This window comes from Hordeum vulgare, chromosome 2H (genome assembly GCF_904849725.1).
Source record: "Hordeum vulgare subsp. vulgare chromosome 2H, MorexV3_pseudomolecules_assembly, whole genome shotgun sequence".
Classification (NCBI taxonomy): Eukaryota; Viridiplantae; Streptophyta; class Magnoliopsida; order Poales; family Poaceae; genus Hordeum; species Hordeum vulgare.
Genome location: NC_058519.1, coordinates 50,238,904 through 50,383,082, shown reverse-complemented (window position 1 = coordinate 50,383,082; position 144,179 = coordinate 50,238,904). Strand labels below are relative to the sequence as shown.

General features: G+C 43.9%; 3 protein-coding genes and 1 pseudogene across 3 annotated transcripts; 3 read left to right on the top strand and 1 right to left on the bottom strand.

Annotated features, from left to right (window-relative positions):
- The first annotated feature begins 60,502 nt into the window (after positions 1-60,502).
- On the top strand, positions 60,503-88,755 carry LOC123425380 (annotated as a pseudogene).
- Positions 88,756-108,701: 19,946 nt separating this feature from the next.
- On the top strand, positions 108,702-113,184 carry LOC123424815 (sodium/hydrogen exchanger 2-like). Its single transcript, XM_045108511.1, has 14 exons — positions 108,702-109,279; positions 109,388-109,506; positions 110,072-110,169; positions 110,286-110,345; positions 110,431-110,477; positions 110,613-110,807; positions 110,901-110,947; positions 111,032-111,098; positions 111,192-111,292; positions 111,387-111,488; positions 111,599-111,737; positions 111,813-111,875; positions 112,127-112,210; positions 112,336-113,184. Exons 1-14 carry the CDS (start codon positions 109,100-109,102, stop codon positions 112,648-112,650), a joined length of 1,617 nt encoding a protein of 538 aa, XP_044964446.1. The 5' UTR covers positions 108,702-109,099; the 3' UTR covers positions 112,651-113,184.
- A 3,166-nt stretch (positions 113,185-116,350) lies between these two features.
- Positions 116,351-120,368, top strand: LOC123424817 (tubby-like F-box protein 11). The gene is made up of 6 exons (XM_045108513.1): positions 116,351-117,051; positions 117,805-117,892; positions 117,972-118,101; positions 118,268-118,405; positions 119,319-119,758; positions 120,019-120,368. Exons 1-5 carry the CDS (start codon positions 116,713-116,715, stop codon positions 119,752-119,754), a joined length of 1,131 nt encoding a protein of 376 aa, XP_044964448.1. The 5' UTR covers positions 116,351-116,712; the 3' UTR covers positions 119,755-119,758; positions 120,019-120,368.
- A 60-nt stretch (positions 120,369-120,428) lies between these two features.
- On the bottom strand, positions 120,429-122,794 carry LOC123424816 (inactive beta-amylase 9). Its single transcript, XM_045108512.1, has 3 exons — positions 122,314-122,794; positions 121,735-122,229; positions 120,429-121,641 (listed from the first exon to the last, which is right to left on the bottom strand). The coding sequence occupies exons 1-3, from the start codon at positions 122,524-122,526 to the stop codon at positions 120,769-120,771; spliced, it is 1,581 nt and encodes a 526-aa protein (XP_044964447.1). The 5' UTR covers positions 122,527-122,794; the 3' UTR covers positions 120,429-120,768.
- Positions 122,795-144,179: the final 21,385 nt, after the last annotated feature.

Genomic DNA, 144,179 nt, shown 5'->3' with positions numbered 1-144,179 from the left:
TCCCTGGCCGCCCCCTGACCTAGGTCTTGCGCCTATATATTCCCAAATATTCCGCAAAAAAATCGGGGGAGCCTCGAAAATACTTTTCCGCCGCCGCAAGCTTCCGTTTCCACGAGATCTCATCTGGAGACCCTTCCCGGCACCCTGCCGGAGGGGACTTTGGAGATGGAGGGCTTATTCATCATCATCATCGCCCCTCCAATGACTCGTGAGTAGTTCACTTCAGACCTACGGGTCCGTAGTTAGTAGCTAGATGGCTTCTTCTCTCTCTTGGATCTTCAATACAAAGTTCTCCATGATCTTCATGGAGATCTATCCGATGTAATCTTCTTTGGCAGTGTGTTTGTCGAGATCCGATGAATTGTGGACTTGTGATCTGATTATCTATGATATATATTTGAGTCTTTGCTGATTTCTTTTATGCATGATTTGATATCCTTGTAAGTCTCTCCGAGTCTTGGGTTTTGTTTGGCCAACTAGATCTATGATTCTTGCAATGGGAGAAGTGCTTGGTTTTGGGTTCTGCCATGTGGTGACCTTTCCCAGTGATAGTAGGGCAGGAAGGCACACATCAAGCAGTTGCCATCAAGGGTTAAAAGATGGGGTTTTTATCATTGGTTTGAGATTATCCCTCTACATCATGTCATCTTGCTTAAGGCGTTACTATGTTCTTATGGACTTAATACACTAGATGCATGCTAGATAGCGGTCGACGTGTGGAGTAATAGTAGTAGATGCAGAAAGTATCGGTCTACTTGTTTCGGATGTGATGCCTATAGAAATAATCATTGCATAGATATCGTCACAACTTTGCACAGTTCTATCAATTGCTCGACAGTAATTTGTTCACCCACCGTCTACTTGCTTTTATGAGATAAGCCACTAGTAAACACTACGGCCCCCGGGTCTATTCACATCCATCGTTTACATCTCCGCTTTTACTTTGCTTTGTTACTTTGTTGCTTTCAGATCTCGCTTGGCAACCAATCTATAAGGGATTGACAACCCCTTCATAGCGTTGGGTGCAAGCTTTTGTGTTTGTGCAGGATCTTGAGATACTCTTCCGCCGGATTGATACCTTGGTTCTCAAACTGAGGGAAATACTTACCATCGCTGTGCTACATCACCCTTTCCGCTTCGAGGGAACACCAACGCAAGGCTCCAAGGCCACGGGGGAAATCCTTTGCATACTTGCCTAGGAAGTCCCTTAAGGCGTAGCCGTAGCTGAAGGATTCCTGGTGCCGTTGCTGAGGAGTATCAAGCAACACTCCTATTTCTGGCGCCGTTGGAAGGTCTTTTGTTGCGGTAGCAGAAGTATTTCTGGCGCCGTTGCCGGGGAGGTGGATCGTCAAGAGTATTCTCCCAACAACGTGCCTATTTCTGGCACCGTTGCCGGGGAGGAGAAATCAAGATCTATCCAAGTAGGTCTCACAGACTCTTCTCTTGCATTTACTTTTGTTGCCAGTTGCCTCTCGTTTTCCTCTCCCCCACTTCACATTTGCCGTTTTCTTTCGCCTTTCTCCTTCGCCGTTTCCTTTTGCCCGTTGCATTCTCTCTTCCTTCTCGTTTATGTGTTCGATAGTCCATCAATGGCTATACCCACCACTCCAAATGACACCCCTGAAAATGAAGTTCTCAATTTCAGGCAGAATGAGGAAGAAGATTTGAAGGACGCTTGGTATAGGATTTGCAATGCTCAAAGTAGATCTACTCGTAAGCAATCCACTACCGTCCTCCTTCGTAGTTTCTATGTTGGAATTTCTCCTTGGAATAGGTATATCCTTGATAACATTGTAGGCGGGAACTTTTTGGGGAGCCATACTATTGACTCCTATAGAGCTATCATTAATTTGGTAGGCTCACCCCCGCTCATGGTTAATGGAACTATCTTGACCTTGGAACACGTGATGCAAAGGCTTGACGCTATTGAAAACAAAATTGCCACAGTTGAACTTATTGAGGGTTTGGATAGAAAGATCCACAATCAAATTACTCAGTACGGATCCAAAGTGGGAAACTTTTTGAAAAATTTAAAGGAGAAGGAACTTATAGTTAATGATTCTTCTAGAATTGGCAAATTAGAAGATGTCATAACCAATTTGGGTTCCGCTTTTGCCGCTGTGCAAAATACTCCAAATCTTACTCTCAAAAAGACCGTCAAGCCTGTTTTTGTTCCTAGAGCTAGTGGTGAGTCATATAATAAAGATGAAAATCTTAAGATGATAAATGATCACGCTACCTATGGTTTGAGCACCAAAGATGACTATACATGATTCCATCACTTTCGCCTAGCTAAGGGCGTTAAACAAAAGCGCTTGTTGGGAGGCAACCTAACGAATCTATCCTTTTTCTTTCTGTTTTGTGTTTTCCACACTTTAATAATTCTGTTATGATTGTGTTTTTGTGTTTCTTTTTGCGTTTGTGCCAAGCAAAACCGTCATGATTAGTCTTGGGGATGATCGTTTGGTCATGCTGGAAAAGACAGAAACTTTCTGCTCACGAAAATAATTTTCATTTTTTTATGTAAGAGCTTTTGACTTTATTATTTTTGCTGCTGATTGCTACGCACATTCTTCAGACTGTCGTAATTTTTCAGAATTTTTGAAGTACCAAAGTTATACGAAACATACAGATTGCTACAGACTGGTCTGTTGTTAACATATTCTGTTTTTGTTGTGTTGGTTGCTTATTTTGATGAAACTATGGATAGTATCGGGGGGTATTTGCCATGGAAGATTGAAAGTACAGTAACACAACATCAGCACAAGTAGAATTTAAGTTTTCTATAGTACCTAAGGAAGTGGTGGTTTGCTTTCTTGTACTAATGTTATCACACGTTTCTGTTTAAGTTTCGTGTTGTGAAGTTTTCAAGTTTTGGGTGAAGTTCTTATGGACAAAAAGATAAAGAGTGGCAAGAGCTCAAGCTTGGGGATGCCCAAGGCACCCCAAGAGATTCAAGGATGTCGTAAAAGCCTAAGCTTGGGGATGCCCCGGGAAGGCATCCCCTCTCTCGTCTTCAATCCATCAGTAACGTTACTTGGGGCTATATTTTTATTCACCACATGTTATGTGTTTTTGCTTGGTGCGTCTTGTATCGTAGGAGTCTTTTATTTTTGTTGTGTCACAATCATCCTTGCTGCACACCTAGAGAGAGAGACATGCACACACCGTGATTTTGTCGAGCTTTACTTATATCTTCTGGTAGACAATTCAGCTCACATGTGCTTCACTTATATCTTTTGAGCTAGATACTTTTGCTCTATGTGCTTCACTTATATCTTTTAGAGTGCAGCGGTGCGTGGCTTGGTAGTTGATCTATGCTTTGAAAGTAGTCTCAAAAGGGGTAGTTATCCAAAGGGATACGAAAATTTCCACCTTCATGTGCATTGAATAGTTAGAGAAGTTTGATTCATCTCAATTAGTTTTGAGTTGTGGTTATGGTAATATTAAAGTCATGCTAGTAAGGTGTTGTGGCTCTAGAAATACTTGTGTTGAAGTTAGTGATTCCCGTAGCATGCACGTATGGTGAACCGCTATGTGATGAAATCTGAGCATCATTAGTATATTGATTGTCATCCTTTGCGTGGCGGTCGGGATCGCACTATGGTTTATACCTACCAACCCTTCCCCTAGGAGTATGCGTTGAATGCTTTGTTTCGATTACTAATAAAACTTTTGCAACAAGTATATGAGTTCTTCATGACTAATGTTGAGTCCATGGTTTAGATGCACTTTCACCTTCCACCATCACTATCTTCTTAGTGACCGTGCAACTTTCACCGGTGCACAAAACCCACCATTAGCCTCCCTCAAAACAGCCACCATACCTACCTACTATGGCTTTTTCAAAGTCATTCCGAGATATACTGCCATGCAACTACCACCATGGTATGTGCCACCACGTCTACATTGCCTTTGCATGATCGTAAGATAGCTAGCATGATGTTTCCATTGATGTCTATGCCATGCTAGATCGTTGCCACGGTACACTACCGAAGGCATTCCATATAGAGTCATAATTGCTCTAAGTTTTGAGTTGAAAGTGTGATGATCATCATTATTGGAGCATTGTCCCATGTGAGGAAACAAAAGAGGCCAAAGAAGCCCATAAAAAAAGAGGCCAAAGAGCCCACCAAAAAAATGAGAGAAAAAGAGAGAAGGGACAATGCTACCACTTTTTCCACACTTCTGCATATTGAGCACCATGATCTTCATGATTGAGAGTCTCTCGTTTTGTCACCACCACATAGCTAGTGGGAAATTCTCATTATATAACTTGGCTTGTGTATTCCAATGATAGGCTTCCTCAAAATTGCCTTAGGTCTTCGTGAGCAAGCAAGTTGGATGCACACCCACTAGTTTTCTTTAAGAGCTTTCACATACTTGCACCTCTAGTGCATCATTTGTATGGAAATCCCTACTCATTCACATTGATATCTATTGATGAGCATCTCCACAGCTCATTGATATGCCTAGTTAATGTGGCTATCTTCTCCTTTTTGTCTTGCAACCTCCAACACATTCCACACCATCTATAGTGCTATAACCATGGCTCACGCTGATGTATTGCGTGAGAGTTGAAAATGTTTGAGAAAGTAAAGGTGTGAAACAATTACTTGGCCAATACCGGGGTTGTGCATGATTTAAATTTGTTGTGCAATGATGATAGAGCATAGCCAGACTATATGCTTTTGTAGGGATCACTTTCTTTTGACCTTGTTATTTTGAAAGTTCATGATTACTTTTCTAGTTTGCTTGAATTATTATTGTTTCCACGTCAATAGCAAACTATTGTTTTGAATCTAATGGATCTGAACACTCACGTCACATAAGAGGAATTACAAAGGACACCTATGCTAGGTAGCATGAAAACATCAAAAATTCATTCTTATCACTTCCCTACTCGAGGACGAGCAAGAGTTAAGCTTGGGGATGCTTGATACGTCTCAAACATATCTATAATTTTTGATGGTTTCACACTGTTATCTTGCCTTCTTTGTATGTTTTATGTACCTTTTTATATCTTTTTTGGGACTAACTTATTGATTCAGTGCCAAGGGCCACTTCCTGTTTTCCCGTGGTTTTGACTCTTTTCAGATCTGATTTTGGAATGGAGTCCAAACGGAAGAAAAATCCCGAAATTATTTTTTCCCGAACGGAAGAAGTCCAGGGAGCTTTTGGGCCAAGCCAGGTGGGCTCCAGGGAGGCCACAAGCTCCCACTCCGCCACGAGGGGGGAGGCGGCGGTGGGCAGGCTTGTGGCCTCCCTGGCCGCCTCCTGACCTAGGTCTTGCGCCTATATATTCCCAAATATTCCGCAAAAAATTAGGGGAGCCTTGAAAATACTTTTCCGCCGCTGCAAGCTTCCGTTTCCGCGAGATCTCATCTGGAGACCCTTCCCGACACCTTGCCAGAGGGGACTTTAGAGGTGGAGGGCTTCTTCATCATCATCATCGCCCCTCCAATGACTCGTGAGTAGTTCACTTCACACCTACGGGTCTGTAGTTAGTAGCTAGATGGATTCTTCTCTCTCTTGGATCTTCAATACAAAGTTCTCCATGATCTTCATGGAGATCTATCCGATGTAAATTTCTTTGGCGGTGTGTTTGTCGAGATCCGATGAATTGTGGACTTGCGATCAGATTATCTATGATATATATTTGAGTCTTTGCTGATTTCTTTTATGCATGATTTGATATCCTTGTAAGTCTCTCCGAGTCTTGGGTTTTGTTTGGCCAACTAGATCTATGATTCTTGCAATGGGAGAAGTGCTTGGTTTTGGGTTCTACCATATGGTGACCTTTCCCAGTGACAGTAGGGGCAACAAGGCACTCATCAAGCAGTTCCCATCAAGGGTAAAAAGATGGGGTTTTTATCATTGGTTTGAGATTATCCCTCTACATCATGTCATCTTGCTTAAGGCGCTACTCTGTTGTTATGCACTTAATACACTAGATGCATGCTGGATAGCGGTTGACGTGTGGAGTAATAGTAGTAGATGCAGAAAGTATCGGTCTACTTGTTTCGGACGTGATGCCTATAGAAATAATTATTGCATGGATATCGTCATGACTCTGCACAGTTCTGTCAATTGCTCGACAGTAATTTGTTCACCCACCGTCTACTTGCTTTTATGAGAGAAGCCACTAGTAAACACTACGGCCCCCGGGTCTATTCACATCCATCGTTTACATCTCCGCTTTTACTTTGCTTTGTTACTTTGTTGCTTTCAGTTCTCACTTGGCAAACAATCTATAAGGGATTGACAACCCCGTCATCACGTTGGGTGCAAGCTTTTGTGTTTGTGCAGGATCTTGAGATACTCTTCCATCGGATTGATACCTTGGTTCTCAAACTGAGGGAAATACTTACCATCGCTGTGCTACATCACCCTTTCCGCTTCGAGGGAACACCAACGCAAGGCTCCAAGGCCACGGGGGAAATCCTTTGCATACTTGCCTAGGAAGTCCCTTAAGGCGTAGCCGTAGCTGAAGGATTCCTGGTGCCGTTGCTGAGGAGTATCAAGCAACACTCCTATTTCTGGCGCCGTTGGAAGGTCTTTTGTTGCAGTAGCATGCCGTCACTCTCATATTGCCATTGCATGATCGTAAGATAGCTAGCGAGATTTTTTCAACGTCATACGCCATGCTAGATCGTTGCATCCCGGCACACTGCCGGAGGCATTTCCTATGGAGTCATCATCATTGTGATCTTTGAGTTGTGAGTAAATAAAAGTGTGATGATCATCATTATTAGAGCATTGTCCCATGTGAGGAAATAAAATAAAAGAGGCCAAAGAGCCCAAAAAAGAGAGGCCTAAGAGCCCAAATGAAAAAAAAGGGACAATGCTACTATTTTTTCCCACACTTGTGCTTCATGATAGCACCATGTTCTTCATGATTGAGAGCTTCTTCCTTCGTCACCACCATATGCTAGTGCGAATCTTCATTATATAACTTGGCTTGTATATTCCAGTGATGGGCATCCTCAAAATTGCCCTAGGTCTTCGTGAGCTTTCACATACTTATAGCTCTAGTGCATCCTTTTGTATGGCAATCCCAACTCATTCACATTGATATCTATTAATGGGCATCTCCATAGCCTATTGATACGCCGAGTCAATGTAACCATCTCCTCTTTTTTGTCTCACAACCACGACCACACTCTATTCCACCTATAGTGTTATATCCATGGCTCGCGCTCATGTATTGCGTGATAGTTATAAAAAGTTTGAGAAAGTAAGAGTGCGAAAACAATTACTTGGCCAATACCGGGGTTGTGCATGATTTACATTAGTTCTGTGAGGATGATGGAGCATAGCCATACTATATGATTTTGTAGGATAACTTTCTTTGGCCTTGTTATTTTGAAAGTTCATGATTACCTTGCTAGTTTGCTTGAAGTATTATTGTTTTCATGTTAATAGCAAACTATTGTTTTTAATCTTACGGATCTGAACATTCATGTCACGTGAAAGAAGTTGCAAAGGACAACTATGCTAGGTAGCATTCCACATCAAAAAATCATTCTTTATCACTTCCCTACTCGAGGACGAGAAGGAGTTAAGCTTGGGGATGCTTGATATGTCTCCAACGCATCTATAATTTTTGATGGTTTCATGCTATTATCTTGTCAAACTTTGGATATTTTGCATGCCTTATATATATTTTTTGGGACTAACTTATTAACTGAGTGCCAAGTGCCAGTTCCTGTTTTTTCCATGTTTTTGACCCCTTTCAGAGGAGATTTTGAAACGGAGTCCAAAGGGAAGAAAATCCCCAAAAAGATTTTTTCCGGAACGGAAGAAGATCGGGAAGCTTAGTAGCCAAGGCAGGGGAGCCTCAGGGGCCCCACAAGCCCCACCCTGCAGCCCACAGGCTTGTGGGCCCCCTGAGCGCCCCCTGGCCTAGGGGTTGCGCCTATAAATTACCTAAAAACCCAAAAAAATCAAGAGATCATCGAAATCACTTTTCCGCCGCCGCAAGCTTCTGTCTCTGCAAGATCCCATCTGGGGCACGTTCTGGTGCCCTGCCGGAGGGGGGATTCGGACACGGAGGGCTGCTCCATCAACACCATGACCTCTCCGATGATGCGTGAGTAGTTCACCATAGACCTACGGGTCCATAGCTAGTAACTAGATGGCTTCTTATCTCTCTTGGATCTTCAATACAAAGTTCTCCATGATCTTCATGGAGATTTATATGATGTAATCTTCTTTTGCGGTGTGTTTGTCGAGATCTGATGAATTGTGGATTTATGATCAGATTATCTATGAATCTTATTTGAGTTTCTTCTGATCTCTCTTATGCATGATTTCATATCCTTGTAATTCTCTTCGAGTTGTGGGTTTTGTTTGGCCAACTAGATCTATGATTCTTGCAATGGGAGAAGTGCTTGGTTTTGGGTTCATACCGTGCGGTGACCTCACCCAGTGACAGAAGGGGTAGCGAGGCATGCATCGTCTTGTTTCCATCAAGGGTAAAAACATGGGGTTTTCATCATTGGTTTGAGATTATCCCTCTACATCATGTCATCTTGCTTAAGGCGTTACTCTGTTCGTCATGAACTCAATACACTAGATGCATGCTGGATAGCGGTCGATGTGTGTAGTAATAGTAGTAGATGTAGAAAGTATCGGTCTACTTGTCTCGGACATGATGCCTATATGTATGATCATTGCCTTAGATATCGTCATGACTTTGCGCGGTTGTATCAATTGCTCGACAGTAATTTGTTCACCCACCGTGATATTTGCTATTATGAGAGAAGCCTCTAGTGAACACTATGGCCCCGAGGGTCTACTCCACACCATATTTTCAGCCTTACACTTTTTACTTCGTTGCACTTTCCGCCTTCAAATCTCACTTTGCAAACAATCTTGAAGGGATTGACAACCCCTTTGAAGCGTTGGGTGCAAACTTGTTTGTGTTTGCGCAGGTACTTTGGACTTGACGAGGCCCTCCTTCTTGATCGATACCTTGGTTCTCAAACTGAGGGAAATACTTACTGCTCCTGTGCTGCATCACCTTTTCCTCTTATGGGAAAAGCCGATGCAAACCAGAGAAGTAACAAGAAGAATTCCTAGCGCCAAGGAAGGACTTTTGTTGCCGCAGCATGCCGCTATCGAGGTTGTCGTGCTATCTATGCTATTACTTCTAAATCTACAACTTGCAATATAGTAAACGCATCTGCAAGCACAAACGTTAGTTTAAAGACAACGCTATGGCTCGTGCCGGTTGCCGTAGCATCGACGGGCAAGTCGATATTTAACTATTACAACATGATCATCTCATACATCCAATATATCATATCCTGTCTTTGGCCATATCACATCACATGCATACCCTGCAAAAACAAGTTAGACGTCCTCTAATTTGTTGTTGCATGTTTTACGTGGCTGCTATGGGTATCTAGTATGATCGCTTCTTACTTACGCAAAGCCACAACGGTGATATGCAATTTGCTATTTAACCTTCTCCAAGGACCGCCTCGGTCAAATCCGATTCAACTAAAGTTGAAGAAACAGACACCCGCCAGTCATCTTTATGCATCAAGTTGCATGTTAGTCGATGAAACCGGTCTCTCGTAAGCATACGAGTAAGGTTGGTCCGGGCCGCTTCAATCCAATAATACCGCTGCATCGAGAAAAGACTAAGGACGGCAACAAAAAGAACATCAACGCCCACAAACTCTTTTGTGTTCTACTCGAGATATCATCTACGCATGAACCTAGATCATGATGCCACTCTTGGGGAACGTAGCATGGGAAACAAAAAATTTCCTACGCACACGAAGACCTATCATGGTGATGATAATCTACGGGAGGGAGATCGGATCCACATATCCTTGTAGATCGCTAACCACAAGCGTTAATAAACGCGGTTGATGTAGTGGTACATCTTCACGATCTGTCTCACGATCCGTCCCGATCAAGTGCCGAATGGACGGCACCTCCGCGTTCCGCACATGTACAACTCGATGACAATATCCGCCTTCTTGATCGAGCAAGAGAGACGGGGATGCAGATGAGTTCCCCGGCAGCGTGACGGCGCTCCGGTGGTGGTGGTGATCTATTTTTGTAGGGCTTCGCCTAAGCACCGCAGAAATCCGATCGAGGGGAAGAACTACGAAGTAGAGGTTTAGGGTTGCATGTGGCAAAGTTGTGTCTCAAAAAACCCTAAACCCTCTAGTATATATAGGAGGGAGGGGATAGCCTTGAGGTTCAAGGAGTGCCTCCTGGCTTCGGCTGAAGTGGAGGAGGGAGGAGTCCTCCTCCAATCCCACCTGGATTAGGACTCCTTCCTAAATTACCCACCTCTTTTGGATTTTCCACCTTTTTCCTCATGGGCTTTCCTTAGATGACTTGCCATCCCATTAAGACTTATTGCGCATCCAATAAACCCATGTGGACCCCTTGGGGCATGGTGGGCCCACCTAGTGGGCCTCCGGAACCCATTTCTCACTCCCGGTACACTGTCGGCAATGCCCGAAAACCTTCGAGAATCCAAATAACAACCCCCTATATATCAATATTCATTTCCGGACCATTCCGGAACTCCTCGTGACGTCCGGGATCTCATCCGGTACTCCGAACAAAACTTCGCTCACCAACACATATCACTCAACTGTACCGAAACATCACCGAACCTTAAGTGTGCAGACCGTGCGGGTTCGAGAACTATGCAGCCATGACCTGAGAAACTCTCGGGTCACTAACCAATAGCGGGACCTGGATGTCCATATTGGCTCCCACATATTCTAGAAGATCTCTATCGGTTGAACCTCTATGTCAAGGATTCAGTTAATCCCGTATGTTGTTCCCTTTGTCCTTCGGTATGTTACTTGCCCGAGATTCGATCATCGGTATCTCCATACCTAGTTCAATCTCGTTACCGGCAAGTCTCTTTACTCGTTTCGTCATACAAGATCCCGTAACTAACTCCTTAGTCACATTGCTTGCAAGGCTTGTTGTGATGTTGTATTAACAAGTGGGCCCCGAGATACATCTCCGTCCACGGAGTGACAAATCCCAACCTTGATCCGTGCCAACCCAATAGACACCTTTGGAGATACCTGTAGAGCACCTTTATAGTCACCAGTTACGTTGCGACGTTTGATAACCCACAAGGTATTCCTCCGGTGTCTGGGAGTTGCATGATCTCATGGTCATAGGAACATATACATTGACATGCAGAAAATAGTAGCAATAAACTGACACGATCATATGCTACGTTCATAGTTTTGGGTCTTTGTCCATCACATCATTCTCCCAATGATGTGATCCCGTTATCAAGTGACAACACTTGTCTATGGCCAAGAAACCTTGACCATCTTTGATCAACGAGCTAGTCAAGTAGAGGCTCACTAGGGATAGTGTGTTGTCTATGTATCCACACATGTATTTGAGTGTTCAATCAATACAATTCTAGTATGGATAATAAACGATTATCATGAATAATGAAATATAATAATACCCAATTTATTATTGCCTCTAGGGCATATTTCCAACAATACATACCTTGACAAGATTTTTGAAGGAGTTCAAAATGGATCAGTTAAAGAAGGAGTTCTTGACTGTATTGTAAGGTGTAATTTTGAGTAAGACTCAAAAAGCCTGATCACAACAGAAGAAAGAGAAAGGACAAAGGTCGTCCACTATGCCTTAGCCGTAGACTCTAAAGTATGCCATGTTGTGTACCGCACGTGATGTGTGCCTTGCCATGAGTCTGTCAAGGGGTACAAAGAGTGATCCAAGATTGAATCGCCGAGCAACGGTCAAAGTTATCCTTATTAACTAGTGGGCTAAGGAATTTTTCTCGATTATGGAGGTGATTAAAGAGTTCGTCGTAAAGAGTTACGTCGATGCAAACTTTCACACTAATTTGAATAACTATGAGTAGTAAACCGGATTCGTATAGTGGAGCAGTCATTCGGAATAGTTCTAAATGGCGCATGATCGCAGGATCTATAGGATGACATAGATATTTGTAAAGCTCACACGGATCTAAAAGGTTCAGACACATTGACTAAAAACCTCTCTCACAAGCAAGACATGATCGAACCCCATAACTGTATGGGTGATAGATTCATTGCAATCACATAGTGATATGAACTAGATTATTGACTCTAGTGCAAGTAGGAGACTGTTGGAAATATGCCCTAGAGGCAATAATAAATTGGTTATTGTTATATTTCCTTATTCATGATGATCGTTTATTATCCATGCTGGAATTGAATTGATTGAAAACTCAAATACATGTGTGGATACATAGACAACACACTGTTCCTAGTGAGCCTCTAGTTGACTAGCTCGTTGATCAAAGATGGTCAAGGTTTCCTGGCCATAGACAAGTGTTGTCACTAGATAACGAGATCACATCATTAGGAGAATGATGTGATAGACAAGACCCAAACTATAAACGTAGCATATGATCGTGTCAGTTTATTGCTACTGTTTTCTGCATGTCAATGTATCTGTTCCTATGACCATCACTACAAGAAATATGTCAACTAACGACCTTTTGTTAGTGACCCTGGAAGGAATGGTCATAAATCTATGACCATTTGACATCATTTGGTCGTAAGCTGTCTGGAGGGGTCCTAGCCCCAAAAACCAATGACCATTTTCATCAGAAAGGTCATCACTTGCTTACTGGAAAAGGTCATAAAGAGGACAGCACCTGGCACTGCCTTATTTCTAGGTGATAATGACCAATATGAATGGTCGTTACTAAATAGTTCGAATGCACTAGGCTGGTTACGCAGCCACCTCAGCAGCCTCACTTACTTGTCACTGAGGTAGGACCCATTTGACAGGCAGGTGAGGGGGCGAAAAAACATGCGCGAGCCTCGCTTAATTCCCGTGGGACTCGAACCCACGACCGAGCACTTCCACTAAGTGTTTGCTACCGCTGGGCTAGAGAGGGACTGTTGCTCAGGTATCGATATTTGGGGGTATATTATATTAAATCGCGGGTCTCTTGTATCATTGACAAGTGGGACCGACGGGGACGGCCAACACTTGGCCAATTTCCGACGAGCAAATCTAGATCTCGGGGGCGACAGCGACCGATGGGGACGGGGCGGCGGCGATCGACGGGGGCGGTGACCAGCGGTGGTGGTGCTGACGCCATGGACACCTCACGCATGGGCGGTGGTGGCGGTGCCGATGCCACGGCCACCTCGGCCACGCCTCGGCCACGACGACCTCTCCCGGCCAGTGGTGGTGCCGCTCGCCTCAGCCACTTCGCCCACCGGTAGTAGTGGTGGTGTCGCTCGCCTGGACAGTGACCTCGCCCACACATGGGGGAATAGCCGCCGCCGAGCATGAGGGACTCACCGCCGAGCATGGGGGACTCGCTGCTGCCGCCGGACAGAAGCTGGGTTAGAAAAGGAGTTAGAAGGTTTTCGAAAGAACATATGAAAGGAGTTGATGAATTCATGCAATTTGTTCGTGCAAATTTTTCCAAGGATGTTGTCATTGTTTGCCCATGCTGTAATTGCCTCAACCGTTCGAGAAAAGCTCAAGGAGTAGTGGAAGATCATCTTCTTCTTAATGGGATGGCAGCACATATGATAGATGGATATATCATGGAGAACCTTTAGCCGGACAACCTGAACATATTGAAGCTGATACACAGGCCCCTCATATGATGGGTGGTGGTGATGCTGGCATTAATTTTATGGAAAATATTTTGCGAGAGAATGATGGTTTGTATGAAGAGGATGGGCATGAAGATGATAGGATTCCTGACCTATTGAAGGATCTGTACGATGCTGAAGATCGTGCTAATGGGCAGAAGTCGATGTTTGCTGAGGTGTTGGAGGAGGCTAAGCGCGCAGCTCATCAAGGGGGTAATTTTTCAAGATTTACCTTCACCGTGAAGTTACTCCACATCAAGTCTTTCTACCGGCTTAGCAATGCTGCATTCAACGCAATACTCCGCCTTTTGACCTTGCAATTCCCTGATAGGTGTGTTCCCAGGTCTTATGATGAAGCATTGAGCATAATCCGCAGGCTGGGGCTAGGTTATGTTTCAATACATGTGTGCCCAAATAACTGTGTCTTGTTTCGGAAGGATTTTGCGAAGCATGACAACTGTCCAAAATGCAATGCCTCAAGGTGGAAAGATGCTGATGGGAAGAAGTCAATACCAAAGAAGGTACTGAGGCACTTTCCGTTGATACCAAGGTTGCAGCGGATGTTTATCTCGAAGAAATCATCGTTGGAGGTACAATGGCACAAGCTTCAGCGGCAACCTGTGGACAATGAGCTGAGCCATCGAGCGGACGGAGAGGCATGGAAAGAATTTGACAGTGAACATGGAGATTTTTCTGCAGATCCAAGGAATATAAAACTCGGCATTGCCAGAGATGGCTTTAATCCGTTTGGGAACATGAACACGTCTTATAGCATGTGGCCCGTTTTTTGTGGTGCCATACAACCTGCCACCATGGGCATGCTTGGATCAGTCAAACTACATGATGTCACTGCTTATCCCGGGTCCAGAGTATCTAGGAAAGGATTTTGATGTCTTTATGGAGCCCCTTGTAGAAGAGCTGCTCCAGCTCTGGACTGGTGTACGTACATACGATGCCTCTAGTCCGGAAGAAAAGTTCAATCTACGTGCTGCAGTCATATGGTCCATCCATGATTTCCCGGCACTGCACACTCTGTCTGGGAGGATCACAGCGGGTTATCACGCATGTGTCCATTGTGACAAAGACCCTTGCTCAAAGAGAATAAGGAGCAAGATCTGCTATATTGGGCACCGACGCTTTCTTCCCCGAAACCATCGCTGGAGAAGAAGCAAAGATTTTAATGGTGAGAATGAAACCCGTGACAAGCCAGCTAAATTCACTAAGGAAGAGTTGGAGCAGCAACTTGAGAAGGTGCAGGATGTGAGACCAGGAAAGCTTGCAAAGAAAAGAAAGCGCGCGGAAGGTCAATGTTGGGACCGGAGGTCTTGTTTGTGGGACCTGCCATACTGGGCTGGTCTGAAATTAAGGCATAATCTCGATGTAATGCACATTGAGAAAAACATATGTGAGAATCTGCTGGGGACGTTTCTGAACATTGAAGGGAAGACAAAGGACACGGTTAGTTCTAGGCTTGATTTGGAGGACATGGGCATAAGAGAAGATTTGCGTCTACAACATGATGAAGCTGAAGATACATTTGAAATGCCACGAGCATGGTATACAATGAGTAAAGAACAAAAGCTAGCATTCTGTGAATTCATAAGAGCGGTGAGATTTCCAGATGGTTATGCTTCTAACCTAGCAAAGTGTGTTACTTCTGATGGATTCAAGCTTTTAGTACTGAAAACCCATGATTGTCACATCCTCCTCCAAAGGATTTTACCGGCTGGCCTCCGTGGAATCATGGACAATGATATATATGAAGCAGTTGCTGAGCTGGGAAATTTCTTTAGAGAACTGTGCTGCAAAACACTCAAGTGAACTGTTTTGGAAAGACTTGAAAAAGAAATCCCAATTATTCTTTGCAAGCTTGAGAAGATTTTCCCTCCATCTTTCTTCACCGTGATGGTCCATTTGGCGGTGCACTTACCAAAAGAGACAATGCTTAGAGGCCCTGTGCAATACGGTTGGATGTACCCAATCGAAAGAAGGCTGCTTACTTGTAAGCGTTATGTGCGAAACACGGCAAGACCTGAAGGTTCGATTGCTGAAGCATATGTCGTTGACGAGTGCTTGACTTTTTGCTCTAGATACTTTGGCGATGTGGAAACAAGATGGACCCGGCCGGGCAGAAATAGAGAGCAGTCTGATTCGCGTATTGGTGATGTCTCGGTTTTCAACCATGGTGTGAACTTTCTTGGAGCCTCGCGATACTTGGAGGTTGGTGATGAGTATGACAAGATGGTTTGGTATGTGCTCAGCAATTGCGCCAAGGTTATACCATATATCGAGTACGTTTTATCTTGTGCACTCGTTATTTATTTACTTTTGCTTGGGTTGTTGGCACCAGCCTAATATTTTAATTCACATGTTTTGTTGGCATTGCAGGAAATGCAAGGAAGAGTTAAATCAGGAAGAAAGCCAGATCAATGTTGATACAAGGGTTGCCAAGGGATTTGCTAAATGGTTTAAGAATCATGTTGGAAAGTTGCATGAGGAGAAGAAAGTCAGTGATGATCTATTTGCTTTGGCATGCTTACCGGATAAGCGAGTGCGATTTTATTCAGCATGCATTGTTGATGGTGTCCGGTACCACACCGTTGATTGCGAGGAAAAAAGGAAGACACAAAATACTGGAATCGTCACTGAGGGGTCACATGATCGTGAGAACATTGACTTCTATGGTCAGCTGAGAAGCATCATAGAGTTGCACTGCAACTCTAGTGGAGGCATCCATCGCTCGGTTGTCTTATTTTGCTGTGACTGGTTTGATCTTGGTAACAAGAAGAAGAGACGCTCTTGTGTCAAGTATGATGGCCACTTCAAAAGCATCAAGAGTGATCCCTTTATTCTAACAGCACAAGCAACAATGGTTTTTTACCTGCCAGACACTCTTTTGCACGGAAAATGGGAAGTTGTGCAAAACTTAGAGTACAGACACTTGTGGAGTGTGACTGAAACTGAAACTGAAGTGGAAAAGGGCCCCGGTGGTAGTGGCCTAACATATCAGGATGATGACTGTACGGAAGTTCCGGTGCAAGCTGGTGATGACTCTATGGAAGTTCCGGTGCAAAGCAGAGTGCGTAGGGACCGGGACCGGGAAGGCATCAAGAAAAGAAGAAAGGTGGTAGCGGATGGACATGAGAGAGAGGATGAGGAAAACAGGACTGATCGTACTATGCTGCAATATTGTAGTGACAATGAGGAAAACAGAAGTGGGCATAGAGTTCCTAGTTTTGGTATCGACGACGATGAGTAGCGAATAGATATGAAGGTAAATATTGTCTCCTTGGTGATCTAAAACTATTACTGCATGTTCCTTGTTTTGATTGGTGATCAACCTTCTCTATAGTTTTTGTTGTTGTGATCCTGATGTAGTTTTTGTACTACAATTCTCTCCAGGTAGCAAAATGCATGAGACTGATGGTTGTAGTGATCGAGAGGCGGGTGGTGAAGATCATGATGGCTGGAGAGGCAAAATGATGTAGTTTTGGTGATCATGATGGCTGGAGAGGCAAAATGTTGTATTCAGAAATGGCTGGAGAGGCAAAATGATGTAGTTTTGGTGCCATTTTCTTAGTTTTGGTGAGAACTGTTGGTTGTGATGTGATCCTGATTCAAACTGTTGTGTTGTAATGCAAAATATTGCAAACTGTTGGTTGTGATGTTCCTGAAGTTTTTTTGAACTGAATTGAGATGTTGTTTTCAGAGCTATTTTCAGAACTACATCACAGAGTTGTTGCTATCTACATCAGAGAACTGAATTGAGATGTTGCATGTTGCTGTTGTTTTCAGAACTGTTGTTGTTCCTGAAGTTTTCAGAACTGAATTGAGATGTTGTTTTCAGAGCTATTTTCAGAACTACATCACAGAGTTGTTGCTATCTACATCAGAGAACTGAATTGAGATGTTGCATGTTGCTGTTGTTTTCAGAACTGGGAAACCTTTGCATTATGTCATCATATGTGATAAAGTTACCATGTAAAATAATAAACTTGTAATACGACAATTGTTTTTTTAAAGTGTTCACACAAATGAGCTATCATGTGTGAAGATTCATGGCTTTCAAGCCACATGATCAATATCATGGCCATATTCATGGCATAGTTTGTTGAAATGGTCTCATATTTTGCATAATGGTGCATGTTGGAATGACAAACAATGTTGATTAAGTAAGTTTTCATCTTCCTTGTATGAAAATTTCATTTTTCATTTTTCAAGTGCCCGAAATGAGTTTTTTGTGAAGGACCTACAATATATTTGTTTCAAAATTGGTCCAAATCATTTTTCTAACATACTAGGCCATATTTAATGTACAATTGACAAAATGGTTGGGTGTCAAAAGCTTTTATCCATATCTCGTGAAAAAGACAAATCTATGTCGAATCAGCTGGAAGCGGGTCAAACTTGAACTGAGGCTGCCTTATAGTTTGCTCTTTATTTTTTCCAAAAATCATTTCTAGGTACACAAGTATCTACTTAATCATAGAAACACAAAAAGGTTTCCAAGATTCAACCACTAGGTAGGAACGGTCATGCCCGCCGTTTCGACTGCATTTTGAAACGACCATGAAAAATTCAAAAAAAAATCAAAAATGGGAAACCTTTGCATTATGTCATCATATGTGATAAATTTACCATGTAAAATAATAAACTTGTAAGACGACAATTATTTTTAAAAAGTGTTCACACAAATGAGCTATCATGTGTGAAGATTCATGGCTTTCAAGCCACATGATCAATCTCATGGCCATATTCATGGCATAGTTTGTTGAAATGGTCTCATATTTTGCATAATGGTGCATATTGGAATGACAAACAATGTTGATTAAGGAAGTTTTCATCTTCCTTGTAAGACAAAATCATTTTTCATTTTTCAAGTGCCCGAAATGAGTTTTTTTGTGAAGGACCTACCATATATTTGTTTCAAAATTGGTCCAAATCATTTTTCTAACATACTAGGCCATATTTAATGTACAATTGACAAAATGGTTGGGTGTCAAAAGCTTTTATCCATCTCTCGTGAAAAAGACAAATCTATGTCGAATGAGGTGGAAGCGGGTCAAATTTGAACTGCGAGTGCCTTATAGTTTGCTCTTTACTTTTACATGTATTAGTACTGATGCATTAACTACATCACTATATTGTTGATCCAACAAGTTTGCTTCACATGTATTACATGTATGTGCATGCTCGTCTAAATGCTTTCCTTTATTGATATAAGTGCATCATTTTACTTTATCCCTGTTGTATCTGATTGTTGTTTATTCTATTTTGCAAGCACCACCTCAAGATCATCCATGTCAAGGATGAAAAGGTCAAACCCGAGGCCAACTAGTGGTATGCAAGTTGCTCCTTGTGGTTATACTGTCAGATTTATAAAATGTGTCTTAATATGCTAAGTGAAATGTAATATGCTAAGTAAAATATCTTGGAGGCTGGTGATGTAAAATACTGTCAGATTTTATTATGCAAATGTATTGCTGTAATCTGAATTAGCTATCTTAGCTGTGCTTGTTGATACGTCTCCAACGTATCTACTTTTCCAAACTCTTTTGCCCTTGTTTTGGACTATAATTTGCATGATTTGAATGGAACTAACCTGGACTCACGTTGTTTTCAGCAAAATTGCCTTGGTGTTATTTTTGTGCAGAAATCAAAGTTCTCCAAACGTCCTAAAAATTTACGGGGAGCAGTTTTGGAAAATATCAAAAATATTTGCGCCAAGTTCCACCTCAGGGGGATGGGCCAGTGGGCCACAAGCCCCTGCTCCGCCACCACCCCCCTGGTGGCGGTGGGCAGGCTTGTGGGGCCCACAGGCACCTGCCCCCCCAACTCCAGCTCTATAAGTTGTCTTTCGTCCCAGAAAAAATAAAAAGAGAAGTTTTCGTCGCGTTTTCGATACAGAGGCGCCGCCACCACCTGTTCTTCATCTGGAGGGCAGATCTGGACTCCGTCTTGGGCTCCGGAGAGGGGAAATCGTCGCCATCGTCATCATCAACCTTCTTCCCTCTCCAATTCCATGAAATTCTTCGTCGTTCGTGAGTAATCTATTCGTAGGCTCGCTGGGCGGTGATGAGTAGGATGAGATCTATCATGTAATCGAGTTAGTTTTGATGGGGATTGATCCCTAGTATCCACTATGTTCTGAGATTGATGTTGCTACTACTTTGCCATGCTTAATGCTTGTCACTAGGGCCCGAGTGCCATGATTTCAGATCTGAAATTATTATGTTGTCACCAATATATGTGTGTTTTAGATCCGATCTTGCAAGTTGTAGTTACCTACTATGTGTTATGATCCGGCAACCCCGGAGTGACAATAACCGGAACCACTCCCGGTGATGATCATAGTTTGAGGAGTTCATGTGTTCACCAATTGCTAATGCGTTGGTCCGGTTCTTTATTAAAAGGAGAACCTTAATATCCCGTAGTTTCCTTTTGGACCCCGCTGCCACGGGAGGGTTCCCTAAGCACGTATGACGACACACAGAATGCATGCCTACATTACATTGACGAACGGGAGCTAGCCACATATCTCTCCGTGCTATAGCTGTTGCATGATGAATATCATCCAAACAAATCACCGACCCATTGCCTACGAGTTTGTCCTACTACTGTTGTTACTTGTCTTGCTATGCTGCTACTACTATTGCTACTGCTGTTACTTGTCTTGCTCTGCTGCTACTACTGTTGCTACTGCTGTTACTTGTCTTGTTCTGGTGCTGCTGCTACTGTTGCTACTTGCTACTACTGTCACTACCGTTGTTCCTTGCCACTGCTATTGCTCGTTACACTGCTGCCACCTGCTACACTGTTGGTTCACCTACCGTTGACGGGTATTGACAACTTCCGTCAACGCGGCAACGAAGGCGCCATTGATACAATTGTTAGGAATAGTCTGCCGTCAACAGATCGTTTCTGACACCGTTGTTATCATACTACTTTGTTGTTACTACTGTGCTTGCAGATACTAATCTTTCAGGTGTGGTTGAATCCGACAAATTCAGCTGCTAATACTCGAGAGTATTCTCTCACCTCCTTCAGGCGATCTACAAATTTGGGTCGAATACTCTACCCTCGAAAACTGCTGCGAACCCACGCGCTGGTGGGCCATCAACAACATTCTTCGAGTTTCATTGCCGGGGAGTGCTATCAGCATTCTTCTGGTGCCGTTGCAGGAGAAGGTTTGTTGTTATAAGCATTTGTCTAGTTAACGCCAGAGATTGCGCGATCAACATTTTTCTGGCGCCGTTGCCGGGGAGGTATTGCTATATTCTCTGAGTTAATTGGGATTTATATCTGCTGATCACTATGAAGAATCTGAAGGATCTGAAGACCAAAGTCTTGCCCTCAACTACGAGGGGAGGTAAGGAATTGCCATCTAGCTCTGTACTTGATTCACCTTCAGTTATGAGTAAGTTTGCGACTTCACCTTCTGCTAGAAATCTTGATATGTCGCCTGTGCTTGATGATGCTTGTGGTACTACTGCTAGAGATGTTATGCTTGATACTATGCCTGATGATACTATGCTTGATACTATGCTTGATACTGCTAGAGATGCTATGCTTGATACTATGCCTGATACTGCTAGAGATGTTATGCCTGATACTGCTTTGCCTGATGATGCTAGAGATGCTATTTTGCCTGATGATCGTATGCTTGATACTGCTAGAGATACTCCTTTGCTTGATGTTCCACTAGGAGTGTTCCTTGATGCTCATATTGCTAGAGTTACTGCCAATGCTCGTGATGCTTCTGATACTGCCGATACTATTGAGATAGAACCTGCTTTTGCTCCTGCTAGATCTAGCTCTCCTAGATATGAACTGCCTAATATACCAGAGGGTTACGTTATGGAGGGGGAGATAGATGAGGATTTTCTTGTGTGTAAGGATGCCTATGACGCTGAGAAATTAATTCTCAAGTGGAAGGAAAAATATCGGAAGCTAGGATGAAAAATGACCCAAAGTTTGCCACTTCGCCTATCTTTGTCACCGATAAGGATTATGAATTCTCTGTCGACCCTGAGATAATCTATCTAGTCGAATCTGATCCTTGTAACGGTTATGAGTCTGAGACGGTCATAGCCCATCTTGCCAAACTATCCGAAATAGCCAACCTTTTCACAAATGAGGAGAAGATCTGCCACTACTATATCCTTAAGTTGTTTCCTTTCTCTCTAAAGGATGATGCTAAAGCCTGGTTCACCTCTCTTGCTCCTGGATGTGTGCGTAGTCCCCAGGAGATGGTCTATTACTTCTGTGAGAAATATTTTGCTGCCCATAAGAAGCAAGCTGCCTTGCAGGAAATATACAACTTTGCTCAACTCCAAGAAGAGAGTCTTCCACAAGCTTGGTGGAGGCTCCTCCAGCTACAGAATGCTTTGCCTGAACACCCTCTTAAGAAGAACGAGATACTTGATATCCTCTATAACGGACTTATCGATGCCTCTAGAGACCACCTAGATAGTTGTGCCGGTTGTGTTTCTAGGGAACGAACTGTAGAACAAGCTGAGACTCTACTGAATAACCTCTTGATCAACGATAATGCTTGGGCTATTCCTGAACCACCTCCTAAGTCAACTCCTAAGAAAAGAGGTATTCTATTCCTCAGTCCCGAAGATATGCAAGTAGCCAAGAAATCTATGCAAGAGAAAGGTATTAGATCTGAAGATGTCAAAGATCTACCACCTATCGAAGAGATCCATGGTCTCGATAACCCGGTACAGGTAGTAGAAGTGAATTCTCTGCGTAGGTTTGATGAGAGTGATATTCCTTTTGATAAACCTGCTAGCCTATGCTTTGATGAATTTGACAACTTTGTTGCCAAACAACAGATTTTCATTGATTATGTTAGCAGACATTTGGAACAAAGTACTCGTATGCTTAGCCATTTAAGTGCTTGTGTAGACAGAAATGTCAATGCTCTGAAGCTTCTGAGTAAACATGCCTCTATGATTACTACTCAGGTAGAACAAGTACTTAAAGCTCAGAATGACCTGCTCAATGAATTAAATGCAACTCTGTCAGAGTCATTACTAGAGGAGGCAAAATGACTCAGGAACCTTTGTATCCTGAAGGTCATCCTAAGAGAATTGGTCAAGATTCTCAAGGAATCAATGCTGATTCACCCAGTCATCCTAAGGAGAAGAAGAAGGATGATAGAAACCTGCATGCCAGTTCGCCAAATACTGTCACACCTGAAGAACCTAATGATATTTCTGCGTCTAATGCGGAAACACAATCTGGTGATGAACATGAACCTGGTGACAATATGGACAGTGATGTTCATAATAATGCTCAACCTAGCCATGATGAGGATGTGGAGATTGAACCTACGGTTAATGCTGATAATCCACAACCTAAGAGATACGACAAGAATGACTTCACTGCTAGGAAGTATGGTAAAGAAAGAGAGCCATGGGTTCAGAGACCTATGCCCTTTCCTCCTAAGCCATCCAAGAAAAAGGATGATGAGGATTTTGAATGCTTCGTTGAGATGATAAGACCCATGTTTCTGCAGATGCGGTTAACTAATATGCTCAAGATGTCTCTGTATGCCAAGTACATGAAAGATATCGTGACTAATAAACGGAAGACACCAGATCTTGAGATCTCCACCATGCTTGCCAACTACACTTTCAAAGGTGGAACTCCTAAGAAACTTGGTGATCCCGGAGTACCCACTATACCTTGCTCCATTAAAGGAAACTACGTAAGAACTGCCTTATGTGACCTTGGAGCCGGTGTTAGTGTTATGCCGCTTTCTCTTTATCATAGACTTGAGTTGGATAAGTTGACACCCACTGAAATTTCTCTGCAAATGGCCGACAAATCAACTACTTTCCCTATCGGCGTTTGCGAGGATGTGCGTGTTGTGGTTGCTAATACCACTATCTTAACAAACTTTGTTATCTTGGATATTCCCGAGGACAATGCCATGGCTATCATCCTCGGAAGACCCTTTTTAAACACTGCTAGGGCTGTTATAGATTGCAATAAAGGCAATGTCACTTTCCATGTCAACGGTAATGAGCACAGAGTGCACTTTCCGAAGAAACGATATCCAGTACATTGCATCAATGCTATCGAAAAGACTTCATCGATTCTCATTGGGAGCTTTGAATGCCCTATTCCTCGTGTCAAGATGAAGTGTGATTTGCTTGTTGGGGAGATACATATCCCCATTGAGGTGACTTAGTGGCTATTTGAAAATTCACCATTCTCTCTTGCGATTCGAGAAGGTTTTGTCATAAGGACTTGATCAACCCCATTGACGGATTTCTTCCGATGACCATGAAACGGATGAATCAAAGAGTCACATACCTCTGTTTTGAGCTTTCCTTTTTTGTTGCTTAGAAGAAAAATGATAGAATTAGTTTAGCTTTTTATGTTTTCTGTTTTAGCGTCCCGGAGAAAAATACTTCGAAAATAAAAGTTCTTCGTTGGTCCTGAAAATTTAGTATGATTTTTTCTGGAATTTTTGAAAATTTCTGGGCCTGAGAGCTGGTAAGGGGGCTGGCCAGTGGGCCACAAGCCCCCCCCCCCCACCACCACCACCTACCCCCCTGGTGGCGGGGTGCAAGCTTGTGGAGCCCACAGGCACCCCCTCCACTCATTCCATCTCCCAGCCTCTTCTTCCACCTCCAGAAAAAATTGTTTCGCAGCTCAAACCCGTGTTCTTGCTCATTTGGCTGTGATATTCGATCTCCTTGCTCAAAGCACCATTCTCCAAACTGTTTTGGGGAAGTTGCTCCTTGGTAGGTGGCGGATGATTTATAACCTGGTGTTCAGTCACGGTAATCTGGAGACTATTACTTTGCCTGCTCCTTCTTTGTTTGATCTTCATGCAGGCAGGTACACTATTATGCCCGCGGACATCTACGCATATTGGGGCTTGGCCCAACCACAGGCGCCCGTGCCCGAGCCGCCAGTCGAGTACCAGACGCCAGTTTATCAGTGGGAGCCAGAGGAGCTCACACAGAAGTGGCATCCACAGTCTGCTCCAGAGTATCCTGGAGCTGGTTATTTCCCACCATGGGAGTAGACCAAGCTAGGCCAAAAGCCTAAGCTTGGGGGAGTACGTGTTCTCGCAGACTTTACATTCATGCTTATGCTTTCACTTTGTTAGCCGGTGTTTACACTTTGCCACTGTATTATCCATGCTAGTTTCTTTTTGTTTTCTTGTTTTCTTGTTTTGTGTCCTTTTGAGAAAACCCAAAAAGATTTTTCTTTCTTATTTTGCTTGTTGGGAGCTTTCCCGCGTAAATAGTTTTCTTTTTCTTTGGGTCAAGGTAGAAGATATTGGTTATAATGCTTAGTGGTTCTTGCATACTTACCTGTTTAGCTTTCAAAAGAGCCATATTACTTTGTCTTCTCCTTTGTGTTTGCCTGCAGATTCAGCTTAGTCCAATGCGCTTATTATTGTTCAAATCGTTCGATCGTGCAAATGAAAGGCAACAATGATGATATATGATGAAGTGACTGAGACTGAAAAGGTGGTATGAACTCTATCTATTTTGTTTTTGTAATTATAACTAGCTTGTCGACCCATATTTAGCTTTGTTGTGAGAGAACCATGTTTGCAATGACAACTTAGAGATCATAGTTTCTGATGCCATGCTTATTTAGCTGAGAGCTTATAATGGTTTGTCTTGATTGCCAACATAGATTTTGAGATGACTATGATGTAGTATGATAGGATGGTATTCTCCTTTGAGTGTTTCAAGTGGCTTGACTTGGCGGATGTTCATGCATGTAGTTGGAACAAAATCAACATAGCCTCTATGATGTTCGTGTTCATCGTGATTTATATCTTGTTCATGCTTGCATTCAATGTTAGTCAAACTCATTGCATCTTGATGACCGTTGTCGCTCTCTAGTTGGTCGCTTCCCAGTCTTTTGCTAGCCTTCACTTGTACTAAGCGGGAATACTGCTTGTGCATCCACTTCCATAAACCCAAAAGCTTTTCCATGAGAGTCCACCATACCTACCTATTTGTGGCATCTACCTGCCGTTCCAAGTAAATTTGCATGTGCCATTCTCTAAACCTTCAAGAAATAACCTGTTTTGCATGCCCGAACCGCTCATGTAGTGACAGAGGGCTATTGGTATCTTCCATGCTAGGAGTGTTATCCTCGACATGTTTTTATTCACAGTCATTCACGAGAAAGGGGTCGGTATTTGGGATGCCCAGTTCCATGCTTAAATCGAAAACATAATTGTAAAACAAGACTCCCCCCCGGATTGATGTTAGTATGGACGGTACCCGAGGATTCGGCTAGCCGTGGAGTGTGATTGATTGGTGGTGGGGGAGTTAAAACTTTACTTTTCTGTTTGGGAACCGCCTATAGCATGAGTAGCATGGAAGATATTGAGAACTCTTGGTCATTGCGTTGACAATGAAAGCATGCCACCCAAAATTATTATCTCAGTTTTCAAAGCTCGAGCTCTGGCACCTCTGCAAATCAATGCTTCCCTCTGTGAAGGGCCTGTCTATTTATTTTCCTGTTGAGTCATCCTCTTCTTATAAAAGCGCCAATTAGAGAGCACCTCTGTCATTTTTATGCTTTGCTTTTGATTGATATTGAGTATGACTATGACTGGATCTTCGTTGCTATGAATTACAATGTTTAGTCAGCCCTTGATCTTTGAAAGTGCTCTGCATTTATGTTTTGCGGTCTCAGAAAGAGCTAGCAAGATACCACCTATTCATATTGCTTCATGCTTGTTTTGATTGAAGTGTTGGTATTTGAAACTCGTTATTATTTGCTCGTTAGCTGAATATGCCATTGATATTAGTTTACCGTGAGACCTTTGTGTCATTTGCTTATGTGGTTAACTTGTGATCTTGCCTGAAATTCTGGTTATGAGTTAGACATAGTTGCAACAACAAGATCAAACAGTGTTTGTCAAAGTTTTTCTTTCTCTCTCAGTTTGTCAACTGAGTTGCTTGAGGACAAGCAAGGTTTTAAGCTTGGGGGAGTTGATACGTCTCCAACGTATCTACTTTTCCAAACTCTTTTGCCCTTGTTTTGGACTATAATTTGCATGATTTGAATGGAACTAACCCGGACTGACGCTGTTTTCAGCAGAATTGCCTTGGTGTTATTTTTGTGTAGAAATCAAAGTTCTCCAAACGTCCTGAAAATTTACGGGGAGCAGTTTTGGAAAATATCAAAAATATCTGCGCCAAGTTCCACCTCAGGGGGTGGGCCAGTGGGCCACAAGCCCCTGCTCCGCCACCACCCCCCTGGTGGCGGTGGGCAGGCTTGTGGGGCCCACAGGCACCTGCCGCCCCCAACTCCAGCTCTATAAGTTGTCTTTAGTCCCAGAAAAAATAAAAAGAAAAGTTTTCATCGCGTTTTCGATACGGAGGCGCCGCCACCACCTGTTCTTCATCTGGAGGGCAGATCTGGACTCCGTCTTGGGCTCCGGAGAGGGGAAATCATCGCCATTGTCATCATCAAACTTCTTCCCTCTCCAATTCCATGAAGCTCTTCGTCGTTCGTGGGTAATCTATTCATAGGCTCACTGGGCGGTGATGAGTAGGATGAGATCTATCATGTAATCGAGTTAGTTTTGATGGGGATTGATCCCTAGTATCCACTATGATCTGAGATTGATGTTGCTACTACTTTGCCATGCTTAATGCTTGTCACTAGGGCCCGAGTGCCATGATTTCAGATCTGAAATTATTATGTTGTCACCAATATATGTGTGTTTTAGATCCGATCTTGCAAGTTGTAGTTACCTACTATGTGTTATGATCCGGCAACCCCGGAGTGACAATAACCGGAACCACTCCCGGTGATGGTCATAGTTTGAGGAGTTTATGTGTTCACCAAGTGCTAATGCGTTGGTTCGGTTCTTTATTAAAAGGAGAACCTTAATATCCCGTAGTTTCCTTTTGGACCCCACTGCCACGAGAGGGATGGACAATAGATGTCATGCAAGTTCTTTTCCCTAAGCACGTATGACGACACACGGAATGCATGCCTACATCACATTGACGAACGGGAGCTAGCCACATATCTCTCCGTGTTATAGATGTTGCATGATGAATATCATCCAAACAAATCACCGTTCCCATTGCCTATGAGTATGTCCTACTACTTCTGTTACTTGTCTTTCTCTACTGCTACTACTGTTGCTACTGCTGTTACTTGTCTTGCTCTGCTGCGACTACTGTTGCTACTGCTGTTACTTGTCTTGCTCTGTTGCTGCTACTATTGTTGCTACTTGCTACTGCTGTTACTTGTCTTGCTCTGCTGCTGCTACTATTGTTGCTACTTGCTACTGCTGTCACTATGTTGTTCCTTGCCACTGCTATTGCTCGTTACACTGCTGCTACCTGCTACATTGTTGGTTTACCTACCGTTGACGGGAATTGACAACTTCCGTCAATGCGGCAACGAAGGCGCCATTGATACAATTGTTAGGAATAGTCTGCCGTCAACAGATCGTTTCTCACACCGTTGTTATCATACTACTTTGATGTTACTACTGTGCTTGCAGATACTAATCTTTCAGGTGTGCTTGAATCCGACAAATTCAGCTGCTAATACTCGAGAGTATTCTCTCACCTCCTTCAGGCGATCTACAAATTTGGGTCGAATACTCTACCCTCGAAAACTGCTGCGAACCCACGCGCTGGTGGGCCATCAACAACATTCTTCCAGTTTCATTGCCGGGGAGTGCTATGAGCATTCTTTTGGTGCCGTTGCAGGAAAGGTTTGTTGTTATAAGCATTCGTCTAGTTAACGCCAGAGATTGCGCGATCACCTGTGTGCTGTTACTCGTCCTTAGCTGAATAAGTAGGATTAAATGATAATAAAATATCATAAGATATGTTTGTCTGTCCATGCATTCCAACAATTAACCTAATAATTATGTTTCCTTTGCCTTGCAAAGATGAGCCTCATCTCACCGAGTACGAGAAGGTTAGGGCTAGAAATATGATGAGGAACAATCGGATATTCCAGTCCCTTGGCATTGATGCAATAGCGTCAATGATTAGGAAAACAAATGATGTACAAAAAGGTGCAACTAATGGGGTTCAAGAAGGTAGTGGAGTTATCAGTGATGACCTAGAGTACAATCCTAAGGAGGATAAAGTTGTAGTGCACAAGACTGTTAAGGTGCAAACTCTGTCTTGCTTGGAGGGCTCGGGTTCTTGTATGCTCTGTGTTTCCTTGTGCTCACATATTTATCTTGCGATCTAATTTTTTTTCTGTGCTATTTATACAAGGCACCGAAGGAATCTAGAACGAAGAGGTCTGGTGTCAAGAAGAGAGCTAGCAAGAATAGGAAGAGCTCAGAAGCATCTGCTGCAATGCCTCCAGGAAGGGTGATGGCCCCACCTCCAGGACAAACAAAGAGGATCCTGGAACCTGATGAACGTGATAGAGTCACAAGGCAGAAAGCAACTATGGCGGCTGCGACGGACCATCAGGAAAGTCCGCTGGGCATGGACTTTGAGAGCTCGGTGGAAATGCGTGATGAGTTTTCACCGATGGACGAAGACACCACTCTCTGCATGGATGAAAGCGGCACTGTCTGTGTACGCCTCAGGCGTGGTGCACCTTCTATTGACAGGAATGATGTCGTCAGTGAAGAAGAACAACAGCTTGTGCTTCAACCAGGCAAGTTCACCTTCTCTTTTACTAGTGCATTTTGCAAATGGAAGTGATCATGTATGCTTACCTCCCTAGCAGAACCATACCTACATTTGTCGATTTCTCTTCTAATTTACGAGTTCAATTTCATTTTCAGATGCAAAGACTAACAAGCATAGACTTAGAAAGGGCAAAGGGCTAGAGAGAATCACCAAGGCACTTGGCACAAAGGTGCCTATCCAAATTGCCCAAGGGATGAAGCGTCCAGAGAAGCCTCTACATGCAGCAAAGTTTGCTTCTGAGTGTGGACTCGTTGCAAGAAGCCATCTGCCGGTTCTTCCTCACTTCAAGGAATACAAAAGTAATGCTACTCTAGTGGAGGACTACATTGGGAAAGTTGCTCTAAGCTACTTGTTTTATAGTTAATGTGCTACTCTATTTTCTGTTATGTAGTTAATGATCACTAATGTTGTTCCTTCCTTGTTTGCTGTCTTGGTAGGCAAATTTTGAGATAAACACAGACTCGGAGACCATGAAGTACGCGTGCAAAGATGTTCTGCAGAAAAGTTCAAAGAATCGACGCCATAATATCAAGAAGGAGTATTTTGATACCGTAGCAGCAAACAAAGTGAGCACCGAGTCTCCGGCGCCAGATCTGACGGACGGTGAATGGCAAGCTGTGGTGCAGATGTGGTCTACCCCAAGACACAAGGTATGTATATGCTCTGTTTGCTGATTTATGTTCTGCACATCAGGATGGGAATGGGCCATGGTCCCCTTCTTCCTCTTCCATGTTTCTGATCAGAGTAGGAACAATAGAGAGCATCAACTTTAAAAATCAACACCATATGTAATACACTGACTCTTATATAGTACTAGTTGTTCATGTACTTGTGCTAGTGCAGGATAACTGAAATATTTCCAAATCAAATATGCCCAGACTCGTATTGTCCTACTATACTACTGCCTATTCCACTTTTTTCAACTTGGCAAATAACATTATGCGTTTTTGTAGGAAACCTGTGTGTCGAACAAGATTAATCGAGAAAAGGTCGTGTACCAACAGAGAACTGGTTCCAGGCACTACACCGCACACATTTTTGCCAGTGTGAATACCTTTTTCTAAAGACCTTACCGTTTGATCCTCGTTGAATATCATTTCTTATTATTGCTGAATAACATTTCGATTTTTGTTGAAAAACATTCCAGAAAGAAGAGCGTAAGGGTGAGGAGCTGTCTGCGATTGACTTATTCAAGTCCACCCACAACAGCAAGAAGCACGGGTTTTCGGAGCCAGTCAAGATTGCTATAGTAAGTCACTCCATGCTTTTGTCCAGCTAGTTCAACCTTTTGTCTATAGACCTCAGCCATGTTTGATTCACAGCCACCAAGAACACACACTATGTTCCATGATTTGATGCTGTTTCCTAGAGCCTAAGATAGGTTTGGTATCTCAACAAAGATATCGGAATTTGTTGTACAGTTCTCAACAAAGATATCAGAATTTGTTGTAGCTATTTGTTGCATTTTTATGATATGATGAAAATTGATCTGAATATTAGTTCTCAACAAAGAAGCCATATTATATAGAACCACCATATTGTTCCGATTGCATGTCTCTAGATCACATAAGTGTGTACACTTGCTGTAGCCAGATTCAAATAATGCTTTAAGTCTAGTAGTTATCATCTACTTCTGTTTGAGTTTGAGTAAAATATCTACATATAGATTTTGTGTGCTGGTTTGATTACTTCAAATAATCCATTTCTTGGTCTGGTTTGGTGGCATTCTTGTGTGGTTTCTCTTGCAGAATGTGAAATAGATCTGCCACTAATGTCTATCATTTTCCTCCATATGCTAGCTTGAGATGGAAAAAATGAAGGACGCGCCAATACCAGATGGTGAAGAACAAAAGTCTGATGCTGAGATTGTTGAAGAAGTGCTCAAGACCGAAGTCAACCAAAGCACATTCCTCAGGAATGTTGGGCTCAAGTCATCTAGTAACAGCTCTGGCAAAGGAACTACTGTTGTGGCTGCTCATGTTCGTGATCTTCAACAGAAGCTGGAGAGGTCAGAGCTTCAAGCTGAAGTGATGCAAGAAGAAATGGCAGCAATCAAGCTAAAGGTGGAAGAATATGAAGTTGCACGTGATAAGGAACTTGAGCTGCTGCGCAAGAAGTCTCTGGAACAGGAAGAGAAGTTAGCCCACTTGATGGCTCTCTTCGGCGCTAAAGCATTGTAGAAGTTGAACCTGTCATAGAACTTGTCCTAGAAATAGTGAAGTGGGCTAACTTCTCAAGAACCTGATGAAGTTAGCCCGCTTGATTGGTCATTCTGGTGATGAAACAATGTCTTGCTCTATTTTGTGAAGCTGTGCACCTGTGAAGTTGTCAATTATTTAAGTTTTGTTTGGACCATTTTGTTTGGGCACTAAAGTTAGTTTGGACAGCAAAAAGGCCGAGGCCCAAACAAGAAATAGACTAAGAAGGCTTGGGCCGAAAAAAAGAGTAGGCCAAGGCCCAAAAGAAAAGTGGACTAATAAAAAACCTGCTCAGTAAAATATTCTATCCCAGAAAATAAAAGGCCAAATTATTGGGCCCGGCCCATGTAGATGACCGGAATGGACCGGGCTGAATCTTATTTACGACATTTTCATTTGGTCATAATTCTGCCACGTCAGGCTGCCACGGTGGATGTGACGTGGTGCGGGCAGATTGCTAGTGACCAAATCATTTGGTCATTAAACCTACGACCTTCTGTTTGGTCATAAAATCCTACGACCAATCTAGAAAAAAGGTCGTTATAGTTCATTAAAGACCCTTAGCTTTAGACCTTCTATTTTTGGTCATAAAAAGGTCACAAATGGAAATCAATGACCATTCAGTGACCAATATTGAAGGTCGTTAGTTGACATATTTCTTGTAGTGCATGAGATCATCCAACTCCCGGACACCGGAGGAATACCTTGTGTGTATCAAATGTCGCAACGTAACTGGGTGACTATAAAGGTGCTCTACAGGTATGTCCGAAGGTTTCTGTTGGGTTGGCATGGATCAAGATTGGGATTTGTCACTCCGTGTGACGGAGAGGTATCTCGGGGCCCACTTGGTAATACGACATCACATATAAGCCTTGCAAGCAATGTGACTGAAGAGTTAGTAACGGGATCTTGTATTATGGAACGAGTAAAGAGACTTGTCGGTAACGAGATTGAAATAGGTATGTAGATACCGACGATCGAATCTCGGGCAAGTAACATACCGAAGGACAAAGTGAATGGTATACGAGATTATATGAATCCTTGACATAGAGGTTCAACCGATAAGATCTTTGTAGAATATGTAGGATCCAGTATGGACATCCAGGTCCCGCTTTTGGATATTGACCGGAGAGTGTCTCAGATCTTGTGTGCATAGTTCTCGAACCCACAGGGTCTGCACACTTAAGGTTCGGTGACGCTTCGGTATAGTTAAGTTATAGGTGTTGGTGACCAAGGTATTTCGGAGTCCCGGGTGAGATCTTGTATGTCACGAGGAGCTTCGAAATGGTCTCGAGGTAAAGATTGATATATAGGAAGTCCTGTTTTGGTCAACGGAAAGGTTTCGGGCTTATTGGTAGTGTACCGGGAGTGCCGGGAGGGTACCGGGGACCACCGGGAGGGGTGTGACAATCCTAGGGGCTTCATGGGCCAAGAGAGGAAGCAAACTAGCCCTTGGTGGGCTGGTCGACGCCACCTCTAAGGGCCCATGCGGCTGGATGATGAATAAGGGGAAAACACAAGGTGGAAAAGGTTTCCAAGTGGGAGAAGGGGAATCCTACTAGGACTACGATTGGAGGAGGAATCCTCCTCTCCTCCCACTTCGACCGACCCAAAGGGGAAACCCTAGGGCCGACGGCCTCCCTCCTCTCCTTCTATATATACTAAAGGTTTGAGAGCTTTTAGAGACACAATATTTCTAGCCACGTGCTACCTCAACTCTACATCACAGTTTCTCCTCTAGATCGGTTTTTTATGGTGCTTAGGTGAAGCCGTGCAGAAACAGATTCACAATCACCACCGGCGCGTCGTCATGCTGCCAGCGAACTCATCTACTTCCCCGACTCTCTTGCTGGATCAAGAAGGCGGAGATCGTCATTGAGTTGTACGTGTGCTGAATGCGGAGGTGCCGTCTGTTTGGCACCATATCAGGATGGATCGTGATGGGATCGCGGGACGGTTCACGATGAGATCGCGGGACGGGCTGCGATTTGAATCGCGAAGATGTTCGACTACATCAACGGTGTTACATACGCTTCCTCTTAGCTATCTACAAGAGTATGTAGATTCACTCTCCCCTCTTGTAGATGATCATCGCCATGGATAGGTATTGCGTGTGTGTTGGAAAAAATTTGTTTCCCATGCAACGTTCCCAAGCCCCAAACCATAAAATAACCGTCAAAATACGGGTCGGGCGAAAAATGCTGTAAGACCAGACACCGCAAACGCGTCCAACCCTTAAAAATATTTGCAGGGCGCGGTAAAAGTTCGCCCTCAACCTTCAGATTCACGGGGTGATAGGCCAACCCGAGCTCGCACCTTATCCGCAACGAGATTTGGTGTGAGAGGAATTTCCGCGCGGCCGTTCCCCGCTCCCCCTCCTCGGCATCCATTGCCCCACCCACCACGCGCTCCGGACCTTCTTCGTCGCCATTCTTCGCAGCCATGGAAGCCTCCCAGCCGGCGGATCTCGTCAACGTGAAGGTCGCGCACGCACAATCCCGTCCGGTAGATCTCGTCGCCGACCATGTCGTCCCCGCCGTCGCCCAAGCCACCAATGTGCCTGCCCGTAAGCGGCAAGGCAATGTTAGTGAGCAGGGCAGCATTCCCGCTGGCCTCGTTAGAAGGGAAGGCGCGCTGGGCGCCGCTGTTGCTGCGCGATCTTCCTGGCTGCCGACGTGGAAGACGAGCAAGGTTTCGGGCATGAAGCGGAAGAAAGTTCGTACGACAAAACCTTCGTCCACTCCCTCCGCCTCGGCGAGATGTACCCCGACGGTGCCTTTCTACAGCGCTGCTTCCACCGCACGCGAGGTGTTCGATGGAAGGGACGGAAGGTATGCATCTTTGCTCACTTATTTTTGCATCGATTTTTTCCATTGTGGTAGGTCATGACGTGTTGTCACTCAATGCATCGATGGTTCAAACAATGCCGCTGCCGAGTCGTGAACTTGTTGGCCACCAACGCCGTTGACATTGGTCAAGCGCTGATCGCTGGTTTCGATTACAATGAATTGGAGGGTGGCGTGGATGACCACGGTGGTGAAGATGAGGTGGAGGAGGTAGATGAGGGGACGTATTAGCAATCACAAGCAAAAAAAGCATGAGATCAAAGAACTACACTATCTTGGAAGATCAAATCTTGATCAATGCTTGGAGTACGGTGTCTATGGATCCTTGCACAGGTTTGTCCCAAACCGCCAAGAAATTGAAGATCAATACTTCCAATTCGTGGCCAAGTATCCCAATAGGACAGCACGGACCTTTCGGTCGCTCCAAGGTTGTTGGGACGTGATCAAGACGACTTGTATCCGAACGGCCATGGCCTCCTCGGGGCTGCGTGTGATGAGCTCGTGGTCGACGGGTGTGGAGGTGAAGGAATCGGATCCGCTGCCCGGCATGCTGAAGAAGGTCGGAGATTGCTGGAGGTGATCTCGGATGGTGTATGGGAGTGGAATAAAGTGGCTAGGGTTTGGTCCGACGAGCTGATGGGGACAAATATATGTGGGGTTGATGTGGGCCAGTACGAGCCATGCAAGCGTGCCCGGGCGCGCCTAATCTCCCTCATATCAACCCCGTATTTGGTTTGGATATGAGAGGTGCCGGTCAGTACGGGCATTTGAGGCCCGTCTCAGGCGCCCAATTTGAGATCGGTCACGGTAGTCGAGCGTGGGCGTTTGAGACGGGTATGAGGGGTCCGACTCTAGATGCTCCATTTCTAACAAGGACTCTCAATACGTCTGCATACATCTGTACTGTGCAGTGATGGGTTCTGCCATCTAATGTGGTCTTGTATCAGTCCACTCGACAGGTTGGACACACTTTCTCCCATAAACCGGGGACAAACGTGGGGCTTTGCGGGTGTCCATACAGCAGCCTGTCCGCTTCTGATTGGTTGTCCCACACTTAACCACTTACTTCGCCTCCGCGCGCTTCACGTCTAAAAAAGTCAGCGTTGCTCCAAAGCGTGAGTGCCGCATTCATGCCAGCTAGAGCGGACGCGACCTCTCACTGTTGGCATTAAAGCATGCTTCGTCCAAGAGAGTGTTTCCCCACGCGCTTCCCAGAGTAGGTGTCTGCTCTGCGATCAAACGACACCCCCGTTAGTTAGTCAACCTTACATTATTGTTATGTGGTTGCCGAGGAACCTACCTCAACGTGGCCCGTTCGTGTGTGTGCCACCCACATTAACCACACCACGACCACCATTGCCATCTGCCCGCTATATAAACTCGAGGCCCAGCTATAGTCACGGCCATCCTCCTTCAACTGATTTCTCCTCTTTGTACCACACCTGCCATGGCCTCGTCGCGCTATAAAGCCCTCTGGGACAACCCCTCGTCCGCGGCAGGCCGACGGGCAGATGGAGACCGATGATGTTCGAATGCACGACAAGTCGACGCTACCCTCCTCTTGGTTTATGGCCGAACATGGGAATAGGCGCACGTAGGCGCACGTGATCATTTAGATTTTGTTTCGAATAGGATTTAGTTAAAAATTGTTCGAAATGTAATGAATTCCACCCGTTTTATATTAAAAATGTCTGAATTGTTATGAATGTGCTCCGGTTTATATGAAATATCGCAATGTCTCCATGTGTTTTGTTCAGTTGGTTTAAACCCGGCTTGAAATATATGCACGCAGCATTGGATGGACATTTTCCATATCAGTGTTTGCGGACTGCCCCCGTCCACGAACAGATGCAGGTCAATGTTAGAGATGCCCTTAGAGCATCTAAACTTTCAAATCCATATACAAGAATGCAACATAGATCAACACACATACTTTCATTCCCTGGCACATAGTTCAACATAGTCCTCGCATAGCATAGGAAAGTTCATCATAACTAAAGTAGGATTATATATATGGGAAGTTCTTTGCCCTTGCCCTCTTCGTCGCGTATTAGCACACGAAGATGACATAGATCAAAACACATACTTAGGATGCGGAAGGAAATATGCCGGTCAATGTTGGAGACACCCTTAGAAATCTAAACGTTCAAATCCATATGCAAGCATGCAACATAGATCAACACACATACTTTCATTCCCTAGCACATATTTCAACATAGTCCCGACATAGCATAGGAAAATTCGTCATAACTAAAGTAGGATTATAGATATGGGAAGTTCTTTTCCCTTGCCCTCTTTGTCGCGAAGTAGCACATAAAGACGACATATGGGTTGAGGCGAATATGCTCAGTGCTAGAGCTAGATGTGTCGAAGGTGGCACAAGGTAGGTTCTCGCCCCCTTTCAGGGAAAGTCCAACGAGGGCACAAGGGGCACGGGCTTGCCACTTCGCAGGGATATAACAGGGGCCTCTCCATTACCTTTTGCGTGTGTCGCGTCTCTCCCTCTCACAATGGGTACATGGTCCCTCGTTCTTGGATGCACCCCTGTAGTTGCGGCATACGGTGCATCCGTAGCCTTGCGCATTATTGCCATCGACCTTGGACTATGAGACTGACTTCGCTGGGACAAGGATCTAGTACCATTGAGTCGCTCTCATCGACGTGTAGGGACCTCCAATGGGTACACACCTGATGCGGCGCTAAAGTGGACACGTGCTACGAGAACTCACTTGACGTGGTGCCGCCTTTGGATCCTAGTGTTGAAAATATGCCTAGAGGCAATAATAAAATTGTTGTTGTTCTATTTTCGTGTTCGTGATGAAGTATATTTTCAATGATAGATTTCTCGTTGTTCTTCATGTTGTTCCACATGTGATTTGAAGCCGCTACTGCGATTTGCATGCATACCTTGGAGCGTCGTCCACTTTAACGCTAGATCCGGCGGATCTTCTTCAAGGAGAAACTCTTGCGGTCGAGAGGTATAACCTAATTGTGGGAGTCAGCATGCTTCGCCAACATCTTTTCTTCTTCCCACTACTTGATCATCGGTAACTTGGTAATATCTCATTGCTTGCACCTCGATAGTGATCTTGCTTGGATATTGCGTGGTTTTTTTCATGTTGTGTAGTACGTTCCCCAGACCTAGCCATAATGGCGGTGAAGACAGTCGCCTAGTGGATCCATGGCGGGGCGGCTTCGGTATCCTCCTGGGACCAGCAAAGCACGAGGTGGACGACAATCTCCTTCTCATCCAAGCAGGAGGCGAGCTCTCGGTCGACGGTTCCAAACTAAATGGATATACATCTGATGTTGGCCATACGGAAGAGGGTTGGAGATGAACACGGGGGAGGGGGCAATGGAACAAATTGAAAGTGGAGTGAACTAAGACAAATGGCTAGGGTTTGATCCAAGGTGAGATAGGCAAAATATTTGATGAGGGTGGCATGGGCTTATCGTCCGACACAACGTATGCGTGTGGGTGGCCCCAAATCCACCGCATACATTAGAGTCGGACAACCCATACATGTCCTCTCTTACTATCATTTTTCGAAAAGATCCCCATCAAGGGGCCAATCTACAACGCATCGTCCGTTGCGTGAGATGCACACCACATGTCTCATGTGGGGTCTATTACTGCTCATTCTTTTTTCCTTTTTATTTTTTAATCGCTAACGACTAAGTGCCCCGCAACTTGTTTTCTGTCAGGAAAACAATTTACAATATGTCTATTTTGCAAGAAAATACATACATTTTTGTAACATGATCTCTATCTCTACTATTAAAAGCACGAGAGGACAGATCCAACTCGCAATCTAAACCGTCTAATGAGATGATCAATGGACTAAAATACCCTATTAACGAAAGTGATTTACCAACGAAACGCTAATCCCCCTTCGTCATCCCGCTTCCAGCACGTCCTCCGTCAACCGACGCCACAACCGCACACCCGCACGCGTCCCGAATCCCGCACCCGCCCTCGCTCCATCGCGCCCATGCGCCGCGACCTCTCCTGTGCCACCGCGCTCGCACGCCGCCACCTCTCCCGCACCCGGTCCCGCTCCATCACGCCCGTGCGCCGCCACCTCTCCTGCACCACCGCTCCCGCTCCCCCGCCGCCACGCCCGTACGCCGCCACCTCTCCCGCGCCACTGCGCCTGAGCCTCGCTCGGCACTCCCGTATCCGCCCCCGACGGGTCGTCCCGCCGCTCATACCCTATCGGCTGCCCCGTCGCTCCTGCTCCGCTCGTGCCACCATACTCGCGCCGCATCATCGCTTCCGCGCTCATTCCATCTCGTACGCGTGCGCCGATATCTGTCACCGCAATGCAGCGTCGGGCGCCTCGGCAGCAGCGCTCCCAGGCTGCTCGGCGAAATGCCGAGCTAGATGCTTGTTCCTCGACAACGACGATGGTCGTAGATCAGGCGTGGGATGCGCTCCGTGACGGGCAAGTGACGGTTCATGACCTGTAGAGTGGTGGTGACGACGCTCATCAACTCATGGCGACGGCGAGCTTGAGCGGCTGGCGCTGGAGCTAGAGACAGGTCGGTGTTGTTCTCGGTGACATTGCAGGGCGGTCTCTGCCGGGGCTGCCGTTGGAGTCAGAGAAGCTGTAGCTTTGGCTGTTTTATTATTGTGCAGGTACTGAAGTAGACACGAGCAAGTAGACAGGAGCAGGTGAGAAATAGTCTTTCCGCGATTGTTTATCCGACGCCTTGGCTTGGCTTGGCTCATGCTCCTCGCGGTCTGTGAATGAGTTCGTCCTTGCCAGGTATGGAGTTGCATGATGTTACTTCAAAACACCAAGACTGTTGGATGCTTGCTACAGAGTAATGATTAACATATCATTAAATAGAATATCTATTTTCTTTAGTAAGTGCTATGTACATTTGCTCTTTGGAACTAGAAGTTGTTTCATCGTACCGGCTTGTTGATCCATAGACTGGTCTGCTATGCATCCTTATTTAATACTAGCAAAATCATAGTTAATTGTATGCATTATCTTGTTGATTGACAGCTAAAAATAGGATGGTCAGGTCAGTACATGATAGATGTTGGTTCACTATAACCGGATGTGCAAACATAAGAAGAATATTGCTACCATGAGATAATAATTTATTACTTGGATAATACATGTTCAGTTTTTTCGATTGTCCCACTCTTCAATTTTAGGACTAAAATAATACACGAGTACAAAATATGCAGTATCATGTTCGTCAGGAGCTAAACATTGGCTGGTGACTAGAGACCCATGTGTTTACAATAGATGGTGTTTCATTAAACGTGGGTTTGCAGAAGGCATGCACATGCATAGGAGGATTCATGGTTTAGCATTATTACACCTCTGTAAATACATGTTTGCTATGTGGTATAAAAAGTACGCTCCTTTGGTGGTGATGATAGAAATGATGGAGTTTACTACTCGCAATTTTTTTGAATTGGGTGACCTTTAAAAAAGCTAACTCTGTTAGAGAAAGCTTCAGAACCCACCTTTTCTTTCTTGCAGGATTAAGAAGATTAAGACCTTGGAACATTTTAAACATACAGAAAGAAAGCAGATTCTGCTTGTAGATAATGATGGTGAGATCAAATTTATTTGATGGGAAGAGGTATTTTCACTTGCAAATATTTTCATGTTTATTTCACTCGATACAATTTCAGTTGTTTCAGCTACGTTATAGCAATCTAAACATTCTCGTCCAGTGTACGGAGCATGCTTGCACTCGACAGTCCTTATACTGTCAATTTTGCGCACAATAATCATGAAGGCCTCAGGAATTGTGCCTTGAGTATGGTACTGCAACACGGGTTTACTTGGTGCCAATTGCTCAACACGAATAAAAGGTTGGTTGGAATATCTTGGTGCTACTTTTTTCTGCAATACTATTGACCAAGACATAAAGACTATGTGCAATCTGTTGATGGGTTATTTTTGTATCAACAACCTTGAAGGCTCATGGAGTGAAAAGGAGCCAGGATCTTTGTTTGTTAACCTAAGCTTGATGCCAGTGTTGTTTACTTCAACATGCCTTCACAATATATCCCTCTTGTCAGATCTGCCCCATTCAGCAAATAGACCACATCTACTTTGAACATTTTACTACAAAACTTACAAAGTGGGCAGTTGGTAGTCTTTCACATGTAATGTACTTAAGGGTTACATGAGTGCCTCTGATTTTTCAAAAATGTTAACAATAGTTTCCTATTTTGACTAAACACATACCTTTTACTTTGAATACATGGTATTTGTGAGGTGCATGATTTCTAACACGGTACAGACAGCCTTCCAGACTATCTAATATATTTTATCGTGTAGAGTCGTGTGAGTCGTTTTATATGCTCGAACGTGAACGAATCGTCTAATATATTTTATCATGTAGAGCCGTGTGAGTCGTTTCATATTCTCGAGCGTGAATGAATCTCAACAGATTACAGTGTTGCTGGTTGGGACTCCGATGATCACATGTGTGCTTGTTGCCGCTTCTCACATGTGGATGAGTAGTATAGTGCACAACTACATTACACTGAAGGTGTATAGCATCAGTGAACACTTACTTTTACATTCTGTTCTATACGGATCCAGAGCCGATGGCCAAGTTGTTGTCTATACATATGTTAATTGACTGTCAATGTGTGGAAATAAATTGTATAAGCTACTGTTGTATGTAATGTGTGGTTGAGAAGTCCATTGTGTGTGCATGTTCGATATGAGATATGATGCTGATATGGAAATAAATCTATCTACAAAGATATATTTAGTTCAAACTAAGATTTAAGATACATTATTGCACCTGTTCATTTTACATAAATACTTGTGGTATGTGTGCTGCACTTGCACGCTTACTAGACATTTGTTGTCAGAAAATTGTTTTGGACTGATTTACTCAATGGTATATGATCGTATGATAGGCTTCTATTAAGTTTTGTTGTTAAATTACTAGGATGTGATTATTTAGGAAAGTTGCCATGTGCATCGCCAAATTTAGTCGTAGATTGGGCAAACATGCATGATGTATAATTCCATGATGGAATTTATTGCCGAATCAAATTTTGTATATGTACACGAATATAAATTAACCTCCTGGATGGATTTGCAGAGTATGTGTCTGGACCATGGAGCCATGCGTGAAATTACCTTTTTTCTTCCATTTTTTATGCTCATCACATATTTATACATGTCCGCCATGGTTGAAGTTTGCTAATATTATTATGCAGAAACAGTCGGTTCCTTTGCACATCTTTTGCTAGCTAGATTGTTCGAAAAAAATATAGAGATGGAAAAATGCAACCATGTAACATTAATGTTGGGAGGGTAATATTATGTAGAGATTCTTGCATCTGCATGTTAACTTCAGGTTAACTTTATTGTCAATGCAAATGTAATTATGATCATGCATCAACAGGAGCCGTCCTCATTTTATTGGAACATTCAGGTGTCTTTCTCTTGTGTGGTGCTATTGCTCTATTGTTTGCATTGCTAAAGCTTGGTTGTATAAGATGTTATATCCCAGAAAAAACATAGAGTGACTCAACTATACAAATGTTATCTGAATATTCAGTACATTCTTCTCTAACTGTTGGTAAAGGTGGTGGTATTGCTTATCTGAATTAACTTATATCCAACGGTACATGCTTCTTTGAATGTTCGTAAAGCTTGGTGGTATTTCCAGTTGGTACAGATATTTATGAACGTAGCCAAGGTAATTATTGAGAATTTTACAACTGATGCATATTGTGATTCCAACTCATACTTATGTGCGAAAAATTTCTACGTTGGTGACTGCATGTACTATATTGGTGCCACAATATCACATGTTTATGTCATTTTTTCCTAGGTGATGAGAATGTGCCTAGGATTAGTAAGTTGTTATAGGCCAGTTGATTTCGATTGATTTGAAAAATTGTGGACCCAGTCAAAATCATGAACGAAATCTAATACTTAATTTCTTAATGAAATAAAATATCATATTTATTAAAATAGTTGAGTAAGAGATTTCTCAATGACATAAAAAGAACATTGTTAATTAAAATAATTGAGTGAAAGATTGTTGATCCGTCAAAATAGATGACCCATTTCTAAATTGATGACCTTAATTGAATAAGAGGCCTCAAATTAAAATTCATGATATAGAATATATATAGATACGTAATTTTTAACGTGCGTTGCACGTGCGAGCTAACTAGTTACAAAAAAACTCTATAGATGTTTTTGCAACACATTCTTTGTTGGAAAAAATAATATGTACATAAGTTCTATTGCAAAAGAAAAATCTACATACGTTTACACAAGGTGATCTATTTTATAATAAATTCTGCAACATAATTTATGTTGTAAATGTTAGTATGCCTCAGTCGCTTGATGACGCTAGATGTGACAGATAGATACTCATCCGATCTTTTGAAAAAAAATCAACCAACGAACGCGTAGCACGTCTCATCTTTTTTATTCCAGGTGGTACATAATTACACAATAAAAGCTATACAGTGATCTCCTCCGTCAAGAGAAAAACGAAACAAAAAAACAAGCAAATGATCCCGGGTGACTCTGAGGCCTTGTTCGGTTAATCCCTACCAAGAGAGGATTGAAAAGGATTTAAGGAGATTTAGATGAAATTTAATTTATAGGGGATTTAATCTCTCTCAATCCCTTTCAAACCCCCTTCAAATATAAAGGAACCGAACAGCCTGAGGGGCGGCCGAAGAATCAGCGGGTGTGGCAAGTGGAGTTGTGCACTCATTCCTCGACGACGGCGATGGATGGAGATGATGATAAGACAAGACCCGTATCACACCATCGCGGCAGCCAGTCAACATCGACACGTTGATCCGGTCCATTCTCGGACCAGAAAATGGTTAAGCCGCCTCTCAGTATGCGTGTCCTCCTGATCAATCAACCCTCGGATCGGAATTCATACAAGGAAGTTGAGCTTTTCCGTGCGCAAGCACAGCACACATATACTGTAACCAATGTGTTCGAGACTTTGAGTAACAAAAATATTGAGTTGATTGCCTAGTGTGAAATAATGCAGAGTACTGTACTTTGTACATACACGGAAATGCAATTTGGCTCCCGGGGCAAAAAAAAAATTGGCATGAAAAAAAATCAAGACAAAAAATATTTATGTACTTTGTCACATTCAAATGCTACCTGTAAATTTTAAGGCAAAAAGGTAAAACATTTTGGCTTGTGAAAAAAAAACAAATTAAACACCAAAAAGTTACCCCAAAATGTCATCCTAAATTTGTTTTTTTTTTGTTGACGAAACATCGCTCCTTCTTATCATACGAAAATTGTCATGCATGTTTTCGACACTAATACAATCATCTACAAAAAAATTCAGATTTTTTTAAAAATATCTAATATTTTTTTCCGTTACTGTTCACCTGGCATATGCTTTCGGGAGCCAAAACATCGTGGAAATGCAATTCGGCTACCGAGAGCATATGCTCCGGGGGCCAAAAAAAAAAAAGTTTGACATGAACTATATAAACCACCGACTTTTTGTTTTCAGCTGCATGCTGCACGTCCTAGCAAAGTACAAGTAGCCGTAGCCAGCAGTAGCATGCATGTGGCTGATCTGCACATTGCATGTGTTGTTTCCAGATCTGGCCGTACGTACGAGCCAGCTAGGCCTGATCCCACCGTGATAAGGGAAGCAGGTTATTACGGGATGCCGATCGCAAATGAGAGGCCAGTTAGGTAATCGAATTCGCGCCAATAATAATAAACTGATTGATGCTCCTGCGCTTGCCCAATTTTGCTATGTACTGGTTCCTAATCACTCACACGTGCCGCATGCACCATGGCTGTGGGTTCTGGCCGGATGCCTCACCGCCTCCCTTGAGGTTAAATAACAAGAAACGACAACCAATAATTAATCGAGATTACGTCTGAACACATGCGAGCGAGATGCAACGTGATTTGGCACCATGCATCAGCTACGTGGATGGATGGGAAATGGGCGGTGCTCAAACACTACATGATCTTCAATGAAAAGATGATGCGTCATGACACGCATCCAGGATCGATCTAGCCCTGCTCACAAAATAAAACAAGAGAAAACATGACGCGCCGGGAGTTTCACCTGCCTGAAACAACATCAACTTTCTTGTGATTTGTTATAAAAAAAAAACTTTCTTGTGATTTGTTAAAAAAAAAAAACTTTCTTGTGATCTCAGCTAGCTATCGTCATCACACGGTTATCGCTAACCGTCGGGAGCAGGGAGAATCGACGACGATCATCGGTCACGTCCGGAAAACGTTCGACGTGTGCGCTCGTTCGCGTACGAGCAAGGCCACGGCAGTGCATGCGCCGGCCGACATCCATCCACCTCGAGAATCTCATGCGCTGTTCGTGCGCGCGTGTGTGTAGCCACAGTGCCGGCGCGAGTCCTGCCTCGATCTTACGCTTTACACCGTTGCACTGCACGTAAATATATAGTACAACTCGTGAAAGGAGCCAGAGAGGCCGATCGGCTGACCAACGAGTGCGTGCAGAATAATGCTCTGCCGACTTACCATTGAGCACTGATTCGATGGCCTCCATCTCCTCTCTGCTTTCGATGATGCATTTCATTGAGGGTCCGACTTTTGGCAGCCCGCTAGCTACCCCGTGGGTGAGGCAAAGCAGCGGACTGGAGGGACGCATCTCTCTCTCTCTCTGGTTTATCCACGAATCTCTAGACAACGATATCTAACGGTCAGTGCTACCAGCAGGCTACTTTTCATAAGACTTCATTCGTTCCTTTATATAAGGTGTATTTGTTTTTTGATAAAATTCCACAATGTAAAATGCATTTTTTCGAATTCTTTGTACTTTCATCATTAGCCCTTCAAAAAAATGAAAGTATCTCTCCCCTAATTGCATGCATCTCTTATTATAAAGAGAAAAAGGAAAGAATCTCTCTCATGATTGTGTGCATCTCTTACTTTTCTAGCCTAAATGATTTTATTGCCTCTAATCAATGATTTGGCCAAGGTTAATTTTGTCTTAACATGTGTATAATTATGCGTCTTGGTCACCATGCCGAAAATAATACACCTTACATAAAAGAATCTCTCTGATGATTGCATGCATCTCTTATTATAAAGAGTAGTATTCGCATGCATTTTTGATTGGTTGACACAAAAACACAATGCCATACTACCGTAATATCAGTGTACCGACATAATCTCAGCATTGTGCGATTTTTTTAATAAAAAAATAACATTCCTTTCATTTCTTGGATTTTTGTTGTAAATCATGAGGACCTAGACATGTTAGAAGTATGGAATCTATCATCCAAAGTAATCAAATTTTGAGGCAGCAGGCTTACCGATGCCATTATTAGAGTCAAATTGTTAACTATGCCGTCTCATTAAGCCTGTTAGGATTTAATTAATCTTATTAATCCCTGCTTTTTTTTACAAAGGCGATTGCCTCATGTCCCTTCGGGCACACCCTTTGGGGGCTATATATATGTGTAATCCTATCATTAATAAAGATATCGGTTCACTTTTACATTCATGTGTCTTGTCTTTCATTCCCTACTCTTAACAAACTCAACCATGTCATGGCATGCACGTGTATGGAAGATGGCTCACATGTGTTGAACTTACCGATCTAGCACTATCCTTTCCGATAAAGGAAATATATTAATATCACAAAGATATTAATTACATCCAGTCTCTGCATCAATAAAATATCGAAAGACATCAAAGATGTACACAGTCAATAATAGAGAAAAAGATAAATATAAAAACAAAGATCCCATCACGGTGATGAAACACTCGCAACAGCAAGCAACTCTAACCACCATCGAAGACAACACTCGAACTACAGAAGAGGTTCTCTTAAAAAGAGGCCCCAAAAAAACAATGCACAATCAACGCCGTCGCCAATCAACACAACAGTGTTCGAGAAGGAGGTCGTCCTCCTGGCTAGCAAATCTGCATACCAAATTATAATCAAATGTACGAGAGAGGCATCCTTTTCATTTTAGACTGAAATCATGGATTGTCGAGCCTTAATTATACACCATGATTTATTTTCAACAAATACACATGTTCGTAATCAATGGCATGTCGACGGATAGCTACATCAAACCTTAAAACAACCGACGTGAACTAGGAGTGACTATGTCCTCCTAGGAGCACTTCCTTGTCACACACAACATAAATGTGCCCTTGAAGATAGGATGTCTGGGCTAGCAAAACGTTCATGGGAACAATTATCCTTGAGATGCAAAACCCAACCTTCTTGAATGGAGTTGTTAGATCTAGGTCATGTAGTAGAGGTCACAAAGGAGCAACACATGCCAACATATTGTTACATCCGTCTGTCGAGAAAAGAGCATATTACGCATCAAAAATCATGGTATGTAAGGTTAGTTGGCATGAATGGACCGGTGTGACGATGTCCTCTAGGAACACAAACTACCCTCATACACAAGGAGCAACATTGTTGGATAATGATTTCCCATAAAACGCCATTTGGAGCGCATTGTCTCATTGATTGTTTAACAAATTTTCACAAATTTATCTGATGAGGGATGTACCCCTTGTATGTTTTCCTATACAGGATTGCTATAGAAAAATACATACAAGTTCTCATTTACACAATTTTACTGAAAACGTTGCATTGATTGTCTTGAAAATTTATCCTTGAAGATTCCCGTGTGTATGTCTTTTGATGCATAGCCTCGCTGTAGTCCTATGCTTTTCTAATTCATGAATACATGTGCCCAAATGAATGGCGAATATTTGTTGGGGGTCACCATTTGAATTTTGGTCCATCTGAAGCTCTTGCCTGACAACAGTGCAAAATCATGCATACAGAGTTTTGAAAAGGCAATTTTTTAAATAGTGCATGTAAATGATCGCTAAAAACACGTGACTCTGAAATCCGGCAAAATAAATTGATCACTCGATGTTCCAAGTTGCATAACTAGCAACATAGCTAACTACACGATCTTCACAACCACACAAATAATTTGATTTGTAAATCCGAGTGGCTCGTGTGCTCTCGGGCGAATAGTACTAAGAAAATCAAACAATCGTGAAGGATCTGCAACCAAACATGTTCGCGTGGTTTTCAATGCATGCATATTTGATTTGTATTTGATTTGTTTTTTTTTCAATGAATATATTCTACTGTACTATTCAATGTATATATTCTACTGTACTATTCATCTATTCATTTGGGAAGAGAAATAGTTGCTCCGTAGAGATTCACAGGTGAGGCAGTATCCAAACGTGTCACGTACCGCATCCTCGACCGAATGACGCACGGCACGGCGCGACGACGGCGGTCTCAAACGGAGAGCGGCCGAGCATGCACGTACACGCACACTCCGCTCCCCGCCGACGGCGACGTCTGGGTGGACTTGTCCGATCGATCGACGTGTAGGCGGATCTGCCCGTGCACACCCGCCTCGCTGGCACGCCTTGTCGGCATCCTCCTCCCGTCACGAGAGAGGTCTATGGCTAGTTGGCTACCGACCGATCGATAAGGGCGGCACGTACAGGGAAACAACGAGCCCAGCAGAGGCGATCAGGAGATCAGGTCATGCATGCATGTGTCGCCCTTATCCCAACAACGTGATGCCAAAGACGACTCAAAGCCTCAAAGGAGAGGACCATGCGCACGTACTGTGGTGCCGGTGAGGCGCGTGTGTGGTAAGCCGAGCCGGGGGCCGCACGAAGCCGTGCACTCATGCAGTGATAAGCCGCGACGATCGTGCACCTGTGTACCCGGCCTGTTAGTTTTTGCTTGAACATTTTTCCAATAATTGGAGCACTATTATTAATCTTCTGTACGTAGTACCAGTAGTGCAGTGCAGTAGTATCGTTTCTCGTGCGAGAGAGAAATAAAACGCAACAGTCCGTCAGTCGCCGACTAAAGCATTTTTGATTTTTGTGCCTTGCGTTGCCGAATGAAACGTACTAGCGGAGGACCACACCGGTCCACTCCAGGGCCGCTCGATGCAGGAGCGTCAAGACAGCTAGCACCGCACGGCCACAACGTACGTCGTCCTGTGTCTGTCTGTCGCCGAACAACACAGGCCGGCCGAGCGGGCGCTCTCCTCCCGTCGTCTCACCTCCTGAACTCCTGATGCATGCTGCCTGCACTGCACCACGTCGATGTATGTTGAAGGCAAAATAGAAAAAGTTGACCTAAAAACGAAACTAATTCAAAACAAAAACTGTTTACGGTACGACTTTTTGTGCACCTTTGTCTTAGACATCATAGTATACTGTGTGACGTCCAATACTACATTGTGTGGCGTCTGAGAGATAGGTGTCACATTACATTTCGTGGACATAAGGCAGATACGCCACACAGTGTAGTGCGACGCCAGACAGTCGAACGTCACATAAAAAGGTCAGCTACATGAATTTTTTTCAAACACGGTTCAGTTTGTGAAATACTTTCGTCCGCACGTTAAATTTGTCAATTTTGCCTACGTGGAACATGCCGCTTCCTACTCACTCACCCACTCACTCGCGCTGCCCGTGATGGAGAGTATCATATATTCATATACTACTATCATGTGTATGATACTGTTGCATTATAGTACTATAGTACTTTCGTAATGCATAGTATCATAAACTAGTATCTACTACGTCGTCTTATTAATTACCATGCATGACATAAAATAGTATAACATTTAATACGATACATTGTCATAATATAATATCACATCCGTTCTTTCTTCATTTAATTGTTGTTACATCATCAAATAAGCTTAATTGACATACATGGTATTGTTTATGATATATCCATTACAACCAGCCTCACACGCGCACGCCAATATATAGGCACAGTGACGCACACCCGTTGTGTCGATCATGGGACTGCACGACGCAACAAGAGCCGTGTCCGGCGACATGATGCGGCCCGGTATCTACCGGCCAGTTTGCCTCTACTTTGTGCCCTCGTTTGCGCCCCGACTCCCTTTGTCCATTTGATATGAATGGCTATAAACCAACCTATAGTTAGATGATTAGAGGTATAGTGGTATCTCAGTCCATCGAGGTTTAAATCCTGATGCTTGCATTATTTTTGGATTTATTTTAGGATTTTCAGCAATAAGCTTTCAGTGAGAGGAGATGTTTTCGTTAACGACAAGGCGCTTACGGTGATTTCGTAAAATCTCAAGATGATATGTCGAATCAGTCTTTCAAAGATGTTCATAGAGATAGGATGTATGTGTGTGCATTCATAAGAGTGAGTGTATGTGTATGTATGTAAACGCTTACGTGTGTACTTTGTTCAAACAAAATTTGATAGGAATGGCCGGGCCCGAGCGTCTGATGGATGCTCCGGCCTCGACGCAGCATGCATGGCATGGCATGCGCCAACTGTGCGGAAAAAGAGGTAGCTATCGCCTGCCTTGGCCGTGTCCCGGAAAGCCAGGGCACATGTGTGGGTGCCGCACCAGGCCGTGTTCGCGGGAGCACCATGCCATGCTCTGCTGCAGTGCTGCTCGCTTTGTATCCCAGCACTGCTGGCCATCATATAAGCTTTGAGAGACAAGTGGTTAATTAGTTACGATCTTTTCCTTTCCCTGGCCGGCCATCATAAGCTCTCGGTTCATTCCGGGGGACGGACGAGAGAGAGACGGCGATCGGGTGCTCAAAGTGGAATTGTGCACCGATTCTCCGACGGTGACGGATGGAGGCGACGATGATAAGATGAGGCCCGTATCACGTCATCGCAGCAGCCAGCCAGCTAGCAGGAGCAGCAACATTGACTCACACGTACGTCCGGTCCATTCTCGGACCAGAAAACGAACGGCTAACAGAATCTACGGCAGAACCCTTTAAATCCGGTCACTCAAACGGTTGTGGACGCGTTCCGGACGCATTCGAATGATCCATTATATTTTATACCGTGCACTCATATGTCTTATATTTGAACTTTTAAAGTCATATAAGGTCATGCACGTTAATCATTCAATACAAATTGTTCAAATTCATCAGTTTAAACAAAAGCAGACGATAGTATAGTTCAACCAAACGGATATTTCAAAACGAAATCAATATCCGACTCACAAGCCCTGTCGAATCACTCGCCAAATGAGTTCGTCCATGCGTTCTGCTTCGTCTAGGCACAAAGTCATTTTTGCATCCTCACAAGTCATTTTTGGCATGTTCATACAAAGTGGATTCATCGGTGAGCAGGATTTTTGCATCCTCCGCGTCGCGTGAAAGTTGCAAGTTTGCAACCTCTTCTTCTCAAGCTCAGTATCTCCAAATGTCTTGGCAGAGCCCCTTAAATCCGGTCACTCAAATGCTTGTGGACGCGTTCGAACACATCCGCAGACACATTCGAACGATCCCTCATATTTCATACCATGCATTCATATATCTTATATGTGGACTTTTAAATTTATATAAGGTCATGTACCTTGATCATTTGATATAAATTGTTCAAATTCACGAGTTTAAACAAAAGCAAACAATAGTATAGTTCAACCAAACGGATATTTTTAAATGAAATCAATGTCCGACTCACAAGTGCTGTCGAATCACTAGCCAAATGAGTTCGTCCATGTGTTCTGCTTCGTCTGGGCATCCATCTGTGCCTGCATCCGGGCTACCTCCTCCGCTTGCATCTTGGCAACGATCGCCGACTGCTTCCTAGCCGCTTGATACGCTGTCGCAGTCGTAGCCGCCCTGGCCGCCTCCAACGCTCTACGGTCGTTGTTTTCCATCTTCCTGTCCACAAGTCATTTTTTGGCATGTTCATACAAAGTGGATTCATCGGTGAGCAGGATTTTTTGCATCCTCCGCGTCGCTTGAGAGTTGTAACCTCTTCTTCTCGAGCTCAGTATCTCCAAATGTCTTGGTCTTCTGGAGTTTTCATTTGATCGCTGCCTCTTGCTTCTCCAACTCGATCTTCTCCCTCTTAATTTGAAGCCGTCTCTCTGCCTTTGTCCGCTCCCACTCCATCCCCTCTCTTTGAATGTCCAACAAAAGCTTGCACATCTCCTCTTTCTTGCTCTTCCTTGCCGAAAAAATACCCGTCCATGTAGACGACATTTTTGTAGCCGCGGTGTAACGGGCGATCTTTGCCTTCTCCCACTTAGTTCCCATGAGTAGCCGGTTATCCTTTAGCACTTTAGCCTTTTCTTTGGTGACGACAACATCGTCGTTATCATTGTCCAACCCAATGGATTGGTGGGAGCTTGAGCCATCATTCTTCTTCTTTCCTGCCTTGAGGTCGGACAGAACTTGTTGCCACTTTGGCTTGCCATCCAATAGGAACCAACAATGGCTAAAAGTAAATGGCTTCTTCTCGATCTCGTGATACAAAGAGGCAAAAGAATTTCAGAAATGCCGAAGAGGCAAAAGAATTTCAGCAACCTCGATCACAGCACGCACAAATCTTATAAGATTTTCTAAAGCGGTGGACTTTGCCAGCCGACAATACTCATCGATAAGATCAAGTGCTATCCCATAAGCTAAGATTCAAAATAGTGAGGCCGGCTTTTGATAAGGATGTAAACCAGGTACACCAGCACTATTTCTTCTCACGAAAAAATATCTATCATGTGCCTCAATAGCACTTGCTATGCGTAGAAAAAGAGGACGATGCATTCTATACATGTGAAGAATAACGAAAATGAGACATTAAGAGTGACTACTATGGTGAAAAAGAAAGAGATGCACAAGTTTCATACCTATTGCCAAACATCCTTGGGTGAAGGTACCGTTTTGTGCAAAATAGTCCTTGTGGAGGTTCTGAAAGCGTTCCGCAAAATCGCGTTGAAGAGATTGATGTCCCGGTTGTGAACCTCCATGTCATGGAGCATCCAACCGAGCTTATTCTTCCTCTGCTACGATTGCAGCCATCATGAGCTCCTCATCTTCGGAGGAGGAATCTTCGTAAAATTGTCGAGCCAAGCTTCGACGGTGATTCATTTCTATGTGGTGAGACGGCAGAAGATGACAAAAGAGAAGAAGAGGAGGAAGAATCAGGATTGTGAGAGATATGATGGGTGATCATGTATTTATAGAGCTAAATACTAGCCGTTGAAAAACTAACCGTTTATCATGTATTTATAGAGCTAAATACTAGCCGTTGAAAAACTAACCGTTTATCATGTATTTATAGAGCTAAATACTAGCCGTTGAAAAACTAACCGTTTGAAAACTAGCAGTTCGTAGTTACGAAATATTCTTAAAATATAGAATAAGATAGATGTTTAGGAGAACTGTTAGAGTTGAGCAATTTTTAAGGAAGAATATTTTTAAGGAAGTCCCCTATTTTAAGATATAAGGGAGAAATTTTAGAGAAACTGCTGAACTTGCCCTAACAATCGACGTGATTTGGGAGTGACTATGTCCTCATATATAGGAGTACTTTTTTGTCACACACAACATAAATGTGCCCTCTAGCACCTAACACAAGGGTTAGCATCCTTTATAATTCCCATCAGACGCAGAGAAAATCTGGAGCTCCAGACGTAGGATTTTTACCTCTTTGAAAAGGCGTCTGAACTAGTAAAATTCCATGTGTCCCACTGTGCGCCTAGCTAGATTCCGCGTAGTCCCTACCCCTTTCTTGTGTTGTTAAAATAATCCCCACTACATCTACTAAAAAGATCATTCGGTGTTAACTGTAACCGTAAAAAGAACTAACTATATAGTTTTCACAACCTCACAAAAAATTGAAGTTGTCTCATAATTTCAGTTGTATGCCCGGGTGGCTCGTGTGAAAATTCAAAACAAGTACTAAGAAAATCAAATTATCCTGAATAATTCCGCAATCAAACACGTTCCCCGATCCAAACACACGAAATATTAGATCTGTTCGTTCACTCTTCATCTGAGCCAAAGAGCCCTCCCCTGTTGGAGAGCAAAGTCCGAGTCTTGTACGTTGTTGGGGGAGACGTGACGCTGTCCGGCCGTTGGCCTTTCCGGAAAGAAAACATGTTGTTGTGTGGACTGCGCAGTTGACACGGAATCCAGCTCGGGCACTGACATGTAGGTGGACTTGTCTGATCGAGCTCGCCTCGCTGGTAGATCAGCGGCCTAGCTGGCACGCCTTGTCGGCATCGTCCTCCCGTCACAAGGGAGGTCCATGGCTAGTTGGATACCGATCGGTGGAGGCGTGGCATACAAGGGCGGCACATGCCGGAGCCGTATACGCCACATGCATGTTCGCCGGACCTGATCCGAACCCGATCGGGCGCCGCTTGATGCTAAAGACGACCCAAAGGAGACGGCAGAGAGGACCATGCGCGCACGTAGGGTGGTGCCGGTGAGGTGTGTGCGTGCGTGATAAGCCGAGCTGGGCACATGCACTCATGCATCCACTCATAAGCCAACGACCGTGAACTATCTACCCTGTTAGAGCATCTTCAACATTCCGTATGTTCAATCGTTGGTATAAGTGTCCACGTCAACAACCAACAACACATCATGCAAGCTCTTCAATTAAGTATATGTTAATCATATGTAAAATAACTAAGCGGGTCCATTAAATATTAAAGAAATAACCATGATAGCCTCGGAGCTTGTGCGTGAACCATTGCTTCAAGTTCATACGATGTCATTCTCTCTCTTCTTTTATTATACGCCATGTCATCAAAATCATATACGTGGCAATTTTACCAACGATGATCATACGATCATTGAAGATGCCCTTAGTTTATGCTTCAACACTTTTCCAATAATTGGGGCATTAATGTTGGATCTTTTATCGTACTGTTTCTTTCGAGAAATGGCCTAAATGCAACCGTTGCCGATTAAGAGCATCTCAAAATAGACGGTATATATGTAAAAATACATAACTTTTAGATCTTCGAGAAACAAAAATATTGCTTCAACATATGGTTCATATATCACCGCTTTCCCAAGATGTTAAATACAACACTTTGTGATGTAAATTTGAATCACGAGATATATCTGATGTAAAAACGCGGTCGTCCGCGAAACTAGTAAGCGCCAGTTCATTTCATTTCCCGCTCACGCCTGCCCGAGCACCTGCCGCCCCAAATCGCCGTCGCCCTCGCCCGCGTGCCTTCCCTGCAGGAGGGCATCTCGCAGCCGCCCCGGCGCCGCCGATTCGGGAAGCAGCCGCGGCGGAATTCGCTGACTCCGACGGTCCGACAGCCCGTATAGCTCCTCTTCGCCGGTCGCCTAGCTTCCTTCTCCTCCGCACCGCCGACCGTAGTCGTCCGCATGAGTGACTGGCTACCAATCCAACAGTAGGCCATCTTCTTCCACCCCGCGCACAAGGTGTTCGACGAAATTCTCCAAGGTAAAAGAAAAGCAAAACTTGATGATTTATATTGGGATGAGCTCGGTTGACGGTGGTTGTCTGCATTGTAGAGCTCGGTTAACTCGTCATTCGTGGACGATTCATCGTCGGACGCTTTGCCTTGCCGAATGAGACCTAGCCGAGGACGGACAATTTCATTGTTTTGACCCATTTTTACATAGTTTAGTCTGATATGACCCAGATTACGATTTTTTTCGGGTTTGGCCCTTTTTCCGTCACAGGTGATGACGGTAGGGTCGTTTGGTTCCGCTAACTCGAAGGAATCATCCGCATTGATCCGATCCCTACGTTCACTGCGTGTGGTGATAGGGTGTCTATGACTATCATCACATCCGACAACGATAGAAAAAGGATCAGATTCGAAAAAAAATCACAAACGAGATTAAATGGGGCTAAAGTTAGTACTCCCTCCGTCACGGTTTAGAAGACACAGTTAAACTTGCGTGCGTTTCTAAAATAGACAAGGTTTAAGGCACGAAAGCAATTACTCGTATTAATTAGTACTAGTACTACTCATGCATGCGCCCTCTCAATTTGCTGCTCAGGCATTAGTACTAATATTTTTTCAGTTGATTAGGCGCATTAACATCTACACCTGCTACATCTCACAATCAATCGGTGACTAACTTGGTCCCAGAGATTTTTATGCGTGCTTTCTAAATCGTGGCGAAGGAAGTAAAAAAGATCAAAATAGTGAATTTATCCGCCAAGGACCACACCGGTCCCAAGCCGTTGGATGCAGGAGCCTCGACACAGGTAGAGTCGCACGCCCAAAACGGTACGTCGTTCTGTATCGGTCGCCGACTATACATGCATGCTCGAACAACACGGGCCGGCCGGCCGGCCGGGCGTCTCCTCCCATCGTCTCAGGCCCCGACGGCTGCTACTGCCGCCTGCACTGCGCCCCGGCGATCGATGCACGCGGAACACGCTGCTGGCTGCTCCCTCCTCACACCGGCACCCGCGCCAACATGCACGCACGCCCGTGGTCTCGATCATGGGACGGCACGAGGCAACAAGAGCCGCGCCCGACGACATGATGCGGCCCGGTATCTGCCGGCCGGTTTGCCTCTCCTCTGTGCCCTGATTCCATTTGTCCGGTTGATACGATCGAGTGGTCGAGTGCGACTGCGTCTGCCGTTGCCCCGTCCTCCGTGTCCCTCAAAGCCACGGCACGGGTGCCGCACCAGGCCGTGTTCACTCACGGGAGCACCATGCATGCATGCATGCTCTGCCGCTCGCGCACCACACTCAAGTGCATGCATGCAGTGGTCTTTTGGCTAATCAGCTACGATCTTTTCCTTTCCCTGGCCGGCCATCCTAAGCTCGCGGCTCATTCCGGGTGACGGGCGGGCGAGAGACGACGGCGTGCGGCCGGCGAGAATCACCGGCTATGGGAAGTGGAATTGTGCACCCATTCTCCGACGGTGACGGGTGGAGGCGACGGCGATCGATAAGATGAGACCTGCCCGTATCACGCCATTCGTAGCAGCCAGCCAGCTAGCCGGAGCAGCAACATTGACTAACACGTACGTCCCGTCCATTCTGGGACCAGAAGACAGCTAAGCCGCCACACATGATGCGTGTCCCTCTTACCCTGATCAATCAACCCTCGGATCAAAATCTCTACAGAGAAGCTCTGCCTTTCCGTACGCAAGCACTGCACGTATACACTGTACCCAATGTATTTGAGACTTGATTGATTAAAATAAAGGACTGATCCGTGTGGGTCGAAACTGCCTAGCGTCCTGATTGGCGTACGCCCTTGTCCTCCGAGCAATTTTCATCTGTAGTAGCAAAAGTCGACAATGATTGCAATAAAAAATATCTTGGTTGTAGCAAAAACCGACCTCACACGCTTCAGCAAAACAACCTCGCTGGTCATAACGTGACCGTTTGGTTGTAGCATTTTGTGTCATCGATTGTAGCAAAAGTCTACAACAGGTTGCAGCAAAAACATCATTGCCTTTAGCTGTAGCTGGTTGTGCATGTCGTTTCTTTGGTTGAATTTTTTCAAAAACAACATTGCAGCAATCTTGCAAACGGTTGCAACATTTTTAGGTATTGTTTGCAGCTCCTCCGCTCTTTTTTTTGGTTCCAGGAAAAAAAGTTTGCCGGTAGTAGGAAAAATCAATTACGGTTGCAGCAAATCACCGTCGCAAGGTCGCAGCTATATCTTGATGGATGTAGCAAAAAAGTTCACGGGTAATAGCAAAAATCAATTACTATTGCAGCAAAATCGCCAACATCGCGAGGTTGCAGCTTCTGCTTGATGGATGTAGCAAAAAAGTTCACGGGTAATAGCAAAAATCAATTACTATTGCAGCAAAATCGCCAACATCGCGAGGTTGCAGCTTCTGCTTGATGGATGTAGCAAAAAAGTTCACGGGTAATAGCAAAAATCAATTACTATTGCAGCAAAATCGCCAACATCGCGAGGTTGCAGCTTCTGCTTGATGGATGTAGGAAAACACTTGGCACGTAGTAGCAAAAAACAAATACGGTTGCAACAAAAATCATCGTCATGGGCCCAAAGAATGGCCACATGGGCCTGCGAGCAGCGCTACGTGCCGAGGCGTCCAGCGAAACGATTTGGTCGGCGCACCATTTATAAACGTTTTCTTTAAAATAATAAGGAAAAAGTCTAAAACAAACCTTGACGAAATCCAATTCAAACCTTGAACTTCCAATGACATAAATCAGCACACCAAACTTTATTATCCCGGTCTATTTTAAACCTTGAAAGAATTTAATCGGTATTTACAAATTGGACCGGTCCATTTGCGCAGTCTCTCATGCCGGTAAAGTAGAGAGTACGTATACACTGTACCTAGCTAGTTGCATACAGTGTGAAATAATAATACAGAATAGAGTACGTATTACTCCCTCTGTTCCTAAATACTCTCTCCATCCCAAAATTATTGTCTTAGATTTGTCTAGATATGAATGTATCTAGTCACATTTTAGTATTTAGATACACTCATTTTTAAACAAAGCTAAGACAAGAATTTTGGGACGGAGGAAGTATAAGTCTTTTTAGAATTTGTACTAAGTGACTATATACGGATGTATATAGACATATTTTAAAATATAGATTAACTCTTTTTACTTTGTATGTAGTCATTTAGCAAAAAAAATAAAAGACTTATATTTAGGAAGGAATAGTATGTAATATGTGGACCACCGACTTTCTGTTCTATGCTACACGTTACGCTTACTCGGCCTAGCCACAGCTGGCAATAGCATGCATGTGGCTGATCTGGGACGTTGCATGTGTCCCCGTCAGATCTGGCCGTACGTGCTCTATTAGCCAGCTTGGCCTGGGCCAACCGTGATAAGCCAGTCAGGTTATTGAACAGAGGAGGTCGACCGATCTGACCTGGCAAATGTGAGAGATGCCAGGTACGTAGGTGGCAATCTCGTTCCACGTCATTCTAGAACCAGCTGGCACATGCCCGCGCTAATAATTTTCGATCCCGCGGTTGCCTAATTTGCTACGTAATCACGCACACGTGCCGCCTGATCCATGGCTGCAGACCTTGGTCACCACTCGCCACCACAAATTTTCTATCCCTGGATGACCGGCTCACGCTTAAGCTTAAACAACAAATCACAAGCAATAATTTAACCAAGATTACGTCTCCATGCAGGCGTGCACCGTAATTTGGTGCCACTAACTACGTGGACCGGAGGAGCTCCGTGTCCAGCTACCGGTACTACTACGTGGCACTAGATGAATGATGCATCACTGCGTCACTTTTTTTCTTAGCTTAAAACAACAAAGCGACAAGCAGCAGCTGCACGTCGTCGACATAGTTTTAAATTCAGGTTACGTTTGAACCCGTTCAAGAATATGCCATTTAGCCACGTGGATGGATCGGAGGCGCCCGGTGCTCAACCACTGCATGATCTTCACGGAAAATATCATGCATCGTGACAGGCGAAATGCTGACCAGTAGTAGTTTTTTGTAGACGAGAACTCCATCAACTTTCTTGTGATTTGCAGCTAGCTAGCGCCATCGTCATCACACACGCCGTTGATTGATTATTAATAAATTTGGTCGTCGATAGGTCACGAGCTAGCGAGTGGTAGCACGCAAAGTTTCCCATTGATACTAGAAAAGTTCTAATTTGCGGCGCGGACGTACATGTGGAAAACATCCAGTTTTCCAGTACTCTCTATTTATGGACGTGCTACGCATCTGGATCTTTTTTTTAAATTCATCGGGTTATCAGTTGTCCAATCGGCGTAACCTTGTGGCCGAGCGTTGCCTCATTTTTGCAACAAAGATCATATTACTCCCTCCGTCCCAAAATAAATGTCTTAAGCTTAATACAACTTTATACTAGAGCTAGTGTAAAGTTAAGACAGTTATTTTGGAACGGGGGAAGTATAAGTTTGTTTTTATATAACACAAGTTCTGCTGTAAAAACATTACAACAAGCGTTCTGTTTTAGTATTTTTTTATAACATAGATCTTGTTGTATTTTTTTTTCTTTATAATAAAGGCCTTGTTGCATTTTCTTTGTCTTCTTTCTTTTTCGAAACATAGGTGTTATTGCAGAAGGAACCTTGCAACATGGGTGATGCTGCAATTTTTATTAGAACAAAGATCTAGTTAGGCTTTTCCCTTCTTTTTACTACTATAATATATACATATAGTGATTCTTTTCAAAAGTAAAACTTTATACAGGCTGACCAAATTTATAAAAATATCAATGTATACACAATATTAAAATAGACACAATAGAATATATATATTTCTGATGATTTTTTTCAGGAAAAACTTTCGACATATTCATCAACTTTTAAGACAATATAAGAAACACCAGAAACAATTAATGAAAATTACATCTAGGTCTATAGGCCACGTAGCGACAACTACAAACATTACGAGCAGAAGGCGTGTTGCCCTAGTCCTCAGAGAGTGTGTGTAGGTGTGCCTCAGAAGGATCAGTGGGATTTGATCGGTGTTAGTCTCCGTTGGATCTTCGTGGATCCAGTCTACGTTCGCGTTTTCACATGTTCAAAATTTTCAGCCTCACTTCTTTTCATCGGCGACGGTTATTGTTTTGGTGCGCAGGTTATGTGGAGGCTTAGCACGATGACTTTCTAACTGTCTACTACAATAATTTTTACCTGGCTCTGATGAGGATGTGACGACTCATTCCATCTTCAGGAAGCCCCCTCCCTCACCGCCTTGCCTTCGCGAGCAGAACACAACCCTAATCGACCTAAAAGAGTTACCTAAAAATTTAGTAGGGGCTTTCAATTGGCATGTTCTAGGTCCCTCATGCCTCCATGGTCGTCCTAAGGCCACCAGAGACTAGACAAATGCACGGCTACACTGATGGGAGGTGAAGAAACCCTAATGTCCTGAGCAGTCACAGGAGGAGGCCGAAGGGTCACGCTCACATCTTACATCTTTTGTTCGCGGCTCCAATGATTGTGATTGTTATTATATTTTTTGTGAGCTTGGTCAAAATTTGAAGAGCTTAACTTCACACGAACTTAATACACGTAGAAAAGGAAACAGGGGAGGCGGAAGTAGTTGCTAGCCGCAACACTCTTTCTTTTTGGCACTGAAAGGAGGTAGCATGTGATCTTAAGAAGGCAAGTTGCCTATAATAGCAATCATTTGTTCAGAAATGAAAACACATGTTTATAAAACCACATCGCACACATGCCCCACTCCCTTCGCTCTTGCCTCGCGAGCACACCACTTGTTTTCATTCTCTTCTAAAGCGCTCCCTCACCCTCCTCCCCCTTCCATGTCCCATCCTCTGCCCTACATGTCTCCGCAGAGGCTTGGCCCTAGATGTCCCAAAAGAAGCTTGGGTGTCACCAACATGGTGACTCCACGATGCAGCTCAAGATCACGCCAACGAGTTGTGATAAAGCACCGAGACTACACGGGAATCGGTTTGATGTCGCTCGATTCGGTACAAAGGAGGTCGATGCTCCAATAAAGAAGGTAAGTGATTTGGAGATTCTCCGTGTTGCATAATTACTCTGATGGCTTGTTGCAAACACAAAAATAACATGTTGCGATGACTCAGGGGGAGCGGTGTCTGCTTCGAATATCTTGTCCATGATGCGGACGCTCGCTTCCATACCCCTCACCGTGACTTTTTTTCTTGGTCATTTGTTGCGACCAATGACGAGCGTCGACACACACATAACTTTGTTGTGAGGGTGCTTTTGAAATGTTGCGACACTATTTCTCCATGTCCTTCAACGAAAAATGCTGACTTTCGTAGGAAACAAATAAATCGTTCCGGCTAGAGGAAAAGAACTTGAACACAATAACGAACCCCTCAAATAACGAACCCCACCGGTGGACATGGATAGGGGAAAGGGAAACACCCGAAATCGGAACTCACCACCCTGTCACGACAGGAACGCGAGTGAACGCGGGTGACGCGGACGAGGTTGATGCTCCAATAAAGAAGGTAAGTGATTTAGGGATTTTCCGTGCTGCATAATTACTCTAATGGTTTGTTGCAGACACACATGCAACATGTTGCGATGACTCGAAGGGTGTGTGCTTCGAATACACTGCCCATGCCGCAGATGCTGGTTTCCGAACTCCTCACGTGCGACCATTTTGCTTGATAATTTGCTTGGACCAACGACGAGTGTCGGCATACACAATGTTTTGCTGCGAGGGTGTTTTCAAAATGTTGCGGCGTTTTCCCCTTTATCTCTCCCTAATAATAAAGCAACCATTGCTTCTGTCGCCCGTCATGGAAGTTTTACAGAAACCCCCCTGTCGTTTCCTGAAATCAATCATTGGTCCGGATTTAAGTCAGAAAATGAATCTTTTTTTACATTTTACACAAAACCCCCATATTTAATCCAAATTAACCAATGCTACTTCTCTGGCGGCGGGAGGCGCGGCAAGGCGGTTGCGTCAGCGGACTAGCTCCTCTGCCCCGCCGGCGTCGACTGGCTCCGCTCCCACGCACGCCTCGACCACCTGCTCGCCCGCCACGACGTCCCCGTCGCCGCCGCCTTCCGCCACGCGCGCCTCCGCAGGGACCCCGACGCCCACTTCCTCCTCGCCGTCAATCTCCAGGTCCCGACCCGATCGATCGCATCGCATCTAGGCGCAGGACGCCGGAGATTAAAAAAAAGTCATTTTTTACTCTCTATCTCACTAGTGGGGACAGGGCCTATAGCCCCGGCCCGCAAGGGGCTTTAGTCCCGGTTCACCAACCGGGACTAAAGGGGCGGGACTAAAGGCCTAACCTTTAGTCCCGACCCTGTTCCAAGCCGGGACCAAAGGTGCTCCACGTGGACGCCTCGGAGCGCCCTCAGGGTTAGGCCCTTTAGTCTCGGGTCTTAACACGGACCGGGACTAAAGAGTTTCTGCAGATTTTGTTTATTTTTGGGTTTTAGGGTTTTAAGGTTTAGGTGTTCGGGAGATTAACGTGATGCCTCGTTTGGTGTTCGGGAATTAGTTTTCATATAATTGTAAATAGAAATAATTATGCATATATATATAAGATTAACTTATCTTACAAGCGAGCACATATATACAATTATATGGAGATCCGAATTATCGGGACTAGAGCCCGTCTATTCGATTACATGGACTAACATCAGTAATGGCCCCTAGCTACACTAAAGCGTCCTTTGTCATCTATAGCTTCCGTCCTCAGAAAGGTCGCGAGCTCCTCTGCAACAGCAATCGCGCGTTGCTCTGGTAGGGACTTCTCCCTCATGGCCGTGTACTATATAAGAAGAGGAGATGAATATGAATATGAATATCAATCATGATAACAAAGAATGACGGGTAAAAATAGAGGTGTGAATGTTCATTGCTTACGTCGTATCTGTGATCCTTGTGCTCAGAGGTAAACATGCGAATGGTCTCGCAAACATAGAATCCGCATAGATGCGTCCCCCGTGGCTGCTGGTAGCACTTTACGAGAATAGAATATATATAATCAAAATAATAATCTAGCATCATAAATGTATTGAAAATAGAAGTATATCATACTACTACTTACCTGAGCCGCTCTAAAGGTCAGCTTCTCGGGCTCGATACCGGGAGTCATGCACTTGAACCGCTTCCAAACCCTGCCCGACAAGGAAAATGATTTGCTAAGTTTTTCATTAATTGATATATCAGAAAATCATCGAAAGAGACTGATAGAGCGCAAGAATGATTGAAATTACCCTTGGAGCATGTCCTGCAGGCTTTGGAACTGTTCCAAGGGTCTCGATAATGGGTCGAAGGCATCAACTCTTCCCTTATCAATTTGAATGTCCAACAGAATCCAATGGAAGCTGCACATGTATATATATATATATATGTGACAGTAACTTATCAATTACACTTATAAGTGAATGGACACAACAGAGTAAAGACCCTCACCTGAAGTTGTATGGAAACAGTATGTGTGAAAGTGTGTTATATCGACTAGAGGGGGGTGAATAGGAGATTTTTAGAATTTCATCACTGAGGAAATTCCTTTTGAGGAAATTCCTCACTGATGACTAACTTACAGCGGAAACAGTAAAGGATCAAAAGTGCAAAGTTTCACAACAACAGTTTTTCAGAGTGAAGAATGTGAAAACAGATTGCACAGTGAGCACGCACGAAGAATACAGATGAGGAATAACTAACGTGAAGAATTTGGGGTTGAGGAAATTCAGAGAAAGTCTTCAGCAAATTCTTCAAACAGTCATAGTGAAAGTCATCAACACATAATACGGGGAAAGTAAAGAGTTGAGGAATTAGAACCCATTTCTCAGTGAAGACAGTCGTTGATGACCCAGTTCCAACTGCTGTGACAGTCGTACATCTGGTTTGGAGCGGGTTGGTATTGAAACCAAAGGACACCCAGTCCCGGGACACACAGTCCCTACCGTATTATCCTTGAGCTAAGGACACACAATCCTCGCCCAACACTCGTGGTAAGTCTTCAGGGCACACTTCCAAACCCTCGCAAACTTGGTCACCCGACGATCCACAATTGACTGCTGGAAAGCTCTAGACCATGATGCCTAACCGTCTGGAGGATACACAGTCCTCAAAGGTAAAAGGCTTCAGTCCCACACAGGAACAACTTCTTCAGTGATGCTCAATCACTAGGTTTGGTTTGTGGTTTCGGTGGGTGGTGTATTTCCTCACTGATGAATTACTCTCGAAGGCTCTGAGGAATTTGGGTTGCTCTTATGACAAGTGTCAGTTTCCAACGGAGCAGCCAACCAGCTAGTGGTTGTGGGGGTGGCTATTTATAGCCTGGGAGCATCCCGACATGATTTGACACTAATTCCCTTAAATAATATGACCGTTGGAGTGGATAAGACCAGTGACTTGGCGTGGCTATCAAAACCGTCGGAACCCTCAACTGTGAGAGTCCTCATGTCACTCATATTCCTCACTTGAGGCTTTTGGTAGGATTAGGCTTGGGTTGAGCATCATGAGGAAATTCATTCCATAGTGTAACTTTGACCCCCTTTAACAGTACGGTGTTCCTATTACTCGAATGCGAAGAAAGTAAAACAGAAAGTGTAAATCTTCATGCTTCAGTTCTTCAGAGTGATTTTCTTCAGGAACCACCGAACTTCTCAATGTCAGTATCTTCATGAGGAATATCAATTTCATCGCAGATTTCTCGCGATTCATTTCTTCAGCTTCAGACCAATTTCTTCAACTGAAAACATATATTTGTAGGGGTCGATATTCTTCAAATACTCAAAATCCTTAATGACTTATAGATCATGTGTACACTCACAAACACATTAGATACTTAACCTATAAGTCTTCAAACCACCAAAATCACTAAGGGGCACTAGATGCACTTACAATCTCCCCCTTTTTGGTGGTTGATGACAATTAGGTTAAGTCTTCAACAGGGATAAAAAATATGAAGTGTAAATACTCATTTTGAGGAATTTGAAATCAAGATTCAGAGAGACTCCCCCTGAAGATGTGCATATCTTGATGATTTTGCTTTTTACAGCAAATGCACATTGATGATTTATATCATGGAGATCTCCCCCTGAGTCTTGTAAATCATGCATACATATAACATATCATATGAAGAAAATGAAAATGCATGATGAGAGATGGTATCTGACGAATTCCAGCATGCGTGCATTAAAACTTGAGGAATAAGCATGCAAAGAAAAACGTTCAAAAGCGTTAGAGTACCATCGGGCTTAAGTTACAACTCATTACAAAAAAAACTTCAGAAGAGCCAAGAGTTTGTAACTTAAATATAGTTCGTAAGCCCCAAAAATATCCTACTTGAAGACTAACTCTCAAGTTTCTCCCCCTTTGTCATCAAGTGACAAAAAAGGGACAAACTGAGGACTAACGGTTGTGAAGACTTCACTCCTTGGCGGTTGAGGAAGAGCCGTGATGCTTCTTGGGGGTAGTCTTCTTCCTTGGACCGGTAGCAGTGTCGAGCTGTTCTTCATCAGATTCAGTAGTGCGGAATGAAGAAAAGGAGCTGGCTTCAAGGTCTGGCACTGGAATAGGCCTGAACTTCTTCTTGGGAGGCCACGACCATTCAAAGTCTCGCTCAAACTCCATTTCTTCAAGCTCAGTCTGAGTCTTCAGATGTGCAAGTGTAGCCCAGGTGCGATCAAAAACCTCATGCAGATAGTGATGGTTGAGCTTCACAGAGTTCTGTGTTTCAGTGAGGGTTTTCACAATGGCACCAAACTGGCGTTTGACCCATTTGTGGTTGCGATCCACCTTCTGGTGAAGACTGAGGAGGAGCTCTCTGGTATTCATCACGCGAGGAGGAACGGGGCTTGCCGGACGAGTCTCAGTATCATCCCATGAGGAATAAGCTTCTGGTTCTCTGAACTGGCCATCAAGGGGCCTACTGCCTTCTTCAATCACAGATTTTCCTTTGCCTTCAATGGACTCGAAAGTCTTCTTGTTGACCCGGATAGGAGGCATATAACCAACATGGTTTTGGCACTCAGCGAGAAAGTTGACGCCTGTCCTTGTCCTGATGAATCTCATGATCCATGCGGCATATATCTTGTGATCAAAAGAACACGTAGCATTGTCGGCCAAAGTCCTCAAGAAGAAATCATGGATGTTGATAGGAATACCATGAATGATGTTGAAGAGGATATTCTTCATGAGGCCTACAACATCTTCTTCATCGTCATGACCTTTGATCGGTGCGAGCACACTGCAGAGGATTCTGTAGACAGACCTGGGTGTGTACTTGAGCTCGTGGATGAGGAAGGTTGTTCTCGGAGATTTTCCTTCAGCCAAAGGCTTCATGAGGACTTCCATCATTCCATTTGGCAGCTCACGCTCACCATAAAGCTTCACAGCCTCATCTGAGGGAATTGGTACGGGCAGTTCTCTGAGGAGTTCAGTAGCAGGAGCCTTGTATTGAGTGTTTTGGGTCATCCAATCAAACACCCATGTGTTAATGTCTTCAGGGTTGCCAGATATGTGAAGAGTGGCATAGAACTGAATAATTAACTCGCTGTTCCAGTCAGATATGTCGGAGCACATTGGGAGTAAACCTGCATCATGAAGGACTGGCTCCGGGCACGGTATTGCTTCAAGCTCAACATGAGGAATATGCGTGTGCTAGAATATCTTGTTTCGTCCACAGAGCACATAGGCATAGTAGTTCATCTGAGTCCTAGTCCAAAACTTCAGATGCCTCATTTGAGGCTTGTCATAGGGGTTCTCTCCGATGAAGTACATGCGTTCTTCAAAGAAATTTTCCTTTTGAAACTTTGGACGCTTGGAGAACGGCTGACGCTGAACTGGCCGAAGATTTTGCTGAGGAATAGGAGGGGAGACAACAATAGCAATCTCTGGGTTGAGCACGACGAATGCATTGTCTTGGGCAGGTGCATTCTCTTCAGCACGTTCCTCAAGGTGAGGAATTTCAGCAGCTGGTACTTCAGGCTGAGGAGATGGTGCTTGCTGGGCGTCAGGGTGAGGAGATGGCTCTGGCTGTGCTTCAGGCTGAGGAATTTCTGCTTCTTGCTCAGTTGGAGGAGTTGGATCAGCCTGTTCCTCATCTTGAGGATTCTGCTCTGAGTGTTGAATTTCATCAGCTTGAGGATTTTCAGTTTGTTCTTCCTCAGCTGGCTTGGTGGCAGAGGTAGTTTCATCAGCTGGTGCAGCTGATGCTTGAACATTGTCTGTTTGAGGATTGAAAGGTTGAGGACTGTCGTCTATCTGAATTTCCTCATCAGTGTGTTCCTCAGAGGCGACATCTTTCATTTCCTCATCTGCCTTTTTCGCTGGATCATCAATGATGATCATTTCATAGGAAGGAGCGATATTCAGTGGCACAGGGTCCAGAGGAGTAGTTTCTTCAAGTGCTTTGAGGCGCTTGGCCTCTGTTTCTTCTTCTGCTGAGGAGGCCTTTCTCTTCTTGGCTTCCTTCTCAGCGGCCCTGGTTTTCTTCACGTCTGATGCAGACGGAGTCATCTTCTTCACCGTTGAAGCTTTTGGTGAAGAGGTTTTCTTGATAGATTCTTCAGCTGGTATTGAGGAACCAGCTGGAACAGAGTCATCAGCTTGCTTTGGCGAAGCAACTGGGTCAGGGGCAGTCTCATTAGCTGCAGCAAATTTATCAGCTGGAGTTTCCATGATGATTTCTTCAATAGCCGGTTCATCAACACGGCGCTCTTGGTGTACTTCCTCAGCTTGAGGATTTTCCTCATCATGAGGAGATTCATCTGCTGGCTCCTCAATCAAGGGCTGAGGAGTTGGTGCTCGGGGTGCGGCTCTCTTGTTGTAGTCATCACAGCACTTGTGGCCAGCTTGATGAAATTGCTCTTAAGGCTTTTTCGATCTGACAGCTTGGCGTACTTGTCAGTCAATTTCTTCAGCTCTGCATGTGTTGTCACCAGTGCATCAGGAGTCAATTTGAGGAGATTCTGCCTGAGGAATTTCTCCTTTTTAATCTTTGCAACTTTGGCCTGCCTGGCCTGCTATTCTTTCCACTTGGCTTCATTTATGAAAGTGGCCACCATGTGGCTGATGCCAGGGGGAAGTTTCAAATCATCAAGCGGAGTGTCTGGGTCCTCATACTAGATGTTGATGTAGTCAAGGAGGACCTTGGGGTCCATGGCCAGAGGAATGGCACTGCGTGATGCTTGAGCTACTCTTTCCTACTTGTTTCTGATGATGGCTTGCAGGGTTTGATCATCATATTCATCACTGTCCTGTGATGCAGACGGGACGGTGATGATTTTGCTGGGGCTTGGCAGAGTTGCATATTCAGCAGTTACCAAAGTCTTCACAAGAGGTGGTGAAGACTTTTTCTCCGAGCTGGTTGCAGCTGGGAGTGAGGAGCTGGAGCCGGCGGTCGTAGGCTTCATGACCTGCTTGTGTACTGGTATCTCTTGATGCTTTGGAGGTGGAGCTGAGGATTTTGGTACTGAGGAGATTGGTACTGAGGGCTTTGACGCTGATGGTTTTGGTGTTGAAGGTTTTGGTGCTGAGGGTTTTGTGACTGAAGCCTGAGCAGGCTTCTCTTGAGGCTTTGGAGCCCTTAGCTTTGACGGCACAGAGTGTGGTTGAGGAATTGCTGAACCAGAGGTCTCAGCGGTAGAGGAAGTAGCAGCAGCTGAGGCAGCAGCTGAGGATTCATTGAATTTCCTCATTGCAGTTTCTGCTTGCTTCTTGAGCTTAGCCAAATGCTTTTCCTTCTCATCTAGATAGTCATTAATGGTCTTGAGGCTTGAGGGATGTGCTACTTGATGATCCTCAAGTGAGGCCCGTCTACCAGGGGGCTTCAGAGCGAATTTCTTCGCATACTTGGCAGTCACAAACCTGTATTCCTTCCATTCCTTTGCCCATCGGCGTTCTATCTTGTGCAGCCGTATTTTTCTCTTGGCCATTGTCTCATTTTCATCAGACGTGCAATAGTCCAAGTAAATATCCTCAGGGATATCCACAGCTGTGTTTTGCTCATGTTTCTTTCCTCCCTTCTGTTTTCTGTCATCCTCCATTTTCTTCAGTTGAGGATTTTGCTGATGAGTTTGAACTCTTGAGGATTCTGATGAGCCTTGAAGAGTTTCTTCAAACGCTGCAAATGAGTTAATGTGATGAGAACCGAGAGATTCATCAGCTGACATGTGTGTACGTGTGAACAGAGTATAGTTGCGAGGAATTTGGAGAGGTCATATGCGTTCTCAGATTTGAGGAAAATGAAAAAGTTTGACAGTTTGAGGAATATAACCAGTGGTTGAGGAATTTGCCTAAGCATACTGTTCTTGGGTTCCAGAGTTGTACAGATCCGAAAATTCGCACAATTGAGGAATCTCGTGAAAATCTTAGATGCTTAGCATAGTTCATCAATGATGTGGTGATAGGCAGTGTTTGAGGAATCAAGTGCTTATCATTTCTTGAGGAAAAACAGATTTCACATAGAAGATGTAAAATTTTAGATCTAACTTGCTGTAAAAATGGGATTTATTTACCCTGGAAGGTGCGCACGAAGAACACAGAAAGTTGTGTGTGGAGAAGCTCTTCGGTCGTGTGTCCAATGCACCCTAACCCGGCGATAGAGGACGTCTACGGCGGCGGCGGACGAAGGTCCGACTCCGGCGTGGTTCCGGCGACGGAGAAGTTGAGGCAGTGAACCTCTTCCTCACTGGCGACGAGACTACCAGCGATGGCGCTAGGGTTCGGTGGTATATGCTGTGGCAGGAGAGCGATGGAGTGAAGAAGAGTATGCCGAGGGGGATAAGGACATATTTATAGCCAAAAGTTACAGTTCGTGCGAAAATTTCGGACCAAACCGCCCCTGCCTTTACGTCTCCGCAGAACACGTGTAGCTCCCGAATAGTGTGGTGGAGATAGTGGAGATCGTGGTTATCCGATCGTGGGAAGTGGGGTTCAGTTACTGTGTATTAAAGATTTTTTTTTTTAAGATTTGAGGATTTTTGTCACAAAATCATCAGCTGACACGGACGCAGTGAGGATTTTGAACAAAGTTTCAAGTAGAACGCATATGAAGAATTGAATAGACTGGATGAGTATAGCATAGAGGGAATGTAGGGTCCGATCACATTCACTTAGCAAAAATATCAACTTGAAGAAATAGCAATAAGTGAATGCTGTTGAGGACTTAAAATCACAGTCTATCTAGTCGAATGAAAGTCATCAAGTTTTTCTGAAGATTTTGTGATAAATCATCACACTGAAGAACAGCTGTTTTGAAGAAAAACACATTTTGAGGAAATTGATCATTTGAAGAAAATCAACTTGAGGAATTTCACATTGGGCGGTGGCGTGACCCACCATATAAGAATGTTGATTACAGACGCCGCGTACAATTGTCGTAGGGCCCTGAGAATCAATTTCTTCGTTAATTTCTTCACATTCAGAGTGACATTCTTCATCAGTTGAATAAAATCGATTCATCATGTGTTGCACATCTAAGTCATCAACTTTGCATAAGTGTTAGGATGTGTGCATGTTTTTACAAAACATTTGAAGATTCTAAGATATTTATCTCACACCGCAACTTGCAAAACCTTTTCTCATCCAAGGGCTTAGTGAAGATATCTGCCAGTTGATCATCAATCTTCACATGGTCGATGAGGATATTGCCCTTGAGGACATGGTCCTGAAGAAAATGATGACGAATCTGGATGTCCTTGGTCTTCGAGTGTTGTACTGGGTTGTATGCAATCTTGATAGCACTCTCATTATCACAGTAGAGAGGCACATTCTTCATGTTGATGACGTAGTCCTTGAGGGTTTGCTTCATCCATAGCAATTGAGCACAACAAGAACCAGCAGCAATGTACTCAGCTTCAGCAGTGGAGAGTGATACGCAGTTCTACTTCTTTGAGGCCCAGCAAACTAGTGATCTTCCGAGGAAATGACATGTGCCAGAGGTTGACTTGCGATCCACACGGTCACCAGCATAGTCTGAATCAGAATACCCTACCAGATGAAGATTGGAGCCCTTGGGATACCATAATCCTAGTGTTGGTGTGTGAGCGAAGTATCGAAGAATATGTTTCACAGCCTTATGGTGTGATTCCTTCGGTTTTGCTTGAAAACGTGCACACATGCAAACACTAAGCATTATATCTGGCCTAGATGCACATAGATACAATAAAGAGCCAATCATAGAACGATATACCTGCTGATCGAAATCTTTACCATTTTCATCAGTGCCGAGGTGGCCGTTGGTAGGCATTGGAGTCTTGGCACCTTTGCATTCGTGCATGTCGAATTTCCTCAGAACATCCTTGAGGTATTTCTCCTGTGATATGAAGATTCCATTGCTTTGTTGATGAATTTGAAGACCTAAGAAGAATTTCAGCTCCCCCATCATGGACATCTGATATTCTTCACTCATCATGTAGGCAAATTCATCACTGTATCGTTTGTCAGTACAGCCAAATATGATATCATCGACATATATTTGACACACAAATAGCTCATTATCATAGGATTTAGTGAAAAGAGTTGGATCGAGTGAACCAGGTTTGAAGCCTTTCTTCATGAGGAATTCCTTCAATGTATCATACCATGCCCGAGGGGCTTGCTTGAGACCATAAAGAGCCTTTTCGAGTCTGAAGACTTTGTCTGGATTCTTTGGATCCTCAAAACCTGGGGTCTGAGCAACATATACTTCTTCCTCAAGCTTACCATTGAGGAATGCACTTTTCACATCCATTTGATATAAGATGATGTTATGATGATTAGCATAAGCAAGTAGTATTCGAATAGCTTCAAGTCTAGCAACAAGTGCAGAAGTTTCATCGAAATCTATTCCTTCAACCTGGGTGTAGCCTTGGGCTACAAGTCCTGCCTTGTTCCTCACCACTTGACCGTCCTCGTATTGCTTGTTTCGGAAAATCCACTTGGTGCAGATGATATTGTGCTTGCGAGGATCTGGTCATTTGACGAGCTCCCATACGTCATTCAGCTTGAATTGAAGAAGTTCGTCTTGCATAGCTTGGATCCACTCCGGTTCCAGAAAAGCCTCAGCAACTTTTGAGGGTTTTGTGATGGATACGAAGGAAAAACGCCCACAAAAGTTAACTAAGTGTGAAGCTTTTGAGCGAGTGAGAGGACCTGGCGTGTTGATGTCGTTGAGGATTTTGTCAAGTTCTACTTCGTTTGCAATCCTTGGATGAGCTGGTTGAGGATTTTGTCTGGGCTGAGGAAGTGGTGCTGGTGCAATTTCCTCAGGAGCATCTTCTTGATTTTTATCAGTGATGGGGATCGTTTCTTCACCAATTTCCTCAGTGGGGACAATGTCTTCAGTAGGCTTGAGCTTTATTGCTTCCTCAAGAGACAGCTTATCTGGATCAGAAGGCAATTGCTCTCTTTGCAAGCCATTAGTTTCATCGAACCGCACATCTACAGTCTCAACAACTTTGTTGTGATAGTTGGTGAAGACTCTGTAAGTGTGCGAGTCCTTTCCATAACCAAGCATAAAACCTTCATGCGCCTTAGGTGCAAATTTTGAGCTATGGTGAGGATCTCTAATCCAGCATTTTGCACCAAAGACTTTGAAATAACTTACATTGGGTTTCTTGTGAGTGAGGAGTTCATATGAGGTTTTCTTGAGGCATTTGTGAAGATATACCCTGTTGATGATATGGCATGCAGTGTTGATTGCTTCAGGCCAAAAGCGACGAGGAGTCTGATATTCTTCAAGCATAGTTCTTGCCATTTCAACCGGAGTCATGTTCTTCCTTTCGACGACACCATTCTGCTGAGGAGTATAAGGAGCAGATAATTCGTGAGCAATACCAAGTTCATCAAGACCAGTGTTTTTGAACTCGGTTCCATTATCACTCCTGATATGTTTGATCTTGATGCCAAAGTTCGTCGAGGCCCTTGAAGAAAATCATTTGAAGATTCCTGCACTTCAGTTTTATACACTATGATATGCACCCAAGTATATCTGGAATAATCATCAACTATGACGAAGCCATATAAAGATGCGGCATTGGTTAGTGTGGCATAGTGAGTAGGTCCAAATAGATCCATATGAAGCAATTCGAATGGACGTGTAGTGGTCATGATAGTCTTCGAGGGATGCTTGGATCTGGTCATTTCCCAGATTCACAAGCATCGCAGAGATGATCCTTGAGGAATTTGACTGATTCTATGCCGATGACATGCTTCTTCTTCGCGAGCATGTGCAAATTCCTCATGCCTGCATGACCTAGTCTTCAGTGCCACAACCATCCTTCTGAGGTTTTTGCTAGTAAGCAAGTGGCTGGTTGAGGACCTGTAGAGAAATCAACAATGTACAAATCCCCTCTTCTTACACCTTCGAAGACTTTGGATCTGTCAGATTCCATAATGACTACACATCTATATCTACCAAAGATAACAATCATATCAAGATCACAAAGCATCGAGACTGACATGAGGTTAAAACCAAGGGATTCAGCAAGCATCACTTTGTCCATATGCCTATCCTTGGAAATAGCCACTTTGCCAAGTCCCAATACCTTGCTTTTACCTTTGTCAGCATATGTGATTTGCTTCAGACGTGATGAAGTTAGTGGCATATTCATCAGTAAGCTTTTATCACCAGTCATGTGATGTGTGCAGCCACTATCAAGAACCCACTCAGTATTCTTGGGTTTGTCATCCTGCAGATGAATTAGTACAGCTTGCCATCTCATATGCTTCAGATTTGAAGAATATGATACTAATTTCATCAGATCAGTAATTTCATCATAATAGAACTGTAAGGACGTGTGAAATATTTCTATTTCATCAATCATTAGCTTGCGTCCTATCAAGCATTTCCTCAGGTGTCCAGCAAATTCTTCAGATGATGATTTTCATCTGAAGACCTGTCCTGCAGAAGTGGTTAGTTCTATTTCTTCACCACCCACATCTGAAGGGGTGGCAAAGCATTCAGCATCCCACGAGCACCATATGAGAAAGGTGCCATTGAGGCCAATGCACTTCTCTTAACAGTAGGGGGATTAAAGTACTCATATGAATATGCAGAGAACTGGTTTGAGGATTTATGAACATAATGATTTGAGGAGTAACGCTCATATTCATATTCCTTGTAGTTTCCCTGCATGTTAGACGCATTAGCACGGGTACGAGCGTAGTTTTGACCAGTTGAGGATTTTGATCCTCTTGAAGACTTTGGTCCTCCTGAGGAATTTGATCTGGGGTTCAGATTCTTCAGTGGTGGTGTCATGAGGACATTCACCTGAAGATTTTCAAGACAACTTTTGGGAACCCAGATTTTCCTCAGAGGAGGGCCATTCCTGCAGTTAGTTCCAACATATCGAGCAAATACTTCACCAGATTGATTTTTGAACAGTTTATAGTTGGAGTCAAATGACTCATCTGAAGAATAGGATAATTCACATGAAAAACCAGTTAGATTAGATGGATCAAAAGGAGGTCCAGTAGCAGCAACCCATGAGGTTTTGGGATACTGCTCAGGTTTCCAATAAGATCCATCAACATTTAATTTCCTCTCAAAGGCAATTCCTTCTTTCCTTGGGTTCCTGTTCAAGATCTGCTTTTTGAGCACATCACAAAGGGTTTGATGTCCTTTGAGGCTTTTGTACATGCCTGTCACGTACAATTCCTTCAACCCTGCATTTTCATCAGTAACATTTGTGTTTTCCTCAAGTGAGGAAATAGACACAACAGGTGCAGTTGAAGAATTTGTAGCAATAGTAGCATTTGATGATTCTGGTGAGGAATTAGCAGTTTCACGTTCAATGCATTTAAGACATGGAGGAATGAATTCAACTTGACCAGCGTTGATCTGTTGAGCTAGTAATGAATCATTTTCCATACGAAGATCATCATGAGACATCCTCAGCTTCTCAAGATCAAGCTTCCTTTGAAGAAATTCATAGGAAAGAGTCTCATGATCAGTGAGGAGTGTATAATAACGATCCTGAAGATTATCAAATCTAGACTGAAGACTTTTCACATCTTCAGTGAGGATTTGGGTAAGATTCATTTCATCATTCAACAGATCATCACTTTTATCTAGCAGTTTCTCAAGCTTTTCCAGAGCAGTTTGTTGTTTAGTGGCAATGATAGCAGGTTTACTGTAACTGGGTTTCTTATAATTATCAGGTTCACAGTCACTTTAATCAGAGCAGGAGGCATTATTTGGTACCTTTGAACCTTTTGCCATGAAGCAAAAGGTTGGAGCGAAGTCATTAGCATAGTCATCAGTGAGGATGGTGCTATCATTTTCTTCAAAGTAGAAGATTGACTTGCTGACGAAAGTGGTTGCCAGTGCAAGACTAGCCTGTTCGGATTCTGAGTCTTCATCAGAACCCTCTTCTTCATCACAATCCTCTGATTCTGCCTCGGAGTCCATTTCCTTGCCAATAAGTGCCCGAGCCTTTCGGAAACTAGTCTTCTTGTGCGATGAGGGCTTTGAAGATGAGGATTTTGAAGATTTCTTCTTCTTCTTCGAGTCATCAGAACTGTCATCCTTGTATTCCTTCTTCTTTGATTCCTTTCCCCAACGGGGACAATCAGCAATGTAATGACCCGATTTCTTGCACTTGTGACAGGTTCGTTTCTTGTAGTCCTCAGATGAAGATTCTGATTTCCTCATGTCTCTTCTTGAAGATTTACCGAACTGACCACGTCGTGTAAATCTCTGGAATTTCCTCACGAGCATTGCAAGCTCCTGTCCAAATTCTTCAGGGTCACAAATACTGTCATCTGTGTCTTCGTCTTCAGATGAGGAAATTGCTCTAGCCTTCAGTGCACGTGGTCTGGAATAGCTTGGTCCATATAGATCTCTCTTTTCTTCTAGCTAGAATTCATGAGTATTTAGCCTTTCTAGTATATCAGCTGGATCAAGCATCTTGTAATCTCGTCTTTCTTGAATCATGAGAACTAAAGTATCAAATGAAGAATCCAAAGATCTCAGCAGTTTCTTCACAACTTCGTGATAAGTGATCTCTCGAGCTCCCAGTGCTTGCAGTTCATTTGATATGTCAGTGAGGCGATCAAAGGTGTCTTGACAGCTTTCATTGTCATGTCTCTTGAAGCGATTGAAGAGATTGTGAAGAATATCAACACGAGAGTCACGCTGGGTTGATACTCCTTCATTTACCTTGCACAGTCTCTCCCAGATCAGTGTTGTAGAGCCCAAAGGACTTACTATTCCAAACTGGCCTAGGCTCAGATGGCCACAAATGATGTTCTTCGCTTGAGAATCGAGTTGCTTGAATTTCTTCACATCAGCAGCACAGACACTGGCAGAGATGATGGGGACGCCATGTTCCACAATAAACCAGAGATCATTATCAATAGCTTGTAGATGCATTTGCATTTTGTTCTTCCAGAAGGGAAAGTTCTTTCCTTCGTAGGTAGGACATGCTGCAGTCACCTTAAACATGCCTGCAGTCGACATAACTAAAACTTCACGTGGTTAAACCAAAATCACACAGAACAAGGGAGTACCTTGCTCTGATACCAATTGAAAGTGCGTTATATCGACTAGAGGGGGGTGAATAGGAGTTTTTTAGAATTTCATCACTGAGGAAATTCCTTTTGAGGAAATTCCTCACTGATGACTAACTTACAGCGGAAACGGTAAAGGATCAGAAGTGCAAAGTTTCATAACAACAGTTTTTCACAGTGAAGAATGTGAAAACAGATTGCACAGTGAGCAGGCACACAAAATACAGATGAGGAATAACTAACGTGAAGAATTTGGGGTTGAGGAAATTCAGAGAAAGTCTTCAGCAAATTCTTCAAACAGTCATAGTGAAAGTCATCAACACATAATACGGGGAAAGTAAAGAGTTGAGGAATTAGAACCCGTTTCTCAGTGAAGACAGTCGTTGATGACCCAGTTCCAACTGTTGTGACAGTCATACATCTGGTTTGGAGCGGCTTGGTATTGAAACCAAAGGACACCCAGTCCCGGGACACAGAGTCCCTACCGTATTCTCCTTGAGCTAAGGACACACAGTCCTCGCCCAACACTCGTGGTAAGTCTTCAGGGCAGACTTCCAAACCCTCACAAACTTGGTCAACCGGCGATCCACAACTGACTGCTGGAAAGCTCTAGAAACCTTAGGGTAAAAGGTTGGAGAATACACAGTCCTCAAAGGTAAAAGGCTTCAGTCCCACACAGGAACAACTTCTTCAGTGATGCTCAATCACTAGGTTTGGTTTGTGGTTTCGGTGGGTGGTGTATTTCCTCACTGATGAATTACCCTCGAAGGCTCTAAGGAATTTGGGTTGCTCTTATGACAAGTGTCAGTTTCTAACGGAGCAGCCAACCAGCTAGTGGTTGTGGGGGTGGCTATTTATAGCATGGGAGCATCCCGACATGATTTGACACTAATGCCCTTAAATAATATGACCGTTGGAGTGGATAAGACTAGTGACTTGGCGTGGCTATCGAAACGGTCGGAACCCTCAACTGTGAGAGTCCTCATGTCACTCATATTCCTCACTTGAGGCTTTTGGTAGGATTAGCCTTGGGTTGAGCATCATGAGGAAATTCATTCCATAGTGTAACTTTGACCCCCTTTAACAGTACGGTGTTCCTATTACTCGAATGCGAAGAAAGTAAAACAGAAAGTGTAATTCTTCATGCTTCAATTCTTCAGAGTGATTTTCTTCAGGAACCACCAAACTTCTCAATGTCAGTATCTTCATGAGGAATATCAATTTCATCGCAGATTTCTCACGATTCATTTCTTCAGCTTCAGACTAATTTCTTCAACTGAAGTCATATTTTTTTAGGGGTCGATATTCTTCAAATATCTCAAACTCCTTAATGACTTATAGATCCTGTGTACACTCACAAACACATTAGATACTTAACCTATAAGTCTTCAAACCACCAAAATCACTAAGGGGCACTAGATGCACTTACAATGTGGTCACAGAAATTTTGATCTGTTAGAAACCTTAGAAGGTTTTCCTCCGTCTCCTTGGGTTTATCAGTTAGCGTCGCTATATGTATTTTATCTGGGTCAATAAACCCAATATTTAGGATGTTCCTATTTTTACAATCCAGAATCTTCATTCTGCATAATAGAGTACAAGTTATATGTAGACAATGAATTGAAATAACTAAACAAGTTATATGTAGACAACGAATTGAAAAACTTACACACAATAGCAACTCATAAGGGATTTGTCGAGGGCGTCGGCATTGTACATCTGGAAGAGTTCATCAAAGTCGATATGGATTTCTTCGGGGCGACCGTAGTACTCTCGTGGGACACTCACCATGATCATCGTTCTCCCATTGTTTGATTCACTTAAGTACCATGTATGCAAGTAACGCATATTTGTTGGGAGATCATCTTTGCTGACCAAAGGCGCTCCCATGACAAACTGTGGCTTAGGGGCTACCATAGCCTTGGGTAACCTGTCGTCTTGGGAAGCCAGAACGTCTTCAGCCGGGATACCCCATTCATCCGCCCACTTCTTTGCTAATTCCAAATCTTGCCCCTGCACCAGAGGGGGGACATTCTCGGGTAACACCCTGAGGGGTGGGATCGACTGTTTGGCATGTTGTCCAAGCTGAGGAACGTCTGATCTTTTTTTGCTTGTAGTTGAACTTGATTTGCTCCCACTTGCACTTGCACGTGATATGCTCTTTTTCACTTCCTTCTGCAATGTGCGTGTATAGTCATCAGGCTTATGGTGTAAGTCATACTGTGATGGAAGGTTCGTGAAGTATTTTGCAAATGCTATTTGCTTCTCGGTGTATTCCGGGCGGGGCTCGGGTTCCTTATTTTTCATCTGCGCATTATGATGTTCCTTTGCTATCCTGGCGTTTTCCTCGGCGGTATGATCATAAGGTCTGATAGGAAGATTAGCATGAGGTACCTTTGGGAGGGGCGACAGTTTGCGCTTTGGGGAGCTCCGTCGCTTAGAAATCATCGGCGGAGCGTTCTTGCTGGCACGCTTCCGCTTAGTATCCGGAGCGGGCGGCGGCGGAGACGGACGACCCAAGTCCGGCGGCGGTGATCGAGATGGACTCGTGTTGTGCTGGCCGTCGTCATGTGGAGGGCTTGGAGGTGATGGAGGTGTAGGTGACGTGCGACGACTCGGAGGCGGTGTTGTCCTTGGGGCCGAGCCTGGAAGCTTGATGTAGTTCTTGTCCCATAGGATGACTCCACCCAGTACTTCTCCGAGTGTCCTCTCATCTTCGGGTCCAGCTATGTCGAGCTCCATATCATGAAACCCCACCATGATTTCATCCACCCCGACTTTACCAAAGCCAGCTGGAATCTCACGGCCATGCGAGCGTGCATCAGCGCCAGAAGGTAAAGCTTGTCCGACGGACACCTTCATGGATATGTTCTTGAATTTCTGATGGAGTTCACATGATGTTGACTCCTTGATTCCATCCATGGGGTAGCCGGGACCGCCCTCTATCATCTTCGTGCATCGTCGGGCGGGGCCTCAGATTCAGCCACGCTGCTTTTCCGCTTAGATGGGGCGTCGGTAATATCGAGTGCAAGATCTTCCTGGCGCGCTACTCCTCTAAGCTCATCAATCTGGTTCTGTTGCTCATTAATCCTGGCAGGAAACTGGTTGAACTTGTCATTCTCCTCATCCTGCTGTCGCTTCTTTGCTCTCGCTCGGCTTATGTAAGTGTCTTGGTCTCTGGCAAACCCAAGCCACCACGGGTAAGAAGGACCGAAGCCTCGCGTTCGTCCTCCATGTTCGTCATTGCCGAGGACCAGTGTGAGCAAATCTTTCTCTCTATCTGCAGTGAACTGTCTTTTTCCCTCCTTAATTTCTTACACTATCTTTTTCCAATTCTCCCTGGGTATCCTAAGACCGTCACTGCAGATGAGGTCCCCTGTTTCTTCGTCGTACGAACCACCATGCGCAAGGAACCAATTTCTTGCTCTCAATTCCCACTCATCATAGAGTGGTTTAGGTATGATGCCTTTAGCTAGCAGATCTTGCTCTTTCTTATCCCACTTTGGGATGGCAGTCTCATAGCCCCCTGGCCCCAGCTTGTGGTGATATTTCTTCTTGTCGGCATTTTTCTTGTTCTTTTCTGATAATGCGTGGGCATCTTCTGACTCCTTGTACTCTTGAAATGCCTTCCAGTGATTCGCCTGCTTGGCTAGATACCCCTCAAATACTGGCACTTTCTTTGTCTTCAGATAGTTTTGCCATAGCTTCTTCTTCCAGCTACGGAACAGTTCGGCCATCTTCTTTAGAGTCCACTGCTTGACTTTGGCCCTCAGTTTTTTTGCGGCGTCTTCATTCTCACATTCTGGCAGGTTGAAATGTGACATGAGATCATTCCAAAGATTATCTTTGTACCTTTCGGCGACATAGTCACTATCGGCTGCCCCTTTGCGCTTGTTCCACTCCCGAACGCTGATCGGGACGTGATCCCTAACGAGAACTCCGCATTGCTTCTTGAATGTGTCAGCAGCATTCTTAGGAAGCTTGGGTTCGCCCGTAGGCAATATCACCTCAAAGGTGTAATGCGTCCGTGCATCCAACTTTCTAGTCGGGCCTCATTTCGTAGCTTTGCTCGATGTGGAGGCCTAAGAGGGAGAAATATTCGTCAAATGAATGTATATGTATACAATATAGAGATATCTCCAATATTTTCCACATATTACAAGTGATTGTCGAACTTCATATGTATACCTCGCCGGACTTTATTATTTCTCCACCGGCTTCTCCATGAGTGGAGCTATCACCTTCTCCGTCATTGGACCTATCTCCTGCCCCATCGGCTTCATCTTCGTGTCGGTCGACCTCCATTCCATATCCGGAGGGGTTTAGATATGACGATGGAGATTCAGCTGGTTCAACGTCGGGGCCGTCTTTGATTATATCTTCGAAAAGCTCTTCCTCTTCGAGGTTCCTGATATGTGGATCCATAGTTCTGCAAAAAACGGACATTTGATTAACTAATAAACTAAAAAACTATATAAGAGGGGTTGGAAACTTCGAAGTGTCGTTTTATATAGGAGGACCTTTAGTCCCGGGTCTTGGCTAGAACCTAAACTCTAAAATATGTCTAACGCATTCTCTTAACCTTTAAGGATTTAACAAAATGGCGACATTCTAGATGTGTAGAAAATGATCCTATTTTTTTTATCTCATCTACCCTTCTATATGTCACATTGTCTAGTGTCAAAGGACTTTGTTGAACTTTGTATCAAAAAAGAATTATTTTATCAGGAACTCCGTTCCAAAACAACTTTAGTCCCGGGTCGTGGCTCCACCCGGGACTCCTAGATTTCTGCATAGTATTCAAGGTAGGAGAACTTTTCCAATTTGAGCATTGAATAAGCAAAACCAAATCGTAAAATAAAGTAGTATTAAAATTAGCATGCATTCAATTATAAGCAAAACTACATCATCTCTTTTGTCCGTACATCGTCGAATATTATCACTAATACTCCTCGAATACTATCATACATATAGCATCACTGATACAGCTAGAACCGTAGCGCCCGACGGGTATCGTCGCGGGCGGTGGACACCCAAAGAGAAGGAACCATCACAGGATCATAGCTCCAGTGAGATCCCTGAAGAACCTGCCAGGTATGCTCCAACCTGCCCTCCAACGCAACCATGTAGCGACGGACGTGCTCATCCTCCTCGCTGACACGGTGACGTACCACCTCCGCGGTGTTTGGAAGCCTCGGCACCGTCACTGGCCCACGCGACCGCCACCAAACAAGGATCGGGTCAACAACGGGCTGGCTCCTCACCAACCTACGCCCCCCGGAAGGTAGCACCTCCCAATACCCGCCGGGCAGAGCCCAGTCCCGGACATGGCCCCTCTCCTCAAGCAGGTGTCCTCCGCCGAGTCGACGACGAGGATGCGGGATAGGCATCGTAAAATGAACTAAAAAAATAAACTAGTTCTATTAATTTTCTTGCTAAAAATAAACTAATTGTATATATAGTAAAATAAACTATTAACACTTAAGCATATACAATAGCAAAATTAAGCAATAATCTAAGAAACACTAATTAAGCATCTATATACGTAGAAATGTCTTCTTCTTCTTCTTCTTCTTCTTCTTCTTCTTCTTTCTTATTTTCTTCTCCGCTTCTTCTTCAACTTCTCTTCTTCTACTTATCCTCTTCTTCTATTTTTCCTCTTCTTCTCCTCTCCTCCTCTTCTTATTCTCCTTTTTCTTCTTTTCTTCTCCTACTCTTCTTATTTTCCTTTTTCCTAATCTTATTTTCTTATTTTTGTTCATCTTTCTTCTTCTTGTAACCCTAACCTAATTCTAAATATTACTAACCCTAATAATCTAGCACAAACCTAATAACAATAGGAATTAAATGACAAAAAAATCTTTTCTTCTCCTTTTTCTTCTTTTCTTCTCTTTTTTCTTCCTTTCTTCCCTTTTTCTTCTTTTCTTCTCCTTTTTCTTCTTTTCTTCTTCTTTTTCTTCCTTTCTTCTCCTTTTTCTTCTTTCCTTCCCTTTTTCTTATTTTCTTCTCTTTTTTCTTCTTTTCTTATCCTTTTTCTTCTTTTCTTCTACCGTCCGGAGTGTTGGGGAGGAGGGGGCGGGGGGCTTACCGACCGGAGTGGGAGGGGAGGGCGTCGACGACGGTGAGGAGGACGGCAGGCGGCGGCGAGGAGGACGGCGACGGCGAGGAGGACGGCAGGCGGTGGCGAGGAGGACGGTGGGCAGCCTGGCGGCATCGAGTTCGTCGGTGCCTCGCCGGGAGAAAAGAAGAACGAAATGGCGATTTGGGTTGGAAATTTCCAACTCCCGCTTATATAGTAGGATCTTTGGTCCCGGTTCGGGGCTCGAACCGGGACTAAAGACACCCTTTAGTCCCGGGTGGAGCCACGACCCGGGACTAAAGGCCCTTTTTCGACAGACCAAAAGGCGGGAAGCACGGGCCTTTAGTCCCGGGTCGGGGCTCGAGCCGGGACTAAAGACACCCTTTAGTCCCGGGTGGAGCCACGACCCGGGACTAAAGGCCCGTGCTCGGCAGGCGGCAGGCGAGGGGCTTTAGTCCCGGGTCGTGGCTCCACCCGGGACTAAAGCCCCTCCGCTGGCTGCACTATAAGTTTATTCCCACCTCGCCCAGCGAGGGGGACTAACACTAGTTTATAAGCCCCGTCGCAGCATCTCCATCGAGCTCCTCTCTAAAGCAGGCTTACGGGCCTAAACTGACTATAAATTTCAAAATTAAAACTATATTTGAAATTATGGAGAAAATTAAACCTGAATTCAAAGTGAGGTCAGTTTGGATTTAGGTTTAATTTTCTCTATAAATTCTCATATAGTTTCAATTTCTTTCTATTTTCAAAATTAACTATTTTGTTCTTTTCAATTAAAAACTATGTTTTTTTTGCATATTTGAGAATTTGACAAAAGTATGATAATGAAAAGTGTCTGAAATTGAATAAATAATTCAAAACTATTTTTATTTTCAAAATTAATTATTTTGACTATCCAAACTATTAACTATTTTGTTATTTTCAATTAAAAACTATGTTTATTAAAATTCTTTTTGCATATTTGAGAATTTGACAAAACTATGATAATGAAAAGTGTTTGAAATTGAATAAATAATTCAAAACTATTTTCTATTTTCAAAATTAATTATTTTGACTATCCAAAATATTAACTATTTTGTTATTTTCAATTAAAAACTATGTTTATTAAAATTCTTTTTGCATATTTGAGAATTTGACAAAACTATGATAATGAGCTCCATACTTTTTGTGTGTTCAAAATGCACCATTCAAAGGCACATCATAAAATTTCAACAATTTCTGACTTCATTTGGTATTCTTCGTGCATTTACTTTTTTTTGAGCTAGTTGACCCTTAAATTGAAAACACTACAAATGAACTCTGAAAATGTTGAAAGTTGGCATGCTATCATCATTTCACCCACATAGCATGTGCTAAAAAGTGGAGAGGGTTACGACAAAAGCTGGATACACTTCGTGTACAAAACGGACAATCTCTCTCGAAGTATCAGGGTTTTGAGCGAGAACTCATCTCTTACAAAGGGATTTCATTTTTTTGAACTTATTTGAACTCCATACTTTTTGTGTGTTCAAAATGCACCATTCAAAGGCACATCACAAATTTTCAACAATTTCTGACTTAATTTGGTATTTTTCGTGCATTTACTTTTGTTTTTTTGGGCTAGTTGACCCTAAAATTGAAAAGCTCTACAAATGAACTATGAAAATGTTGAAAGTTGGCATCCTATCATCATTTCACCCACATAGCATGTGTTAAAAAGTTGAGAGGGCTACGGCAAAAACTGGATGCACTTCGTGTACAAAACGGACAATCTCTCTCGAAGTATGAGGGTTTCGAACGAGAACTCATCTCTTACAAAGGTTTATTAAAATTCTTTTTGCATATTTGAGAATTTGACAAAACTATGAAAATGAAAAGTGTTTGAAATTGAATAAATAATTCAAAACTAAAAGTTTTAGTACATTCCATACATACATTACATAAAAGGTTTAATACATTATTACATTATTGCACCAATATTCCTATCTATTATTTCTGTTTTTTCTGGGTCGTAGCCATGGAGAATATTCATCATTCAGTAGGATGCTTGGGTCAGTTTTCACTTTGAAGGGCGGAATTTCATGAAACTTATTATAATCTACTGACATGTCTGTCTTGTCATCTACTCCCACGATGTTTCTTTTCCCTGAAAGAACTATGTGGCCTTTTGGCTCATCGGACGATATCTTCTTTTGCTGATTTCTTTTTCTCGTTGTTGTAGACATGTCCTTCACATAGAAAACCTGAGCGACATCATTGGCTTGGACAAATCGTTCGTCCATGTACGCAAGATTGTTGAGATCCACTGTTGTCATGCCGTACTTTTGGTCTACAACTACCCCGCCTCTTGTCAGCTTCACACATCTGCATCGAAACAAAGGGATCTTAAAAGTAGGTCCATAGTCAAGTTCCCATATGTCCTCTATGTACCCGTAATATGTTTCCAAATAGTGCCCATTCTCGTCTGTTGCATCAAAGCGGACAACACTATTTTGGTTGGTGCACTTTTTATCTTGGGTAACCGTGTAAAATGTATTCCCATTTATCTCATACCCTTGAAAGTACATATAGTCGAAGATGGTGGCCTGGCCAAACAGTACAGCTGATCTCCAACGGTGTCGTCATTCATGAGATGTGTCTGCAACCAACTACCGAAAGTCTTCTCGTGTTCCCCTTTAATCCAAGAGTCCGCCTTCCCCGGGTTTTCGGAGTGTAGAATATTCTTGTGTCTCACGATATACGGAGCCACCACGGTGGAATTGTGTAGAACTGTGTAGTGTGCTTGAGAGAAAGAATGCCCGTCCATACATACTTTTGCTTTCCTTCCTAGTGTGCCTTTTCCTGTCAGCCTACCCTCATACGGAGATTCAGGAACACCAATTGGCTTAAGGTCAGGAAGAAAGTCCACACAAAACTCAATGACCTCATCTGTTCCATAGCCCTTGGAGATGCTTCCTTCTGGCCTAGCACGGTTACGAACATATTTATTTAAGACTCCCATGAACCTCTCGAAGGGGAACATATTGTGTAGAAACACAGGACCGAGAATTCTAATCTCTTCGACTAGGTGAACTAGGAGGTGTGTCATTATATTGAAGAAGGATGGCGGGAACAACAACTCAAAGCTGACCAGACATTGGACCACATCAATCTGTAACCCTGATAGACTTTCTCGATCGATTACCTTCTGAGAAATTGCATTGAGGAATGCACATACCTTCACAATTGCCACACGAACATTTTCCGGTAGAATTCCCCTCAATGCAACCGGAAGCAATTGCGTCATAAGCACGTGGCAGTCATGAGACTTTAGGTTTTGGAATTTTTTGTCTTTCATATTTACGATTCCCTTTATATTCGACGAGAAACCAGTCGGGACCTTGATACTGAAAAGGACTTCAAAGAAGATTTCCTTCTCTTCCTTAGTAAGAGCGTAGCTGGCACGCCCTTGAAACTGCCCTGGATGCATGCCATCTCTTCCTTTATGACGTTCCTGGTCCTCCCGTGCTTCCGGTGTATCTTTTGACTTCCCATACAAGCCCAGGAAGCCTAGAATATTCACGCAGAGATTCTTCGTCAGGTGCATCACGTCGATTGCCGAGCGGACCTCATGGACTTCCCAGTAGGGTATCTTCCAAAATATAGATTTCTTCTTCCACATGGGTACGCGCTTATCAGGGCCGTTAGGAACAGGTTGGCTGCCAGGACCCTTTCCAAAGATTACTTTTAAATCTTTGACCATATCAAATACTTCAGCACCAGTACGGATGACAGGCTTCCCCCGGGGTTCTGCCTTGCCATTGAAATGCTTGCCTTTTTTTCTTTAAGGGATGCTTGGGCGGAAGAAAACGACGATTGTACGGGTACACATTCTTCCTACATTTGTCCAGATATATACTTTCTGTCTGATCCAAACAGTGCGTGCATGCATTGTATCCCTTGTTTGACTGTCCTGAAATGTTACTAAGAGCAGGCCAATCATTGATGGTTACGAAAAGCAACGTTCGAAGGTCAAATTCCTCTTGTTTGTGCTCGTCCCACACACGTACACCTGGTTCGGCCCACAGCTGTATAAGTTCATCAACTAATGGCCTTAGGTACACATCAATATCGTTGCCGGGTTCCTTTGGACCTTGGATAAGCACTGGCATCATAATGAATTTCCGCTTCATGCACAACCAAGGAGGAAGGTTGTAGATACATAGAGTAACGGGCCAGGTGCTATGACTGCAACTCTGCTCCCCAAAAGGATTCATGCCATCTGTACTCAGACCTATCCATAAGTTCCTTGCGTCAGCTGCAAATCTCGGGAACTCTCTCTCGATTTTTCTCCACTGACGACCATCAGCGGTGTGCCTCAACTTATCGTCTTTCATACGATCTTCCATGTGCCATCGCAACAACTTCGCATGATCTTTATTTCTGAATAGACGTTTCAACCATGGTATTATAGGAGCATACCACATCACCTTGGCAGGAATCCTCTTCCTGGGTGGCTCGCCTTAATATCACCAGGGTCATCTTTTCTGATCTTATACCGCAATGCAGTGCATACCGGGCATTTATCCATATTCTCGTACTTCTCACCGCGGTAGAGGATGCAGTCATTAGGGCATGCATGTATCTTCTGCACGTCTAATCCTAGAGGACAGACAAGCTTCTTTGCTTCGTACGTGCTGGCGGGCAATTCGTTCTTTCTTGGAGCATCTTCTTCATCAGTACCAGCAACTTTTCGAATGACGAGTCAGTCACACCGGTCTCTGCCTTCTACTTCAGCAATTCCAGTGTGCTACCCAGATTCTTCTAGCCATCTACACAAGTTGGGTACAACAATTTGTTGTGGTCCTGTAACATCTGCTCGAACTGAAACCTCTCCTTTTGTGTGTCGCAACCTCGCCGTGCATCAGAAATGACCCGGCCAAGATCATCAGCAGGCTCATCTGGTTCCCGTTCTTCATCCTGATCTTCTTCTTCATTGTCTTCCATTGCGGTATCAGCATACTCAGGGAACATAGATCAGTAGTTGTCATCATCGTTCTCTTCTTCTTCATCGTCGTCTTCCATCATAACCCCTTTTCTCTATGCTTGGTCCAAACATTATAGCCCGACATAAAACCGGACCGAAGCAGGTGGCTCTGAATGACTCTTGAGGAAGTGTAATCCTTCTCATTCCGACATTCAACACATGGACAAAACATATAGCCACCACCATGCTTGTTCGCATCGGCTGCATCTCGAAAAGAATGCACGCCTTCTCTGCAAGCGGGTGTGCGTCGATCACCGTACATCCATGGATGGCTCATCTGCGTTATACGACAGTATATCAAATACAATCACAAACCTAAAAATTAGTACCGCACGGTCTAAACGAGGAAATATAGTTGCTAACATTTTAGAATAAGTAGAAATAAAGAGGAAGAGGTTTAAGCGTGGCTCGGTCATCTCATATCGTAGTTGTGTTCGGTGAACTGAAGCGGCATCGCTCTAACACACATTTCAACAAACACCTCTAGTGCATAAAAAAATGGAAAGCTAGCACACACCCACACTCTTCCATCCAAGAAAAATGCAAGGAAGAGGGGAGAGGGGGGCTGTGCTATATATAGGCAGAGGACTTTAGTCCCGGTTTGAGACACAAACCGGGACTAAAGGTGACGCACATGCGGGCTGCACACCGCGTAGCCCTTTAGTCCCGGTTTGAGACACAAATCGGGACTAAAGGCTCCTTACGGACTGGGACCAAAGCCTCGTGGGCGGCATTGCGATTTGGGGCAACGTGGCCGGACCTTTAGTCCTGGCCCAGAGGGAGGCCGGGACTAAAGGGTCCAGCCCAAAGGCCCGTTTTCCACTAGTGTCTTCTGTGTGACGACCGCTTAATTTCGAGACTCTGTGTTTCCATCTCGAGGTCCCTGGCCGGCTGGACGCCTACATCTCGGTCTTCTACTTCGCGGCGGGCACGCCCATCCCACACGGACTCGCTGCTCGGCCGCTTCGTCTACGACAACGACGCCTACCACAACGCCCGCTTCAAGATCGTCAACCGCATCGTCAAGGGCCCGTGGCTCGTCCGCGCCACCGTCAGCAACTACGACGCACGCTCACGTGTCGCTACCACAAGGGCGACGACTACCTCGAGATCGACGTGGACATTGGCAACTCGGCGATCGCCACCGCCATCCTGCATCTGGCGCTAGGCGTCGTCACGTCGGTGACCATCAACATGGGCTTCCTTGTTCAGTCCCAGTTCGAGGAGGAGCTGCCCGAAAAGCTCTTCGGTGCTGTGCACGTAGCGCAGATGGAGATGGGCTCTGCCAAGTATTATGTGGATACGGCGACCGAGGAGCATGAGACGGCCGACAAGGCGACGCCCGGGTTCAGGGTTGGTTCGGCGAGGGTGGCCAACGATAGCCGCCACCAGGAACGCACCAGCGGCAAGGCCAGTAGATCAATGAGCTGCCAGGAACGCCTGGGTGGAGGTGAGGGCTCCAATCACTGCTGACATCTTCTTCATAGCAGTGTTAGGTATTTCAATGCAGCTAATTTGACAACTTCAATATGATGATCGGGCATGAACTCAATGGTACAAAACTTATAAGTATATGATATATTGTAGCCGACGAATTCGTTCGGTGTTAGCATACTCCACTAGATAATAATTCCATGATTCTGTCAGTATGGCTGATATTTAGCTCAGCTGGCCTTACAACAGCATGAGAATGATGGCGTTGGCAGTGCCGTTCAAGTTTTCAAAGCATTTTTCGGTATCTTCAAAGTGATGCTTGATCTGTTGGTTGGGGATATTATATTTTTTCCAGTGTTGATGTGTGCAAGTTTCTTTTGTTTCTAGAGTTGTCTCATGAATCTGTAAGAGTAAAAGGAGATTGAATTAAAGTGAATGAACGATTAGTCTTTATTGATGATAGCAATAGGGTATTTATACCCGGTCGGAAGTACACATGTTGCTTGGGAGTCAAGTAACTTGAATTTACTTAAGGGCCAAGTTATTACATACTCCCTCCGTTCCAAAATATAAGACCTTTTAAAGATTTCACTAGAAGACTACATACGGAGCAAAATGAGTGAATCTATACTTCAAAATAAGTCTATGTACATCCGTATGTAGTACATAGTGCAATCTCTAAAAGGTCTTATATTTAGGAACGGAGGGAGTAGTTTCCATGAGAGTCAAGGAAGTGCATGGTTGCTTAAGGACTAAGTAACCTATCTAAGAATTAACTTAATCCTAATCAGCTTAATTAATAAGCAACTAATCTATTCTTAACACTCCCCCTTGTACAACGCCTCTTCTTGAGTATATGCATCATCTTCATAAATTCTTTGAATATTCTTGAAAGTCTCCTCCAAAAACCGTGTGGGAAAAATATGAGGAGAATTGTGCAGACATGTTGCTAAAACTCCTTTAAACCCAGTGGGAAAATAATAAGGAGAAAATGATGCAACATATAATGATTATTGCCTCTTGATAACTCATATGAGAAAAACCTTTGAAGAATGAGAAAACTCATTGGTGAGTTTAGAGAACAATTGATATGTCTTGAGTACTTCCTTTAAAAAACCAATAGGAAAAATAGAAAGTATGACATATGATCTTTGATAAGATATTGCCTCATTAAAAACCATTATGAGAAACTTTTGAGAGAAAAACTCATAAGGGAAAAGAGTGCATTTGACATGCCATTGAAAACTCCTTTAAAACCCAGTGGGAAAATATAAGGAGAAAATGATATGGCATATACAAACACTTGTGTTTATATTGTCTCGTTAAAAACCTTTTATGAGAAACCATTAGGGAAAAACTCATCAAGGGAAAAATAGTACAATATATGCAATCTGATGATTGTTAATAGGTTATAGTTTGGGAGATTACTCCCCCTGAACTTTGCAAATATGGAGGATGTCTCATACCAATTTCATTGACATGAACATAAGATTGTGTATAATCTGTTGGATTTTCAAATTATTTTGTTTGCAAATTATTTCCTCACTTTTCTATAATCCATGAGGATAAGTAGTTTCCGAGCAATGTGATTTATGATATTGCTCTTCATATAACCTGTAGGTATTGAGTAACACAAGTGGAAGTATCTTGATAAATCAAGTTATGTGATCCTGATAATTCTCAACCACATGATTTTGAGTGTGGTTAATCATTCTGCCAAGCCATGCATATTTTGCAATGCTTTTAGATAAAGCAATCATGTGAGAATGATAAGTGGGAATAACCATTAAAGTCCATTTAGATGACTTCCATATGGAGGCTATTCCAACAAATTCAGTCATTGATATGGCGTCATTGGGATCAAATAAAGAGCCAATATCATCATATCACATCATGGTCATATCTTGTATTTCCTGATGGAATTGTCCAATACTTATTGTGAGCTTAAGATATAAGATGATATTCCATATATCAAGCATGTTACTTTTGTTGGGGGTTGCACTCTGAACAAACATAGCAAATACGGTGGCAGGCCTGACATAGTTTGCAATCATATGAGTGCTTTGACATTAGTGAGATATAGAACTTCAGGTCTTTATGTCACTTCATTATCAACCCTAGGTATGTACCTTATCAAAGGTAGTATGACCATACATGTCTTATGTTGTTATGATATATCCACACTAAACTTCTCGTATATGTTTTGGATATATGCAGACTGATATGTATTCTTGAGAGAATGCTCAAGTAGTAAGCTTAAGCTAAATTTGGTTGAATCCAAAATTTCCGTCTTGAGATGATTTTGTGTATGTTTATGTCTTGCAGAGACATTGATGATGAAATCATCGATATAAACTGAGGTGATGTAAGGGAATTAAATTTTGGGATTCCTTTATTAACACATGAACAATCATCATCCTTTGAGTAATCCTCTGAAGAAGGAACTCGTCTCGTCGGTAGTACCATATGATTCACGACTATTTCTAGTCATAGAGTGACTTATGAAGTTTTACATAATACATGTTGCGATTTGTTTTTGGATTCAGAAATGAAGCCCTTCAGGGACTTTAATATAGATTTCCGAAATGAGTGACTCATATGAGTATGTAGTCACTGCATCCATTAGCTGCATGTATAATATTATTTGTACTGCCAACGGTATTTATTATCGAAACATAGTTCCACTCATACCAAGAAGGTATGTTACATTGTAATCGATGTTGGGTCTCTGCATGAACCCTTTTGCTACAAGCCTCGCTTTTTCACCACCTCATTGACTTTGTCTATGAATGAGAAGTTTTTAGTATTCCATATGGAAGATACTTATGAGGAGTAGGTATTACTGTGGTAAATACCACTCTTTGATTAGCAAGTGCTATTCTTCATTACTTGCTTTTGGTTCAGGGCCCAAAAGGTTTTAGCAATCTTTAGAAGAAATATATGTCGACAAATGTAGACTTATGTTATATGATTCTAGAGGAATCGATGAAATTTCTGGAAATGTATTTATTCCTTTTAACTCCTTGTGATTTCCTACAAAAGTGGAGCCAAGGTGTTTCGATGTCCCGACACCAAAACATTTGTGCACATTTATGTCGGGCTTTGGATGATGACCATCCAGTGAGGTGTCTTTCAACTTGATGTTGAATTACATTCACTAGTGGAAAACGGGCCTTTGGCCGGGACCCTTTAGTCCCGGCCTGTCTCTGGGCCGGGACTAAAGGCCCGGCCACGTCGCCCCAATTCTCAATGCCTCCCTCGAGGCTTTAGTCCCAGTTCGTGTCCCAAACCGGGACTAAAGGGCTACGCGGTGGGCAGCCCGCATGTGCGCCACCTTTAGTCCCGGTTTGTGTCTCAAACCGGGACTAAAGTCCTCTGCCTATATATAGCACAGCCCCCCTCTCCCCTCTTCCTTGCATTTTTCTTGGATGAAGGATTGTGGGTGGGTGCTAGCTCTCCACTTTTTTTGATGCACTAGAGGTGTTTGTTGAAATGTGTGTTAGAGCGATGCCGCTTTAGTTCATCGAACACAACTACGATATGAGATGCCTGAGCCACGCTTAAACCTCTTCCTCTTTATTTCTACTTATTCTAAAAGGTTAGCAACTATATTTCCTCGTTTAGACCGTGCGGTACTAATTTCTAGGATCGTGATTGTATTTGATATACTGTCGTATAACACTGATGAGCCATCCATGAATGTACGGTGATCGACGCACAGCCGCTTACAGAGAAGGCGTGCATTCTTTTCGAGATGCAGCTGATGCGAACAAGCATGGTGGTGGCTATATGTTTTGTCCATGTGTTGAATGTCGGAATGAGAAGGATTACACTTCCTCAAGAGTCATTCAAAGCCACCTGCTTCGGTCCGGTTTTATGTCGGGCTATAATGTTTGGACCAAGCACGGAGAAAGAGGGGTTATGATGGAAGACGACGATGAAGAAGAAGAGAACGATGATGACAACTATCGATCTATGTTCCCTGAGTATGCTGATACCGCAATGGAAGACAATGAAGAAGAAGATCAGGATGAAGAACGGGAACCAGATGAGCCCGCTGATGATCTTGGCCGGGTCATTTCTAATGCACGACGAGGTTGCGACACAGAAAAGGAGAGGTTGCAGTTCGAGCAGATGTTATAGGACCACAACAAATTGTTGTACCCAACTTGTGAAGATGGCCAGAAGAAGCTGGGTAGCACACTGGAATTGCTGAAGTGGAAGGCACAGACCGGTGTGACTGACTCGTCAATCGAAAAGTTGCTGGTATTGATGAAGAAGATGCTTCCAAGAAAGAACGAATTGCCCGCCAGCACGTACGAAGCAAAGAAGCTTGTCTGCCCTCTAGGATTAGACGTGCAGAAGATACATGCATGCCCTAATGACTGCATCCTCTACCGCGGTGAGAAGTACGAGAATATGGATAAATGCCCGGTATGCACTGCATTGCGGTATAAGATCAGAAAAGATGACCCTGGCCCGTTACTCTATGTATCTACAACCTTCCTCCTTGGTTGTGCATGAAGCGGAAGTTCATTATGATGCCAGTGCTTATCCAAGGTCCAAAGGAACCCGACAACGATATTGATGTGTACCTAAGGCCATTAGTTGATGAACTTATACAGCTGTGGGCCGAACCAGGTGTACGTGTGTGGGACGAGCACAAACAAGAGGAATTTTACCTTCGAGCGTTGCTTTTCGTAACCATCAATGATTGGCCTGCTCTTAGTAACATTTCAGGACAGTCAAACAAGGGATACAATGCATGCACGCACTGTTTGGATCAGACAGAAAGTATATATCTCGACAAATGTAGGAAGAATGTGTACCCGTACAATCATCATTTTCTTCCGCCCAAGCATCCCTTAAAGAAAAAAGGCAAGCATTTCAATGGCAAGGCAGAACCCCGGGGGAAGCCTGTCATCCGTACTGGTGCTGAAGTATTTGATATGGTCAAAGATTTAAAAGTAATCTTTGGAAAGGGTCCTGGCAGCCAACCTGTTCCTAACGGCCCTGATAAGCGCGTACCCATGTGGAAGAAGAAATCTATATTTTGGGAGCTACCCTACTGGAAAGTCCATGAGGTCCGCTCAGCAATCGACGTGATGCACCTGACGAAGAATCTTTGCGTGAATATTCTAGGCTTCCTGGGCTTGTATGGGAAGTCAAAAGATACACCGGAAGCACGGGAGGACCAGGAACGTCATAAAGGAAGAGATGGCATGCATCCAGGGCAGTTTCAAGGGCGTGCCAGCTACGCTCTTACTAAGGAAGAGAAGGAAATCTTCTTTGAAGTCCTTTTCAGTATCAAGGTCCCGACTGGCTTCTCGTCGAATATAAAGGGAATCATAAATATGAAAGACAAAAAATTCCAAAACCTAAAGTCTCATGACTGCCACGTGCTTATGACGCAATTTCTTCCAGTTGCATTGAGGGGAATTCTAGCGGAAAATGTTCGCCTCGCAATTGTGAAGGTATGTGCATTCCTCAATGCAATTTCTCAGAAGGTAATCGATCGAGAAAGTCTATCAGGGTTACAGATTGATGTGGTCCAATGTCTGGTCAGCTTTGAGTTGTTGTTCCCGCCATCCTTCTTCAATATAACGACACACCTCCTAGTTCACCTAGTCGAAGAGATTAGAATTCTCGGTCCTGTGTTTCTACACAATATGTTCCCCTTCGAGAGGTTCATGGGAGTCTTAAAGAAATATGTTCGTAACCGTGCTAGGCCAGAAGGAAGCATCTCCAAGGGCTATGGAACACAGGAGGTCATTGAGTTTTGTGTGGACTTTCTTCCTGACCTTAAGCCGATTGGTGTTCCTGAATCTCGGTATGAGGGTAGACTGACAGGAAAAGGCACACTAGGAAGGAAAGAAAAAGTATGTATGGACGGGCATTCTTTCTCTCAAGCACACTACACAGTTCTACACAATTCCACCGTGGTGGCTCCGTATATCGTGAGACACAAGAATATTCTACGCTCCAAAAACCCGGGGAAGGCCGACTCTTGGATTAAAAGGGAACACGAGAAGACTTTCGGCAGTTGGTTGCAGACACATCTCATGAATGACGACACCGTTGGAGATGCTGTACTGTTTGGCCAGGCCACCATCTTCGACTATATGTACTTTCCAAGGGTATGAGATAAATGGGAATACATTTTACACGGTTGCCAAAGATAAAAAGAGCACCAACCAAAATAGTGGTGTCCGCTTTGATGCAACAGACGAGAATGGGCACTGTTTGGAAACATATTACGGGTACATAGAGGAGATATGGGAACTTGACTATGGACCTACTTTTAAGATCCCTTTGTTTCGGTGCAAATGGGTGAAGCTGACTGGAAGCAGGGTAGTTATAGACCGAAAGTACGGCATGACAACAGTGGATCTCAACAATCTTGCGTACATGGACGAACCATTTGTCCTAGCCAATGATGTCGTTCATGTTTTCTATGTGAAGGACATGTCTACAAAAACGAGAAAAAGAAATCAGCAAAAGAAGATATCGTCCGATGAGCCAAAACGCCACATAGTTCTTTCAGGGAAAAGAAACATCGTGGGAGTAGATGACAAGACAGACATGTCAGAAGATTATAATAAGTTTCATGAAATTCCGCCCTTCAAAGTGAAAACTGACCCAAGCATCCTACTGAATGATGAAGATTCTCCATGGCTACGACCCACAAGAAAACAGAAATAATAGATAGGAATATTGGTGCAATAATGTAATAATGTATTAAACCTTTTATGTAATGCATGTATGGAATGTACTAAATTTTAAACACTTTTCATTTACATAGTATCCATGTAAGAGACGAGTTCTCGTTCGAAACCCTGATACTTCGAGAGAGATTGTCCGTTTTGTACACGAAGTGCATCCAGTTTTTGTCGTAGCCCTCTCAAATTTTTAACACATGCTATGTGGATGAAATGATGATAGCATGCCAACTTTCAACATTTTGATAGTTCATTTGTAGTGCTTTTCAATTTCAGGGTCAAATTGGCGATTCTTCTCTATTATGAAATTAAATATATCAGAAAACCATTGCAGAACATATGACCAAATTAATACAAGTTCATCATCACATTAAAGCCAAAGAACAGTAGTGATCAAATGTTATTATTGCAAAAAATAAATACATAAAGTTCTCTCATAAAACAACATACAACTATGTAAAACATTTAAATGCAACAACAAACGCGATCAAAATCGCAACTAAGGTAACAATTGACCCAACAACATAATGATACCAAGCCTCTTTATCAATGGCATATTTTCTAATATTCCTAATCTTCAAGCGCGTTTCATCCATCTTCAAGCACATTGCATCCATCTTCAACCGCATCGCATCGATCTTCATCTTGCGATCATCGATGGCATCGGCGACATGCAACTCCAGTTCCATATTCTTATCCTCAATTATTTTCAATTTTTCCTTCAAGTATTTGTTTTCTTTTTCAACCAAATTTAACTTCTCGACAAGAATTTTTATGTGGGTTGGAATTTCCGGTTCACATACCTCCTAGATTAAAAAAATATATGTCACGTTGGTCGTCATAATTGTCATAAACACTAAATAAAACAAATAGTTATAAAAGATAATATATACCACATCCGAATCATAGACAGGACGAGGGCCGGCGGAGGCGGATACCAAAACCATCGCACTATATAATAACAAAAAATAATGAAAGTTAGTAATTTATACAAGTATGTATCTAAATCATACAAGTAAGATTTTTTTCTTTTAAAAAGAAGATAAGAACAAGAGGCTCACCACGGTGGTGCTCGCGACGAGATCGGCACGGGGCGATCGACAATAGTGAGGACGGGCACGGGACGACACCCTACGCATGTGCAGACTCTAAGAAGTTAATTTTGAGCATTTGAAATGAGCTACACTAGCAGTGACAAATGAAAGGATGAAGTAGCTAACCTTTTAAAACACTTGTGCAGTTGGTGCACGGCCAAACCTAGACAAATATTAAGGAAAATGGAGCTTGGAGGTCGAGCTTGGAGAGGAGAAAGCTTAAGTAGAGTGGCTCGGGCATTTCATCGAACACGTCATGTGCATCAACTAGACTGGCAAGAGCATGGCATGGTCACACTTCAACAACCAAAAAACAGGGGATATGGTGGGCAGGAGCGAGGGTTTATATAGGCAACACTTTAGTCCCGGTTCTTGCCACGCCCCGGGACTAAAGGCCCTGCTTCCCGCCTTCTGGTCTGCCGAAAAAGGGCCTTTAGTCCCGGGTCGTGGCTCCACCCGGGACTAAAGGGTGTCTTTAGTCCCGGTTCGAGCCACGCCCCGGGACTAAAGGGCCGTGCTTCCCGCCTTTTGGTATGCCGAAAAAGGGCCTTTAGTCCCGGGTCGTGGCTCCACCCGGGACTAAAGGGGTCTTTAGTCCCGGATCGAGCCCCGAACCGGGACTAAAGATCCACCTGTATAAGCGGGAGTTAGAAAATTTCGAACCCAAATCGTCCATTTCTCTTCTTCTTCCTCTCGTTCTCCTGCCCGGCGCGGCACAGCGACGAATTCGACGACGCCGTCAGGCTGCCCGCCATCCTGCTCGCCGCCGCCTGCCGTCCTCCTCGCCGTCGCCGTCATCCTGCTCGCCGCCGCCGTCCTCCTCGCCGCGCGCCGCCCTCCTCGCCGCGCGCAGCCGTCCTCCTCGCCGCGCGCCGTCGACACCTCCGGCCGGTAAGCCCCCCGCCCCCTCCTCCCCAACACTCCGGCCAGTAGAAGAAAAGAAGAAAAAGGAGAAGAAAAGAAGAAAAAGGAGAAGAAAGGAAGAAAAAGGAGAAGAAAGGAAGAAAAAGGGAAGGAGAAGAAAAGAAGAAAAAGGAGAAGAAAAGAAGAAAAACGGAAGAAAGGAAGAAAAAGGAGAAGAAAGGAAGAAAAAGGGAAGAAAGGAAGAAAAAGATTTTTTGGTCATTTAATTCCTATTGTTATTAGGTTTGTGCTAGATTATTAGGGTTAGTAATATGTAGAATTAGGAAAAAGGAAAATAAGAAGAGGAGGAGAAGAAAAGAAGAAAAAGGAGAATAAGAAGAGGAGGAGAGGAGAAGAAGAGGAAAAATAGAAGAAGAGGATAAGTAGAAGAAGAGAAAAAATTAGAAGAGGAGGAGAGGAGAAGTAGAAGAAGAGAAGAGGAGAAGTAGTAGAAGAAGAGGAGAAGTAGAAGTAGAAGAAGAAGTAGAAGAAGAGGAAAAAATAGTTTAGGGTTACAAGAAGAAGAAATATTTTTTTTGTCATTTAATTTTGCTATTGTATAGTGTATATGCTTAAGTGTTAATAGTGTTTCTTAGATTATTGCTTAATTTTGCTATTGTAAATGCTTAAGTGTTAATAGTTTAATTTTGCTATTGTATATGCTTAAGTGTTAATAGTTTATTTTTAGCAAGAAAATTAATATAACTAGTTTAATTTTACTATTGTCTATGCTTAAGTGTTCGGGACTGGGCTCCGCCCGGTTGGTATTTTAGAGTTTAGGTTCTAGCCAAGACCCGGGACTAAAGGTACTCCTATATAAAACGACAGTTCGAAGTTTCCAACCCCTCTTATATAGTTTGTTAGTTTATTAGTTAATCAAATATCCGTTTTTTGCAGAACTATGGATCCACATATCAGGAACCTCGAAGAGGAAGAACTTCTCGAAGATATAATCAAAGACGGCCCCGACGTTGAACCAGCTGAATCTCCGTCGTCAAATCTAAACGCCTCCGGATATGGAGTGGAGGTCGAGCGACACGAAGATGAAGCCAATGGGGCAGGAGATAGGTCCAATGACGGAGAAGGTGATAGCTCCACTGATGGAGAAGCCGGTGGAGATGCCGTTGAAGAAATAATAAAGTCCAGCGAGGTATACATATGAAGTTCGACAATCACTTGTAATATGTGAAAAATATTGGAGATAGCTCTATATTGTATACATATATATTCATTTGACGAATGTTTCTCCCTCTTAGGCCTCCACATCGAGCAAAGCTACGAAACGAGGCCTGACTAGAAAGTTGGATGCACGGACGCATTACACCTTTGAGGTGATATTGCCTACGGGCGAACCCAAGCTTCCTAAGAATGGTGTTGACACATTCAAGAAGCAATGCGGAGTTATCGTTATGGATCACGTCCTGATCAGCGTTCGGGAGTGGAACAAGCGCAAAGAGGCAGCCGATAGTGACTATGTCGCCGAAAGGTACAAAGATAATCTTTGGAATGATCTCATGTCACATTTCAACCTGCCAGAATGTGAGAATGAAGATGCCGTAGACAAACTGAGGGCCAAAGTCAAGCAATGGACTCTAAAGAAGATGGCCGAACTGTTCCGTAGCTGGAAGAAGAAGCTATGGACAAACTATCTGAAGACAAAGAAAGTGCCAGTATTCGAGGGGTATCTAGCCAAGCAGGCGAATCACCGGAAGGCATTTCAAGAGTACAAGGAGTCAGAAGATGCACATGCATTATCAGAAAAGAACAAGATAAATGCCGACAAGAAGAAATATCACCACAAGCTGGGGCCAGGGGGCTATGAGACTGCCATCCCAAAGTGGGATAAGAAAGAGCAAGATCTGCTAGATAAAGGCATCGTACCTGAACCACTCCGTGATGAGTGGGAAATGAGAGCAAGAAATTGGTTCCTTGCGCATGGTGGGTCGTACGACGAAAAAATAGGGGACCTCATCTGTAGTGACGGTCTTAGGATAGCCAGGGAGAATTGGAAAAGGATAGTGAAAGAAATTAAGGAGGGAAAAAGAAAGTTCACTGTAGATAGAGAGAAATATTTACTCACACTGGTCCTCGACAATGACGAACATGGAGGACGAACGCGAGGCTTCGGTCCTTCTTACCCGTGGTGGCTTGGGTTTGCCAAAGACCAAGACACTTACAGAAGCCGAGAGAGAGCAAAGAAGCGGCAGCAGGATGAGGAGAATGACAAGTTCAACCAGTTGCTTGCCAGGATTAACGAGCAATAGAAGCAGATTGATGAGCTTAGAGGAGTAGCGCGCCAGGAAGATCCTGCACTTGATATTACCGGCGCCCCATCTAAGCGGAAAAGCAGCGTGGCTGAATCTGAGGCCCCGCCCGACGATGCACGAAGAATGATAGAGGGCGGTCCAGGCTACCCCGTGGATGGAATCAAGGAGTCAACTTCATGTGAACTCCATTGGAAATTCAAGAACATATCCATGAAGGTGGCCGTCGGACAAGCTTTACCTTCTGGCCCTGATGCACGCTGGCATGGCCGTGAGATTCCAGCTGGCTTTGCTAAAGTCGGGGTGGATGAAATTCTGACGGGGTTTGATGATATGGAGCTCGACATAGCTGGACCCGAAGATGAGAGGACACTCGGAGAAGTACTGGGTGGAGTCATCCTATGGGACAAGAACTACATCAAGCTTCCAGGCTCGGCCCCAAGGACAACACCGCCTCCGAGTCGTCGCAGGTCACCTACACCTCCATTACCTCCAAGCCCTCCATATGACGTCGGCCAGCACAACACGAGTCCATCTCGATCACCGCCGCCGGACTTGGGTCGTCCCTCTCCGCCGCCGCCCGCTCCGGATACTAAGCGGGAGCGTGCCACCAAGAATGCTCTGCCGACGATTCCTAAGCCATGGAGCCCCCCAAAGCGCAAACGGTCGCCCCTCCCAAAGGTACGTCATGCTAATATTCCTATCATACCTTATGATCGTACCCCCGAGGAAAACGCCAGGATAGCAAAGGAACATCATGATGCGCAGATGAAAAAGAAGGAACCCGAGCCCCGCCCGGAATACACCGAGAAGCAAATAGCATTTGCAAAATACTTCACGACCCTTCCATCACAGTATGACTTACACCATAAGCCTGATGACTATACACGCACATTGCAGAAGGAAGTGAAAAAGAGCAAATCACCTCCAAGCCCTCCACATGACGTCGGCCAGCACAACACGAGTCCATCTCGATCACCGCCGCCGGACTTGGGTCGTCCGTCTCCGCCGCTGCCCGCTCCGGATACTAAGCGGGAGCGTGCCACCAAGAACGCTCCGCCGACGATTCCTAAGCCACGGAGCCCCCCAAAGCACAAACGGTCGCCCCTCCCAAAGGTACGTCATGATAATCTTCCTATCAGACCTTATGATCGTACCCCCGAGGAAAACGCCAGGATAGCAAAGGAACATCATGATGCGCAGATGAAAAAGAAGGAACCCGAGCCCCGCCCGGAATACACCGAGAAGCAAATAGCATTTGCAAAATACTTCACGACCCTTCCATCACAGTATGACTTACACCATAAGCCTGATGACTATACACGCACATTGCAGAAGGAAGTGAAAAAGAGCAAATCACGTGCAAGTGCAAGTGGGAGCAAATCAAGTTCAACTACAAGCAAGAAAAAATCAGACGTTCCTCAGCTTGGACAACAGGCCAAACAGTCGATCCCACCCCTCAAGGTGTTAACCGAGAATGTTCCCCCTCTGGTGCAGGGGCTAGCTTTTGAAATAGCAAAGGAGTTGGCGGCTGAATGTGGTGTCTTAGTTGAAGATTTGCTGGCTTCCCAAGACGACAGGATACCCAGGGCTGTGGTAGCCCCTAAGCCACAGTTTGTCATGGGTGAGCGTTTGGTCAGCAAAGATGATCTCCCAACAAATATGTGTTACTTGCATCAATGGTACTTAAGTGAATCAAAGAATGGGAGAACGATGATCGTGCTGAGTGTCCCACGGGAGTACTACGGCCGCCCCGAACAAATCCATATCGACTTTGATGAACTCTTCCAGATGTACAATGGCGACGCCCTCGACAAATCGCTTATGAGTTGCTATTGTCTGTAAGTTTTTCAATTCGTTGTCTACATATAACTTGTTTAGTTATTTCAATTCATTGTCTATATATAACTTGTACTCTATTATGCAGAATGAAGATTCTGGATTGTAAAAGTAAGAACATCCTAAATATTGGGTTTATTGACCCAGATAAAATACATATAGCGACGCTAACTGATTATCCCAAGGAGACGGAGGAAAACCTTCTAAGGTTTCTAACAGATCAAAATTTCTGTGACCACATACTGTTTCCATACAACTTCAGGTGAGGGTCTTTACTATGTTGTGTCCATTCACTTATAAGTGTAATTGATAAGTTACTGACACATATATATATATATATACATGTGCAGCTTCCATTGGATTCTGTTGGACATTCAAATTGATAAGGGAAGAGTTGATGCCTTCGACCCATTATCGAGACCCTTGGAACAGTTCCAAAGCCTGCAGGACATGCTCCAAGGGTAATTTCAATCATTCTTGCGCTCTATCGGTCTCTTTCGATGATTTTCTGATATATCAATTAATGAAAAACTTAGCAAATCATTATCCTTGTCGGGCAGGGTTTGGAAGCGGTTCAAGTGCGTGACTCCCGGTAAATTTCCTCAGAAGCTGACCTTTAGAGCGGCTCAGGTAAGTAGTAGTATGATATACTTCTATTTTCAATACATTTATGATGCTAGATTATTATTTTGATTATATATATTCTATTCTCGTAAAGTGTGACCAGCAGCCACGGGGAACGCATCTATGCGGATACTATGTTTGCGAGACCATTCGCACGTTTACCTCTGAGCACAAGGATCACAGATTCGACGTAAGCAATGAACATTCACACCTCTATTTTTACCCGTCATTCTTTGTTATCATGATTGATATTCATATTCATCTCCTCTTCTTATATAGCACACGGCCATGACGACGAAGGTCCTACCAGAGCAACGCGCGATTGCTGTTGCGGAGGAGCTTGCGACCTTTCTGAGGACGGAAGCTATAGATGACAAAGGACGATTTAGTGTAACTAGGGGCCATTACTGATGTTCGTCCATGTAATCGAATAGACGGGCTCTAGTCCCGATAATTCAGATCTCTATATAATTGTATATATATGCTCGCTTGTAAGATAAGTTAACCTTATATATATGCATAATTATTTCTATTTAAATTATATGAAAACTAATTCCCGAACACCAAACGAGGCATCACGTTAATCTCCGAACACCTAAACCCTAAAACCCTAAAACCCAAAAATAATTTCATTCAAAAAAAACCCAAAAATAAGCAAAATCTGAAACTCTTTAGTCCCGGCCCGTGTAACGAACCAGGACTAAAGGGCTTGCCCCTGGGGCGCTACGAGGCGCCCACGTGGAGCACCTTTAGTCCCGGCTTGTAACAGGGCCGGGACTAAAGGTTAGGCCTTTAGTCCCGCCCCTTTAGTCCCGGTTGGTGAACCGGGACTAAAGCCCCTTACGGGCCGGGGCTAAAGGCCCCGTCCCCACTAGTGATTTACTGGTTGAGGATTTGATTTCCTCTGTTTCCGCGGAAGCATATGCGAGATTTTATCTCATGTGGTCAGATTTCTCTCCCTCTTGCTCTCATTTGGGGAGAAGAGTGGTTTATCAGGTACCTCCACTCTTTCTGACACTTTACTGCAGGAATATAAATTTGAGTGACACCTTTGTCATCAGTAAATGTATGTGGCAGATTTGCAATGAGTTGCAAATATGTGATTCTAAACTTCTTGTTCAGATTCTTTGAGTACGTGGATATAAGGACTCAATGTCAATAAACATGTCTAATTTATTTTTCGGCATTCTTTGTGGTTCTAATCTCCCCCTAGTGCTGGAAATGTCCTTATTGCTGATGCAATCAGCATACGGGCTGTGAATAATTTTAATTGATGGATAAATTGTTATTCCTCACATAGTTCCCTAAATTTCTGTGAGAGCCCATTGATGTATGCTCGAGTGGTGATATCGGTATGTAACCGAATTATTGCAGATAGGAAATACTTTGTTGATTTCCACGTAATTACTACAAGGAGAAAGTAGTATGTTATGCAGTTGGTATGATTTAGATCATACTTACGGTGTGTAATGTCGTATTTGTCTAGCATCAGGCTAGTAAATTATGATTCTGTAAGTTTGGTCATATTATTAATTTCACTATCTTTGATAAGATATTGAACTAAACCATTATGTGTATGTACATAAAGTATTAGGTATAATCAGACATTGCTTGTGAAATGAGTTCAACGAAGTTGTCCATTCGAATGGATTTATCCCTTGTTTAGGATAACTAGCTTGCTCTTACTTTGAGAATTTGAGCAATTAATTTAGTTATATCATTCATGGTTTGTGTGACAAGAGACACATTGGAAATCATTTTATAAATGTTTCCATGAGTACCATGAAGTATCTATATAATACCACACAATGGTTGAGTAATGCACATATCTTCTCAATGTGTTCAAGGAAGAATGAGTTGGGTCATTTAGAATTGTAAGGTGACAGTTCCTTAAAGTAATTTCCCCCATGGCATATGTGGTGCACATAAAATCTGATGATTTGGGAAATTTTGCAACTTGTTAAGTTGTGACCAATAGAATTGTCAATAATTTTCTAATCATCCCCAAACCAGGATGGCTAAGGCTATTAAGCTTAATATTTAATTTATTAATACTTAAAAAATCATTGTGTACGCAACAATATTGAGTATGAATTGATTCATACATTCAAAATTTATCAAATATAATGTCCAATAAATAGGATATTGGACATTACACTACATGTAGTAGCACAAGTATAGGCTAATGTTATTTTGGGAATAATTAGGATATTCCATGAGGTCACCCATATTACTGAAAAATTAATTATGCAAACATATCATAGGCATAAAGGAATTGATCATTCTTTTATTACACTATATTTTTGGTTCTCCTTCTGATGAAGATTTGGAAACAATCATTTACGAGGATATTTCCTGGTTGTATGTTTGCAAATTTTCAACTATCCCAATGAACTTATTTGCCTTCTTAATAAATTTATGGTGTGGTTTGACCATATGTTTGACGATGGTAATCATATGTATGATATTTATGTAACCACACATTTGACAAACTTGAGAGTTGTCTTTGTGATCATTTGAAAATGATCAATTACCAATTAAAAAGGTAATTATGTCATTGGTTGTCTTTAGCCTCCACTTTACTTTAAATTCCTCATGGTTCTATTTTGTAACCATTGACTTGCATAATATTCTCAATGCTAGCAAATGTTTGAAGCACCCGTTGGGTGAATATGATGATTTTAAGAAATAACATGTTTCTTTACCATGAGAATGGTAATACCATCATAAGAGGATGTAAAGTGTATTATGGCCTTTTCAATCGGATTCAAATACGAAAAATATCTGGTCATAAAATCTCAACTTAAAGTTGATTTTATAACTACCAAAATTGTAAGTTGCAATAGACTTGAGGCCTTGAAAAAAAATATTGGGTTATCATTCCAAATGTGCTGATGGCAGCATGTTTCTCTTAAGAGAAATATTCAAGGTGAATATATATTCATCCATCATGTACTTAGTTTGAGAACTAAGTGAACTTGGTGACACATGAAATACACATGAATATACTTAGGTATTAAGAGAATAGCCATGACACATATTCCGAAGGTGGAGTTATAGTGGCCACAAATGCCATATGTGGATATAATGACTGATGTCATGAATCATCTTACGATAAATACTCCCACCTAACATGAATTTAAAGCATTTGGAAATGCCAGCCATGTGTTACATGAAAATGTTATTGCATTCATTTTTATTTACTTCTATGAGTAAGAAATATATATTGATAAAATAATTTGTTTGAGAACAACCATGGCCAAGGTGATCCTTGGTGAACCTAGGTGTATCCTTCAATATAACACATGCGATGAAATTATTGCTAATGTTTTGGACTTCATTCTTGAGGAAGTGTGTGATTTTAGAGTCACCGCCAAAACGTATAGACTTGCATGTGCTTAACATTGGTTAGCCACTATGAAAGTATAACCACGATGTGATGTGGTCCTTGCGAAAGTGTTGTGACACTCAATCATTAACATACATTATGGGATCCATCTTGATGGATGGACGGCACTATAATTAGAAATAGTGGCGTAGGCTCCATTGCCATGTATTTTACCATTGTAATAGAAGGTAATCACAGTTATATGCAAATATTTTCATAGTTTCCTATGACATATTGAAGCAAAATGTCCAAGAACAATATTTACTTTGAGAGTAAAATATTTTAGTGAACAACAACAATAAATGCTTCAGAGGAGCAAATTTTAGCACGGCTGATGCCTTATAGCCATATGTGTAGACCTCAATTTATATAGGATGCCACTATGAAGATAATCACCAATATGGTGTAGATGTCGCAGTAATAGAAAACATAGTCTGACTTTTATCAGTAGATGTTCATAATTCTATTACCTTATGTTATGCTATATTTTAGAAAATCACTTCAAAGGTAATCATCTGCCAGACTGACATGATGTAGACCTTGCAGTAATAATGCATAGTCCGCAATTTTATATTTTTTGCAGTAGATGCGAGTATTACCTTATGATATCTTGAGGTAGTCACATATTAAATTTGGAAGAGCACTTTGAAGGTAGTCATCTTGTTAGTGATAAGATGTAGACCTCACAGTAATGGTGGATAATCTGCAAAATTATGCAGTAGATGCCACCAATACCTTGTGATTCACAAATAAAAATTGGTGTAGTCATATTGAGTATGAAACTTTGTAATCGTTGTTTGAATTACATTAAGTTTTGCAAGAGAAAAAAAATCATTTGTAAAACATAGTTGTTGCACTTATCATAAAGAATGCTAGTACCTTGGGGCACATTCCGTGTATTGAACATAATACGTATGGACATAGATAAAATTACCATAAAGCTTGAGATCTATCATATGTATTTGCCCTGAAGCCTTAGGCATAAAACGCAAATACCAATAACCTTATGGTTATAGTACTGAAAACAGCAAGCCCGAGGGCTAAACTGCTAAGTCTAGTATGATGACTCGTTCATAAAATTCATTAGCCAGAGGGCTTAATCGCAAAGATGTGTTAACCCATGGGTTCAACAAAAAATGCAGGTACTTGCATGGAATTAGGATAGAGCGTGAGGGTTATCCTGTATATTAGAATAAGCTAAGTGCTCATACAAAAATGCAAGGAGTTTCCGTTACTAAGGAAACATGAAGGACCAAATTGTAAAATACCATATGGATAAGAAATCCCCAATTTCTTGCCCGTGCGGTTCGCTTCATGGAGCAACCGCTGTCGGAGTCCACGCCGTGGATGGCCTCAGTTGTCGCCACCGCGCGGATGCGAGCGGCTGCCGGGGGCTTCGCCATAGGAGTGGCCTCGCGAGCGAGGGCACACCGATGTCGATTCATCTGTGCTGCTGCCGTGTTGCGTGCGCTGCAATGGCGACGACCGAAGGTACTAATTCTTGATGGGGACTGATGTGTGTAATATTTAAATTGGAAAAGAAACACTTTGTTCTCGTAGCAATTTAGATCAGGCGTTTGGTCTTTGCATGATTCTGTTATGGTAGATGGCCGCTGCGTCCAATACGGCTTCGGCGTCACACCCTGCGGCCAAAGTCTTCTTTTCTTCTTGCGCAGTACACTCAAGTGGAGATGATTCACGCGAGTGCATTGTGTACGTGAGAAAACAATCAATTGTTAGATCGTTGATCAATCACAAGACTAGATCAAATGGACAATTTCATCATTAATTCGTCTTGTGTACTATGTCTTGCTGTGAACAGGTCGGTCATCGATGCCATGCGGAGCTACGCGTCGCGCCGTGAGCGCCTGTGGCCGTGGCCGCTGCTGGAAGCGCGGGCGCCGCACGTGGAGAGAGATCTCGCCGGGGATAGCAATGGGGCGTCGGCATCGCTGTCGAGGGCTGGCCTGGAGCGTGGCCTCGAGCGCTACCGATCCGTGCGGGGAGACTCGCTGTGTGGCCCGTGCTCTCGGTAGAGGCGTGCGTGATAACGTGTTAGAGTAAAACGAGATTGAATGAAAGTGAATGAACGGTTAGTCTTTATTGATGATAGCAATAGGGTATTTATACCCGGGCGGAAGTACACATGTTGCTTGAGAGTCACGTAACTTGAAGTTACTTAAGGGCCAAGTTATTACATAGTTTCCTTGAGAGTCAAGGAAGTGCATGGTTGCTTGAGGACTAAGTAACCTATCTAAGAATTAACTTAATCTTAATCAGCTTAATTAATAAGCAACTAATCTATTCTTAACAGAATCAATATAAGGAAGAAACTAAGTTGTCGGGTGCATAATTTAAGTGGGGATGCGCACTCATCCATAAACCTGGTCTATCCTTTGCCTTTTTGCATTTTGTTGGTGGCACTACGGGCAATTCATGTGTACAACATCCACATGTTCTATTTTTTGGGTATTTATTTGTCATCTAAAAGATGCTAGCTTTGATGGATTTAGGTATGATCTACGAAGAGGAGGATTGTACCCTACACGAGGTAAATGAACTACACAAATGAAAAATGGGAGGGCGTTGGAGCTGCATTGTTAGTGCTGGACATGCTTGAGTTTAAAGGCATCCCAATCAGGCGAATAGACATGACCATATATCAACTGAAGGTAATCAATCCTAAATCTTGCATCTTATATCTTTAAGTATTCAGTGTTTGTATAAACGCATGTTAATAATGTGCACGTGTGGACAATTCATCATCTGCACAAAAACCTTCGTTATAATGACTATCCACTCAACGTCTCCTTTTCTTCTTTATAGTATTTCTCATCAAAGATTAAAAGTGTCGAACGGCCCACCCAAATTTTTAACCCGTTACAACGCACGGACATTTTTCTAGGAATCCATCTAAGAACGAAAAAAAATGCTGATTTTCGTAGTACGAGGAAATAATTAATGAGTTTGGGCTCTCGTGTAGGTATAGGAAAGGAATTCGAGCACAATATAATGAACCCCACTGGCCATGGTCCATGGATAACACCCGAAACCGGAACTGACCACCCTGTCACGACGGGAACACGGGTGGACGCCGGGGATCCACCTGGGCGCCCCAGATCGGCCCGAGGCCGCCGGACACGTCAGCTCAGCCACCCCCACCCCTATCCGCCGCTCCGCCCCCGAACCCCAACCACCGTCGCGCGCCCCTCGCCACCCACCACGCGTCCCCCCGCCGGCCCGCCAGCCCATCTCCTCCCCCTCCGGCGGCTTTAAATACCAGCCGGGCCAACCAAACCACCAACGGAACCTTCTCCAGATACCCCGCCCGCGCGAAAAGAATAGAGGAGAATCCCGACCTCCCCGCCCGCGCGGCTGCGCATCTGCCCCCCCTCCTTCTCCCTCCTCGCTCCCCACCCCGGGTTTCCCGTGCCATTCTTTCCCTCCCCACCCCGGCCCCGGGCACGAAGCAGCGGCGGAGACGGGGCCAGGAGGAGGAGGAGCTCGGCTGTTCTTCGTCTCCCCGTCGATTCGTCTCCGGATTAGCGCCGCCGGCCGTTCCCCGAGGGCTCCGTCCGGGTTGATTCGATCTGATTGAAAAAGCCCGCGTCTTTCCCCGAGGGCGCGCGCTCGCTCGCCGGAGCTAGCTGTGTCTCGTTCGGCCGGGCTCAAGGAAGAAGAGTAACGGGCGGGATGGCGTTCGAAGTGGTGGCGGCGCAGTTGGCGCGGCTGAGCGACGCGCTGGCCACCTCGGACCACGCCTCCGTGGTCTCCATCAACCTCTTCGTCGCGCTGCTCTGCGCCTGCATCGTCCTCGGCCACCTCCTCGAGGAGAACCGCTGGCTCAACGAGTCCATCACCGCCCTCATCATCGTAAGCCCTCTCATTAACGATTAATTAGCCTTCCAATTCCTGCTCCGGCGCCGGCCGCCGTCGCTAATGCTCGTTCCCCTTCTTCTTCCTGGCCGGGCGAACGAACAGGGGCTGTGCACCGGCGTGGTGATCCTGATGACCACCAAGGGGAAGAGCTCGCACGTGCTCGTCTTCAGCGAGGACCTCTTCTTCATATACCTCCTCCCTCCCATCATCTTCAACGCCGGGTAAGGGTACCAAGGATCCATTCCTCCGAGCTCACTGAACTTCTCCGTCGAATCTCGATCGATTCTCGCGTGTGTTTCGATCTTGTTTCTTCCCGGCCTAGCCCAGCTGTGCACCGTGGTATCGGAAATGGCTTGTGCATGTGGTGTGCCTTCTTTATTCAACGAATTTATGTTCTTTATTTATTATGGCAACCATGGATGTTCCTCCAGTCCCTCTGGCATACCTGGATCTACTGCTGGAGCTGTATATTATTTAATTTTTTTTGGATCCAGAAGCTGCTGATTGGCAATATTTGACTGTTGTTCCATCCTGGAACATTAATAAACAATCTGCAGTCCTTACCAGTGTTATTTTTCATAGGATTTGTCTTTTTACTGCGAGTAGGACCACCCATTTTGTTCATGGCATTTAATACTTGTCCTTACTGCTGGATGCCTGTAATCCTGCTCCATTAAGGAAACATCTGTCTCTAGAAGAATTTGCCCCATCATCAATAGGCTGAATTTTGGTTCAGCATTCGGATCTCTTCTGAATTTGAAGGTTCTCAAACCCATTTGTCACCAGTTTCCAGGTGAAGAAGAAGCAGTTCTTCCGGAATTTCATGACAATCACATTATTCGGCGCTGTCGGGACGATGATTTCATTCTTCACAATCTCTCTTGGTATGCTACTTTCACCCTCCACAAAAGTTGCTCGCTATTTTCGTCGTGAGTAGATAAATAGATGTTTGTTCTGCGGGTTATCTCGGACTTCTCTGACGTCGATTACTACGTTTCAGCTGCCATTGCGATATTCAGCAAGATGAACATTGGGACACTGGATGTATCAGATTTTCTCGGTAAGCCGACATTGCTTTTCCACATGATCCACACCTTGCAACTAACACACTAACCTCATCACTTTCTGATGCATCCCATATGCAGCAATTGGAGCCATCTTTTCCGCGACAGATTCTGTCTGCACTTTACAGGTTTGTTAATCGAAAGTTCTCATGATTCTGTCTTTTTTTCCTGAGGAATTGCTATGATTATTATCTGAATTAGTAGCTCATGTGTTATCATGACTGAATCCACTGCTTACCCATCCATATTTGTCCGGAAAATAGGTTCTCAATCAGGACGAGACGCCCTTTCTGTACAGTCTAGTTTTCGGGGAAGGTGTTGTGAACGATGCCACATCAGTCGTGCTTTTCAACGCGCTCCAGAACTTCGATCCTAACCAAATCGATGCAATCGTCATTCTGAAGTTCTTGGGAAACTTCTGCTACTTATTCGTGTCAAGCACCTTCCTTGGAGTATTTGTAAGTTTGTTCTAGAGTCTCACTTTTGCACTCCTTTGCTTAACTAAATGATCACTGGCCACATGGATTTAACATTCATTCCACCATTGCCAGTCTGGATTGCTCAGTGCATACATAATCAAGAAGTTATACATAGGAAGGTTTGTTCAACCCCTGAGTACTTTCGTATTAAGCATCAATGTCCATCTCGATACTAACTTGGCGTGTTGCTCAACTTATTTCAGGCATTCTACTGACCGTGAGGTTGCGCTTATGATGCTCATGGCCTACCTCTCATATATGCTAGCTGAGGTGTGCTTCTGATCAGATACAACATAAAAACTTACAATACCAGTAGTAGTAATCTGAAGTTATGAACTCAGCCTGTTTATTTGATCTTTGCAGCTGCTTGATTTGAGTGGCATCCTCACCGTGTTCTTCTGTGGTATTGTGATGTCGCATTATACTTGGCATAATGTGACAGAGAGCTCAAGAGTTACAACAAAGTAATTATTAGTTCGTAGTCTGTGTTATTTCAACAAGTAATCTTCAGTTCAGTCAAGAACTGCTGGCTAATTTTTGTCGTGTTCTTCGATTTAGGCATGCTTTTGCAACCTTGTCCTTCATTGCTGAGACCTTTCTCTTCCTTTATGTTGGGATGGATGCACTGGATATCGAGAAGTGGAAATTTGCTAGTGACAGGTCAGAGACATGTGCTTGTCACCTCTAAACTGCATTACCTAATTTTGATTCGTGGCCTTCTTTTTTCCCCAAAACATGCAGTCTTAACTCTCAAGTCTTTTTTCTTGCAGCCCTGGCAAATCCATCGGAATAAGCTCAATTTTGCTAGGATTAGTTCTGGTTGGAAGAGCTGCTTTTGTCTTCCCGCTTTCATTCTTATCCAACCTGACAAAGAAGACGGAGCTCGAAAAAATAAGCTGGAGGCAGCAAGTGAGTAATTTGTTGCATTAGACTATTTGGCAGTTGGATTGAGTTAACATCTGCTAACTGAATTTCTTTTGGTAGATCGTAATATGGTGGGCTGGGCTGATGAGAGGAGCTGTGTCGATCGCTCTTGCTTACAATAAGGTTGGTTCTAAACCACTTCTGCACACCATTTCTAGTTCCATCATCTATTAGTTGCGGGAGCCCCTTTTGCAATTAGAGGCCATGGATAGTATCTGGAAATCTATGTGATGCCAGTTTCCGGAATATCTGTGGTCGATGCCACTAGTCTGTGGAATCCTTTTGCACCTTGCTTTACTCAGATTCGCATCAGTTAACTCTACAAATATCTAGTTTACTTTCTGCAAGCTTAACTCTTTGCCTTGGAATTGCAGTTTACAAGATCTGGCCACACACAGCTACACGGCAACGCGATAATGATCACCAGCACCATCACTGTCGTTCTGTTTAGCACTATGGTGAGCCATCTAATCTTGTTGCAATCACTACCCAATGCAGTGTATCAGCTTATCATCTGAGGAGGTATGATATTCTGAACGTTTCAACTGTTCTGAAACCATCTCACGTGTACCGTGTTTACCAGCTGTTTGGCATATTGACAAAGCCTCTGATCCGGTTCCTGCTGCCCGCGTCGAGCAATGGCGACCCCTCGGAGCCCTCGTCACCGAAGTCCCTGCACTCTCCTCTCCTCACAAGCATGCTAGGCTCGGACATGGAGGCGCCTCTCCCCATCGTCAGGCCCTCCAGCCTCCGGATGCTCATCACCAAGCCGACCCACACCATCCACTACTACTGGCGCAAGTTCGACGACGCGCTGATGCGTCCTATGTTCGGCGGGCGCGGGTTCGTGCCCTACTCCCCTGGATCACCCACCGATCCAAACGTAATCGTGGCATGAACGTTGTGGAGAGAAGAGAAAAGCCATTACAGCTTCAGGAGACACTCTGAACTGTTGTAACTGGAAGAGAAGGAGGTGCTACAGCTTCGGAAGAAGGCGAAGTCTCCATTACTATTATAGTGTTTGGCTGACTCGGAGGGCCGAAGAAGGCGCCCCTCTGACGATGGTTCAGATGAACGGTTGGTTGCGGCACCAACAGGAAGATGAACCCTAGTAACGGTGATGCGAGTACCATCGCCTTATCGGTTACGACAAGCCTGTACATTTTTGTATGTAGATTAACAAGCCAATTGTACCCTATGAGATGAGATCTCCTCTGGCAGGCAGGCAGGCCATTTCCTTGCTCCTTGGCTAGGAGTCTCTGGCCTCCTGCATATCTACCAGTGCTTATTAATCTCCTCCCCCACTTTCTAGTGGATTGGTGTAATGGTGTGTACTTTACCAAGTTGTGTGAGATGAGTGATGATCTTGTGGCCTGGTTGCTACAAAGAACTCATCTCAAAGTTATCTATCTATTTTCTATATTGAATTGAACTGAACTTGTGTCTTGAACCTCAACGGCGGTGGTTATGTTGCCGATTTTTTTGCCAGTTCCAAGTTGCAATCCCCTGTTTTTTGTCTGCCAAGATACAAATCTACTTTTGCGAGAGGCTCGACATCTCTCTAGGTTAGCTTGCTGTAGTGCTGTTGCAGCATAATTAGGTCCATTTAACACTACTTTTGTGCTAGCAACATACTAGGAGCAGCCAACTTGAGTTATAGTAACCCATATGTTAGGCTAGGCATGGTTGCAGGATTTATTGTCCGCTTTCCCTCTTGAGCTTAGTGGTTTGGTCCGTTGCCCAGAATCGCATGTTTCGGATTCAGTTCCCATACCATGAAAACACAAGAGTATGGCTGGTTAGGTCGGTCAGTGCTGTGAGCATTCAGAAGAGAAAGCATTATAAATGTGCAAGTGGTTACCGGTTGCATGTCCATGCTTTCTCAGACAATGGGATGGTGACACTTCCCTCACCGGGAGGCTAATCATTCCTCATCACGAATTCAAGGACGGGTGGCCGGTTGCTGCTAGTGCAAGTAGTCTCTCAAAGTAGGAAAAAGGAGATATCACCTTCTGGTGACAGCTCCAAGATGTCCACCTTATTTTTTTGACGAAAAAACAAGGAGTACATCGTACCGAAGGTAATGTCAGTTAATCGACCATAGTTTTTCTTTGTCGAACGATAATGAGACGATTCCTTGTGCTCCGATTCTTTATTTTTGTTTTTGTATTATGAGCTAGTAAGTATGGACAACAAAGGTTCTTCACATGCTCCGTGGTGGCTTTACATTTTGCATCCCGATGTTTCTACGTGCCTACGAAGAAGAAAACGGTAAAACAAGACTAATATTAATGGTTTCGTGTCATGGACCCCGATAGGTCACAAGTATATGTTGTTGAATACACTCTGATCGAGACACTTCTCTTGCAACGTAGGTCGCTATACCCTGATACACTTTGGCGAGGGCATTTTTCTTGCAACATAGATGGCCAAACCCCAATATACTCTTGACCGGGACACTTCTCTTGCAACATAGGTTGCCAAAACCTTGGTTCGTCCGTTGCATAATTGGGATGGAGATCCATAGAGCTCAAAAGAATGAACTAGGAGAATCATGGGCTAAACACACACTTGGCCCACTTTTGCTATCGTAAAACAAGGCGGATATTGAGTCCTGAGGGTTTTATTACCATGTGCGATATCACCTCCAATGCGGAGGCAATGAGATGAAGAACACACAACCCTAAAACAAAAGAAACTTAGTCCATACTACGAAGATCGAATCCATGTTTTACCGAACTGAAGGTAACGTAATAGATATGAACAACAAAGGTTTGCAGTAAAAAGTAAAAACAAATAGTTTGGATCAGGGTCATTCGAAATGGTCCATCATAGCATCACCTTTTGCATCTCGGTGTTTCTCGGTGCCTTCGAAGAAAAAAAGAGGTAAGACTAGACTAGCATGAACGATATCATGTCGTGGATATCCGATAGGTGAGAAGTATACATTGTTGGGTACCCTTTGACCAGGACACTTCTTTGCAACATAGATTGCAAACCCAAATACACTATGCCTAAGACACTTATCTTGCAACATAGGCCACTAAAACCTCAGTTCACCCATTGCATAATTGGGATGGAGATTTAGAGCTCGAAAGAAGGGAATAGGAGAACACCGGACTAAAGCAAACCTGTCACCACTTTTGCCGTCCTAAACACATGTTGGGGATCGAGCTATGAGGGTCTTATTACCCCGTGTGACATCACCTCCAACGCCGAGGCAATGAAACCAAGAATGCACAAGTCTGAAACAAAAGAAACTTAACCCACAATACAAAGATTGAATCCATGGTTCCGCCCACCTCTTGTCTGAAGAAGTTGTCGGAGACGATAAGGACTCGAAACGGGATCAAATCCTAGATGCTGGATGGTCCGGAGGGTGGATGTACCTCAACCCATCAGGGATCAAAACCCAGGTTTTGACACTTGGGTGTCTCATAAATTGAAATGTTCTTTTGACACGTTTCCCTTAATAGCGAGGCGTTTGTGATGATTTTGTGAAGGGAAAATCTAATTAGCACCGCCGCATCCTGTCCTTTCCGTGCATACAGGCCGAGCATTAAAAAAAGGCACCCGTCGTTTTCAACCTGCTCCACAACAACGTGGACTCTATGCATGCATGCATGCTGGCTGAAAAAATGATTTATCTCACGGATTAATAATTTGATTGAAGATTTGTCTTTACCGTTAGGTTCGTCTCGACGAGGCCTTCAAAATAAGATCCCATGTTGACATGTTTCGTTGATTTTTTTTCATCATTCCTAGTTGCCACATTTATGTCATCATAGTTGTCATCTTACGGGTGTGCAGTTGTCACAAAAATTATACATAGTTACCGGGACAATAATTTTATACCTTTTAAGTATTACAGTGTTATGTGGAGCTAGAAAATGGTTATTAAAGCACTAGCAATAAGCAAGTAAATGCATGAACCAGCACAAGCACAATGAATCAAGTTTTTTAGTGGGGTATATCGACATTCATAAACCTGATAACCAAGTTAATTTAATGTGAGAACTATGTGACAAATATTGTGACAAGTAAATAATAGTATTCTGACAACTATCGACGGAAAAAATATATTATCGAAATATGTCAACATGGAATCTAGTTTCGAAGATCTCAATGCGAGAAAGCTAACGGTGAAAGCGGATCGTCAATTGGATTTATAGTTTAAGAGATAAAACTTTTCTAAACTTTAACATCAGAGGAATCTTTGCTGATGTCATCCAAGTGTATTAGTTTGCATGCACGAAGAAAACCGCAGCATCGGAAGACCTATGTGCTGCGCCCCTATGTAGTGTCTCCCTTTTGTGAATCTTAAAATTGCCGGTTCAGTCTTTCGAAGATGCTCGTAGGACTAGGGTTAGTGCTTGTTTCCCTCCTCTCAAAATATTTTTCCAGCAAAAGAAAATAATCTTATATGTTTAGAAATAGTAAAAAGGGACATGGTCTTATCTTTCTTTTTTACTCGAAATGGTCTTATGTTATCTTACTAACATTAGTAGTAGTATTTGACCAGGTAAGCCGTCAAGAAGAAAATGCCATAAACAACTTTCTGCTACTCCCAGAATCTCCCAGTTTGTCCTGACAGAGATGCTGGAGTATATTAGTACTCCTCCTACCACTGTAGAACGCAATTTCCCTGCCAAGTGGAGGCGCACAGCACAAATCTGTAGAGCATTCTTGTTCCTTCCACATCCTTGTCCCCGTCTCCGCGCATATCACCAACAGGGCCGCCGCCGAAAGGCAGCACCATTTCCCACATCCGTCCATACCGATGCCCCCGTCGCCGCTACAGGGAATCGCGATCCGTTGACATCCAAGCTTCACCCTTTTTTGCGTGCCGCTCTGAGAAATCCGTCCTAGGTTGGCGGGATCGCTCGGGGCCGCGGTTTCTTGGCGGGGTTGGGTGGGAATTTGGGCTGGATTTGGCTGCCGGGGGCGGGCGGGGAAGGCGATGTCTTTCAGGAGCATGATCCGGGAGATGAAGGGCGAGGTGGACGCCATCGCCCGGCGCCGGTCGCTGCCGTCGGCGCGCGTCCGGCGGGTGGCGGCGGTCACCGCGGTGGCGCCGTCGGAGGAGGCCGCGCGGCAGGGCTGCTGCTGGGCGGAGCTGCCGCCGGAGCTCCTGCTGGAGGTGCTGGCGCGGGTCGAGGCGTCGGAGCCACGGTGGCCGCGCCGCCGCGACGTCGTGGCGTGCGCCGGCGTCTGCCGGACCTGGAGGGGCGTCGTCAGGGAGATCGTCCGTGTACTCGAGGTGTCCGGGAGGCTCACCTTCCCCATCTCTCTCAAGCAGGTAGCCGCTCCCGGCAACTCTGAATCTCTATCTCTCTCTCTCTCTCTCTCTCTCTCTCTCTCCCCCCCTCATCACCATCCATGCTGTTCATTCAGCCGCTCCTCCATGGCAGCCCAGTGTTCATATTACAGTTCTTATATTAGTTGCCAAAAATTCCTCTTATGATGATATTATCTTTATTCTACGAGTAATTCGAGACTAATTAGTTGATCGAACGTTTAGCGGCAAACTTCAATTATGGCGATTGTGTTCACTTTTTCTTTCTTAGAATTGTGTGAGTTCCTTTTGATGTCCACCATTCCACGCAACGTAGCGAGCCTTCTTTTTTTCCTGATTGGAAGATGTCAAAGAAAGGTCCGTGTGAAAGGAGTTCTAATGTTGGGTAGCATCTACTCTGTCATGTTTGTTTTGTTTTCTATTTTTTATTTAATCCTCGAAAGTACAGTATTGAGACCGAGAAATACGTCTGTATTGAGAAGAAACTTGAAAAGTCAGATTAGTAAATACTAAATAATGACTGGTTGTTTGGTTGATTGGTCAACCAGGAGTTGGTTTAGTATGAAATTTCCAATGTCAACTGTTATTTAGTTCGAACAGTCATTGTCAAATGGGTTTAATACGAAAGCTATGTTGTCAGATGTAGTTGACCATCCTTTGTAGAACAGTGATGTCTAATTCGAGTTTTATAAATCATGCACCTTTTGTTGGTAGATTTGTTTGCTTTGAACTTACTTTTACCTCTCTAACGTGTAGCCTGGACCAAGAGATGCTCCTATCAAATGTTTCATTCGGAGGCACCGGGCTACTCAGACTTATTTCCTCTACATTGGACTGACTGATGGTATGCTTTTCACATTGGGTATATGCAGTCTGGATGTACTTCTTTTGCTCATGAACATTGTTTCTTTTTCGTTGTGCAGCACTAGCTGATGCTGGGAAGTTCCTACTTGCTGCACGCAAATACCATAGGCCTACATGTACCGAATATCTGATTTCGCTTGACAAGAGTGACATGTCAAAGGGGAGTCAAACCTGCGTTGGCAAGTTAAGGTGATTGTTTGGCATTTATATCTGAACATTATGAGTTGCCCAAGTTTCTTCAGCGACAGGCTTAAGATCAGAACATCATGTTAAAGCAGAGAAACTTACTCCCTCCGTTACAAAATAATTTTCTTGGTTTTAGTTCAGTTAGTAACATTTCCTCTTTACTGAACAGATCAAATTTCTTGAGAACAAAGTTTACTGTCTATGATGCGCATCCACCTCATGCTGGACCTGAGGTTTCAAAGAGATGGCCTGCTGGCGACTATCCAGTTATACAGATTAATTATGAAGTGAATGTTTTGGGATCTAGGTATGCCATCTTATGTGGTAACCCTTCCATTACGTTATATATGTGCGCACATATTTCTATATGTTTTTTGGAGACAATATACCATTATTTGCATATAAATCCATTTATACAACAAATACAACAAAGAAGCCTTTAGTCCCAAACAAGTTGGGGTAGGCTAGAGGTGAAACCCATCAGTTCTCGCGACCAACTCATGGTTCTGGGACATGGATAGCAAGTTTCCACGCACCTGCATATAAATCCATTTACTGACCAAAAATGTTGAGAACACCGTAACTGCTATTTGCATTGCTGATAACAACCTTACTCTTCATAAACTTTAAAGGCATTACCATTTCTGAAAATCAGCAGATCCAAAGCCACAGTGGATAACGATCTTATCTAAATGCATTTTTTTATGAAGAGGAATAACGATGTTATTTAAGTGCACTATAATTTCTGAAAATCAGCTGATCAAAAACCACAGTGGAATTATGATTTTTTCTGGATTACCATAGGAGGGAGGACTGCATTAGCGCGATTTCATCTGAAATATACAAAATCTGGTTTTGACTTCATGTGTTGGTAGTGGGTTGCAAAGCTATCTGTTTATTTATAATGCAATAGAAGAGAAAAATATCTTGTAGGAAGCACCACTAATTAATTTTATCATGTATAAGTAGTGTAATTATGTCATGTCTGAAGCACCACTAACTAATTTTATCGTTTAAGTTGTGTAATTATGTCATGTATGAACCATCACTTACTATTTCTTTCCGATCAACAAGGCCTCACCCTCGGTTCCATTTCAAAGAAACGAAACCACTTGACACTAACTAATTATATCACGTAGCTAGTAAAAATATCTTCATGTAAGAAGCAATGAAGCATCACTAAGACACTGACTCTGTTGCGGCATGTTTGCTTGTTGTAGGGGCCCAAGAAGGATGAACTGTATCATGGATTCTATCCCTGTATCAGCAATTGAACAAGGAGGAACAGCTCCAACACAGACCGTGTTTCCTTTCTTCAATCCCAAATCATCTCGAATTGATAGCTCAATTATCCCATTATCCAGTCAAGTGGAAAGTAAGCTGGTGCTTAAGAACAAGTCCCCCAGGTGGCACGAACATCTAAGGTGCTGGTGCCTCAACTTCCATGGACGGGTGACGGTTGCATCAGTGAAAAACTTTCAGCTGGTGGCTTCAGATGAGAGTGCTCCAGCTAACGAAGAGAATGATGATACCACCCTCCAGTTTGGTAAGATTGGGAAGGACTTGTTCACACTCGACTACCGTTACCCGGTATCGGCGTTCCAGGCATTTGCGATCTGCCTCAGCAGCTTCGACACCAAATTAGCACGCGAATAAAGAGGTGCGTTTCTCAGTTTCTTGTTTGTGTCATGTTTACTGACATGCCAATTAAACGAACAATTTGATGATGAATCATATGTTAATGGTGCATCTGGAAGTTGGTGAGTTGCTTCAAACTTCTAGAGATCTTCAGACACAAGAAAAGTTAGCTTCAATCCAACATTTTTGCTGGTTGTTAGGATATCTAACCTGCAGATTATGTCACCTACCTGACAGATACATCATACTAAACCTGACTTTGAAGCACCATTTGACCTGCAGGTGCCCAACAACCAATAGAATGTAGAAGGCAGTTGCTATCATAATCCAGAATTTGATGCTCGATATAAGAAGCTGGAGGAGGACAGGTAGTTGTAGAGCCTGATATCCTGTTAAATGATATCATAATGTAAATATTAGTCTAACTGAGTGTGGTTATATTTGTTCGTGATAAAGTCACCTTCTTTACTCCAGTTGTATGTGTGTTGGAAATACCCAGGTAGAAGCATGATTTTCTACCTGGTTCGTCGCAGACGAAGAAAACATGTTATGTTTGTGTTTTGTGTTTGTGGTTACCCGGTGCCTCATTGAATTGTTGAGTGAAGAAATATTTCCAACGTTTTATGGCTTTCTGGAATCAGTTTTTAAGTTTTAACAGCATGGTTAGGGGATTTTTTTTCAAACATGGGTTGCAATTCGGTTCACTGTACATCCAGTGACGGCAATCACAATTTTGAATGATATATATGCCAGGAAAATTGGTCACTGAAGTAACACGATTCATCCCAACAGCAGTTGACAAATTTGCATTTGCAGTGATCTACTATAATTTTTCCATTCCTTATGAAAAAAAAAGTCTCATATCTTGAGACAGTAGCCTCATCAAATGAAAAATATGAAATTCATATACACTTGAACTCTCGATCCAATAAATAATCGGATCGGATCATATCTCATATCTCATATCCCATCTCATCTTGGCTGATGGATGATCAAGGTAATTAACAATCAATCAATCAAACCCAAAAGGTGTCAAACTGCCTGCGCCACCCCGTCCTTGGCGTAGCTTGAGACGGCGGCGGCCATCTCGTCGTCCTCGTCCCACTCGCCGCAGACGACGCTGCGCACGAACTCCATGAATGGCGGCCAGTGCTCCGGCGAGAAGAACTCGGCCCCCATCCGCCGGTAGGTGAAGAAGGACGGCCTCATCCGCTCCGCGGTGACGATGTTGCTCTTGATCCTGGAGAAGCTGCTGGTGTGCGTCATCACCAGCGACGCGTTCTCGCCGGCGATGCGCGTGCCATGCCGCCGGCACGCGTTCTTGATCTGCACCATCAGCTTGTCGGGGCTGGACCCCGTGTTCCGCTGCTGCTTGTTCATGCACACGTCCATGCCGGGCACCACCATGGTGCACCCGTGCTGCGCGAACACCTTGGCCACCGGGCTGTACCCGTTCTTCTTGTTGCTCTTGTAGAACCCCGCCACCGCCTCCGCCGGCCGCGACTTGGCGCCGTGCCACCAGTGCATGAATGGCACCTTGGCCGACAGCTCCACCGGCTTGCTGCCGAACACGCGGCTCGCCATGCCGAGGACGCGGTCACCGTGGCTGAGGAGCTTCCCGGCGTACCAGGAGAGGAAGAAGTCGCCGTAGGGGCTGTCCCACAACCCGTGGTCGCGGAAGAAGTCGCGCGAGTCCGGCGACTCGTGGTACCCCGGCGTGTCGTGCGGGCCGGAGAGGCCCCACATTGGGTTGCCCAGCGCCTCCGCGTGCTGCTTCAGCTGCGCCAGCATGTACTTGTCGTAGCACTGGAACTCGCCCACGCCGATGAAGCTGTTCGCGTCGCTCCCCGGCGGGTACGATGGGTACCGGAGCTCGCCGTTCGGTCCCAGCCCCACCGTCACGTCCTGGACACCATCGACCGTCTCTAGGTTAGTTTTGGTTATAAAATGCATGCCGAAAATGGCTACATGTATTGGCTTTGATGTTTGATCACGTACGGTGATGGTGGACTCGAAGAGGTCATCGAAGGCGTCGACGAAGCTGCGGAAGAAGGCCTCGTAGCGCTGGAGGGGGGACATGCCGGAGAGCACGGGGAGCTCGTCGACGGCGAAGGAGAGGCAGTCCTCGTGGCGTCCGCCGGAGCCGTCGGTGAAGAGGATGTCGCCGTCCTTGGCGGCGGCGGCGCCGACCCAGGACGGGAGCTTGGGGACGTTGCCGCCCGGCGAGCCGTGGATGCGGAGGGAGACACGGAGGCTGAGGCCCTCGTCGCGGGCCATGTCGGCCACGGCGCGGTACCCGGCCCACGAGAACTTGTCCGGCGACTCCGGCTGCACAACGGACCAGAACACCTGCAGCTCCACGCCGTCCACGCCCAGGAGCTTCACGGCGCGTATCCCGGCCTCGACGCCCCTGGCGCTGTTCACCACCGCGCCGTCCGTCACCGAGTTGATCGGCAGGCCCACGAACAGCCGCACCGCGCCCACGTCCTCCATCTGACATGCATGCACGCAGCGTTCGAACCGTCAAATTAATTCGCGCCATGATTAATCGAAGCTCATTCTGCAATTAAGCACCACCTCGCGGCTGTTCTTGCTGCCGCCGTGGCCGACGGCGCCGGCGGCCTGGCCGGAGAAGCGGCTGAGCCCGGCGACTCTGAGGACGTCCCTCGCGCTGCCGCCGCGCCGCGGCCGCCCGAGCTCCACCCTCCCCGGCGCAGCGTGCCCGGCTCCTCCTCCTCGGAGGCGCCTCGCCGCCGGCGAGGCGGCGTGCTGCGTCTGCAGGGCATCCATGGACGGCAATCAATCCCGGTTGGGGAACTCGATCGGGGACGCCTTTCTTCGGCGTGTTGAGCTTAGCATCCGTGGGTCGGCTCGGTTGCTTCCGGCCGGAAGAATTTATGGGGGATTGCTGGCGGGAAAGGGCAAAGAAAAGGGATGGACGGAAGGTGGAGACTATGTTTAACTTCAGGAAATCTAGGGAAATGGGGGTGCAGTGCTATTATTAGTGCCCCTAATCCATAACAATTTACCATCGAAAGAGTCTCAAAGGGAGAATGGACGTCCAGTTTAGGAGAGATGAGAAACAGAGGAATCTTCAAAAGAATTCATTCATATAAGTACATTGCTAGAGATATTTTTAGGAGACCGACGTCGGTGTCAGATTTTTAAGGTATCTGACGACAGATTTTTAGGGTAAGGTAGAACCGGTTGAATGCATGGTAATTACTCGCTACTTCTTCTTTTTCGAATATAAGTCTTTTTATGCTTTGTTTGGATGTATGTATTGGAGGTCTCTGTATTGAATTGGTTTCAATTTCAATTCAGCCAGGAAACTATAATGAACATATACGAATTAGATTTCGATGCAAAAATAAATAAATATACGAATTAGATTGTTTGGGTGTTTGTTAAATTGGCTCGTGGAATCTTACTCAGGTTTCAATACAGAATCTTGTTTGGATGTCAAACTATGAAATGCGTAGCAACATTACTATGTGCGTACAATCAAAAATTGTACATGTGTGTGAATACAAGATGAATATATAGCAAAAACTATATTCAAATATTCTAGAATATATAGAAAAAAATACTATCAAAAATTCTAGAAATCGACAACAATATTATATATTATGTAATACTGAGGCAACAACAACAACAAATTTCTTGCATCAACAAAGTACAACACAATAGGTATTCCAAATTCACGACAACATGACAAAGTTCCAAATTTAACAACACAATAGTTTTTAAATAAGTTCAAGTTCAACATGACATGGTCCCAGATGTAGAAAAACAATAGTCTAGATAGGTCCAAGTTCAACAAGACAAACATGCAAGCATAATTTGCATAACTTCAAGGCAGCACTAACAACCAATTCTTCCTCATGTGCATGGGCAACTCCATTAGAGATTCAAACAAACGCTCATTCATAATCAACTTCCCATAAGAGCGCAACATGTCGTCTTGTGTGAAATCTGGTATCAACTGTAGTGCAGCTAATATTTCAGAAGGAGGAGTAGCCATTGGAAATGGAAGTGGATCGGTTGTCTTCAAATCATCTTTAAAAGTAGTCCTCATTTCTCCAATCATACACATAATGGCCTCACCTGTGCGTGCTCTCTTTGGTGCCATTTCCGGAGAGACTTCAATTGGTTCTTCTGGCTTTGTAGCATTCTCAGCACCCGTCATGTCACCTTTACCATTGACATGATCTTTTGAATATATAGTACATATGGAATCCCAATGCCTCACTACTTTGGTCTTGTAAGAACCTATCCCTTTCTCTTTTGCTTTATTTGCCCGCACCATGAACACACATAAGAAGAGTATAGTTGCTGCCCCATATTCTTATATAAGGAAAAATAATAAAACAATGCAAATATATAGAAGTTTCCTTCACATATTTAGTCCAAACATCGTCACTATCAATGGATAGCTTATGGTTGACCCAATCCCACCCAAAACCACTTTAAGAAAGTATCTTGCTTATGACTTCAAATTGCTTGTCGAAAGTCCTAAGCCTTCCCAAGATGTTTTCCTTCGTGAAATCCTCACTACACTTCTCCTTCACATTCTTTATAGTTGCAGTGTACACATGTGCTTTTCATCCATTCCGTGAATGGTCACCCAGGTTGTGATGATGAACCAACACCTCAAGAAAAGTAGCGTCCATGTCATCATCCCAAGTGACGTAATTTCTCTTTGCAATTGGTGTAGTACCTTCAACCATGGTGCTACAACATAGGTTAGCAAAGTACAAGAAGAAGGGGACAGAGGAGAAGAAGAAGAAGGGGACAGAGGAGGAGGTGGGCTGGCAGAGTAGAAGAAGAAGGGGCTCTGCCGGCAGCCAAGTACAAAGGAGGAGGAGAAGAAGAAGGGGCTCTCCTGGAGAGGTAGATCGGTGCCGAAGATGAAGCTTTGCCGGCAGCCAAATACAGAAGGATTTGAGGTTGTGGTGGTGGCGGTGATGGAGCTGCGACGGCGGGTATGCAGCTGCGGTGGCGGGTATGCAGCTGCGGTGGCGGGGATGGAGTTGCCGGAGGAGGAGCTCTACCGGCGGCCAAATCCAGAAAGATTTGGGGCTGCGATGGCGGCGGGGATGGAGCTGGGCCAGCAGGGATGGAGCTGCGGCGACGGGGATGGATCTGCGGCGATGGGGGAGGAAGAGAAAAAGGGCCGGCGAGGGGAGCACACCTGCGTGCCATCGTCGAGGTTGCTTGAGCGCCGCCGGCTCCTATCGCGGGGTGGGGGAAAGGGTTTCCCCTGGTCGAGCGAGGAAAGCGACTCGGCTCGGGCGAGTGAATCGTTTTCTTTTGTGGGGGAGGCTGATTCTAGCGAAATCGGAGGAGCTAGCCTCTGTATCGTGGGAGGGCTCTTGTTGCGGGCTGATTTCAGCGCTTGTATTGAAAAGATTTCAAAGTGGTATTTCCAGTTACAGCCCAAACAGATGAATCTGTATTTTTGGCATACCAAATCCATTACAAGGCCCAAATACACACATCCAAACGGGGTGTTAAAGATTTTATTTTGAACTACATACAAATTTATATAGATAAACTTTAGGGTGTAGATTCATTCATTTTGCTTCGTATATAGTCCGTAGTGAAATATCTAAAAAGACTTATATTTAGGAACGGAGGGAGTACGTGGCAATTTTTCTGACATTTTTCTACATTATATGGCAATTTTCACTTCGGAACATGACAAATCCTATACACAAGCATGCCAATTTTATTTTCTTCGCATGGCAAATCTAGGTGTTTCATGGAGAACTTTACAAATTTGACGTTGGGATTTCAACATTTTTGCAAACACACAACCTGCGTAACATTTTATTGATAGATAAAATAATAGAAGGTACAATTTGGTAGATGCAAACGAGCAGAAGAGAGAAAAGTGTGTGTGTGTGTGTGGGGGGGGGTGCTTAGCCCCAAAGCCACACTAGACGCCTATGGTGGATCGTACGGGATGATTCCCGCCGGTCCCAATTTGCTCCGGCCAAAGCCCATGCCTTTGCCTCATCAAGGATAGTCTTGATCAAGTGATCCGTGGAGGGTCGGGCATTGTCGAACACACATGAGTTTCGGTTTTCCTAGATGTTCCACACGATGAGGATGCTAAGGGTGGCGATACCTTTATGCTATGATGATGGAGAGGCAATCATGGCAAAGCTCGACCATTTGAAGAACTATCAGTAGCCAAGGGGATGCTCGTCGTATGCCTACAAGCAGCAAGCACGTTGTGCGAGACCATACGAGAAAATACGGCCGACCAGGAGGTGATCAATGGTCTCCATGTTTTGTCGCACAAGAGACAAATGGGGTGGTTTGGCAACCCATGAAGAGTGCGGGGTTCCGCTGTCCATCAACGGTCTTGGATCACACGATAGATGAAGATCTTGGTGCGAAGCAGGGCACAACTTTTCCAAGTCAGATCAGCGTGTGGTGAGGAAACAAAGCCTTGGAATAAGGCAGAATAACACAAGCTTGACAAATATTTCCAGGATGTTGTCCATCGCCAACAAATGGCGTCAGCGGAGGCAAAGAGATTGGTATGCCGCACTCATCTCCAAAGATCGATCTATTGCACCATCGTCAGGGTCCCGAGAGCCCCTTGCATGTATTCCATGAGCGATGGAGCAGACCATTGGCCACAGAGCCAAGCTCACACCTCCGCTTGGGCACCATGGCAAGGACCGCTGATGACCCACAAGTACAGGGGATCAATCATATTTCTTTTGATAATTAAGAGTGTCGAACCCAACGAGGAGCAGAAGGAAATGCTAAGCGGTTTTCAGCAAGGTATTCTCTGCAATTGCTGTAAGTAACAATGATAGATAGTTTTGTAGCAAGATAATTTGTAGCAAGTGACAAGTAACAATAGTAGAAAGTGTGTAATGTTCCCAAGTACACATGAGAATTTCCGTCTAGTCATAATCCTCATGTTGAGTTGATTTACGTTTGTTACTTTGATAATTTGATATGTGGGTGGGCCGGTGCTAAGGTGCTGTTCTTACTTGAACAACCAATCAACTTATGATTATCCCCTCTCGCAAGCATCCTCAACTACGAAAGAAGAATTAAGATAAATCTAGCCATAGCATGAAACGCATGGATCCAAATCAGCCCCTTATGAAATAATGCATAAACTAGGGTTTAGGCTTCTGTCACTCTAGCAACTCATCATCTACTTATTACTCCACAATGCCTTCCCTTAGGCCCATAACATGGTGAAGTGTCATATAGTCGACGATCACACGACATCACTAAAAGAAGCAACACCATACATATCATTGACATATTGAACGGATACCAACTTCACATGATTACTTATAACATGACTTCTCCCATGTCCTTAGGAACAAAAGTAACTACTCACAAATCATCACCATCACTACTTCAGGATGGTCCAAATACGACACATCAATCATAAACCCTTCGACGAAACTGTGTGCGATGCATGAATCACAAACGTTATAGTACAAGCTCCGTCGCCAATAGCGCAAACTATGTGCGATGGCAGACCCATCAAATATGATTCAGAAAATACTTACGTGTGCGATTTTTGCCATACAATTCTTCCATATGAACTATTTGTGATTAGCTAAAATAACACAAACGGTTACAAAGATCCAAATGTGTGCGAGCGATAGAGGGCACACAGTTCACTACCATAAACTATGTGTGATGATATAACAGAACCCAAATGATTCAGCATAAGAAGATGTGTGCGATATACATCAAATAGGTGAGTAATCAGAACCATGTGCGAACACCAGAAATAACACAAATGATTGGTGCTAATAACCCGTGTGTGATGTGGGGAAACGCTTGCTGGTATACTACTGTCAGCGATTGATGAAATCATCACCGACGGGTTTCGTAGTTTAGTCCGTGTGTACTCTGATTTGTTTTGTCTACACAACATCTATGTTGCATACACGACTGCAGACCGTTGCCACATTTTTTCCGTGTGTAATTATGTGTGCACCGAAAGAAATTCTAAAACTATGAAAATATTGGGTATTCTATGATCTAATGGGCACATGGTGTAAGTAAAAGAAGCTTGGGCGATACTAATAAAATAGCATGCACAGTTGATGAAACAAGACGTGTGATACCCAGAAACCACCCCCACGCCTCGGTGCATAAACTAATGATGTTATACACCCCGCAAACTGTGTGCCATGCAGAATAGATATATCACATCCCGATGTAAAATATGAAGCGCCTCCAATAAGTCACGTAACCACACATGGGGTGCAAAGTAACAACCGTGGGCCATGACTCACCGCCCATTGTCACTATCGGTGTAGGGGGTCCCGAACTATGGACCTTGGATCGATGGGTTGCAGGAAGAGAGGGGAGACATCAGTTTCTCATGGCACGAAGGTTCATATACTCTAATCAACATGTGTTTAAAGTGAATAACTGTGTGCTATAATAGTATTTTCCATGAAAATTTAAGAACTTAACAAACATCATTTTAGTGTATGCAGGTTAACATAGTACTTAACGAATCCGAACTTAACAATCTTGACAACCATATGATAAATAACTACATACTTAAGTGTTGGAAATATGCCCTAGAGGCAATAGTAAATTAGTTATTATCACATTTCCTTGTTCATGATAATCATTTATTATCCATGCTATAATTGTATTGATTGGAAACTCAACTACATGTGTAGATACATAGACAACACCGTGTCCCTAGTGAGCCTACTGGACTAGCTCGTTGATCAAAGATGGCTAAGGTTTCCTAGTCATAGACATGAGTTGTCATTTGATAACGGGATCACATCATTAGGATAATGATGTGATGGATAAGACCCAAACCTTAAGCATATCATTTGATCATATCTAGTTTACTACTATTGCTTTTTGCATGTCAATGTATTTGTTCCTATGACCATAATATCATGCAACTCACTGACACCGGAGGAATGCCTTGTGTGTATGAAACGTCACAACGCAACTGGGTGACTATAAATATTCTCTACACGTATCTCCGGGGTTTTTTGTGGAGTTGGCATGGATCAAGACTCAGATTTGTCACTCCGTATGACGGAGAGGTATCTCGCGGCCCACTCGGTAATATAACATCACAATAAGCTTGCCAGAAATGTGGCTAAGGATTTAGTCTAGGATCTTGTATCACAAAACAAGTAAAGAAACTTGCCCGTAATGATATTGAACTAGGTATGGAGATATCGACGATCGAATCTTGGGCAAGTAATATACCAATGAACAAAGGGAACTGCATACGGGATTAACTAAATCCTTGACATCGTTGGTTCGACCGATATAGATCTTTGTAGAATGTGTGGGAACCAATATGGGCATCCACGTCCCACTATTGGTTATTGACCGTAGAAGTGTCTCAGTCATGTTTGTATAGTTCTCAAACCCGCAGGGTGTGCACACTTAATGTTCGGTGATGTTATAGACATAGTTGAGTTATTGTGTTGGTGACCGAATGTTGTTCGGAGTCCCAAATGAGATAACAATGTCACGAGGAGCTCCGGAATGGTCCAGAGGTAAATATTTATATATGGGAAGTCATATTTTGGCTACCAGAAAAGTTTCAGGTTTTTTCGATATTGTACCGGGAAGCTTCTAGAAGGTTCCGAAACTTTCGGAGGAGTACGGAAGTCCACCGAGGGTTCCACAAAGTCCCAAGGTTTTGCATGGGCTGAGGGGATTCTCCCATGTCTTATTGGGCCACGCACACAACTACCTCAAGGCCCATGCAACTGAGAAAGGTGGAAAGTCCACCTTTGCATGGAAGGGAAGGAGGAGGACTAGGATTCCACCTCCTCCCACCTTGGCTGCTTCCTAGGGCTTGGAGGGGCTATTCTCACGGCCCTCCACCTATATATAGAGGGGAGGGGGTTCCCTAAGAGGAGACACCAAGCCGTTGGAGCCCCTCTCCCTCCCTTGATTGTTTTCTCCTTCGTTTGAGGTTTCAGTAGCGCTCGGTGTATCCCTGCCGGAATAGCACCACCACCACTGCCACCATGCCGTCTTGTTGCGAGAACAATCAATTACTACTTCACCCATGCTCGCTGGATCGAGGTGGTGAAGGCGTCATCGAGCTGTATGTGTGCTCAACATGGAGGTGTCGTCCGTTCGGCACTTGATCGGGGTGTTCGTGATTGGAACATGGGACGGATCGTGATTGGATCACGAAGGCGTTTGACTAAATCAACCGCGTTTCCCAACACTTATGCTTAGTGATCTACAAGGGTATGTAGATGCACTCTCCCTCTCGTAGTTGTTGATCTCCATAGATTGATCTTGGTGAGCGTAGGAATTTTTTTGTTTCCCATGCGATGTTCCCCAACAGTGGCATCATGAGCAAGGTCTATGCGTAGATAACATGGACGAGTAGAACACAAAAGAGTTTGTGGGCGTTGATGTTCAGATTGCTTACTTCCTTAATTTTATTTTGATTCGGCGGTATTGTGGGATGAAGCGGCCCGGACCAATCTTACTCGTCCACATACGAGAGACCAGTTCCATCGAGTGTCATGCAACTTGTTGCATAAAGATGGCTGACAGGTGTCTGTCTCTCCCACTTTAGTTGATTCGAATTCGAGAGAGGCTCTCCTTGTAGAAGGTTAAATAGCAACTTGAATATCACCATTGTGGTTTTGCGTAGGTAAGAACGGTTCTTGCTAGTCACCCATAGCAGCCATGTAAAACATGCAACAACAAAGTAGAGGATGTCTAACTTGTTTTTGCAGTCTATGTTGTGATATGATATGGCCAAGGACATGATGAGATATATGTGATGATCATGTTTTGTATATATTATCACGACTTGCATGTTGATGAGTACGACAACTGGCACGAGCCATAGGGTTGTCTTTAATTATTTGTGCCTTTTTTTTTCTTTACTTGATCGCTATGAGTTAGCATAGTTGGTGTGGCAACCTCAATGGCAACACGATTATGGAGATCATAGTGTCATGCCTATGATGATGGAGATCATGCCGATGCTTTGGAGATGGAGATCAAAAGCACAAGATGATGGCCATATCAATATCACTATTTTGATTTGCATGTGATGTTAATCCTTTTATGCATCTAATTTTGCTTAGGATGACAGTAGCATTATAAGATGATCTCTCACTAAAATTTCAAGATAAAATTGTGTTCTCCCCAAGTGTGCAACGTTGCTAAGGTTTGTTGTTTCGAGGCACCACGTGATGATCGGGTGCGATAGACTCTATGTTGGCATACAACGGGTGTAAGCCCGTTTTGCACATCGATAAGACTTGGGTTAAAATTGACGAGCCTAGCATGTACAAACATGGCCTCGGAACATAGGAGGCCGAAAGGTCGAACATGATTCATATAGTAAATATGATCAACATGGAGATGTTTAGTACTGAAACCACCTCAACTCACGTGATGATCGGACTTGGGTTGGTGGATTTGGTTCATGTAACACTTGAACAACCCGAGGGATGTTGATTTGAGTGGGAGTTCTTCAATAATATGGTTAATTGAACTCATTATCATGAACATAGTCTAAGTTATATTTGCAAAGTATGTTGTAGAACAATAGCTAGCGCTCTAGCTCCCCTGTATTTTTGATGTGTTCCTAGAGAAAACTAAGTTGAAAGATGATAGTAGAAATTATGCGGACTAGGTCCATAAATTGAGGATTGTCCTCATTGCTACACAGAAGGCTTATGTCCTTGATGCACCGCTTGATGTGCCAACTCGTCAAGCGTCGTATGTGGGTGTTGTGAACATATGACAACCATGTTTTTGATGACTAATTGATAGTTCAGTGCCTCCTTCTTTATGGCTTAGAATTGAGGCTCCAAAGACATTTTGAATGTCACAGAGCATATGAGATGTTCCAATAGCTGAAATTGGGATTCCAGGCTCGTGCCCGTGTTGAGACGAATGAGACCTCCGACGAGTTTTTTGCCTACAAGATGAACATGAATAGCTCAATCGGTGAGTATGTGCTCAGATTGTCTGGGTACTACAATCACTTGAATCAAGTGTGAGTTGATCTTCCAAATAAGATAGAGATTGGCATAGTTCTCAAAAGTCACTGCCACCAAGCTACTCGAGCTTTGTGATGAACTATAGCACACCAGGGATGGAGAAGATGATCCGCGAGCTATTCACGATGTTTGACACCATAGAGGTAGAAATCAAGAAGGAGCATCAAGTGTTGACGGTTAGTAAAACAACTAGTTTCAAGAAGGGTAAGGGTAAGAAGGGAAACTTCGAGGATGAAAAGCTAGTTGTCGCTCTAGTGAAGAAACCCAAGGTTGAACCCAAACCCGAGACTGAGTGCTTTTGTAATGAGGGGAGTGGTCACTGGAAGCGAAACTGTCCCAGATGCTTGGCGGATAAGGAGTACATGTTATTGACATGTGCCTTACTAGTGCTTGTTGCAGCCCCTGGGTATTTGATACCGGTCCAGTTGCTAATATTAAGTAACTTGAAACACGAGTTGCAGAATAAAACAGAGACTAGCTAAGAGTGAGGTGTAGATGTGTGTTGGAAGTGTTTCCAAGGTTTATATGGTCACCATCACACGCTCCATCTACCTTCGAGATTAATCATAAACCTAAATAAACATTATTTGGTGTCTATGTTGAGCATGAACATTATATTGATTTTGTTTATTGCGAGATAGTTATTTATTTAAGTTAGAGTATAAAGGGTTATTCTGTTTACATGAATAATATCTTATACGATCATGCACCCAAGATGAATGGTTTATTGAATCTCAATCGTAGTGATACACATGTTCATAGTATTGATGCCAAAAGATGTAAAGTTAGTAATGATAGTACCACTTACTTGTGGCACCACCGCTTTGGTCATATTGATGTTGAAAACACGAAGAAACTCCATGCTAATGGATCTTTGGACTCACTTGATTTTGAATCGCTTTAGACATGCGTACCATGCCTATTTGTGTAAAACACATGACGAAACTCCATGTTAATGGATCTTTGGACTCACTCGATTTTGAATCGCTTGAGACATGCGGACCATGCCTATTAGTGTAAAACGCATGAAGAAACTCCATGTTGATGGATCTTTGGACTCACTCGATATTGAATCTCTTAAGACATGCGGACCATGCCTTATGGGCAAGATGACTAAAGACCTCATTTTTGAGTGAGATGGAACGGGAAAGTGACTTATTGTAAATAATACATTTTGATGTATACAGTCCAATGAGTGCTGAAGCACACAGTGGATATTGTTATTTTCTTCATAGACGATTTGAGTATACACGTGTATATTTACTTGATGAATCATAAGTATGAATTGTTGAAAAGTTCAAGCAATCTCAGAGTGAAGTTGAAGATCATCGTGACAAGAGGATAAAATGTCTACGATGTGATCATAGAGGTGAATATCTGAGTTATGTGTTTGGTATATATTTAAAACAATGTGGAAATAGTTTCACAACTCATGCCGCTTGGAACACCATAGACTGATGGTGTGTCCGTACGTCGTAGCCGTGCTCTATTAGATATGGTGCGTACTATGATGTCTCTTACCGATTTGCCACTATCATTTTGGGGTTATGCATTAGAGAGAACCACATTCACTTTAAATAGGACACCATATAATTCCGTTGAGATGACACCGTATGAACTATGGTTTGGCAAGAAACCTAAGCTGTCGTTTCTTAAAGTTTGGGGCTGTGATGCTGATGATGAGTTGATGGATATACTTCTCGCCCCTCGTCGGTTACCCCAAGTGGAAGGTGGAGATGTAGTCAGCAGCAAATTCCCCTTACACGGAGACTGTAAGGTTTATCGAACCAGGAGGACTCCTAGGATCAACAAGTAGGTGTTTTCCACCCTGGCGCTAGCAGAAGACGTGGACTTGCACACACAACAAATAACTTTGATCCCAATGAGTATAGAGAGGATGTCAATCTCTTCGGCCTTGTAGCTTGCAAAGAATCAAAACACAAGCGGGAAGGTAATAGTGATTGCAACGGAAAAGTAAATGAAAGCGGTAAATGATGGAGGTGTAAACAATGATGGTGATATGGACCGGAGTCACATGATGTTCACTAGTGATGTCTCTCTCCCAAAAGACGATAAACAACTATGCTTGGGTGAACAAATCACAGTTGGGCAATTGACAGAATTATGATCGCACCGCAATGCTAATTATGCTCCTTGATAGTTAGAGGTTCAATAGTAATGGGCAGTACGCCAAGACAAGTAGACCGTTTATTCATCAACATCTACTTACTAATCATCCACCTTGAGATATCTATCCAGAACATCTCTTTGGTATTAAGTTGCGAGCCCCACCCAAAGTGTAAACTCAAAGCAACGGACAACTGCATTAACGAAGTATGCGTAAGGTAAATAATCCTTGCAACCGTGGTCACAAGCACCGTTGTTTTCTCCCCGGTTGAAACAAGCACATCCCCTAGTCTCATGTTTCTGTCACTCAAGCTAGACATCGAGGGGCATGAACCCACAATCATGCATAACGCTCCCTCTATGAGTTACAATCTACTACTTGGCCAAAGCAATACATAGCAATGAAGAACATGCATGAATCACTAAGGAACATAATATAAAAGGATAATCAAATATATAACTCATAACAATTTGAACGTAATCTCATAATCCATAGGATCCCAAAAAACCGAGCATAGCAAAATCAAGATAATTACATAGATGCCTTGATCATGTAGGGCAACTCACAAGGACTAACCATTGAAGCACAAGATAGGAGAGAAGACATCATATAGCTACTGGTCATGGACTCATGATCCAAGAAGGACTACTCACGGCACGTCCGGGACGCGTCCATGGTGGTAGAGAAGCTCCCGGAGGTCAATCCTCCCTCCGGCAGGGTGTCGGGAAGAGGTCTCCTAACGCTCCCGCTCTTGGAAGCGTTGCGGCGGCGGAACGATGGAGAAATTCGCGATTCCAGAAAGTCTACGAGGGTTTCCTCTCGGGACCCTAAATATAGGCCAAAGGAGGGAACCGGAGGAGGGGGGACCCACCCATGCGACCTCCTGGCGCGACCTAGGGCCTGGCCGCGCCAGCAGGTCGCCTGGGAGGCCCCTTGCACCCGTGTGGCCCTCCTTCGGTGATCCAGAAGCTTCTGTTTCGCTGATTTTTTATATATTTTTTCTGGATTTTTTTGGGCTTCAGAAAATTGGGTAAAAGCCCCTGCAAAATAGACATCAGCAGACAGAAATTGGCACTGGGTGCACTGAGTTAGTAGGTTAGTCCAAATATGTGTAAAATGGTATAAAAGTGTAGCAAAACGTATAACAATGTCATCCAAAAGATCATAGAACAAGCAGAAACTATAGATACGTTTGGGACGTATCAACATCCCCAAGCTTAATTTCTTCTCGTCCTTGAGTAGATAAATGATAACACAATAATTTCTGTGGTGACATGCTAACACACATATAAGAACTTCAAAGTAAAGTAAGTGAGATATGCAATTCAAGTCAAGACAATAACAAGCAAGAGTATATATGTAGTATTGAATTTAGCAAAGTAAGAACATAAAGGTGCAAGAGCTCTCGCTGTCCGTGACTCGAATGTCTCCAAAGGGTGTTTGCGTGCAATAAGTGGGAGATGGGTTGAGATTATAAAATATTTTTTCTAATTGAGAACTCAATCTACTAAACCTCACACTTAATCTCCTTCGGAATCTTATTTTGACTCATCCCAGACCACTAGTCAGACACAAGTCAAAATGATCCTCTCCCTTTCGATTTGATCACTCATGCAATGGATGAGCGTAAGCAAGATATGTTGGCACTTATGACAGCAAATAGAATAATGATGGGGAAGGAAGACAAAAAGGTGTGAAAGGCTCACATCAATGAGGACAACCATAGGCGGGAGAAAGCCAAATGATAGATATGATGTGAGGAGTAGGGATTGCCATGTAACGGATGCACATATGAGCTAAGGTAAGCTCTCCAATGGAACTAGTGGGGTGCATCCAACTTGTTTGCTCATGAAGACCTAGAGCTCATTTGAGGAGGCTCATCATTGGAGTGCAAGCCAAGTTCTATAGTGTAAGGGTTCCCACATAATTATGCATGAATGATAATCTCTATGTAGTACCAATATAGCAATGGAGTACAAGTGTGGATCTTTCAAAAGGAATAGTAGTGTTGCCCCCTTCTCTCTTTTTATTTCTTTTTATTTTTTCTTTTTTTTGTGTGGCCTCTTTGGCTCTTTCTTTTTATCTCTCATTTGTCCTCTTTGGGATCTTTTGTTTTGTCCACTTTGGGATCTTTTCCTCACTTAAGGGCAACACTATGTTTTACAAGAATAAAAAGAAAAATCATCACACTTTATAAGAAGTACTCAACATAAAGACAAGTGAAAACTATCATGATGTATGCAAATGTATGCCTCTGCCAGTGTATCAGGATATGCAATGATACTAGCGCGTCATGTACCAGTAATGAGGGCAAGGCCCAACTAGCATGCGGCTCTATGATCAAGCAAAAGCATGTATGACATGAAGATCAAGTCATGAGATGGTGGATGTTGCATGGCAATGTATCTCGGAAAGGGTATGGAAATGCCTTAATAGGTAGGTATGGTGGCTATTTTGAGGAAAGATATAATGAGGCTTATGTATGACAGAGCGTATCATGTTATGGGTTTGGATGCACCGGCGGAGTTTGCACCAACTCTCAGTGTGAGAAAGGGCAATGCACGGTACCGAAGAGGCTAGCAAAATATGGATGGTGGAAGTGCCAACAATCGAATACTCACATTAGTCCGAAGAACTCATACACTTATTATCGGCAACTCTCTATCTAGTTAGGAAATTCACAAAGAGACAAGTACCCTGAGGAAGAGTGTTTGGGGGTTTGGTTATCCTTGCGCATCCTCGACTCATGGTAACGTGAGGGTACTCTATATTCCAACCCCTCAAGAGGTTAGCGATCAATTTAGTAGCTAGAGTTTGCAACTAATTTTTAGTTTTTGAAAAACACACGGATTTCCCAAAACATAACACCTATCACTAATAGTCTCAAACTCTTGGCACCAATAGTCCAAACATTACTCAAATCAATACCTCAAAACTATTGCAAGTTACTACTATTCTTAAATAGCAACCTCAATTACCTACTCATGCAAGACACACAACTCAGTGCAACGAGCCAACTCTCTAAACAAGATAACCATGATAACTCAAGAGAGTTACAAAATCAACCTAAATAATATCTCTTAAAAAGATAAGCATGAAAACTAAGAGCTAAGCATGACAGTAGCTACGGAAAGATGAAGAGCACACGGAAAAGATAAGCATGAAAACCTATGTTGTGTTCTAGAGTGGAATGGAGCATGTGTCTCTCCCCAACAAGATAGGCTAGGTTCCGACTTGTTATGAACAGCAAGCAAAACTAAAACAAACTAAAAAGCAAATAGCGGGACCCTCCAAGCATAGCACATAACATATGAAGTGATAAAAATATAGCATGGAGATGGATGAACTGATGATTGTTGATAGAGAAGGGGATGCACGGGGGCATCCCCAAGCTTAGACGCTTGAGTCTCCTTGAATATTTCTTGGGGTTCATGGGGGCATACCCAAGCTTGAGCGCTTGATGTTGGAGAACGTCGCATGGGAAACAAAAATTTTCCTACGCGCACGAAGACCTATCATGGTGATGTCCATCTACGAGAGGGGATGTGTGATCTACGTACCCTTGTAGACTGTACAGCAGAAGCGTTAGTGAACGCGGTTGATGTAGTGGAACGTCCTCACGTCCCTCGATCCGCCCCGCGAACCGTCCCGCGATCAGTCCCACGATCTAGTGCCGAACGGACGACACCTCCGCGTTCAGCACACGTACAACTCGACGATGATCTCGGCCTTCTTGATCCAGCAAGAGAGACGGAGAGGTAGAAGAGTTCTCCGGCAGCGTGACGGCGTTCCAGAGGTTGGTGATGATCTCGTCTCAGCAGGGCTCTGCCCGAGCTCCGCAGAAACGCGATCTAGAGGTAAAACCGTGGAGATATGTGGTCGGGCGGCCGTGGCAAAGTTGTCTCAAATCAGCCCTAAAACCCCACTATGTATAGGAGAGGGAGGGGGAAGCCTTGCCTTGGGGTCCAAGAACCCCCAAGGGGTCGGCCGAGCCAAGGGGGGAAGGATTCCCCTCCCAAACCGAGTCCCACTTGGTTTGGAAGGTGGAGTCCTTCTTCCCTTTCCCACCTCCTCCTTTTTTCCCCTTTCCTCTTTGATTTTCTTCCCAATGCGCATAGGCCTCTCTTGGGCTGTCTCACCAGCCCACTAAGGGCTGGTGCGGCACCCCAAAGGCCTATGTGCTTCCCCGGGGTGGGTGGGCCCCCCCGGTGAACTCCGGGAACCCATTCGTCATTCCCGGTACATTCCCGGTAACTCCGAAAACCTTCCGGTAATCAAATGAGGTCATCCTATATATCAATCTTCGTTTCCGGACCATTCCGGAAACCCTCTTGACGTCCGTGATCTCATCCGAGACTCCGAACAACATTCGGTAACCAACCATATAACTCAAATACGCATAAAACAACGTCGAACCTTAAGTGTGCAGACCCTGCGGGTTCGAGAACTATGCAGACATGACCCGAGAGACTCCTCGGTCAATATCCAATAGCGGGAGCTGGATGCCCATATTGGATCCTACATATTCTACGAAGATCTTATCGTTTGAACCTCAGTGTCAAGGATTCATATAATCCCGTATGTCATTCCCTTTGTCCTTCGGTATGTTACTTGCCCGAGATTCGATCGTCAGTATCCGTATACCTATTTCAATCTCGTTTACCGGCAAGTCTCTTTACTCGTTCCGTAATACAAGATCCCGCAACTTACACTAAGTCACATTGCTTGCAAGGCTTGTGTGTGATGTTGTATTACCGAGTGGGCCCCGAGATACCTCTCCGTCACACGGAGTGAAAAATCCCAGTCTTGATCCATACTAACTCAACTAACACCTTCGAAGATACCTGTAGAGCATCTTTATAGTCACCCAGTTACGTTGCGACGTTTGATACACACAAAGTATTCCTCCGGTGTCAGTGAGTTATATGATCTCATGGTCATAGGAACAAATACTTGACACGCAGAAAACAGTAGCAACAAAATGACACGATCAACATGCTACGTCTATTAGTTTGGGTCTAGTCCATCACATGATTCTCCTAATGACGTGATCCAGTTATCAAGCAACAACACCTTGTTCATAATCAGAAGACACTGACTATCTTTGATCAACTGGCTAGCCAACTAGAGGCTTTCTAGGGACAGTGTTTTGTCTATGTATCCACACATGTAAGTGAGTCTTCATTCAATACAATTATAGCATGGATAATAAACGATTATCTTGATACAGGAATTATAATAATAACTATATTTATTATTGCCTCTAGGGCATAATTCCAACAGTCTCCCACTTGCACTAGAGTCAATAATCTAGCCCTCACATCATCATGCGAATTACATTGTAATAAATCTAACACCCATACAGTTCTGGTGTTGATCATGCTTTGGTCGTGGAAGAGGTTTAGTCAGCGGGTCTGCTACATTCAGATCCGTGTGCACTTTGCATATATTTACGTCCTCTCCTTTGACGTAGTCGCGGATGAGGTTGAAGCGTCGTTTGATGTGTCTGGACTTCTTGTGAAACCGTGGTTCCTTTGCTAAGGCAATGGCACCCGTGTTGTCACAGAACAAGGTTATTGGATTCAGTGCGCTTGGCACCACTCCAAGATCCGTCATGAACTGCTTCATCCAGACACCCTCCTTAGCCGCCTCCGAGGCAGCCATGTACTCCGCTTCACATGTAGAATCTGCTACGACGCTTTGCTTGGAACTGCACCAGCTTACCGCACCCCCATTAAGAATAAATACGTATCCGGTTTGCGACTTAGAGTCGTCCGGATCTGTGTCAAAGCTTGCATCGACGTAACCTTTTACGGCGAGCTCTTCGTCACCTCCATACACGAGAAACATCTCCTTAGTACTTTTCAGTTACTTCAGGATATTCTTGACCGCCGTCCAGTGATCCACTCCTGGATTACTCTGGAACCTACCTGCCATACTTATGGCCAGGCTAACATTCGGTCTAGTGCACAACATTACATACATGATAGAACCTATGGCTGAAGCATAGGGGACGGAGCGCATATGCTCTCTATCTTCATCAGTTGCTGGGCACTGAGTCTTACTCAATCTCGTACCTTGTAAAACTGGCAAGAACCCTTTCTTGGACTATTCCATTTTGAACCTCTTCAAAACTTTATCAAGGTATGTGCTTTGTGAAAGTCCTATCAGGCGTTTTGATCTATCCCTGTAGATCTTAATGCCTAGAATGTAAGCAGCTTCTCCTAGGTCCTTCATAGAGAAACTTTTATTCAAGTAATCCTTTATGCTCTCCAAAAACTCTACGTTGTTTCCAATCAGCAATATGTCATCCACATATAATATTAGAAACGCCACAGAGCTCCCACTCACTTTCTTGTAAATACAAGATTCTCCAACCACTTGTATAAACCCAAATGCTTTGATCACCTCATCAAAGCGTTTGTTCCAACTCCGAGATGCTTGCACCAGTCCATAAATGGATCGCTGGAGCTTGCATACCTTGTTAGCATTCTTAGGATCGACAAAACCTTCGGGTTGCATCATATACAATTCTTCCTTAAGGAAACCGTTAAGGAACGCCGTTTTGAAATCCATCTGCCAGATTTCATAATCGAAAAATGCAGCTATTGCTAACATGATTCTGACGGACTTAAGCATCGCTACGGGTGAGAATGTCTCATCGTAGTCAACTCCTTGAACTTGTGAAAAACCCTTTGCCACAAGTCGAGATTTATAAACGGTCACATTGCCGTCAGCGTCCGTCTTCCTCTTAAAGATCCATTTGTTCTGAATAGCCTTGCGGCCCTCAGGCAGTACTTCCAAAGTCCACACTTTGTTCTCATACATGGATCCTATCTCGGACTTCATGGCTTCTAGCCATTTGTTGGAATCTGGGCCCACAATTGCTTCTTCGTAATTTGCAGGTTCATTGTTGTCTAACAACATGATCAATAAGACGGGATTGCCGTACCACTCTGGAGCAGCACGTGGTCTCGTCGACGTGCGTGGTTCGACAGAAACTTGAACCGGAGTTTCATGATCATCATCATTAACTTCCTCCTCAACCGGCATCGCAACGACAGAGGTTTCCCCTTGCCCTGCGCCACCATCCAGAGGGATGAGAGGTTCGACAACCTCGTCAAGTTCTATCTTCCTCCCACTCAATTCTCTCGAGAGAAACTCCTTCTCGAGAGAAGCTCCGTTTTTAGCAACAAACACTTTGCCCTCGGATTTGAGATAGAAGGTGTACCCAACTGTCTCTTTTGGGTAACCTATGAAGATGCACTTTTCCGCTTTGGGTTCCAGCTTTTCAGGCTGAAGCTTTTTGACATAAGCATCACATCCCCAAACTTTAAGAAACGACAACTTTGGCCTTTTGCCATACCATAGTTCGTATGGTGTCGTCTCAACGGATTTTGATGGCGCCCTATTTAAAGTGAATGCAGCTGTTTCTAATGCATAACCCCAAAATGATAATGGCAAATCGGTAAGAGACATCATAGATCGCACCATCTCTAATAAAGTACGATTACGACGTTCGGACACACCATTACGCTGTGGTGTTCGAGGCGGTGTCAACTGTGAAACAATTCCACATTGTCTTAAGTGAGCACCAAACTCGAAACTCAGATATTCACCCCCACGATCAGACCGTAGGAACTTGATCTTCTTGTTACGATGATTTTCAACTTCACTCTGAAATTGTTTGAACTTTTCAAATGTTTCAGACTTGTGCTTCATTAAGTAGACATAACCATATCTACTCAAATCGTCAGTGAAGGTGAGAAAATAACGATATCCGCCGCGTGCCTCCACGCTCATCAGACCACACACATCGGTATGTATGATTTCCAACAAGTCACTTGCATGCTCCATTGTTCCGGAGAACGGAGTCTTAGTCATCTTGCCCATGAGGCATGGTTCGCACGTGTCAAGTGAATCAAAGTCAAGTGACTCCAAAAGTCCATCGGCATGGAGTTTCTTCATGCGCTTTACACCAATATGACCTAAGCGGCAGTGCCACAAAAATATGGCGCTATCATTGTTAACTCTAACTCTTTTGGTCTCAATGTTATGTATGTGTGTATCACTATCAAGATTCAATATGAACAATCCTCTCACATTGGGTGCATGACCATAAAAGATGTTACTCATAGAAATAGAACAACCATTATTCTCTGACTTAAAAGAGTAACCGTCTCGCAATAAACAAGATCCAGATATAATGTTCATGCTCAACGCAGGCACTAAATAACAATGATTTAAGTTCATAACTAATCCTGATGGTAACTGAAGTGAGATTGTGCCGACGGCGATTGCATCAACCTTGGAACCATTTCCCACGCGCACCGTCACTTCATCTTTCGCCAACCTTCGTCTATTCCGCAGTTCCTGTTTCGAGTTGCAAATATGAGCAACAGAACCGGTATCGAATACCCAGGCACTACTACGAGAGCCGGTTAAGTACACATCAATAACATGTATATCAAATATACCTGATTTTTCTTTGGCCGCCTTCTTATCAGCCAGATACTTGGGGCAATTGCGCTTCCAGTGACCCATACCCTTGCAATAGTAACACTCTGTTTCAGGCTTAGGTCCAGCTTTGGGTTTCTTCGTCGGATTGGCAACAGGCTTGCCGCTCTTCTTCGAATTACCCTTCTTGCCTTTGCCGTTTCTCTTGAAACTAGTAGTCTTATTCACCATCAACACTTGATGCTCTTTACGGAGTTCAGACTCTGCGACTTTCAGCATCGCAAACAACTCGCCGGGAGACTTGTTCATCCCTTGCATGTTGTAGTTCAACACAAAGCCTTTATAGCTTGGCGGCAGTGATTGAAGGATTCTGTCAGTGATAGCTTCTTGCGGGAGTTCAATCCCCAGCTCAGCTAGACGGTTTGAGTACCCAGACATTTTGAGCACATGTTCACTGACAGACGAGTTTTCCTCCATCTTGCAAGCATAGAATTTATCGGAGGTCTCATACCTCTCGATCCGGGCGTTCTTCTGAAAGATAAACTTCAACTCCTGGAACATCTCAAATGCTCCATGACGCTCAAAGCGACGTTGAAGTCCCGGTTCTAAGCCATACAAGACTGCACATTGAACTACTGAGTAGTCCTCCTTACGTGCTAACCAAGCGTTCTTAGCATCCTGATCAGCCGTAGCGGGTGGTTCATCTCCTAGCGCAGCATTAAGGACATAATCCTTCTTCCCAGCTTGTAAGATTAGCTTAAGATTACGAGCCCAGTCTACAAAGTTGCTTCCATCATATTTCAACTTAGCTTTCTCTAGGAACGTATTAAAATTCAGGATGACTGTCGCGTGAGCCATGATCTACAACACAAATATATTCAAAGTGGACTTAGACTATGTTCAAGATAATTAGAGTTTAACTTAATCAAATTATTCGCTAAACTCCCACTCAAAAAGTACATCTCTCTAGTCATTTGAGTGGTTCATGATCCACTTACACTAGCTCAAGTCCGATCATCACGTGAGTTGAGTATAGTTTCAGTGGTAAGCATCCCTATGCTAATCATATCATCTATATGATTCATGATCGACCTTTCGGTCTCATGTGTTCCGAGGCCATGTCTGCACATGCTAGGCTCGTCAAGCTTAACCCGAGTGTTCCGCGTGCGCAACTGTTTTGCACCCGTTGTATGTGAACGTTGAGTCTATCACACCCGATCATCACGTGGTGTCTCGAAACGACGAACTGTAGCAACGGTGCACAGTCGGGGAGAACACAATTTCGTCTTGAAATTTTAGTGAGAGATCACCTCATAATGCTACCGTCCTTCTAAGCAAAATAAGGTGCATAAAAGGATTAACATCACATGCAATTCATAAGTGACATGATATGGCCATCATCACGTGCTTCTTGGTCTCCATCACCAAAGCACCGGCACGATCTTCTTGTCAGCGGCGCCACACCATGATCTCCATCAACGTGTAGCCATCGGGGTTGTCGTGCTACTCATGCTATTACTACTAAAGCTACATCCTAGCAAAATAGTAAACGCATCTGCAAGCACAAACGTTAGTTATAAAGACAACCCTATGGCTCCTGCCGGTTGCCGTACCATCGACGTGCAAGTCGATATTATCTATTACAACATGATCATCTCATACATCCAATATATCACATCACATCGTTTGGCCATATCACATCACAAGCATACCCTGCAAAAACAAGTTAGACGTCCTCTAATTTTGTTGTTGCATGTTTTACGTGGTGACCAGGGGTATCTAGTAGGATCGCATCTTACTTACGCAAACACCACAACGGAGATATATGA

Bases quoted from the DNA above. Each gene is read 5' to 3' on its own strand.
- LOC123424815 (XM_045108511.1), top strand. From the start codon at position 109,100: ATGGCGTTCGAAGTGGTGGCGGCGCAGTTGGCGCGGCTGAGCGACGCG. The intron at 110,948-111,031 runs GTTTGTTCAACC...AACTTATTTCAG, and splicing joins AAGAAGTTATACATAGGAAG to GCATTCTACTGACCGTGAGG. The intron at 111,489-111,598 runs GTCAGAGACATG...TTTTTCTTGCAG, and splicing joins TGGAAATTTGCTAGTGACAG to CCCTGGCAAATCCATCGGAA.
- LOC123424816 (XM_045108512.1), bottom strand. From the start codon at position 122,526: ATGGATGCCCTGCAGACGCAGCACGCCGCCTCGCCGGCGGCGAGGCGC. The intron at 122,230-122,313 runs GTGGTGCTTAAT...CATGCATGTCAG, and splicing joins GCAGCAAGAACAGCCGCGAG to ATGGAGGACGTGGGCGCGGT. The intron at 121,642-121,734 runs GTACGTGATCAA...GATGGTGTCCAG, and splicing joins TCTTCGAGTCCACCATCACC to GACGTGACGGTGGGGCTGGG.
- LOC123424817 (XM_045108513.1), top strand. From the start codon at position 116,713: ATGTCTTTCAGGAGCATGATCCGGGAGATGAAGGGCGAGGTGGACGCC. The intron at 117,052-117,804 runs GTAGCCGCTCCC...TCTAACGTGTAG, and splicing joins TCCCCATCTCTCTCAAGCAG to CCTGGACCAAGAGATGCTCC. The intron at 117,893-117,971 runs GTATGCTTTTCA...TTCGTTGTGCAG, and splicing joins CTACATTGGACTGACTGATG to CACTAGCTGATGCTGGGAAG.